This window comes from Sinohyriopsis cumingii, chromosome 7 (assembly GCF_028554795.1).
Source record: "Sinohyriopsis cumingii isolate HCF-2022 chromosome 7, ASM2855479v2, whole genome shotgun sequence".
NCBI classification, from domain to species: Eukaryota; Metazoa; Mollusca; class Bivalvia; order Unionida; family Unionidae; genus Sinohyriopsis; species Sinohyriopsis cumingii.
The window spans coordinates 21,232,859-21,343,010 of NC_142967.1; the positions used below are offsets into that span (position 1 = coordinate 21,232,859).

Consider the following 110,152-nt stretch of genomic DNA (forward strand, 5'->3'; position numbering starts at 1 on the left):
ACAGTTTTTAAAACCCGCTTTCGAGTCTCAACACGAAGTACTGTTCAGGTACAGTTTGCATGGCAAATAAGTATCCATCATGGCCTAAACGTACCAAACATGTGTTCGCTGCTTTTCAAGATGTAGTTTGGACTGACAATAAAACCTCGTAGTACCGTAATATTGGACAAAAGAGGAGTGTATAATGTTTCTCTGCAATTTCACTGCCACCAGGAACAGACTGAAATTTTCCTTAACTTCCCAGGCAGTCAAGTTGCACGTGTATATCACAAGTTGTTGTCCATCATTGACAGAGGTCAGCAGATGTTCCAGAACGACTTTTATACATTGTACCCGATTAATTAATTTACATTGGAATACAGGGAGTTGTTTAAGCAGCCCGTAGTTGGCATGTTTTTTCATACACGTCTTGCAGAACTTGCTGGTCCCCCCCCACCTCCTAAATACAACAGATGCGATGAAAACAATATTTTATCACCCATAGCAAATGGTCGACGTGTTTTCCTTTCTTTTAAAAAAGTGGTTTAGATGAACCTAAACTTCACAGCTTGAAGTTGGCCGAGTCGGGATCATACTTGTTTATCTTAACCGGGATTAATGGCTCTTGTCACCAATGCAAAAAAAAAAAAAAAAAAAAAAAAAAAAAAATTCTAAACGGAACAACAACTGGAAGACGAATTCACGAAAAAAACGGCGCTACCCGCGATATAAAAACACGCGACATTAAAAACATAAAACTATATCAATGTTAAGAGGACAAGTCGGTCTTCCGGTACCGACGATTGTCTAAGTACAACCCCTGTATGCTTCCATTCCGGCAAAAGAAACAAACCCAAGAAATATTTGCAATCAGCTCTTTATATTATATCAGATCTGGCATCGATAGAAAAGCAAATAACTGATAGCATTAAGTCCACAAAAACGTCTGATAACAAGAGAGATCTACAGTCAATAATAAATCATCTCTTCATAATGATGTATGTATTTCAGTGGGCTGGAAAAGTAATAACGTCGTTGCATGAAAACAAATACTGCAAAAGTCATAAAGCATTTTATGGAACAACGGCCATAAAAAGGAGGCAAACGATTGACAGAAGAATTGTATTATGAAGTTAAAGAAGAAACCACAGGACTGATGGAATATGCAACCCTTAAACCGGTTGGTTTAACCGGTCGGTTTACCGATCAATTCGTTTACTACGCAAGCATTAATGCAAATCATGACAATGACATGTATTAGCGCCGCGTCCATGTATGTACCCATCGTCGTCTGCACCATATACTGAGTAGTATGAAAATAGTGGTTTTATTGGTTGTAAATATCATCATATGCACTATTATTGTCGGTTGTAAATAGTACACAAGCAATAAACGTTTACACAAAGGCGGCCACAATCACAAAGTAGATAGACAATAGCTATTTTGTTCGTCTCTTGCCCTGAACGAAGTTTTCTACCCCATAAGACGTTCCTTTTTGTAAGGGTTCGTTATGGTAATTTTAAGCGTTAGCGTGTGCATGTGACATGAGCATAGATCATGGGATAGAAGTCTTTTCGCCTTTTTTCATAAATTCCACCATTCTTCCAGTGTAACTAAAGTTTGGTGGGGAAAAATGGTTGGCTTTAAAAAAAAAACTATTTGACATTAGCCATTCTTTTGAAATAGTCATTGGTAGGTTTAAACAGCATTCATTCATTTTTTTCAAATCGATAATAGAGGGTTTAAACGGGGTTCAAATATTCAGTTTTGAATTAAATTGTGCCACCTCTTAGTTCAGTCACCGAAGTTGCTGGTAATTCCGTTCTTTTCTGGGAGTGCTGAAAAGTAGATACGTCATATAATGGACGAATTCCTCTAGTGATCAATCTGACAGCAACAACATTTGCACATGGCGAACAAATTGATCCGAGAGGGAAGAAAGAGAGGTAGGGTCGCGTATTAAGCTGATCATAAACAATATGCCTGGGCCTTTTCCTTAATTTCTAGTACGATTTATTTATATTTGAAACCAAGTAATTGAGAATGTTATCACACGCGGATCACCGACCGCATCCGATATGGCATGGTGTTGGCTTATTATATTTACAGCGGTGAAGTCATCAAATCCTGTCTTCTGTTTTTCTACTGAAATCGGTTGATCAACGGATGTTGCCAATCAACATCAGAATAATTTGTACACATGTGAAAAATGCCTGCGTTTCTCAGTTCGAGGGAGAAATTACATGGCTCATGATGTGATAAAACGCCGAATTTGTCTAGGTTTAAAGTCACCCAACGATGTTTAAGACCGATATCTTTCCAGATTCGGTATTATTCAGGTGATCTGGCATATACAACCTTTAGTACGTAACGGCGGCATTGGGGCCTTAGGTTAGATCAATATGAAAAATACAAAACCTTTATTATCTATCTACTATTTCAGTTACATGCCTTTTAATATTTGGCAGTGCTGTTGGATTGTTATGCGAAGTGTTTGATTTATTTATCTCTGAAATGCATCTTATTCACTCATACATGTTCCAGTTTTTCAGGTCATTGTGTTAGGAAAAATAAAAAAAGTAATAGTACTGAAAGTAAAGCAGAGAACCATACTGTTTTTTTTTGGCATTCTTTAGTATTAGCAGAAACATAACTTGTCAGCAATAACGTACCCGTCGGGCTGTCGGGGTCAGCTTTGCGGCCTGATTTATACAGAAAAATTCGTCTTATTCACATTTTTAGTAATTTATTTCAACAGCGTTGTCCAAAGTGGTACAAAAATACAGAAATGTTTTCTTAAAACATTGTAATATAAACTATTGTCATCTTGCTCAGATGTGCTGGACAGAGGGATTTCCTTTCCACCATGCAGATACGAATCTTAAGCTATTCCAAGCCGATCCGTTGAGCCTTTTTTTTTGTGTGTGTCTTCCTTGAAGCAGCAAGAGATAAGTTAAAATACACAACTATAACGCTTGTTGGCCGGTATGTACCTCTCATTTTTTAGGCAGTTAATCCCATGTCGATACCTACTCTCCCGATCGTATTGACTGTATGCCATTTCTACACTGTATATTTTTTATGTTCAATTTTCAAGTTGATTCTTGTTACATGACCTTGAGAGCACTTATGGCAGCAAGTATATATGTCTTTATTTATAGCTTTGACAAAGAGGGTGTACCATACGGGGTATGTTTACCAGTCACCTTTCGACCAATCTCATACAAAATTTAAAAAGGAAAAATGATCGAAGAATCCAGCAGAGGTTTGTGATCTAAACAAAAACAGGTATGATGTTGAATCTTATTATTCTAAGGCACAAAATCAGATTTCATTCTCACTTCATGTTTACTTTTATATGTTATTAGAACCATGGTCAAATATATCGTGTGTATGTTCACATAAGCTACCTAAATGTTATATAGAAATCAGATATTCAGCTAGACTATTGATTACTAGTATATATAATTCTATATTTTTCAAAGCATCTCCACCAAATACATTATAAAGGCTAATAGCTACTAGCAACACAAAAGCAAAAGGACAGTCTTGATGCTTGAATAGAATAGTTTCAAGCACTTATTTGTCCTCTTTCAACTTCTGAATTTCAGTTGGGCTACCAGGTACCTGGTAGCCCACTGAATTATCAACTAATTTGAAAACCATCGTATCATTTATTAGTCATTTGTTTCCTTTTACAGTTGTTTGATTGTGTATGTTTTTGCATGTATAAATATTTATATTTGAAGCTTGTATAAATTTTTGTAAATTTCTTCTGCATACATGCTGTATTTGGAGATTAGCCGGCCTTTACTCGGTGATGCTGTAGATATGTATATATAGCGCACTATTATATGATGACATGTAGCAAAGTTATAATGTTCTACAGACTCTATCTCCATGACGTTTGCTTATTTTTAACAAATAATCCATATTCTGTGTGCTACCAGTATATTAACAATCCACGAAAAGGAAATGACGAGACAATGGCCAGTTCTTCAAGATAGAGTCAGTGACCTGGCAAAACGCTTATGACACTATTATTTTCAAAGACAAACACGATCATTTATATATATATATATATAAACTCCCGCTATATATTATTGGATATGTTACACTACACACTTACAGGTTATGTAAACTACATTTCATTTTTTATTTCATCTAAACATTATTCTGTCATTTGATTGCCTTTTTCTGCATATCGTTTTGTAGATTATTTGCAATGAGTTTTATTACAGTGCAGATACTGCTGAAATATCTACAAGTGTCAGGAGTCAAACAAACGTTTCTTATGTAGTCTTATTCTTATTCATTATTTCATTTAATATTTCACTGGACATTAATATTATTGTACTTATGTCATTACTCATAGTCGGTAGAGTTCCTTGTGCGAGGGTCGTAATACCATTAATTTTTAGCTGTTGATATTTTCCGTTGATATCCGATGTTTTTACATTTGGTCAATATTCGAAAACATTCCGTAATTCATATAATCTGATTGAGCTGATTCCATACATTTCCTAGACTTCTATTGCAGGAACGGAACCATGCAGTGGTTGTATTTCCTCATTGGTTTGCAGTGGAAGGTCAGCTTTTTTGTTTGTTTGTTTGTTTTTTCGTTTTTGTTTTGGGGGTATTTTGCTTTTAAATTACTCCACCTATATAGTCTGTAAATATTCTACCACACATTTTCTTGTTATGAGAATGAAAGTAAACAGAATTTTTCTAAGATTAATAAGTGTTTTCCGCTCTTTCATTGATTACTATTCCTTGCATTTTGGATCAGCGATTTGTTCATTCACGTATTGTTTTGGGCTTGAGAATGGTTTGCTTCCCATGAGTGCATGCAATGATTAAACAAAAACAATGACCACTTATTTGGCCGCTCAACCAAGTTTGCATCGGTTTAGTTGAATTAAACAGCGATCGACGACGGGCGCTAGTGTCCCTGGATTACTCATTAATAGCTTCAAGTCTAAATCTTTAAGATGACTGGTATATCACCAAGTATGCGACCCAGTGTGTTCCAGTTTATGTTGATCAACCCAGGTTTTCCTGGTGTGTGGAATCAATGCCTGGGAGCCTATGACTCTGAATGTATCCCACATAAAGACACCTCAGAAATGTATGACATTGTCGTTGCTAAAATATCCAAAAGGTCAATGGATGTGTCAACGACGAAGTCACAACCGAAGACCACTTCCTCCCGTTACATTTTGGTTTCCACGCTTGGAGAATTGAAGGCATTTTCCTTTTGTATGCGTGTGCCACGCCGACAGCCTTTTCGAAGCTATTTCGGGTGTAGTTTCACTAGCATCTAGAGTCGTCGCTGACATCTGTAGAATTGATGAAAAAATTAGAAAATTAATTAATAGTTTTTCTGCAGTGTTGACATTTAGCAATTTGAAACTTCTGCTTTAGTCGATGTCAATATCAGTCGGGTGTTCCCAGATATTTTTTCTCGGATAAGATTGAAATGAACTCCTGTTGGTTTATTTTTTCATCGCGGAGATCATTTTGAGCTGAATTTTCCTTAACGTAACAAATTTTCGCATATGTATTTTATTTAAATCGTTACAGGTTTAGTTACCGGCTCTTCGAGCGCAAACAAAAATTGTAGGAATTTTCCACAGGTGCATTAATAATCATCACTTAGCTACTTTTAAGCCCTGCAAAAACAGAGTGTTGTCAAAGAGAATAATAGCAATGCCTCTGTGCTCAATTTTCCGACTTGCCCTCCACGTGCTTTGAGGTACATGTCCATCACAGACTGTTTAGACCAGGTCTAGATGCTCAAGAGAAAATTAATAAATCACTTGCACTGTAGTAAAATGTTTTTTGAGAAATCCGAAAGTCTGGATCAATGCTTTGGCTTCGATTATGGTATTTTAAGAGGCACTCGATATGATTGTCCTCAGAATCGTGCAAAATATATTCGGCGGTTTCTTGATGGCCGTTTAACCATAGTCAGATATCACTCGTCGCCACTGATGAAAATATTATCGAAATTACCATTTGGGTGTTTATATTTGACATGAATGTGTCATTCGGTATAAAAAAAAATTCTCCGTCAACACTCCGACACTTAATAGATATGATAACATCTGATGTATATGGCTTTGATGTGTACTTCGATTATGTCATTATATACAAAGACACCTAGAAAGATCGTGTGCAAACCCTTCGGAAATTCTTTAATCAGTTGAGTGATGCAAATTTGACAATTAACTTTGGTAAAAACGAGTTTTGCCTTGAAAGTGTCCCCGTGTTAGGACATATTGTGGGTATGGTCAAGTTAAACCTGTAGAAATTAAGGTTCATGCTATCTCTTAATTGTCAGCACTCGTCAGTAACAAGCAACTGATGCGATGTTTGGGTATGACTGAATATTTCGCTCAAATTATTCTTTAATTGCTGATCTGCTGACCAATTTGTTCAATAAGAGAACCAAATTTTATTGGTCTGAAGAATGTGAGGAAGCCTTTCCTAAATTAAAGACCGTACTTAAGAGTGCGGAAGTTTTTCAGCTCCCGATTACAACCAATCATTTAAAATATATGTTGAGTAAAGTCATGTTGTGGTTGGTGACGTAATAATTTAAAAAGAGAAAAGTGTGGACATCCAGTTTCTCTAAACAATTTCGATTAATTTTTTCCACTATCGAGAAGGAGTGTGTGGCTTTCATGATGACGTTACCGCACTTTGAAGTGCATGCTAATTCAGCTCCTTCTCCGGTTATTGTATTCAGTGATCACACACCCTTACCTTCATCAACAAAATGATAAACCAAAAAAGAGAGATTGTTGAGATGAACTTTGATGTTGAAGGGATACATCATTGATATTAGGAAAATCAAGGGAAAAGACATCCAGATGGCAGATCGCTTTCACATTTATAGGTGTTCCATATTGCTTTAGTTTGTATATATTTTTGGATCATTGTATATAGGTGTTATGTATATTATTATTGTGTCTTGAACCTTTGGTGCATGCCTGTGGATTGCATAAAAGCTATACATATGTATTTTTAAGTAACCAGTGTACAAGTTTGGGGTGATTTGCCAATGCATATTTCATTCAGGTGGGTTCTGTTGCAACATGGAGAATTGGCACATAAATCACGTTTGAAATATTGCGGCATCAATCCAGTAGGAAAATATTTAGATGTGGAGCCATAAGAGTGTATATAAGAACGAGTACGTGAACAAATCATGTATTGTCCTATCGTTTTGTTTTAATATCAGTCTGTATATTTGTTTTCTTTCTGTGTTTATATATAATTTGAGAGGAAACCACTTGTGTGGATTATTCTTGGAATTACAGCGTGCTTATTGATTTTTGACCAAACTATTATTGTGGGATTATTGGGAATTTATTCAAATGAATTATCGTCAATACCATTGTGATCCAGCAAGCGGTATGCACATTAACACATTCGAGAACCCATAATTCTTTTCTTTTAGACTTGTGTAGATCGTTTTGGGCTTATTCTGGATTTAATTGATAATAATGTGAACTGCTTTTAAAGTTTCATTTTAAACTTAGAGAATTAATTATATCTTAAGTTTTATAAACCTTGCTGGTTTTGCTTCCTTCTGGTACTTAGTTTAAGACGATACAATCATAAAAACATTGGAGAAATGTCAGCAAGTTACTCTTATAACTTTGATCGGGTTAGACAGATTACGTTGTAGTCCCTGCTACAGGTTACTATTATACCTAGATTGGGCAAACATATTACATTATAGTTCCTACAACAAACTACCGTTACAACTAGATCTGGTAAAACATATTACATTATAGTTCCTACAACAAACTACCGTTACAACTAGATCTGGTAAAACATATTACATTATAGTTCCTACAACAAGCTACCATTACAACTAGACCTCGTAAAACAGATTACATTACAGTCCCTACACCAACCTACCATTACATAAAGATCTGGTAAAACAGATTTACATTATAGTTCCTACAACAAACTACCATTGCATAAAGATCTGGTAAAACATATTACATTATAGTTCCTACAACAAGCTACCATTACAACTAGATCTTGTAAAACAGATTACATTATAGATTACATTAGTCCCTACAACAATTTATTCTTATAGCTAAATCGGGTAAGACAGATAACAGGATAGTCCCAAAGGTAATGTACGGAAATAAAGCACTTGAAGCTTACACGACAATGAGGTCGTAATGAGTCAGCGTAAATAAAACTTTTGTCGGAGTTAGACTTTCTAAAACACATATCTGTGTTACCCGGTATACATAGTTAAGCCGCGAGTGTAACATGTATCTAGGTGGGTTTGAAATTATCAAAATGTATTTGTCTTAATCATATATTATCTGAGTCATGATTATGTTTTATCTTTAGAGCATATCTTTTTATCGGCACCATGTAGCTGGTATTATACTGATGTCTCATTAAAGGATATTATTAAAGAAAAATACAGTACTGGTGGGTGGGGGAATGGTACTCCGAATGTGAAGAAATGGCTTAAAGTTATGGTAATAATGATGTCCCATTTCTTTCAGTTAAGTATTCTGCAATATTTTGCAGTATATGTGAAATAACTTATTGTAACAAATTTCACACCTTTCAGTCCACAGGCTTTTATAAAATGAACAACAATTATGTAGTCTGTATGTAGTGAAACGAAATGTTACTGACACTTATGAATAATCCATTTAGGGGCAATGAGAAGTCGATTCTGTGCAATACTGAACCTGACATGTTTTTCTGACCTTGTGATCTTGGGTGAGATTGTAAATGTCGCTGCCAGGAAAATGCACAGGTTGGGGGATGAAGAAATTAGAGTAAATCTAGAAGCTTGACTTGATATTAGAGATTCGACTAAAAGATCTAGACCAGGTTGCCTGCAACGCAATTTGGTGGCAGCGGCAGAAGTATTCTTTTGTGAAGTGGTTGCAAATCCTGTAAAATCTTATGAATAAGTGAAAATGGCGCAGTCAAAGATAGTATCATCAATGATGGATACACAAGAAAGAATTATTCAAGAAATTGGGAACTGGAGCGAGAAATCAAAATGATTCTCGCAATTGAACATCAAATGACGACAACCGACACTCCGTAAACGAAATCGTGCTACCCAAAGAAAGTTAGAATTTTCAGAAAAAAATTAATTAAAAACGGCACTTGTAACGCCACTGACGTTCGACGGTACCTAAACACTGATGGACTTTCAAGCGCGTTTTTAGTAAGTGTGCTGCGATAAACAAATGAACTTAAGAAACAGAATAGGCTTTATCTGGCAGTTAATATCAAGGGTCAGACACAACAGCTACTGGGATCCGGGACTCTAGATTATAACAGGCTCATGGATTCACTCAAAAGAAGGTTTGTGCCCCCCTCCAAAAAAACACTCTCTCACAGAAATGGGATAAACGATACGTTCTCGTTTCCCATGCGTATCTCAAGGTGCCAGAAGAATTGCTCGAAACACTGTGGAAGGAACAACGTATCGATTCTTTCAATGACAGCGAACTTTGCTTAAGAATATAAAAGGCACGACCTTAAACCGTTGATGAAGCAATTCAGACTGGAATAAAACTCGTTTCCTGGAACAGAGCTAACCTGCAGCGAAAGGATGTTTGAAGATATGTAATGAACACGACGATGACTGATACAGAACCAAGTGAGATCCAGAAACCTAAGAGAGAAATAGCGGGACTCGCAACTCTACTAAAGGATGTGAAGGCAACATCTCGAGGGAAAATCGGAAAGAAGGAAAGATCTTGTTTGAACTGCGGAGAAATAGGGCACTTAAAAAACGACTGCCAAAAGGTAGCCTAAAGATTCACAGTAAGAAAACTAGTGGGGCCCACTCCAAAGGCCAGGGGTGGGACCGTGATTCCGAGCCTAGGGATATAACTACCCGGGCAACGATGAAAGATGCTGTGATGCACCTTCTGGTATCTATACACGGAATTTTGGTGTCAACGTTTTAATATACACAGTTCCACGGTTACAATAATAGGAAATGGTGTCTTTGAGAGGATGGCGCAGAAATATCAACTTCATTTACATTAGATTACTGGAAGTGTTTTGTGCAGATGGAAAACCTTTAGAAGTAGTTAGTAAAATGAGTGTTTGGATTGCATTTCTTAGAAAAAATAGGAAACAAAATTGATTTTGCGAATAACAATTTAACTAATGTGACACCATTTTGCGATATTATGTGATTAAATAAAATTCGACGGAATGCGCGAGTTGCGTTATTATAGACAATATACATCCCAGCAAGGCAGGAAATGAACGTTCCTTGTAAATTAGAAAAAATTAAGAATAACAACTGATTCAGTTCGACAGGGATTGTGGAAGCAGAGAACCGATTTATTGAAAATAAGCAACTTCTGATGCAAAAGGTACTCATTAGGGCTACACCCGATGATGTCATCCCTTTAAGGAACATGAACGTTACCTACGAAACAAAAGTCATTCACGCTGGAACTATTATTGGTTTCTATGGATGACATTGATGCTGCAAATGGTTCTGGAGATTTATTGTCTCAAATGGAATCAATCCAAATTGCATGAATACCTGAAATAGTTTTCTCAAGAGACGAAAACGGTCTATCGTCGACCCATTGCAAGAAAGATGACCAATATCTATGCAGATTTCAGACTATAGAGCAGTCAATCAAGTTACTGTGGAGAACGTTTATCCTTTAACACGTATAGACGACTCATTGGATCAACCTTCCAGTATATCTTGGTTTTCCACCATTGATTTAATGAGTGGATATTGAAATCGATTAGCGTGAAAGCCAAAAAGAGCTTTCGTAACACTAAATGAATTGTATCAGTTTCGTTTAATGCCTTTTAGACTATGTAAATCTGGTCCCACATTTAAGAAACTGATGGGGGCTGTTTTGGCAGGTTTGGAATGGAAAATTTGCCTGATATTTCTGGATGATATAATTATTTTCCCTAAAACTTTTGAGGATGAGCTAAGTCGTATACAGAAAGTTGTTTACTCGATTGTAACGGGCAGGTCTTAAACTTTAAAGCTCTAAGTGAAACTTGTTTGAACATGAAGTGATATTCTTAGCGCATAAATCGTCTAAAGAGGGGATTAAAGCCGACCTTAAAAAATTGACGCAATGAAATCTTGGATTATTATAAGGAATGAAGGAGATTCGAAGCTTCCTGGGGCTTTGATCCAACTGTAGGAGATTCATAAAAGACTGCGTTGATCGCTAGTTGTACATTAAGATGATGGAGTCCAGAAGAGCGTTTAAGTGGACTAAGGAATGCGATGAAGCGTTTGAAATGCAAAAAGTTAAGTTAATAACCAATACCCACATACCCTGATATGTCACACAAACTGATTTTGGGAACTGATGCATATAAAATGGAATAGGTGAAGTAACTTCCCAGGAGCATGAGGGTTGCGAAAAAGTAGTGGCATATAGAAATAGCACACCGTCGAAATCAGACCGATTCTATTGCGTAACACGGAAAGAATTACTTGCTATAGTGTACTTTGTAAACATTTCAAGCCATAATTTCTCATTCTTACTGATAACGGTGCATTGCGTGGATATGTTATCAAGAAAGCCATGCTGATGTCCAGGTTATGGATACATCGGCAGATATGGCATTGTGGCTGCTGGAGTCTCAGTGCTGGGAAAATTACCAATCCATTTTTAACAGTGGGTGACTGATGGCATAAGACATGATGGAAAGAAGCATCAGGCCAAAGCAATCAAGTTTAAAGTTTATGGGCCCAATATAACCAACTTGAGCTCAAACAATGGACGTCTAAGTCGGAGATGTCAAACATCTAACTTTGTCGCTGGGCATCATCAAGCAATTGTCCCCTATAAAACTCAGGAAACGTGTATTGAACTTTTCGCATGATAGTAAAACTGGAGGACACATAGAGATTTTAAGAAGAAAAAAAACTCTTAATAAAATCATGTAAGGATATTATTGGGTAGGATTACTGAATGATGCTAGGGACTGGTGTAATACATGAGAATTATGTGCAAAGAAAAAGTCACCAGGCAAGAAGAGAAGAGATCAGATGGAACTCTGCAATTCAGGAAGTCCAATCGATAGAATGACATTTGATATTATGAGACTCTTGCCAGAAACTTCGCTTGGAAATAAATATATTCTAGTAATTGGAGATTATTTTACCATATGGACAGAGACATTTGCATTGCCTAATCAGTAGGCCATAGCCGTAGCTAGTGTACTTATTGAAGAGATAATATGCAAATTTGTCGTGCCCGGTCAAATTCATTCAGATAAAGGGACACAAGTTAAATCTGAAATTTTCCAAGAAATGTTCAGATTATTTGTGATCGAAAAGAGAAGGACAACTGCTTGTCACCCAAAAAGCGATTTCATGGTTGAAACGTACAACAGAACGCTCGTTGTGATGTTTTTTTGCATATGTAAATGAATACCAGGAGAACTGGGATAAACACTTGCCATATTTAGCGATGGCTTATTGTGCAGCTGTCCAGGAGTCCAAAATGTTTACTCCAGACTTCTTGTTACCGGATAGGGAAGTGACCGTTCCTCTCGAAATTTAATTTGGACGGCCATCCGATACATATTCTTGAAATATGTGGGTTAAAAACCTTTCCAAGACAATACGTTTAGCTCATCAATTTGCAAGGAACCACCTAAACCAAAGTATGTTGCGCCAAAAGAGATTCTACAATAGTCGATTGAAATGGGAACAGTTCAGACCATTAGATTTGGTTTGGGTTTACATTCCACAAAGGTAAACGGACTGTCAAGTACACTGCAATCTTGATGCAAATTGCCATTTCAACTTGCTAAACAACTGAGTAATGTGACATACCGCGTAAAGTGTTGATATAGTGGTAAACCGCAAGTGATTTGTGTCGACAGAATGAAATCCTGTAAAACCAGATATAACAATGATAATGGGGATGTACATCAAAATGACGATGATAACTACGATAATCGCGGTGATCTATCAGAAACTGAGGATCTACCTTGGCTCTACCCTGTGGAAAGTAGCGTGCCGAAACACCCATTACCAATAGTCAAGAGTGTACGCCAGACGAAGCCTGGGCTGGTGGAAATAAAAATATACGTGTTAGAGAGAAACTTTAAAATTCCTACAAGACATATTAAAATTCAATTATGGAAATTAAAGTGCTAATAGTAAAATTACATTAAATTAAGATCGGAGTTATCTGAATTATTTGGCTTGATATACAGTGTGTGACTATGCATTTAGAACTCTTAAAATATAATGATGAATAACACGCTTTAAGAGTTTTAAAAAATCTAAACTCACTGCATTTTTACCGTGAGAACACTTATCCGGAAGTGTGAATAATTTGCAGCAATATATCTTTCTTGACATTGTTGTTAGTTCCCATAGCTAGCCTGTTAAGTGATAGATATGTGTATGTGTGTGATTTGGATTTTTAATGTAGCATAACAAGTTTTCAGTCATATTGCTACGATGTCTGCTGTGTGACAGTACCGAACACAACTATCATGCAGCATCATGTCCCACCCAGTCACATTATACCTACAATAGGCCGACCAGTCCTAACACTAACCTCTTAATGCTGAGAGCCAAGCGAGACAGCTGTTAGTACCAATTTTGTAAGTCTTTGGTATGACTCGGCCGGGTATCGAACCCAAGACCTCCCGCGTCTGAGGTGGACAGTCTAACCACTAGGCCACCGGAGCGGTCAGTGATATAGATCACACGACGTCAATGTTTGTCTAATAGAGCCAAAAACAGGCGAAAATTATCTGATAAGAAAACAATATCGCAGGTGTATATTCATTGAGGAATGAAATTAGTAGGTAACAGATATAAAAGTAATGTTCTTGTGTTCTTGGGTGCTATTGTTAAATGTGAGTCGTTAAAATATATACGGGTGGGGTCGGGGTGGATAGAGAAATCTGAGTAAATAGAAGCTTGAGTTAGTGTCAGACCATCGAAAGATCTAGATCAGGTTACAATTTTTACGTCACACAAAAATACTATAAATAACTGTTGATGACAAATACAGAAAAATGTCACTAATCACAACTAGTATGTATATAACAAACTGTATAGATAAGTGATCAATATATATCTATATCCCATTTACGCATACACATAAGGTTTATTTTATGGTAATAAGCTAATGTAAATTACTTTTGTTATCTTTAGACGGTTAATACGAACGAAGGACTGATAACACCTGAAGATATAAATATCGATGGATTAATAGGCCTTATTTATAGGAAAATATGCGGTGAAAACAGAGGAAAAACGTAAAAATTTCAACAAGCAAACAGTCAGTTTATAGTATGTATTTTAGGAATTTGTCGGAATTGTTTTCGTTAATAACAGTACCGAACACAACTGTACCTTCAATATGGAAAGTTTCATCGTATACAGATCACATGCACGCGTGTAATATGACTGTCAATGGACTTCAGGTTACATGAATGCGTGTAATATGACTGTCAAGGGACTTCAGGTTACTTGCATGCGTGTAGTATGACTATCAAGGGACTTCAGGTTACATGCATGCGTGTAATATGACTATCAAGGGACTTCAGGTTACATGCATGCGTGTAATATGACTGTCAAGGGACTTCAGGTTACTTGCATGCGTGTAATATGACTATCAAGGGACTTCAGGTTACATGCATGCGTGTAATATGACTATCAAGGGACTTCAGGTTACATGTATGCGCGTTAATATGACTGTCAAGGGACCAGGTTGACTGGAAGAAGACCAATATGGCAGCTCCTATTAGATGCCATCGTAATGTTTGTCTCTTATAAATACATTTCCCGCAAAAGAGATTGCACCTGAACATTTAAATGACGGGTGGTTTTTCTTAAATTTTAATATTTATAACTTTTAACTTACTACGTAACCATAATTGATAGTTGGCGTACCACATCCACACACCGTATTAAACATATTCGTATTAAGTGCAAATGCACTACAGTATTTTTTTTCAATATCTGTTTTACAACATTGTCATTATTCACACACACACACAAATATAATATAATATAATATAATATAATATAATATAATATAATATAATATAATATAATTTAATTTAATATGATATGATATGATATGACATGACATGACATGACATGATGACATGACATAATATAATATAATATAATATAATATAATATAATATAATATAATATAATATAATATAATATAATATAATATGAACCAATTATATCCAACATTTGAAGGCTGACTCTTCTAAAGCAGGATAATCTAAGCACATTTTTTTTCTCAAGAAACCTCTCTGATACACATTGAGACTGCAACGAGATTTCATCAACACTGAATTTCCATGGTAACACGTACGTATTTGTCTAAATGCAAGAGCCCATTTACTTAATACAGATTAAAAGATATGCAATAAAGATACTAAGCTATGCAATAAGGATAATAATGTATGCAATAAAGATACTAAGGTATGCAATAAAGATATTAAGGTATGCAAAAAAAGATATTAAGCTATGCAATAATGATAATAATGTATGCAATAAAGATACTAAGGTATGCAATAAAGATATTAAGGTATGCAAAAAAGATGATAAGGTATGCAATAAAGATAATAAGGTATGTAATAAAGATAATAAGGTGTACAATAAAAATATTAAGGTATGCAATAAAGATAATACTGTATGTAACAAAGATACTAAGGTATGCAATAAAGATAATAAGTTTTGCAATAAAAAGATTATAAGGTATGCAATAAAGATATTAATGTATGCAATTAAGATAATAATGTATGCAATAAAGATAATAATGTATGCAATAAAGATACTAAGGTATCAATACAGAAATCTCACACAGATTCTAATCATAGATCCTCGTCGCTTTTTCAGAGGATCGTTTCTCTTCAATGTTTAATCGGTGATTTTTTTTTATTTAAAAAAAAATATACCAACTTGTCTCATTACCGACCTTGATACATACAGACAAGGGATGGGCGACAAACGGCACACGTGCCACAACGTGGCACATCAAGAGGTTTTGTATGACACGCAAAGGGCAGCCAAAAATCTAGATTTTAACAGTGTTACTGGTGGCACGCGATCGTTCATTTTGTAATTTATCCCAAAAAAAAGTGGTCCGCTATGTAAAATAGGTTGCCGACCTATGACATACATACATACATACATACATACGTACATGAACTCATTCATAACATACATACATACATACATACATATACACAGAAAGGAATAACATCAAATAATACATTGGCTTCTTGAATCGGATTGGGTGAGTTTTATAGTGTCAGATGTCATAAGCATAGTGCATAAGAAATCAATAATGTAAAATTGTTACCTGTGCTGACATACCTAGATACTACCAAGCCCTTGGTAAATCCTGCAGTGGATAAATCCTGGAGTATTAATCAATCATGTTCAACAAATACGTTTATCATTAAGGAAAGAAAGGTTACCTTAATAATACGTATGCAATGCATGTTCAACAAATGTTTGTCCATATAAAGTTTACAAACAAATCAAATCCAAAGAAGTCACTGTGCTTTTGATGGGCCAGTTGAAGCATACACGTATGGGGTGTAGCGGGCCAGTAGAAACGTACTTACACGTAAAGGGTGTACCGGGCCATTAGAAATGTACTTACTCTTATGCGATGTAGCGGGTCAGTAGAAATGTACTGACACCTATAGGGTGTAGAGGGCCAGTATAAACGTACTTATTTGTACGTGGTGTAGCGGGCAGTAGAAACGTATTTACATGTATGGGTGTAGTTGGCAGTAGCAACGTACTTACGTGGATTGGGTGTAGCGAGCTAGTAGAAACGTACTTACTCGTGTTGGGTGTAGCGGGACAATAGAAACGTACTTACACATATAGGGTGTAGCGGGCAGCAGAAACGTACTTACGTGGATGGGGTGTAGCGGACTAGTAGAAACGTACTTACACGTAGGGGGTGTTGTGGGCCACTTACACGTTTGGGGTGTAGCGGGCTAGTAGAAACGTACTTACGCATATGGGGTATAGCGGGCCAGTAGAAACGTACTTACACGTATGGGGTGTAGCAGGCAGTAGAAACATACTTACATAGATGGAGTGTAGCGGGAAACTATTGCAATTAATACCGTTACTACCTAGTAGTAGTATGAGGAGGAGGAGGAGAATTGGAAGTAGCAATAGTAGTAGCTGATGATCACCCCACCCCCCGCCGCTCGATTAAATTGGCAGTAATCAGAACTGTCCATCCATCTGCCCAACAATTTGGTTTCCACAAGATTACTTTACATTAGTGAATGCATTATTGAAGATTTCTATTTCTAGCCTTCTATGCCTTTAATTGGAGGAGTTATGGAGCCTGGTTGCCTGTCCTCCTTACCTTTGTTTTCGTGTTTAAGTGTACAGGGGCAAAATAAAATGTTTACATATTTGTATATAGGTTTTCACAGGTAGCATCTGGTAAGAAATATACCATTGAAACATACTGGCTTCGTTTGTGGGAAATATAATACAGCAGTGTTTGTGTACACTCAAACTGAAATGAATAATACTTCGTAGATTGATCTGTCTGAAGCTTAATGGAAATGCTTTGGGTTCGATCAAATAAGATTGCTATTGATATTACAGACAGTAAGTTTACAAAAAGCATTAATTCTCAATATGTTGTGTATGTGTGTGTGTGTGTGTGTGTGTGTGCGTTTTGTTCAGAAGTTTGCAAGACTTTTCATTTATCCGTTTATGAAAACTTGTGTCTTATTTCAACATTTTCAAATGAATAAAGTACGATTTTGATGTGTTCATAATCGAGGGTCTTAAATTTAAAATAATTATGTCAGCCTACGATAAACTCACGATCTAGCAATCCAAAATTGATTATTGTAATTCTGTATTAACTACAACTACTGTAACATTGCATTGTTACAATTATGTCTACCCACCACTTACTGTATCATTGGTTTGTTACAGTTGTGTCTAGCCACCACTAAATATAACATTACATTGTTACAATTCTGTCTAGCAACCACTAACTGTAACATGTGTTACAATTCTGTTTACCCACCACTAACTGTAACATGTGTTACAATTCTGTTTACCCACCACTAACTGTAACATGTGTTACAATTCTGTTTACCCACCACTAACTGTAACATTTCGTTTACTCTATGCACTTCTTGAAAATAGTGAAATTGAACTGGCTACCCAATTTTGCTTTGCTTGATAAAATATTTCATGACGTGTGTGTGTGTCCGTCTTAGAGAGAGATTATTTCTGTATGGGAATGACTGATTCATATTTCGAACAAAATGAAGACAGACATTTACTTGTTTGTATATTTCCGTGAATTAGATATGCAATGAAATTTCAAGAACGCATCATAAAAATATCACATAAAAAAAATCAGCACATGTTCCAAAAGCAATCTGATCTTTACAAAATCGCACATGATTGAATTGCCTCCATACTAAACTCCTTTTATTTTCCAAGCGTAGATCAAATTTGAAAGTCTCTATTCGGTTTGCTTACAAATAATCCAGCGTCAATCATATTTTTCATTTATCCATTTCTTCTAACAAATCAAAACGTTATACCAGTAGCTGTATATTTTCTTTTATAAACTGACTCACTTCGGCTTACTCAAGGCTCGGACAGAAATTTTTCGCGATTCTCTTTGGGGATGGCTGAATTTCGTCCGAGGCAGATTCATTTGTCCAGCTACTATAATTATTGTAACCGATTGGATATCATATACTGACCGATTGTGAATTTTCCCAAATCGTGAGTTGGTCTAGATTTAATACATACAGTACGTAGTAATACATATTAACTCATTTTAAAGCAGAATAATTTGTTACATTTGTTCAACTAACGAATTTGGCCTTTATGCAGTTAATTTGGTCTGTATGCAATTTGGCCTGTATGTAGTTAATTTGGTCTTCATGCAGTTACGGTTTCTCTTGTAAGGATGTGAGTTTGTCTTGTTTTCATGTTTTTCTTAAACGGCAAATCTATTGACAAATCATTTTTTCATGACATATTAGGTAGACTGATTCAAAAGCCAAAGATTGATTGAAGCGTTTATCGGTTCCAGGTTTAAAAATGACATTACTAAAGTAACATAGTCTTCTATTTCACGTAATCGTTTCGACTACAGCAAAATTTATGTAGGGCAAGTCATTATGACTAACATAAATATAGTTAGTGCAGGAGAGAGAGAGAGAGAGAGAGAGAGAGAATTTACAATAATCGTTAAACAGTGATTTCATCAAAACGTACCAATGAACACATTGTTATTCCAATGAATAATTTGTAAATAAGTTATTCATCCCACATTATATTTGAACACAACTAACAATGATTCTAAAGACTCAACTTTAAAGTAGGAATGAATAATTTCGTTAACTTTAGAATCTTGCATAAACTTCTAAGACACAACAAGATGACCAGGGTCTTGGTCATTTCCAATGGACATTTCCATAAAATTCATAAGCATGGTCCGGTATGTTAACTTAAATTTTAGCAAACAATCTGACAAGTCATGTATCTCCTAGAATTTCCTAGGGAAAACCAATGTCCGCAACTCTAGTCCAAGTAAAAATGTTCTTAAAAAAATAATCTGCAAACATTGACTATAGTTAGCTCTGTAAAATATGTGGCACATGGATAAAGTTAAACCCTCTCTCTCTCTCTCTCTCTCTCTCTCTCTCTCTATATATATATATATATATATATATATATATATATATATATATATATATATATATATATATATATATATATATCTTGAACAATTGCTACAATATCTGCAGTGCGGCAGTTTATAGTGATGTCGAACACTGAGGCATTATGTCGCAGACATGTAGCATGATGTACCACCTAGTCACATTATCCTGATACCAGTACGACCAGTCCTAACACTATCCTCTTAATGCTGAGCGCCAAGCGATGCAGCTGCTGGCACTATTTTCTATATTTCTATAAGTCTTTGGTATGACTCGGCCTGGGTTCGAACCTGCGACTTCCTGCATCCGAAGCGAACGCTCTAACCACTTACGCCATTGCAGCGGTCGAGATAAATATTGTTCCTATTGTTTCTTACATGGCATAACATATTCACGAGTTTCTCTAGTGGTGCAACAACTTACCGTTCAAAAAAAAAAAAAAAAAAAAAAAACCAAGCAAAGAAACAAAGAAACAAAATAGTCAGTCACACACGATATCCTCGACATCATCAGTCAACTCTTGTTTCCGAGTGTCGAGTCCAAGATATTTCCAGTCACGTACATCCTTCCAGTAATTAATCTTCTAGTTATAAACACTTCTTGTTACGTATGAAGAGTACATGACGTTTGACGAACGTCGTTCTCACACTGTTGTACAGAAATTGCATTTGTTACGATTCGTAGCACTTTTAACATGAATAGTTTCTTTGTACATATAAAGCTTGGGCTGTTATATCTTTGCATGCACTGTCCAAAGAAATGTTCAAAAAGAAACTGCAGGTAAACTAGAACTCGTCATCCGAATTCAAAGGAAGTGTATTTTTTTGTGAACCAGTTGTTTATACGTACTTGGTCATCCACTAAATAAGTAAATGATCTCATTGACGTCTTTTCTTGGAATTTGATATACCACTGGTGATAGAAGTCGTTGCATGTGGGGTCTTATGACGTGTTCGAAGTTTATGAGGTCTCTCCTTCCATTAAGCCTTGCCTTCGTTCATGATTAGGGCTACCAAACCTCATTTAAGACCAGTTTTTACCAATTTGATGAAAAGAAATGGAAAACCCGACTAAAAATTTATACTTTGTTAACTTCGCTACTGCTCTAGTGCTGCTGCAGCTGCCACAAAAATGACATCTCACAGATGACGATGATGGTTTCATAGATGACGAAGATGGTGTCATAGATGACGAGGATGCTCAGCTGACACATGTACCAGAGGAAAGGCTAAAAAAAACTTTCAATGACAAACTCGTCCACTTCACTATAGACAGCCCGAGGGAGACATTCACGCAGCTGGCGGTTTCTATACGAATTCAGTGTTTTGGAACCGGACACGCTACTATAACCATGCAGGGCTTGACGTTAGCTTTGATGTTAACGACTTGGATATTTGAACTAAACAGGCCCACCTCCGTGACATTCTGCTACATTCTGCTGACTGAAGTGCACTCCCCGATTCAAGTTCTGCCATTTATACGCTCTGCGAACGTAACAATGTTTTTCTAAGGTTTGCGTCACGCTGTAAATCTTGATATACCTGGCTATGATCGTTAACAGAGGTGAGCACAGTTTCTCGAGACTGAAATTCAATAAAACGTTCCTCAGGTCGACCAGAACCGTTGAACCTAGCTTTGCCCAGAAAAATTACTTGAGATGTTACTTGACTCTGTTTAAAGGCCTGTGACAATAATAAATATTTAATGTCAACGGCATTTCTTACGTCAAGGATGCTGAGTAATAAGATATGTGTTACTCTCATTACACTGCTGACCAAGGAAGCGACGAAGGTCATTTCCATCATTTAAAATCAGACCGACTTCCTGTGAACTTCAGTTTGCACTAGCCCTGGCGAACATAATGAACGTCACCGTCTTACCTTGTATGCACTAATCGATAAAACTTAAAGATTTCAACAGCTGGAGACAAGTAATGGTAGACTTCTAGCAGGTGACGGAAAACAAACCGATGGAGCAAGATATTTTCCTACTAGAACAGCAGTCAGACACTACACATGAAGAAGAGATAAATACAGGAGTGATGTCAAGACGACCAGAACAAGAACAACACTTTGTCGTCTGTTTAACTCTTCGTGTAGCTGAACGAAATATAAACCTGACAAGGGAACAGTGTTACGGTTGTCAAATCTATTATCCAGGTCAGAAAAACAGGACAAGTTTTTTGACGTGACGAAAGAAGACACGTAGAAAGAGTATCTCGAACACGTATGGATCTTTATTTAAGAATAGAAGGTTTTGAATGAGTTTTATAAAGACTTGAGTAATCAATCCTTTCCTCCATTGACTTTGTGTGGAAACGAAGTGCATCAGGTCTGTCTTTGTACAGAGTACTGATACATCTGTTTCGTCGACTTGTTAACATTTTTTTCAAGGGAAAAGCGAAGTGTAAACTTATGACTTATCATAACCTTTTGAACGAATGAATAACTAGGACTTTCATTACCTTCTGGCTCACAGTTCGTAAAGAACGTCTTGTATTGTAGTGCTTGAACTAAAGATGAACTTCCCCTTCGATTACCTAAAGATGTTAAATCCTCTGTCATCGACACGTAGACATCGGCGTCCAAAACCCAGTGCAGTATTCCATCCGAAAAACTCAGTCATATTTCCCATACAAATGCAGTAGCCTGTAAACGTAACACATACAACACATATACATAGATTGATACCTTAGGGCAAATGAGAACATATAAGGAAAAACACCCTGGGAACGTATAGGGACAATGGAAATTTAACATGGGTAAAGCGGGACAAGGGAAAGTTTAACATAGGTTGGGACTGTCTAGGGACAATGGGGTAAATTGTATAGGGCTTGATGGTAGAAGATGGTAGAGGGCCAAATACAACAGAGACAGAGACGGAAAATGCTAATAAAAGCCTGAGATTTATATATAAAGCATTTTTACCTATACCTGAAATTATGTTGGCGGTGTTCATAAATTTGCATAATTGTAATGATGCTATAAATAGCTATAATCATGAAAAAGACCGACCCCAAAATGGATGTGACTAAAATTAACTCTAAACTGACGATATTGTCCCAAAATTAAAAGGCGACTAAACATATACCCGAACATTAGCTTACATTGGTTTAGACTAAAATTGATAAGCCCAGTAACTATTTATATTCACAACTTCTGTGACAATCATGGATAAACACCCATGTATCTATTTTTAGCTATAATCTGTTCAAATTCCTATGAAATCCCACTATCTATTTATAGCTACAACTTGTGGGAAATAACGTTGGAAAAACCCACTATCTATGAATAGCCTCAACTTGTGTGACATTCCTGTTTGAAAACCTTAGCATCTATTTATAGCTAAAACCTTTGGAAACACCCAAGTCTATATTTATAGTCTCAAAATTTCCAGCTTCAGTGACGTCACTGTACTGAACACTAGGGGAATAATGGCAACAGTTTTGCAAGTGGCTGTCCTGAATACGCGCTACTGTAGGTAGGTATGTAGGTGAAATGTATTTGATAGGAATAAAGTTTTATAGAGACAAACAAAGACCAATACATACACACACACACACAAACATGCGCATGCACACATGCACACAAACACACACACACACCACCGAGGGAAGAAAGAAAAAAATAAATATACTATCCACACAGAAGGAAAGGGCAAATAAAACCTATATCTACTATAAAATTACCCCAATAGTTACTATAAAAAATATATCTACTATCCACACGAAACGTACGTGCACACATACAAACACACACTCTACTATCCACGCAAACGTACGCGCACGATTACAAACCACAAAATACTATCCGCACAAACGTACGCACATGCATTCGAGCACACAGTTACACACACACACACACACACACACACACACACACACACACAGAGGGAAGAAGAAAAAACAAAGCTAAATCATGCTATCCACGCATAAGGGAAGGGGAAAAACCCAATATCTTCTATCAAAAATACCCCAATATTTACTATCAAAATTTCAATATCTACTATCCACACAAACATACACGTACAAATACACACACTCAACTATCCACACAAACGTACGCGCACGCATAGAAACACACACTCTACTACCCACACAAACGTATGCGAACGCATACAAACACGATATCTACTATCCACATAAACGTACACGAACCCATACAACCACACAAATCTACTATCCACACAAACACATAACTCTACTATCCACTCAAACGTTCGCGATCACATACAAACGCAATATCTACTACAAAAATACCACGACATTTACTATAAAAAAACAATATTTACTATCCACACAAACGTACGCGCTCGCATACACACACACACACACTGCTATCCAAACAGAAATGAAGGATAAAACCCCCAATATCTACCATCAAAAATACCCCAATATTTACTATCATAATCCCCAATATTTACAATCAACACAAACGTACGCCCACGCATGCAAGCACACATTCTATCCACACAAAAGGGAGGAGTAAAAAACCCAATATCCACTATATAAAACACCCCAATATTTACTATCGAAAACCCAATATCTACTAATTATACAAACGTACTCGCACTCGTACAAACATAAGCTCTAATATCCACACAAAGGTACGCGCACGCATAGAAAACAATATCTACTATCCACACAAACGTACGCGCATGCATATAAACGCAATATCTACTATCCACATAAACGTACGCGAATGCATTCAAACCCCAAATATAATATATACACACGGGAAGAAGGAAACACAAACCCAAATATACTATCCTCACAACGTACGCGAACGCACACACACACACACACACACACACACACTCACCACAGATGGAAGAAGAAAAAACAAATCCAAAATATATTATCGAAACAGAGGGAAGAGGAAAATTAAAACCTAAATAAAATATCCACATAAACGTAAGGGAACGCATACAAAGACATTATCTACTATCCATACAAACGTACGCGCACGCATAAAACCCCCAAATATACTATCCATACAAAGAAAGAAGAAAAATCAAACCCCAAATATACTATCCACACAGACAGGAAGAGGAAAAAACACACACTCTAATATCCACACAGAAGTGAATGGTGAAAAATTCAATATCTACTATCAACAATACCCCAATATTTACTATTTTCTATTATCAACACAAACGTACGCGTACGCAAACAAACCCCAAATATAATATCCACACAAACATACCCGACGCACACACACACACACAAGCGCACAAACAAACGTACATGAACTCATGCAAACACAAACATACACACATACATATCAGTAAGGGAGTGAATGCTTATGGTCACACTTCTCTACACTCACATAAATTGGCAACTTTTTAAACTTCAGATGCACCGGGTTAATGGTGACATCTCCCAGGCTGGCACCACCGATACAACGGCGGGTCTAATCCAATCTTGCTCCCAATCCACAGTTGTTCATGGGAGCGCAGATGCAGCCTGACTGGCCTCATCACCCCAGTTTTCACTTTGAGGGATAGTGAAGACTTCCCTCCTTCTCCTATTTCACACCCGTGGATGCTGCCTCATTACCTCCTGGGGACGCTGAGACTCCCGCTCTTGCCTCTGCCTCTTCAATTGTTAGTCTCAGTTCTCTATTTGTGGGACCAAGGATCTTTGTGCTCGTAGTGGCTGTGGTGCTTGTCTCAGTGGACATCTCCTCACTATCGGCTTGATTTCATAGCTCTGTCTTAGCATCAGGTGAGGCAGGATAATTTCTTTCTTTCGCTTCTCCTCTTCTTTCTTTTCTTCTTCTCCTCTTCTTTCTTTTCTTCTCCTCCTCTTCTTCTAGCCTGGCATTTTCCTGGATTGCCTTCATGGCCAGCTCATCCAGTAGGCACCTGGCATAGTCCAGGTGCATCTGAAGCTCCAATAATGTGCTGATTCTACTCATCTTGAATGTTGACGACTGAACGTTGGGTGACCAGACTGACGAGCACTTCCCTTTATATTTGTCATGCACAGACGTGAAGGCAAAACGCTAAGTAGCCAGACTGACGAGGGCTTCCCTTTATATTTGTCATGCACGGACATGACGGAAAAGATCCCCCGATACCAAAATTTGCGAGACCTATATCATTACCAGAATACATCTAAGGTGCGGACCCAAAAGAAACACTAACTCAATCACAAACTGCAAACAAAATCACACTGTCTGTTTGACAAGACAGGGTAAGGAAGTGTTGATAGACGTACAATTCCTTTTTTGGACATAAAACAAAGAAAAGAAGTGTCAAAGACAGATCCAAGTATCTTTTTTCTAGAGTATTGGGGTAGCCTTGAAAAGGGCTGTTTTTGTGGACGGGGATTTATGGCAATCTTGTATCGTCTAACATTACGTCCCCGTCTGGCGGCAGGTGTTCCCACTGAATAGGGTCTACTTCTTCGGAAAGAGAAAGAGAGCTCTTTCGTGTTTGCATGGCTATCGACAAATCCTCTTTCTGGTGCTACTTCTTCGGAAAGAGGAAGAGAGCTCTTTCGTGCTTACATGGCTGTAGACAAATCCTCTGTCTGGTTCCTGCTGCTGCTGTTGCTGATATTCTCTCTGTTTTCTTTGCTTCTGAAGTCTGTACTTCTCCGTCCATTCTTCTTTCTCCTTTCTGATTTCCTTTTTGAAGAGCTCTTCTATCAGGTCTTCGGTCACTTTCAACCTTCTGGCAATCTCTATCACTTTGGATATGGGTATCAGGTTTTGCAAGACACGATGTAAACTCACGTAAGCTTCGTTCAGCATGGATAGTCTTGAACACATCTTCATAGAAGGATGAGTAAACAGTGGATGGCCAGAATCATGATGATGATGAGATTTGATTAGCATGCGCGACGATTTAAATTCCGAATTAATTGTTCGAGGAGACGGAAAAGATTCTCATCCCCCAACGCTTGAATGCACACAAAGTGTACCATTTAGTTGTGTCCGATTTCGGGATAATGTAATCCCACGGGACAAACTACGAGCAGGAATAGGAGCACCCAAGCTCATCGTTTTTAGTATGTATCAGTTGCTTCGCTTATTGGGGAATGACACTCCACTTATAGCGCTACCCCAGTAGCATGATGGCACGTTCATCGGGGTAGTAGGTTTAATACGTGCTAGCATAGTATGACTGAATGTCTGGTTGAGGGTAGGAAGGTAGGGGTATAAATAGTACGGGAACTGTTTCTGACATCCAGAGTTAATTTTGATCCCCATTTCTAGAGTAAATACGGTCTGTCTGAATTTTTAAAGATTGTATATGTGCTGTTGGATATAGTGGAAAAAGAAGGAAAGGAATAATAATAAAAAAAAACATTTTATATATTTCTATTTTATTAATTACTTTTTTTAAATATATATTGTTTTGTTTGTGATTAAGTTCTACTTTATTTTCAAAGGGTTTTTATTTGTATCATTTGATAGTTTAAGTGGAGTGGAGTGAGGGGAAAGTCATAAAGGATTAAATTTTTCATTGTTTGCCAATTTCTTTCAGGGGTGGAACAATGTGGGCAATTCACGTCTCCCATTGTTAATATGGATGTATTTTCCGAAACTGCTGCCCAATAATGTATTTCCAATTTTGATTCTGTTGATAACTTTCTGGTTTTCTTTCTTGGCCAGAGCCGGCGCTTTTATATTCCTGGATACTTCCTTTCGTGCGACCTTTTGTACTATTGTCCCATTCCTGCTGACATTTCGCTAGTATTTTATTCCTGATTATGCTATAGTATTCATTGCAGCTGTACTGGATTATGACATGGTTGCTTTCTTAAGTTTGTTTTTAGATGCTTGGTCAGCTTTTTCGTTTTCTAGGATGTTGATATGGGATGGTACCCACATTAATTCGATTACCCTGTCCTTGTTTTCCATTTGTCTCAGTAACAAGTTGGTCTCTTTGACGAAATTGTCGCGGCAGGTGGAGATGCCGGATTTCATTGACACTTAGCGAGTCACTTATAATTAGTGATTTGCGAATGTTTGTTGATTTCACCCATTTCATGGCTTCAGTTATGGCCCATAATTCTGTTGTGTAAATATAGCAGTTATCTGGGAGTCTAGCTCCAAGTTCTATGTTTTCTTCCGATACCACTATAGCGGCAGCTGTTCTGATAGGATTGTTTGTTTTTGATCCATCGGTGTAAATCTTAATATAATCTTGATACGAGTTTTCTATGTTAGAGAGTATTGTAAATCTTATCTCTATAGGTAATGTCATTATTAGGTCCAATCCTGGTTGCTCTTAAATTGATATGCACTGTGACACATGTCCATGGCACGGGATCAGGGTATGCGGTTTGTTCAGCTTGTATGTTTGGATTTTCAAGATTTTTGGTTAATTAGTGAATCTTTTTCCGCCTGGTGTCTCCGGGACTGAATTACATCTGAAGGGGATGTTACATTTTGCTACACAGATCTTGGCTGGGTGTGAGTCTTCATGGATCGATAATCAGGACGCATATCTTAGTAATAGTTCTTCTCTTCGATGACGACGGGGGGGGGGGGGGGGAGGCGCTTCTCATGTGAAGATTTGTATTTCCTCTCTTGTGGTATTGTTATGCACATCTGTGCATATGCGGAGGGCTTTTGCATGAATGTTGTCTAACTTTTTTCATAGTTACGACTTCGACGAGGCATACACCTGGCACTCATAATCCAACTTAGATCTCATTAATGATTTGTATAGGATTAAGAGGGTATCATGGTCTGCTCCCCAATTTTATGGTCAGAATGGAGACTGCCTCGCTTTATATGGTTCAAACGCGGAGGCGATAGAAATCAGGCCTGGTAGACATCATGGTCATCGACAAAGTAAACGTGATAGAGAGAATGAAACATCGTATTCGAGTAGAGTGGTTTTCTGGAGTACGTACATGTCATAACGGCACAGTACCGTCTCTAGCACTCTTGATGACACCAAGTGTCTGTTTTTTTCTTGCAACTTTTCTCTTTCGTGGTAGATTTGAATCGAAAACATTTATTCAATTACATACACGAGCTCTACGACATGTGCTTTGATCTAAGCATTATCCATTTAATACATAATAATTTGACATATAATAAACATAATAACATGTCATAATCATATTCATCTGTATATAATAAATGCAAAGTACTTTACACGTTTCTCATTACTCAACACGTTTCATTTTATGAACTCCCAAATCCCATTTACACCATGATCTCTCCATGCTTCAGAGTCTTATACAAATCATATGTATCATTCCTATATTCCTCATGTTTATCTGTGTAAAGACTGTACATATTTTCTTTCCATGTACTACTTTTAGCCACACGTAAAGTCATAAACTTTGGCTGTCTTTTATCTTCCGCCTTTCAGTTTAAAATCGTTTAGATTCACTCAACTTTACATCACCATCGGTACTGTTAAATTATTATACTATTACTGAATTAAACTCAAATTCTAACTTCTACCTCCTCATCTTCTTCACAAAACAAATACTCAGCCTCATTTTGCTTCTCTTCATTACGCGCACGTTGCAGTAAATCTTCGAAGAACATGATATATCTACAAATGTCTCCAGTAAATTCAATAGGATACCCGGAGAGAATATCATGATGTTGCTGAGCTGTCAGATCTGTTCTGGCCAAGTACAGGTTCCAAAAGAAAGTTCTAACAAATATGAATCGAATAGTTTTGTTCACTTGATCTACCTTTCTCCTAAGCAACTCTTGGCCAAGATCATCTTTATTCACTAGCTTGGACTTCTCCTCTCCCCTTGACTTGTAATGAAACTTGTAGATATGATCTTGTATTTCCATTGGTACGCTTTTGATATCACTAGTTGCGTTCCTATCACGTAATGGAATTTTCACTCCAATCCAGTACATGTTAATTCCAAGGAAGCTAACTTGGCACTGACCAAAAAGCCTTAGACCTCTCACTCATGTATTCCATATTTGTTTTAAAAACCCAGTTCGTTGTCCTAGAAAAGCATTTGAAAAAATAATCATTCACATCTTAGGAAAAACAATCACTTTATATAAAACGTATACATTTACATAAAAGAATGTCATTTGCTTGCACGCTACATTAAATTACATTGGACGTTTTCTCCTTTATATGCTGGTCAATATTGCATGTCCGTATGGCAACGTGAAGTGGTTGGGAAGCAGTGCTCGCTTCTGGTACACGATCTGATACACATCTTCCAAAGGTGGACTGACGAACTGGCGTGTGGGTAAACATGTAATCTTGCGCGGTTCGTAGATGGTTACTCTAAACTTTTCATCCTGTCCAGACTGGAAGGCTTCTTTTAGTACGCAAAAATTCACTACTCGACTGGCGGTATAATTGAGAGTCAATCCTTTCATTTTAGACTTGGTGTGCACTTCTCCTTGTTTGTCTCGGCATTCGTAGCAGCAATTTTTAGGACCGCCACTAACAAAGAATATTGTCGTCAGGATGCGGGTCCGTCCAGGCTCCTAAACGGTCTCCTTCGATGTCAGAGTGGCGTTGACCCAGGCGATCGATGTAGATGCAATATTCGTGTCTCAAAGTGCAGGACGCAATCCCCTAACAGTTCTAAAGCTTCGTACAATTTTAAGCGAACGTGGGCTGTCACGTAAGCCGCAATGATGACATTTCCAAATTCGTCGGCTTCTACAAAGTCCAGTTCTTCTTCGTAGCTGACTAAAATCAAGTCCTCACGAAGGACACCCTCGTGTTTCATGTAGTTATTTTTGTCGTGAATCATCTGGAAATAGCGGGAAGGTTCTGTCAAATACTCCGTCTTGGGTAAATAAGATCGTTGTGCCATTTTTCCCCCACAAGCAATTTAACATTACTTTGGCAAACGATCGCCTTCCTTCATCTTTCTCCAAGTTGTCTAAAGCGATGCCTTCCTGTTCCCAGTACTTCTCTTTGAATTTCTTTTGGTCTTCGGGAGTGCGGCACGATGAAAAATAGCCACTGACTTCTTGTTTCAGTTTCAGAAAGGCATCCACGTACTCTGCGAAAATGCCTTTCTGAGTCTCGTTGTTCTTGTGGTATTTTTTGCCTTGGGAAAATGGCAAATTTCGGACACTTCTAACAGTTGGTATCCCAGGTCCAGAGTTTTAAACAATATCCCGCTGACCCAGGTTACACCAAGGTGCGTTCTTCTTGGGTATGCTGACAAGGTCGGTCTTGGTTGCACGTTTCAGCACAAGTACGGTACAAGAAAACATCAGTTTTCCTTGGCAATGGTGAGGTAAAACTGGATGTTCAAGTCCGTGGGAGGCAAGATTTTGCATTTAATCAATCCTTCGTATTGTCGAATGTTGTAAAGGTCGATGTGTTTCGTCAGCAATTGTTGGAATTTAGCGGGAAAGTCCTCCGTACAAACTATACCACTGGTTCAGAGGGTGCACCAGCTTGTCACTTTACACGATAAGTTTAAACTCGGGATCTTTTTTCAAACGGTTATCGTACTTGGGTTCCCACATTTCCACCCGCTGGTATCCTTGATGTTCTAACTTAAAGCGTCGATGACAAGTGGCCTCGTACAAGTCTTCATGGTACGTTGTAAAAACTGATTTTTAGTGTCACGTTGATTGCGGAGGGGACATCCGTGATATAAGCACCAGTTAAACTTGTACACGATCTTGGGGGTTTCTGAGTCCCAACCATCCACCGAATACAGTCCAATGTTATTTTCTCCTCCTCAGTTTCGGGCATGTTGAATCCATTTGTCTTCTTTGTCGCACAAGTAATGTAGCCAACGTAGGGATTTGACCGTGTATCGACGTTTGACAAAGTTGGATGTTGGAGGGTTGATGACGGCCAATGTGTTTTCGGGGATGAATCGTTGGCGGTATACTAAGGAATACGCTTTGGCCATGGTGCAGGATTTTTTCGAAGGATCGATCCCTTCGTGTTCCATGAATAATTCTGGAATTTTCCACAGCAACGCCATAAAATTTCCACGTCGGAACGACAATACTTTAACATTTCTTCCTAAAAGTCGATGGGGTCCTGTGCGTGAGTCTGGTACCAAGCGTAGAAAGCTTCTCTTTATTCGGTGCGCATGTTGTCGGGTCGTAGTAGTGAGCTTCAGGCAAGTGGGGTAGAACGGCGTGTTGAGTGGCTTCGGTATTGAAAAAGTGCAGAAAATAGCCTTTGGCCATTTCTGTCATTCCAAACGTTTTAGGCATTCGACTCAACAGCATGGCCGTGTAACTCATCGAATCTATAAACTGCTCTTGTCTTACTTGCATGGAAATGATTTTGGATCCGTTCAAGATCACTTTCGGACGTTCAGTGATTTTTTCCGTATAGTATCGAAGAATAAACTGTCTGTCGTCTCTCGAGAAATTGTGAACCATTACCGTGGCATGGCTATGGCAGTCTCCGTAACGTTCGATGTTCTCTTGGCTCCAAGTCTCGTCGATGGGGTCTAAGATCAACTGGGCAAAATCGGCTAGCGTGTAAGGTCCCCGAAAGATTTTTTCACGTCCTCCAATAATCTTGCTACAGTGAGGGCAATGACTAAAGATAGGTTCTTGGTTGCACTTTTTACACGCTTGGTGAGCACGCAGAAATTAGGAACGTGAATGCCAGTCTCTTGCACGTATTCGAAATAAAAGAGATGAATTTACCTTTCTTCTTTTGGTCATCGTCTGCCTCTTGATCTTTGGAATTGTATTTTTGAATGAAGCTTTCGTGCTCCAGGTTCACGATTTGGCGAACAGTGTGACATCGTTTCTTTTCTCGACAAACGGGTGCCTTGGCACTATTTTTACGTATGCCATGTCCAAAATTAGGGCACGATCTCAGGAGTTGACAAGCACTTTTCTGCTATGAACCTTGCGTCTTCGGGTGTTGTTGGTAACATGTAGGGCTGACAATAGTTCGCTGACAAGTTGGGGAATGCACTCGTTCTTGTCCTTCGTCATGACATTGAACGGCCAAACATCCTGAGCATTTCGATACGCAATGCTTGTGCTGCTCTCGATTGTTATAGCCATAGTCACATTTCTCACAACAATAACCATATCCCAGGAATGTAGTGATACTGGCAATGGTATCAAAATGTTCACCATGATGCTAGACGTGAATGTATTTTTCGTCTTTGAAATATTTGCCTCGAAACAACAGAGGTCCGCACACTTCTTGTGGGTGCACTTTCAAGGTGTAGCGTGACGCCAAGACGTCTAGCAATTCTTGCATTTCAGAAATGCCACAGGGTGCGTCTTTGGATATCCCCGCTTGCTGTAACAGAGGTTCTACTTCTCTTTGTTGCTTGGCTTGGTTTGATCATTGAATAGGTTTCCAGACTCTTTTCTATTCTGCCGTGTCGTTCTTGTCCACATAAGTTCGTCCCACCACGATGACCCTGGCTAAAACATCTGGTCTTGATGGTTGTTAATTTGGACGAGGCTATGTTTGATGCCACGAAGATCATCCACCAATAACACTTTTCTGCGTTGTCCGGTCCATTGAGGAAGAGACACGTGGGTCATGAGCAGTGTGGCTTTTCCATCGGTGATGTCAAACTTGTCGTTGGATTGTTGCACGTGTTGAATCTTGTCGATGAATTTGGAATGTGTCAGTTCTGCTGGGCTGCTAAACTCGACCCAAACGGGGGACTTCAAACTATCGTGATGAATGGAAAGTCTCAAGCGATAGTCTTCTTTGGCTTCACATTGTCGTTTCAGTGTGGTTAACAAAGAATCCCACACCTCAGTGATGAACCCCTCTGCTTTCTCCAATGGTGCTTAGGACCTGAAATCTTTAAACATCACCGTGTACGTGTAAGCCGTAGTTCTAAATTTTGTAGAGGAACGCTTTTCTGTCTCTCGATTATGGTAGCACTTTTCTGGTCATATTGGTGAACTTTGGTTGGGTGTAGACTCTCTGGGTCTGGATTCGGACTCACTCATATCATCTTCAAAATCGCTGGCACGAATTGGATCCAAGACTTAAGCTACTGTGCGTGGCGATAAATCACATTTCGTCCTCTTACTTTTTTCTCTTTTCTCCAGAAATGATGCGATCGTTTAATCTTGACGGCATAAAGTCAAATGACTACATTTGAAACGCTGTGGGTCCCTATATCCACGTCAGACAAGTGTCTTCCCTATATAAAGGGTCAGTGTCGTCCATCCCAGTATTCATTTCACTCTCAAACCGACCAGAACTATGGAAGAGCCGACACAGATCGAACATATGATCTTTGCTTTGCGAGGTTTCATACTAAAGTTTTCTTCAGACAAGCCGACGGACTAACCCTCTCTTTTTGAGATAAAAGTCAAGGTACTTGATAAATCTGTTAGAAGAATGGACATTGGTCTTCAGTCTGCCCTAATAAACAACAGGAGCAAAAGGAAGGTAGGGGTTCCGAACATGAAAACAAAGCAGAGGTACCCTCCCTAAAGGAAGAATCCAGACAAGTTCAGACAGAGAAAAAAAGAGAAGAAAAGAATACGAGGAGAAAGTGAGGAATAAGGAGAAGAAAAACCCGTGAAAGTCAAGAAATTCAAAAAGCAGAGAGAGAGAGACAGAGAGAGAGAGAGAGAGAGAGAGAGAGAGAGAAACAAAAAGACAAAGAAATCTATGAACTTTTTAAAGTGTTGTGTTATGAATTGGATTGTAAAATTTGTAATAGAATAGACCAGACAGAAAACGTAAGTGTCTCTTGGTGTTGACTTTTATAATCATAAAAAGAACATACACTCAAGCACTCACACACACACGTACATAAAAAAGGGATTTTAAGTTTTAATTGATTTTGGCAAAATGAATACTATCTCATTTGGAGAGAAGTGGGTGGTTCTGAAAAGGACAGCTGGGTGTTGTTATTTTCATTAAAAAAAATCGCAGGAACGGGAAGTAATCATCGTTAACTGCCTTAAGCCTTTGCCACGGCCAAGGCCTACTTCGGGACTTGCTCCTGTCGATGATTATTTGGTCGAAATCACTAGGGCTGGTATCTAAGGTATAGTAATATTGTGCTGTTGTTTGGCCCAGGAAGGCCTTTTTATCTTGGGTCGTATTAAAGAATCTGATACATTTGTTTATGACTCCTTAACTTTGCCAAAATGTTTAAGAGTACCCTCACTGTTTGACTTTCACTGTCCTCCTTCCCACCTAGACTTTGTTTCTTCTCTGCTGCTATTGATTCTTCTTCCTGTCGTTTCCTTCTTCTTGTCTCTTCTTCTCGATGTTGCAGTTGCTGTTGAAGAAGAAAAGCTTGTTCTGCTTCTTTTTGCTGTTGTAAAAATGTCTCCAATTCTTCTTTCTGTCTCTGTTTAAAACTCTCGACGTGTAAAAAAGAAGGAGAAGGCGGCAATGGTGCTGATACCAGAACAAATTCTTGCGATAAAGAGAGAAAATCCACTAAATACCAATTAAAATTGGTCTCTTCTGAAAGTAGGACTTCGTCGACTTTGTAGTCGCTGCTATACCATGGCTTTTCCTCTCCACCGCTGGTTCACCCAATTCATCGTCTTCTTAGTTTCCGTCATGTCTGAAAACTTTGTCGCATTGAATCACTGTGCAGAGACGCTAGCGCATCTATATAGGAAATGTGACGTTACAGGCAGCTCTTTTCGGATTGGAAGACAGACTCCACACTGTGATTGAATTTTGTAACGCGTGTAAGGATTGGTAAAAAAACCTCAATCCGTTTCGATCCGCTCTTCCTCTATAAATAACCTCGTTCACTTCATTCCCTTCACCTGTTCTCGTCACAAGATGTGGACTGACGTTGAATCATCTAACCTCATATCGTCGATTCTGTTCAGTACGGACTTAACCCATGTATGTCAGATTATCATGGACAATCATCCGGATCATCGATACGAGCGGTTGGAAGAGAAGAACATGTGGAGAGACAATGCTGTCTGAAGAGAGTCCTCATCTACGGTCCAGAAGTCAGAAGAAGTTTGAGAAAGAGAAGACCTATGCGATGCCCTCAATGCTAACGGAATTATGTTAGCCAAAAAAAGGGCCCTTTTAAAGGCCACTCATATGCCTCAAAAGGATTTGTTTTCTTGTGTGGATAGTGTGGATAGTATATTTTGGGTTTGTTGTTTCTTTTCCCCTCTGTGTAGTGTGTGTGTGTGTGTGTTTTGTTTGTGTGTATGTGTGAGCGCGTATGTTTGTTTATTTGTATGTATTGGTCTTTGTTTGTCTCTATAAAACTCCCTTTATCCCTATCAAATACGTTTGACCTACCTACCTACCTACAGTAGCGCATATTCAGGTCAGCCACTTGCAACACTGTTGCCATTATTTACCCAGTGTCCAATACTGTGACGTCATTGAAGCTGGAAATTTTGAGACTTTAAATATAGACTTGGGTTTTTCAACAGGTTGTATCAATAAATAGATGCTACGGTTTTAAAACATGAACGTCACACAAGTTGTGGCTACTACTAGTTAGTGGGTTTTACCAAAGGAACTCCCCACAAGTTGTAGCTATAAATAGACAGTGGAATTTCATAGGAAGTTCAACAGACTATACCTATAAATAGATACTAGGTTAGTCCATAGGACATTCCTGCAAGTTGAGATTATAAACAGGATTTCATAGGAATTTCAACAGGTTCTTGCGAAAAAATAGAAAATAGGTTAGTTCATGGGACTTTCCTACAAGATGAGAGTATAAATAGTTACTAGTTTTATCCATTTTAGTCTAATTCAATGTAATCTAATGGTCGAGGATATGTTTAGTTTCCTTTAAATTATGTTACAATTTCGTCATTTTAGCATTACTTTTAGTCACATCCATTTTGGCGTTGGTCTTTTCCTTGATGATAGCTTTTTATAGCATCATTAGAATTATGCAAATTTATGATCACCACCAACATAATTCCAGGTCTAGGTAATGCTTTATATGTAAATCTCGGACTTCTACACGTATATGTCTGTCTTTGTCCCTGTTGTGTTTGGCTTTCTACCATCCTTGTACCTAGACAGTCTCTATACGATTTCCCCGTTGTACTTAGACTGGCCCATCCATGTTCAAGGTCATCTTGTCCCTAGACAGCCTCATATTCAATTCCCTATGTCCCTAGACAGTCCCAATCCATTGTCCCTATACATTTCCTATACTCAGTTCCCCTTGTTTCTGTACAGTCCTGACCTATGTTAAACTTTCCTTTGTCCCGCTATAGCCCCACCCATGTTAAATTTTCCATGTTAAAATTCTCCTTGTCTCTACACGTTCCCAGTGTGTTTTTCAATATATGTTCTCATTTGCCCTACGGTATCAATCTATGTATATGTGTTATATATGTCTTGGTCTAAATCTCTCCTGTATTTCTCTCTTTCCTGTATTTGTATTCAGGTGAGCCCCTTGCTACACTGTTACCAATATCCAGTACCGTGACGTCACCTCACCTGTTCCATTTCTATTATCCCTATACAACTATCCCCACTTTTCCATGTCGCTATACAGTTCCAATATTTCCCATGTTCAATTCCCGTTGTCACTATATCGTCCCGGGGGGTGGGGGTGGTCTGTAATGTATTTTCCATTGTCGCTATATCGTCCCAGCTACGGCATGAAATTAAACTCCCGTATTTGACGATAATTCTACAATTTTCAACATTAAATTTCCATTAGATGACATTAGATAATCGTAAAGCTTAGAGTGTACATTAGTGACAACATTTCTTGAATTTAGTTTAGATAAAGGCTCTTTGTGGCAACTATTTCTATTTCCACAAAAAGCATTTTCTCTGGATTGTTTTGTGAAATTCACTGTACTTTTTAGTCAGAAAATATACCCAAAAGTAAGTATTTCTTTCTTTCTATTTGCTTTCATTTTATTGTTGTTCTTGTTGTTGTTGTGGGGTTTAACGCCATTTTTCAGCACACGATAGGCCATGCATGGCGGCCAGTATTAATGGTGGAGGAAGAACCCTGGAAAACCCCGAGAAGAACCACCGACCCACGAGAAGTTACTGGCAAGCTTTCTCACATACCCACATTGGCTGAATATGAGACTCGAACCCACGCAGACAGAGGCGAGATGGCAGTGATCCGTAACGGAGAGCGCTTTAGACCACTCGGCTACTCGGGGCCCCGCTTTCATTTTATAAGTATAAATAACACACACACACACACACACACACACACACACACTTTACTCTCATTCAATCTTTGTGTTACAATGCTCTCTGAAATATTACCACTGACAAGCGTATTAAAAGCTCCGTTCAAGTCCTCAAATGTAAAAAGTTGCGATACAGGAAACGAGAAAATACATATCGTCTGCTTTTGCTTTCGTGAATTCTTTTTACAGGTTTATGAATTGTAAAATGGGATATTCCAATTATTTCAGCATTTGTAACCACTAAACCTTTTTTTTTTTCGAGTAACCGAATAATCGTTTACGTCAGACCATATGTCATCCACTTACAGTTTGGCAAAACGTTTTGCTTACATCACCAGAGAAGTCTAATGTTTTTTATTACTATTTAAATATTTAAAATTGTTCAGACTTCAGTCATACGTTCATTGGCACACACACATGCTAACGGATAAGGATTATTCCTAGCACAGGCATTTTAAATCATAATTCTCTCTCTCTCTCAGAAAATATTATAACACGTTGAGTACGGTTCGTTCACAGCAAATGCACTGAAAATAAAGGGCAGTCATGGAGTTGGTATAGCTGATTATTCGGAGCTATATCGGCTGTTTCAGCGAGATAAATGAAACGTGGTGGCGAATACTGAAGTGGCTCTTACATAATTGATTGTGGATTCGCACCATTTAAAAAAAAACAACAAAGAAACCCACTGGTAAATTTACTTAAAAAGTATATATATATATATATATATATATATATATATATATATATATATATATATATATATATAACATTAGATAACATTTTTGTGTTTCTAGTTTCAAACCGATACATCTCTATTAGCAAACATTATCTTGAAATTGCCTGACTGGATCAAATTGCTAAAGTACAGTGTAAGCATGAGCACCGTAAACAAAACTTGAGGCCGATAGCCTGTACCGAACCAATCTGAATTTTTCCATCCCACGAATAGAGTTTGAAACACGCAGTTCCTGAGTGTTCAATACTTTAGTGTTACCGATTGTTGAAGAGGGCATCCTAATTCCATTATACCTATGAAAGAAATGTTGTATGATATATAGTATTGTACTGATTTGTTACCCGTGTGGGTGACACGTGATTTAAACGACAGGTGCTTGATAATTGATTATTGTTATTTTGACACGGATGAATTATTGACTGCTGACCACTTTTGGGACCGGTCACTGACCGGGTCAGAAAAAGGCGTTTTCACTTTGGCGTCTCTAAGGACATTTGAAATATATGGCATCCCTATTGAACGGTGACGGTGGAGTAATTGGTGACGATGAATTTTACGATCATCTAAGCCCCCGCGGGAGCCCCAAACCACGTAAGTTTTTGTTCAGCAGCCTCGATTTACCATAGAGAGGGGCCATAGTACAAAAAAATACAAGTTATTATCAATTGGGTTAGGCAGGAACGCATGTCTATCATTGTGTGTGGGTGGGTGGGTGGGGGCATAAACAAGTTTGCAATGGGTCTGTCGTTGGATGGAACCTTAGACCGGGGTGGCGTGGGGAGGGCCAAACGCAGCAGCATAAAGCATTTCCAGGGCACAATCTCTAAATTTACAGAAAATGTTTGGAAACATTCATTTTGTTTCTAGCACAATTGCATCAGCCGCCAGTACGCCACACATTTATTTTAGCATTTTACAGTCAGATATTTAATGTTTTTGGATCCCCTTCCCAAAACAAAATGAAAATAGGTATTTCAGCATTATGTACATGTAGAAAATTTGGAGTGAAAAGAATGATGTATTAATTGGATGTGACATTGGTACATATTCTCAATTGCACTAATATTTACATTTATTATTATTGCACCAAATTACTGAGTGTATTTTATAAAGATATTACATTATTTTGCATTGAATACATAATCTAGATATTTAAGTTACGTTTAAGTGCCACAAGTCCATTAAAATTGTATTTCTTTTTCCTTTAATGCATGAATTACCTGCTGATATAAATGTGGTAAAAAAAAAATTGGGAAATATTTAGGAATAACTAACTCAAAAATACCTGACTTGTAAAAAGAAACAAAACTATAATAATAAGGCAAATAAAATATTAAAATTTAGCAAGGGAAACATTCAAACAAATAATACATATGTGCAATAAACACATCTGAAGTACCAGTTGATTTTTCTAGAGTATATCTCTGCTGTTTGGGATCGTTGGCAAAAGAAATATAACTACAATGCAGCTTAAGACTGTCAGTATAACTACTACAACCACACAAGCTTTATTACTATACAGACTTAAGACTGACTATATAAAGGCTACTAACACACAAGCTGTATTACTCAACAAACCTAAGACTCAGTATAATAACTACAACCACACAAGCTGTATTACCATACAAACTTAAGACTGACTGTATAACAACTACAACCACACAAGCTGTATTACTATACAACCTTAAGACTGTCAATATAACAACTACAACCACACAAGCTGTATTATTTAACAAACTTAAAACTGACAGTATAAAGGCTACTAACACACAAGCTGTATTACTCAACAAACTTAAGACTCAGTATAACAACTCCAACCATACAAGCTGTATTACTATACAGACTTGAGACTGACTGTATAACAACTACAACCACACAAGCTGTATTACTCGACAAACTTAAGACTGTCAGTGTAAAGGCTACTAATACACAAGCTGTATTACTCAACAGACTTAAGACTCAGTATAACAACCACAACCACACAAGCTGTATTACTATACAAACTTAAGACTGTCAGTAAAACAATTAGAACCACACAAGCTACAAACTTAAGACTGTCAGTATAACAACTACAACCACACAAGCTGTATTACTCAACAAACTTAAGACTGTCAGTATAACAACTACAACCACACAAGCTGTATTACTCAACAAACTTAAGACTGTCAGTATAACAACTACAACCACACAAGTGGTATTACTCAACAAACTTAAGACTGTCTGTATGAAGGCTACTAACACACAAGCTGTATTACATGACAGACTGTCAGTATAACAACTGCAAACATAGAAGATGTATCACTGGAGAAACTTAAGACTATCAGTATAACAACAAACACAGGCTGTATTACTAAACAGAGACTGTCAGTATAACCACTATAACCATGCAAGCTGTATTACTAGGCCAAGTTAAGACAGTCAGTGTAACAACTACAACCACACCAGTTGTATTACTAGACAAAGTTAAGACTGTCAGTACAACAACTACAACCACACCAGCTGTATTACTGGACAAACTTATGACTCAGTATAAGAACTACAACCACACCTGCTGTATTACTAGACAAGCTTAAGACTGTCAGTAAAACAACTACAACCACACCAGCTGTATTACTAAACAAATTTATGACTCTCACTATAACAGCTATAACCACACCAGCTGTATTACCAGACAAACTTAGTACTATCAGTATAACAATAACCACACCAGCTGTATTACTAGACAAACATAGACTAAGTAAAACAGCTGTATTACTATACCGACTCATTAAAACAATGACAACCACACCAGCTGTATTACTAGACAAACTTAAGACTGTCATTAAAACAACTACAACCACTCCAGTTGTATTACTAGTCAAATAGAGGCTGTCAATATAACAACTACAACCACACCAGCACTATTTCTGTTAAAACTTAAGACTCCGTATAACAACTACAACCACACCAGTATTACTATACAAACATAAGACTGTCAGTATAAAAACTACAACAACAGCTGTATTAATAGACAAACTTAAGACTATCAGTAAAACTACAATCACACCAGCTGTATTGCTAGACAAACTTAAGCTATCAAGACTTGAGTGCAGAAGCAAAATGTCTTCTCTTCATTAAATTAGAAACAAACTAGTCCAAAAATATATTTCCTTCTTACATACAACACACAGAGATATAGTATTTCCCACTCAGACTTTTCAGCAGATTAGTTTTCCCTACCTTTTCTTCAGACTGCTTATCTTTTCCCTACCTTTTCTTCAGACTGCCTATCATTTCCCTACCTTTTCTTCAGACTATCATTTCCCTGCTTTTTCTTCAAACTACATCTTTTCCCTACCTTTTCTTAAAACAGCCTATCTTTTCCCTACCTTTTCTTCAAACAGCCTATAATTTCCCTGCTTTTTCTTCAAATTGCCTATCTTTTCCCTACCTTTACTTCAGACAGCCTATCTTTTCTCTACTTTTTCTTCAAACAGCCTATCTTTTTTCTACATTTTCTTCAGTCTATCTTTTCCCTACTTTTTCTTCAAACAGCCTATCATTTGCCTACTTTTTCTTCAAACAGCCTATAATTTTCCAACTTTTTCTTCAAATTGCCTATCTTTTCCCTACCTTTTCTTCAAACAGCCTATAATTTCCCTACTTTTTCTTCAAATTGCCTATCTTTTCCCTACCTTTTCTTCAGACAGCCTATCTTTTCCCTGCTTTTTCTTCAGCCTATCTTTTTTCTGCATTTTCTTCAAACAGTCTATCTTTTCTCTACTTTTTCTTCAAACAGCATATCTTTTCCCCACTTTTTCTTCAGATTGCCTATCACGTCCCTGCTTTTTCTTCAAACTGCCTATCTTTTCCCTACCTTTTCTTCAAACAGCCTATAATTTCCGTACTTTTTCTTCAAACTGCCTATCTTTTCCCTACCTTCTCTTCAGACAACCTGTTTCCCCTACTTTGTCTTCAAACAGCCTATCTTTTCCCTATCTTTTTTCAGACTGCTTATCTTTTCCCTACTTTTTCTTCAAACAGCCTATCTTTTCCCTACTTTTTCTTCAAACAGCCTATCTTTTCCCTACTTTTTTTCCAAACAACCTATCTTTTCACTATCTTTTCATCAGAAAGCCAATCTTTTGCCTACTTTTTCTTCAAAATGCGTATCTTTTTCCCTACTTTTTCTCAAAACTCCCTATATTTCCCCTACTTTTTCTTCAACAGCATATCATTTCCCTACCTTTTTTTTAGATTGCCTATCTTTTCCCTATGTTTTCTTCAAACAGCCTATCTTTTCCCTACTTTTTCTTCAAACAGCCTATCTTTTCCCTAATTTTTAATCAAACAGCCTATCTTTTCCCTACTATTTCTTCAGACTGCCTATCTTTTCCCTACCTTTTCTAGAATGTTCTTACTATCCATACTGTGTTCAATTTTAAGATGAAACATAATAAGAAAAGCATTCGCTTGCAAGCCATTTGTAGAGAAGCTTCAGTTTTGCTGCTCAGTTAATTTTGATAAATGGAAAGATGTGTGTATAAGAAGATAGAGGAAACTTTGACTGAAGAGACAGCTAGAATGCAAGTAAGAACATGCTTTTGTTCAGTGTATGAAGGCAGGTTAAAAAATGATTTTATTTTATAAGTAATTTACACAAATCATTTACTATTTTTATTATAAAATATCTCAATGTTTTCCTGTTGTTTGAAAAGGAGCCCTGTCTTATAGTAGCCTATTCCTCATGGGATGCTGGAATGACTATCTCCAAAACAGACCTTCACAGACACTTTTTTCCTCTAAAACTTCATGAATCGGGGAAAACTTAACTCCTGAATTGGCATTAGATTTTGATCATGAAATCATTCAGCTGATTTTGATCATGAAATCATCCAATCAGTTTTGATCATACAGTCATCGAATTGATTTTGATCATGAAATCATCCAAGTGATTTTGATCATGAAATTATCCAATCGATTTTGATCATGCAACTCAGTTTTTATTCAGTTATTTTTCCATACTAACAAGCACCCATTATAAGTCTTGTGATTCAAACTCCAGCTTTGACAAATTAACATTTCTATCCAGCCATCCTAATGGACATCATTGTAAGTTTAGAATTCTTTATTTAAGACTGCATAGTCCTTCTAAATCTACAACAATGGACTATGTCCAGCATTGTTAAGAATGAAATTAAGTAAGACATTTAAAGAGTAATTTGTAACAGCTATCTATAATCTGAGAATTTATATGAATGACAGATCCCCAGAGATTTTAAGATACAATTTTTACAATCTGATGTTCTTGTCATCATAAAAAAAACATATTTCTCATTATGTCCTCCAAACTGAATATATTATACATTTCAAACATGGTAGATGCACAGTTCCATCTTGGAATTAATAGAAAACAAAGACAGTTATTATAACCAGTAACTAGTTTTCTTTTCATCCATTCACTAAAGTTTGTCCACAGAGTAGTGCAGTACTTTGTTTGTCCACAGAGGAGTGCAGTACTTTGTTTGTCCACAGAGTAGTGCAGTACTTTGTTTGTCCACAGAGTAGTGCAGTACTTTGTTTGTCCACAGAGTAGTGCAATACTTTGTTTGTCCACAGAGGAGTGCAATACTTAGTTTGACCACAGAGTAGTGCAATAATTTGTCCACAGAGGAGTGCAATAATTTGTCCACAGAGTAGTGCAATACTTTGTTTGTCCACAGAGTAATGCAATACTTTGTCCACATAGTAGTGCAATACTTTGTTTGTCCACAGAGGTGTGCAGTACTTTGTTTGTCCACAGAGTAGTGCAATACTTTGTTCGTCCACAGAGTAGTGCAATAATTTGTCCACAGAGTAGTGCAATACTTTGTCCACAGAGGAGTGCAATAATTTGTCCACGGAGTAGTGCAATACTTTGTTTGTCCACATAGTAGTGCAATACTTTGTTTGTCCACAGAGTAGTGCAATACTTTGTTTGTCCACAGAGTAATGCAATACTTTGTCCACATAGTAGTGCAATACTTTGTTTGTCCACAGAGGTGTGCAGTACTTTGTTTGTCCACAGAGTAGTGCAATACTTTGTTCGTCCACAGAGTAGTGCAATAATTTGTCCACAGAGGAGTGCAATACTTTGTCCACAGAGGAGTGCAATAATTTGTCCACGGAGTAGTGCAATACTTTGTTTGTCCACATAGTAGTGCAATACTTTGTTTGTCCACAGAGGAGTGCAATACTTAGTTTGTCCACAGAGTAGTGCAGTACTTTGTCCACAGAGTAGTGCAATAATTTGTTTGTCCACAGAGTAATGCAATACTTTGTCCACAGAGGAGTGCAATAATTTGTCCACAGAGTAGTGCAATACTTTGTTTGTCCACAGAGGAGTGCAATACTTTGTTTGTCCACAGAGTAATGCAATACTTTGTTTGTCCACAGAGTAGTGCAATAATTTGTCCACAGAGGAGTGCAATACTTTGTCCACAGAGGAGTGCAATAATTTGTCCACGGAGTAGTGCAATACTTTGTTTGTCCACATAGTAGTGCAATACTTTGTTTGTCCACAGAGTAGTGCAATACTTTGTTTGTCCACAGAGGAGTGCAATACTTAGTTTGACCACAGAGTAATGCAATACTTTGTCCACAGAGTAGTGCAATAATTTGTTTGTCCACAGAGTAATGCAATACTTTGTCCACAGAGGAGTGCAATAATTTGTCCACAGAGTAGTGCAATACTTTGTTTGTCCACAGAGGAGTGCAATACTTTGTTTGTCCACAGAGTAATGCAATACTTTGTCCACAGAGGAGTGCAATAATTTGTCCACAGAGTAGTGCAATACTTTGTTTGTCCACAGAGGAGTGCAATAATTTGTCCACAGAGGAGTGCAATACTTTGTCCACAGACAAGTGCAATACTTTGTTTGTCCACAGAGTAGTACAGTACTTTACATAGTAACAAGATTTCAGTAATATCATTTTGATGTTCAAAGAACACTTTCTTAATTTATGTGGAAGCATGTTTGTTTTAATACACCAAAATCTGTTGTTGTTGTGGGGTTTAACGCCATTTTTCAGCACACGATGGGCTATACATGGCAGCCAGTATTAATGGTGGAGGAATAACCCAGGAAAAAACCACCTACACATGAGGAGGTACTGGCAAGCTTTCTCACATACCAACATTGTCCGAATCCAAGACTCAGACCTATGCAGACAGAGGTGAGATGCCAGTGATCCGTAACAGAGAGCGCTTTAGACCACTCGGCCACTCGGGGCCCCCAAAAATCTGTAATGTCTCATCATATCTACATGACTCTGACCAACTGGATTTTAAAATACAACCCAGATTTATATTTTTAACTTTTGATATATAATGGTCACCTGTGTATATAGAGCCAGTTATTTTAATCCCCCACTGCTCTCCCCCTGTCAGATTTCCTGTTTAACAGTCAAATATTCACCTGCTTTCTGCTGTCAGCTGTCATTGCAGCATATCAGTGGTGGCCACTTTGCATGGAAATGAAAGTTTTCTTTGACCACAAAAGACTTGTTTAATAAAAGTATAGCATGTGAATTGATGTGTAAACATTTCTTCTCCTGCTTGTACTAGCTACAGCAGGCTTCAAAAACAACTCAAACCCAAGGTTAGTAACTTTGTTGTTGATGGACAACTTAAACTCTAGCTGACACTAATTCGTTCAAGCAGTGAAAATTACCTCTTGTAACTTTCATAACTGTTTACAAGTGGTCTTGTGTCAGTAGTATCAAATAAAACTAGAGTTGGCATTCGCTTTAATGATTGATTGAACTATTTTATGTTAATTGAGTACGTAACAACATCCTGCACCTGACAAGGTAAAATTAATGCTTAAATAGAAAAGTGTTCAACAATTCATCAAGAAAGTTTATATAAATCCAGTCAAAAACAGTCTTGGTGCATATGAAACTTGCCTGGTATACTGGCCCAAGCACTGATTTTAGTGCATGTACTTATTATATGGTACCAAGCTAATTGATTAACTAATTAGAAAAGTATGCATTCACTGATTCTATAAATATTCCAGAAAAATTATACTATTTTTATTTTAATTTTAATATTTATATCGTTGTTGATAAACAGTCCTTGTATTGTTGGGTGACAATTGTAATTGTAAAAGCATCTGCAAGGGATGCAGCCAACACCGAAACAGCAGAACTTAGATGATGACAGTAGAGAGCAAGTGATTGGAAATTTTATTAAAAGAAATGCAGGGCACGTGAATAACAAAGGCTAGAGTAACACCTGGGGAAAGCTGTGATGTTCTGCCCTTTTTCCTTTTATTATTTCCCTGATCACATTGACATTAGGAATATAAGCCCTGCTATCTCCCAGATTTAGCTGTCCCAAAGATGAAAAATCATCTTTTATGTCTATAATATATGTGTGAGTGTGTGTATATATATATCTATATAGAGAGAGAGAGAGAAAGGGCAAGAACTCTTGCTCATTAGTTCCCTTGCCGCCTACATCTGGCTCTAGTTGTAAGCTTTCTCTTTGAACTGACAACATTGTCCACATTGCCTCCCAAAGCCAAGTGGAAATTTGTGCCAGTCTTGTTCTGTCCATTGAGGATTGTTATTTTCAGATATATTAAGCCTTTCTCTACAGGTGGTATCCATTAGTTTTGCAATTTTGACCATATTTACGTGAATTTTCTTCTAACTGTATGGGCTTGGTCTCTGCGTTCTCTGACTGAATGGTCCACAGCTAAACTGTAATAGGAAAACATGTTTGTAGTTCATGTTCACTAATGTTATTTACTTAACACCCCTTGCATAACGGGTGTCTCTTACATTGTTATTATAGTGAACTATTTATTCTTTTTCTCTCTTTTATTCCTTAATTTATTTTGTCTAACAATGATGACAAAATGTACTTATTGCAAGAAATTCAAAGCCAGTGATAATTCACATGATTCAGTTCTCACTTGCACAAAATGTACATGATTTGCTATATGCGGTATGTGCGCCAGTTGGTCAGAAGCTACATGGTCAATAGTTCTAAGGAAAATAAAAAATAACTTCAAAGAACATGGAACATTGTGTAAATTCATAGACTAAGTCTACTGATGTCTTGAGCATTCCCCCTAAAATGGAATCTGGCCAGCCTGGTAAGGGGTTCCATTGGTACCCCTTCCCCAACTAAAATATGATGAATGTTAAATACTGCTATTGATACTTCTTGGGAATTGGAGGAAGCTACGACTTCTCCTCCACTGTCTATGCCATTTCTGGAGTCATTGTTTGTTACAGCAGGCTGTGGCAAAGTTGAAAAATTCTGGCCAAATTTTCCCTATCCTTTGTTCGTCTTATGTCATAGCTGAAAATTTTGACACATTGAGGTATTTTCCACCCAGTTCTAGGCTGAGTGTCATTCCCCTTGCATGTCCAAGCATGGCTTTAGAGCCTGGCCCATAAATGTGGGTGTGTTTGGGGTTTATGAAAAAGATTTGAATGAGCCACACCTCATTTGGTTCCATCTTGGCTGCTGACAGTAATTTCAACCTATGGTCCTTACTGTTCAGTGACTGTATGGCTTTCATTGTATACTGTCCAGATACCTCATTATATAGAGCCATGGAATGTTAGCTTTGCCAGAGATCTTATTGATAGATCCATCTGTTCTTTTATCATTACCACTTTGCTGGCAATGCCACAGTCTATCCTTCCATCCAAATGGACAACTTCCCCCACCAATTAATATTGATCTTAACCAACCATATGTACCGATCCAGCAACTGCATCCTATGGATACAGCTAGCTATCCATTCACAGCTTACCTTCTTGGACAGTGACAGCCTTAGAGATGATGGTTGCACTGCATCTATACTGCCGGGTATGCATTATCCGCATCTGATAAACCTGATGATTGTTCACACTTATATCCCACCTTGTAGAAGACCAATTATAGTTTTAAAATGGCTTTAGAGAAAAGTTATTGGGTGTTGTCAAACTCAGAATGTCTGCCACCTCCCTCTTCTACACCAGCATACAGGGCCAAGGCCTCCATTGATATTGATGATGAGGAAGTTAGCCCTTCCATTCATCTTGTGATGCAGTTGGGAAAAATTAAGGAAATCACAGAGAGACTTTCTGCCCAGGCTGGTGACCCTTTTTCTGGGATTCAGCTACTAGCATCCTTTGCATCTTGCTGGTATAAGACTAGTTCCAACACCTTCTCTGGAGACATTTTGGCATTGGAAGAGAACTACACTGTTATCACTATGACTTCACCTGCTTACTGTTAGATGGACAAAGCCATTCTGAACGCCACTTTGAAGCTTGTCTGCAACATTATGGGCACATCTTTTTTGTTGGACTTTGCATCACCTCCATATTTCTGGCTGGCAGACTAGAACATACCTGGAAGTCAGTGGATAGAATATTAAATATTTGTTATGTGTTTAGACTCTAACAAAACATAACAAGAAAAAAGTGAAGACAACAAGCTTTGTAAAATTTAACAATTTATTTCCCTAGAAAAACAAGGTAAAAATGAGAAAAAGAACTTATGGTTTTACGAATCAAATAGAAGTTTTAGAAACAATAAGCCCTAATGAAACTGAGTTTGAATCCCGATGAAATCCAAAATGGAAGGCAATGACATATGCTGTGGTCAGTGTTGTATTGATGTGTCAACAATTCTTTGTTGAATCACAGAAAATAATGTTCTAGTTTTTGAATTATGTGTAAATTTTGATAAATGTCTTTGTCCAAGAATTAATTTATAGCACTAGTATTTCCAGGGAAAGCAAACTTGAAATCCAAATAAATTGAGGGAAACAAAATAATGAGCCCCAAATTAGTCACAAGCTAAAACACTTTGACTTCTCAAGTGTTATGGCAAGAATAACTATTATTTCTCAAAACTTCAATAATAAATCTAGCTACAATGCAAAACAAATGCCTAGATGTGGGTCATTCCTCTGGAAAAAACAGAATTTGTAACCATTGCTACAGGTTATTTGTCAGGTACTCTAAGTATGGCCTTGATTTCACTTATAAATCTTACTCTGAGAAAGAATTAAAAAAAGTAATTAAAAAAGTTTACTACATCTCTCACAGATTTATGAATCAAGGTCAGGAACTAGGTCAGCATTAGATAGAATGTCTCTATAAAGTTGTTTAGATAAAAAATAAATAAAAAAAAGAAAAACTAACAAACAGACAATTAAATTAAATCAAATATAAATTAAATCAAATATACATAGCAATTTAGGGGCCCCGAGTGGCTGAGTCATCTAAAGTGCTCTCCGTTACAGATCACTGCCATCTCACCTCTGTCTGTGTGGGTTCGAGTCTTGGATTCGGCCAATGTGGATATGTGAGAAAGCTTGCCAGTAGCTTCTCGAGGGTCGGTGGTTCTTTTTAGGGATTTCCTGGGTTCTTCCTCCACCATTAATACTGGCCGCCATTTATAGCCTATAGGCATTAAACTCTATAACAACAACAACATAACAATTTAAAGTGATTAACTGGGCAGCCTACCATTTATTGGTTGTTCAGTGGCAAGATAGAGGAAATATGGAGACAGGCAGCCCTGGAACTCCCCTGCCATCTCTCTATGCAGAAAACATTGCCTCATAAATCATTTCCAATTGACCCTTAAAGGTGTGGGGATGCAGGGTCATTTGCTTCCCAACCAAAGGCCAGCTGTGATTCCAGCCAAACACATGGAGACCAGATGTGATTCCAACCAAACACATGGATGCAAGCTGATCAGCCTCAGATACAATTGTCTCGTTTGGGTTGGAAATAAAGTTTCCTGAAGCCTCCACTCTCTTGCTGTTGACTCATGTACCTGCCTGCCACAGACAGGTGTCAAACAACATTCGATCAGTCTTTTTCAAGCAAGCAAGTGGGACATCCAGTTGTCATAGAGGGGGCATCAGATCTCATTTTGTGAACCACCTCTCCTTTTACCCTATCCATTCCTGACAGAAGTACCACTGAAATTGGTAAAGGATGCACTTTTACTACAAGAGATCAGAGCGCTCATCAAGAAGTGGGTGGTGGCGATTATTTGGAATCCTCAGTCTGGGATTTTGCTTCAAGCTTTTTCTTTTCAGGGAGGTTAATGTCAAGCTCAGACCAGTCACCAACCTCAGTCATCTAAATCAGTTCATACCCCCACCAAAATTCAAGATGGAGATGGCCAGAATTTGTAATCAATCAGTCTCGATATGACAGATGTCGTCCATCCTTCCTCACAGAAATTGCTGCAGATTGTATGGAGAAATTTGTTATCTACCTTTTGGCTACAATACTAGTCCAAGGGCCTTTATGAAACTACTTATTTCCATCTTACTCCTGTTCCATATGAAGCATCTGCTTCCACAGTGGTGTATTTGGATGACATTGTTCAGAAATTTTTGGTCAAAGAAAAGAACTGTCTTCATTTTACATCATTTAGGTTTTCTGATCAATACAGAGCAAGTCCAGTCTTTGTTCATCCCAACAGTTAATCCATCGGGTTTGGAATGTGTTACCCAGCTCAGCCTTGTTCACCTTCCCCACCCTTGCGTAGTCTGAATTGTCATTGTAGCAGAGTCCATTTTTTGGATAACAGCATGGAGTTTTTGCAACTCCTCCGATTATTCAGTGCAACAGCACATCTTATCACGCTGTAGATTTTGATGTGCTTTTTGCAGGTGGCCTTGCTTTCTCCATGGTGCCCCTTTTCAGTGCCCTCAATTACACTATCACCGTAATGAGCAAGATTGTATCATTCCTGGACAAGTGGCACAACCAGGGTTGGGCCATGACAGAAATACCTCTTGAACAGCCACCACTGGATGTGACAATGTGTACAGATGCAAATACATGTGGTTGGGAGCCCATCTATTACCTGACTTAAACATTGTCAGCGATCAGTGGAGTCCAGAGGACACAAGTCTCCACATCAGTCTCTTGGAGGTAAAAGCTTTCATCAAAGCCTTCCATTTTTGGAGTGACCATCTTCAGAACAAGGTCATGCTCATCATGTCAGACAACTTGGCAGTAGTGACATACCTTCTCAAACAGTGCGGTATCAAATCAACACAAATCCTCATTCTGGACTGGAATTTCACCTTTGGTCTGCACAACACATTGACATCCAGATCACACATTGACAGTAGACTTACTGTCTTGGCTGATTCTTTGTCAAAGAGAGGACAGATTCTTCACTCATAATGGTCACTCCATCTGTCATTCTTGAATCAGATTTGACATCTGTGAGGGCATCCAGTGTCTGATCTTTTTGCAACCACGTGGGAATGCATCTGTCCATTTTCATTTCCCCAATACTGAATTCCGAAGCTTGGTTTGTTGGTGCTCTTTCTCAGTAGGTGAGGGTCTGTGGGCTTTTGCCTACCCCCCCCCCCATTTTAGTTCCAAAGATAAAACATAAATTGACTGACCAAAAGTGCAAAATGATTCTGATTGCCCCACTGCTGGATTAACAATGTTAAGGAAGATCCCAACCAGGCAGAGTATCTTTAAAGAGAATATGAGCCATGTTTTCTATCCTTGCCTATACTATCTTTTCCTTCACACTTGGTTCTTGTCCAGAGAACCATGCAGCAGAAACAATTCAAGCCTTCAAATGTAAAGAATTACAGGAGCTAGAAGGCCATCAACTTCAAAGGCTTATGAAGGAAAGTGGTTTTTAGGGACTGATTATAATGTCAAAAAAATTGTTCCTTTGAGTGTCTCTGTCCCATAAGTGACTGACTTTTTTTCTTTGGCTGGTCAAGGAGAAAAAGTTGGGTCAGATTATTATTGAAGCTATGGTTTCAGACATGTTCCTCTGTCATTACGGGAATGATCCTGGTCATAACAAAGACCTCTTTGACCCGTTGTCCAACACTGATTTGCACAGGATATGACTTCTTGTCCAACACTGATTTGAACAGGACAAACACTTTGTTTCCAAAGTGGAATATGACTTGTTGTGCAACACCAATTTGCACAGGATTAACACTTTGTTTCCAAAGTGGAATATGACTTGTTGTCCAACACTGATTTGCACAGGACTAACACTTTGTTTCCAAAGTGGAATATGACTTGTTGTCCAACACTGATTTGCACAGGACTAAATCACTCACTTTGTTTCCTAAATGGAATTTTTCCTGGGTTCTGACTAGAGGATGCCTCTTTCTCCCAGTTAAACATTTACTGGAAGGCTTAATCCCTCAAGCATTTCATAATAGTTGAAGTGGGTAATACACACAGCATGAACATGGCCAGAACCAAGTCAACTCATGAAGATTGCCGAATTCAATCAAGTTCACTAGTGAATTACATGCCATATCTGTTGACCTTCATTTTCGATCATATGGCCCAGTGGTAGTTATAAAGCAACCTGGTTTCATCTACAAGAATGGGTTGCTGTCAGAGGGGCAATCAAAAATTCCTCATACAACCTCTCTCCTGTATTGACCCATCCCAGGAGGCTTTCCAGCAGGAATCAGTATGTGTGCTCAGACTTCTTAAGCAGACTGTACGAGTTTGTGGAGCTTGAGTACACCTCTTTCTCCCAGTTAAACATTTATTGGAAGGCTTAACCCCTCAAGCATTTCATAATGGTTGAAGTGGGTAATACACACAGCATGAACATGGCCAGAACCGAGTCAACTCATGAAGATTGCTTACAAAATAAGAACCAGCTCTGTAAGCCATGCCTTTGACCATACTGTGAAAAGTAGAATTACATCCAAGCTGTATTTTAGAACCTAACCCCAGTATACGATTCCATAGATCCAAGTTCTGATTTGTTGAATTATAGTATATTTGCTTTAATGAGGTATGTCCAGTTACTAACTGTGTACTTTCAAAAATTGACGAAAATATCATGACATTCTCAGAGCCCAACGAGCAGAACTCGATTGAAGGTCATGAGAACACCAAGAAAATTGTATTATTGACAATTTTGATTCGTTATAAAGTTTCTTAATATATTAACTGATGGGTCTTTTTTCCATTTTCTTTTTAATTTCTTTTGAATGAACATCTTAGTTGACTGGCATCAAATTTTTACTGGTCGGTTATAATTTATATCATCTGTTTCTTATTTTGTGTGGCTAGAAGGGTCTTTTGCAGGGGTACTTTTTCTTTGTTAGCTGATCACATGTTTAGTTTTTTTGTTGATCACTGCTGAGAAAATTTCGTTGTAGGTTTTAGTTGACCCAGCCTGCTGAATTATCTTGTTAGTTTTTTTTATTGAATGTCATAAGTTACTTTTCTGGAAGAGGAATATAATATTTAACATGTTTGATCTCCTTTGTCTTTCAGCAATGCCTTGGTTTGGAATGGACATCGGGGGCACATTGACAAAGCTGGTTTACTTTGAGCCAAGAGACAATGTGCAAGACGAAGCTGAAGAAGCAGAGAGTTTAAAAAAAATAAGAAAATACTTGACAGGCAACACAGCTTATGGGAAAACTGGAATCCGAGATGTGCACTTGGAAATGTCAAACCAACAGATCAGGGATAGGACTGGGAGTTTGCATTTTATACGATTTCCCACATGCTCAATGATGGGTTTTATTGACATGGCAAAATCTAAGAACTTCTCTAGTCTGGCAAAAGCAATCTGTGCCACTGGAGGTGGTGCATATAAATTCGAACAAGATTTCAGAGAGGTAGTTTATTTAATAAAATATTTCTTATTGTTCCACCATTTTTTAAGGAAATAACTAGACATAGGTATGAATTTGTAACAAGATTTCAGAGTGGTAGCTTTTTTAATAAAATATTTTTTGTTGTTCTACCATTTTTTAAAGCAAATTACTAGACATAGATATGAATTTGTGACGAGATTTCAGAGAGGTAGTTTTTTTTAATAAAATATTTCTTATTGTTCGACCATTTTTTAAGCAAATAACTAGACATGGGTATTAATTTGTAACAAGATTTCAGAGAGGTAGTTATTTTTATAAAATTCTTGTTGTTGTTCAACCATTTTTTAAGCAGATAACTAGACATAGGTATGAATTTATTGGTGCCATCACTGTTAATATTGGATGTGTATTAGGTGGTACAATGAATGTCATGGACAAAAGATTGCCATATTGGCTGAATTCGGGATATATATTTTTAGCTCTACTGGTAATATACCAGATGATCTTTTGAGATGGTCTGTAGACTGTTGTTTGTCATCATTCTGTCTGTTGACTGTTGTCTATCAGTTCATAGTCAGTTGTCTGTCACCATTCTGTCTGTTAACACAAGTTTCTTATTTGTTACTTCGCAGAACTACTTGGAGCATTGCCACACACATGCACACACACTCGTGGTCTAGCTAATCCTAAATGTAAATGGTGCTTCTCAATCTCACACATCCATTATGGCTGCAATAAGTGCCATCTTATAAATCTTGTCATTGCCACTCCTCCTGAATGAATGGTCATATCAACATGGGGTTTTCACTGAATGACTGACTATGATGTTGAGTTGGTCCTTGATGAGATATCCCTCCAGTAGTTTAGAGGACACTTCGAGTTTTTTTTTGTTATAAGATCTTGCATTTGTTTTAACCGTAGTTACACCAAGGAGACTTCAGTCTGTAATAGTATGTATTCACTCTATGTAATCCATTGTTAAGAACATGAGCAAAATGTTGGTGAAACACCTTGAGGCAGCTAGTGATTAGAAGGAAACTATGTTATCAGGTACCCTTGGGAGAGCTAGTGATTAGAAGGAAACTAAGTTATCAGGTACCCTTGGGATGGCTAGTGATTAGAAGGAAACTAAGTTACCAGGTACCCTTGGGACATTACTGCTAAAGAGCTTAGTATTATTAATTAATAACACTGGGAGAGGGTACTGGTAATCACTTTTTAAATCTCCAGGAAACTGGCTCTGTTTATAGAACCTGTCAAAACCATATATATTCTCCTTTTCAAGAGATGACGCTTGGGCATGCAGATGTGCAAGTCATGCAAAATGTATCTGGATTCATACGCTTGTGATTCATACATACTTATGCAAGTTAGTTTAAAGTCTTTCATATCAAAATGTATTCTACTGGGTGTAAAAGTTTTAAAACTGTTATCCCGTAAACTTAAACTTCTTGTCATATCACAAGTCATGTCGCATGTCATTCTGTCAAAGTGGAATATTAAAGAGATGGATCTTGAAGTGTTAAGTATACATTTCCTCCTCCCTTTCTATTTTTTTCTACTTTCCCTTGTTTTGTTAAGAAGGGTAGTCCTCCCCATTATATAAAATCCTAGTAGCATTTATGCTTTACCTTAGAGAGCTAGATGTTGCTGTTGTTGGTGTGAGATAGTAATGAACAGAAAACCTTTCAGGGCAAGTAGATCTTTTTTATGCATAGGGTAATTCATTGATGAGAATAGTATTTATGGAGTGTTGGGCACTGTCCAACAGTGCATGTACATGGTGACAACTATTGATATCAAAAGATGCAATAAATAAAAACACAAACAAGGCTTCCTGCTGATCATAAATTAGCTCCGGGTGCACACAATATTTAAGAGTGCTTTGGTTTTTGGGGTTACTTTTAAATATGCTTGAATTCGTGTTCATCTCCTGAAAGTACTGGAAAAGTGCATGAAAACACTTAGTAGTTCTTGAAAATTTTTAACTTTGAAAACAAATGCCATTGAAAAAATATTAATTTACTGATATGGATATCAAGAAAGAAAAGTCGTTATATTCCAAGTTTGGCTACTTATGTTTTTGATATGACTTCCAGTTGTGTTGCTTATATATCCTGTAAGACTTAGGTTGGGATGCTTATGTATTCAGTAGGACTTCCAGTTCTGTTGCTTATATATTCTGTAATACTTAGTTGAAATGCTTATATATTCAGTAGGACTTCCAGTTGTGTTGCTTATATATTGTGTAATACTTAAGTTGAAAAGCTTATGTATTCAGTAGGACTTCAGTTGTGTTGCTTATATATTCTGTAAGACTTAAGTTGGAATGTGTATGTATTCAGTCAGACTTCCAGTTGTGTTGCTTATATATTCTGTAAGACTTAAGTTGGAATGTGTGTGTATTCAGTCAGACTTCCAGTTGTGTTGCTTATATATTCTGTAAGACTTAAGTTGGAATGTGTGTGTATTCAGTCAGACTTCCAGTTGTGTTGCTTATATATTCTGTAAGACTTAAGTTGAAATGCTTATGTATTCAGTAGGACTTCAGTTGTGTTGCTTATATATTCTGTAAGACTTAAGTTGGAATGCTTATGTATTCAGTAGGACTTCAGTTGTGTTGCTTATATATTCTGTAAGACTTAAGTTGGAATGCTTATGTATTCAGTAGGACTTCCAGTTGCATTGCTTATATATTCTGTAAGGCTTAAGTTGGAATGCTTATATATTCAGTAGGACTTCAGTTGTGTTGCTTATATATTCTGTAAGACTTAAGTTGGAATGCTTATGTATTCAGTAGGACTTCAGTTGTGTTGCTTATATATTCTGTAAGACTTAAGTTGGAATGCTTATGTATTCAGTAGAACTTCCAATTGTGTTGCTTATATATTCTGTAAGACTTAAGTTGGAATGCTTATGTATTCAGTAGGACTTCCAGCTGAGTTGTTTATGTATTCATTAAAACTTCATTTGGGTACTTATTTGCTTCTTTGTACTTAGTCCTGTTTTGGGAACACTGTGAAAAAATAATTAATTGAACCAAACCAGAGCTTTGGCAACTCTGGATATGGATCCTTTTGCTTGCTTTGATTGCAATGACTCACACTGTTTATATAAATAGATGAATGTACATAATGATAAATAATGGTTTGTACACTATGTACATAATGATAAATAATGGTTTGTACACTATGTACATAATGATAAATAATGGTTTGTACACTATGTACATAATGATAAATAATGGTTTGTACACTATGTACATAATGATAAATAATGGTTTGTATGCTATGTACATAATGATAAATAATGGTTTGTACACTATGTACATAATGATAAATAATGGTTTGTACACTATGTACATAATGATAAATAATGGTTTGTACACTATGTACATAATGATAAATAATGGTTTGTACACTATGTACATAATGATAAATAATGGTTTGTATGCTATGTACATAATGATAAATAATGGTTTGTACACTATGTACATAATGATAAATAATGGTTTGTACACTATGTCCATAATGACCAATAATGGTTTTTACATAATGACAGAAAATGGTTTCTACACAATGTGCATAATGACCAATAGTGGTTTGTGCATGATGTACATGACGACCAGTAATGGTTTGTACACAATGTACATATTGACAGATAATGGTTTCTGCATAATATACACAGTGACAAAGGATGGTTTCTCCATAATTTACATAATGACATAATGATTTCTGCATGATATACACAGTGACAAAGAATGGTTCCTACACAATGTACACTGACAAAAAATGATTTCTGCACAATGTACACAGTGACAAAGAATGGCGAAGAATGGTTTCTACATAATGTACAGAGTAACAAATAATGATTTCTACACAATGTACACAATGTCAATGATTTCTAAAGTGTACACAATGACAATGATTTCTGCACAATGTACACAATGTCAATGATTTCTAAAATGTACACAATGACAGAATTGTCTCTATACAATGTACACAATGTCAGTGATTTCTAAAGTGTACACAATGACATAATTGTTTCTACACAATGTACACAATGTCAATGATTTCTAAAGTGTACACAATGACAGAATTGTTTCTACACAATGTACACAATGATAAATAATGATTTGTACACAATGGTAAATAATGGTTTCTACACAATGTAGATACAGACAAATAATGATTTCTACATAATGTATGCAATGACAAATAATGATTTAAAGTCATTTGCCCAGTGAATAATCTTGAGTTTCCAGTCTGTCCTCTTAACCTTTATGTATCATTAACCATAATTAGCCTTTGCAAAGTACCTGGGCTACCCGACTTCAGTATATGTTAGCATAGACCTACCAGTCGGGTTGATCCTGGGCTCTGGGCACAGGATTTGTTGTTATCAGTATTAAGGACACACCCACAACCTACAATATTTTTTCATTTAGTACGGTTTTAGTGTTATATGTTATCCCGTAAACTGAAATTTTAAAGACATGAACGTTTATTAAGCATCCACCTGCCCTTGGAGGCTTCTTTAATTCCCCCAAAATGTATGCTTACAATGGGGTTGACTGTATTTTGACAATAAATGATCATATATCAGTTTAATAATTTTGGAGTATGGTAATATTTTGTTCACAATAATTGATTTTTGTTGTTTTTATTTCAGCATGTAGACTTAATACTACACAAGTATGATGAACTAGACTGTTTGATAAAAGGAATTCACTACATATACCGTAATAACCATGCTAGTGAGTGTTACTATTGGAAGAATTGTGCTAGTCCAGAACGATGTGAGAAGGTCCGTTATGACTTTAGGGACCCATACCCATATCTTGTGGTGAATATTGGATCAGGGGTCAGCATCCTATCAGTTAGGGGACCAAATGATTATAAACGTGTCAGTGGAACAAGGTAAGAATGACAGTCAGTTAAACATTACCCATACCCATATCTTGTGGTGAATATTGGATCAGGGGTCAGCATCCTATCTGTTAGGGGACCAGATGATTATAAATGTGTCAGTGAACAAGGCAAGAATGACAGTCAGTTAAACATTTTAATTGTATGGCTGGAAAAATTTGTTGTGCAGCTGCCTGTGATAAGGAAAGTAAACTTTTACATGATTTTTGCCATAATTTTAATTAAAAGAAACATGTAGGTGATTATTTTATTCAAATAAATATGTAAGAAATCAATAGGAATCATGAACAGGTATTGGAAAATCCCTGTTATGAGCAATAAGGACATTCCTGGACCTGGCCAGTCCTGTAGAGTAATTTTATTACACAGCTTTATCCAGACCTGCTAACTCTGATGCGACCATCTCTGTAGGCCTTTATTTCCCCCTGTAAGTTTTACCAGTTTTCACTAAGGTGTAACAAAATATCATAAACTGCTCATGGAAAATCTCTTTAAAAGTTCAGTATTCAAAACGTGCAGCGAAGGTTAATATTATATATTCAACTGAAAAGTTTGCAATGTACACATAGACCTTGTTTACCACAAATACAGTTGCACAAACTTAAATTCCATACCTATGCAGCTTGATGGCTTGTTGCTATTTCTCAACTTGACATAAGTCTTGAATTTTTGTTCCATTTCACATGACAATCATATCTCCTGCCGTGAGATATACTCAAATTGACATGTGATGCCCAATAAACATAGTTGTGTTCCTTCCAGGTTTTGTTCACAAGAATCTGAGTATTTCTTTGTTATTCTTCTGTGCTGATTGTTAACACTTTTTAAGAGGCTTAATTTCCATATCATCTTCAACATACCCTGCACACTGCACACCATTCTAAGATCAACAGTTTAATCATGCAGATGCTTTGAATTAAAAAAATGTGCGGTTTAAAGCATCTGAGGTACTCCTGTACAGTTAGTCTGCTTCCCTGACTAACTCTACTAATTCTAACATGAAAACCACAGCTAAATCAAACAGGTGAACCAGTATCCGGATGTTTCAGCAAAAATCATTTTCCCAGGTTTTGCTTTTATTCTCTAAGTTTGTATTTTAATGGTAATTTTTTAAAGACTTGCAGCAAAATCATAAAGGTTGGCAGGTCTTTGAATCTATGAATTACATTGAAAACAAACTAAATTAATTTGCCTGAAAATGATTAATGGCATTTTGTTGGGTGATGCGATTAAAAGAAAATAGGTGAATGTGATACAAGAAATAGTTTGGAAGATAAAAATGCAATCATTTAATTACTTGAATGAGTCAGCAACAGTTGTAAGAAAGATGCACCTAACAGCTTCTTTAAAGACAGAATGCTGCAGTTTTATAGGAATTTATCAACAAGATTTTGGTATGATTTCTTTCACATTTATCTTCCTGGATCCAGTTTGCCTTTTTTTATTTTTTCATCAAGGCAGTGATATTACATTACCATACTTGCCCCACAGTTTACCCAGCATTCATTGCTGAAGACAAAGAAAATTGTAAGTACAACTTGAAATCTGGACAAAAGTATAGTTTTGAAATAAGAGAGAGAAAGAGCAGTTATATACGTATTATAAAGAATGAGCCACTTTGCTTGGGCCAAAATAGCTGAGGTTAGGTGCCCATAAAAATAGGGATACAAGTCAGAACATTTTGGATGACATTTTGTGGCTGTAGAAGCACAACTGTATTAAAGAAGAGTATGACATTTACTTGAAGAAATTTGGATACTGGACACCAGTATATGTGACTTCTGTCAGTATAATCCATTGTGTATCATGAATCAGTACATCACTCTTGCCTTCACAAGTTGAATTATTATCGGCAATGGAATTTCATATGTGACCAAGCCTATTATTTCAAATTACTTGCCATATTTTCATTTTCTTTATATATTGATTAATATTGTTTAGGATATCTAGAGATTCATCTTACATTCAAATGGCCATCACAGTGGTCAGCTCCTGAATGAATGACTTTTAGGATCTCTAGTTTGGTCTAAAATGAAAACAATGTATGTTAATTGCAGTATGTGCATCTCAAACCCATGAATATCAATGTAACAACAAAATGAATAAAAATATACAACAACAAAAACACATTTCAAAAGATGAAAATAGACTCATGGATACATAAAACAAAACAATTAGTAAATATCACCATACTACAAACATGTTATTATAAAAATGAGTATGGTTCATATAACCATATGGTTTAATAATATTCCAACTCTTTGGTCATTTAGCTAAGTAACAGAAACAAGCAAAAGCAATACATTTTTATAAAACCTGAATAATTTAATTATCAAAGTCATAAAATGAAAGTTTAAAAGGAACTAAGAGTATAATGAATTGAATCCAAAATCCTTAAAAAGTTCTATTTAAGTCCAAAAGAATTGAATGTTCCCAAAGAGTTTCAACTTCTCAAATATACTAGGGTTTGCACTGTCTTTAAAAGCTTGGGAAAAATGGGGTGGCATTTTGAAGGCCTTGAAAGTTTTGGAAAAATGGGGTGGCATTTTGGAGGCCACGAAAGTTTGGGAAAGTACAGATTACTCTGAGGTTATTTAAAGTCTTTGAAAATTTTAATAAACCCAAAAATTTTCTTTTCTTTCTGAAATCGCAAATAAAATTGCCCAAGGTCATTAGATTTGGATGTAGTCTAGTCTTCCTGGTTTTTTTCTTGATGAACTGCTCAGTTGCCACTGCAGTATAACAAATGGGCATTTGTTTGGGCCTCCAGAGTTGGCCATTCATGGTCACTTCAATAAAACATGCACTCTTTATCAAAGCAAGCCTGCTAGTCTTCAGTAAAAATAACACACCCTTCATCAGAGGAAGTCAGAACCAAACTTGAATGAAAGCAATGGATCTTGATCAATTGTTGCATTTTCCAGCATGTTTAATGCAGCATGAAAGTTTCCATTTTACAAGAAAGAAAATGTAATTTTTACGCTTATGATGGCTACCAACAAAAAACACAGATTAACAATCCTTTGATGCTAGATACCTGCATGTAAGTGAATTGAAGGTGGGACACATTTTTTTCACGTTTTAATTGCCTAAGAATGGCCTCATCCACTTGGTAGCTTCAGCTGCATGATTGTTTTCTCACACATTCCAAAGTCTAAGCCACGTTAAGCACATGTACATGTTCCATGTATACAGCTACATCCACATCCTGGATTCAGCCAATGTGGTTATGTGAGAAAGCTTGCCAGTAGCTTCTCGTGGGTTGGTGGTTCTTTCTGGGGTTTTCCTGGTTCTTCCTCCACCATTAATACTGGCCGTCATGTATAGCCTATAGTGTGCTGAAAAATGGCGTTAAACTCCACAACAACAACAATAACAACATCCACATCCTATTGGCAGTAATTAATATTGTAGTGACACAGGCTTTTGACATTGCAATGTAGATGAACAAGGACTATCATTTTTTTTATATATACTTTATTTGTGTTTTCTAATGGGATGTGACTGACGCTTGAATTTTCTAACCTATAGCCTATCCTCAAATTCATGGACGTTTAATGCACAGTACCCAATACATTATGGGTTGTACTTAACAATGTATATTAAACTAGTTTTACAGTTTTGTCTTGTTTTACTTATTGGCAGCACATAATCATGTGTCAAGAGTAACCTTGTTATGAATGAGGGAGGGGTTCCCCTGTTTGTTTTGGACTCCAAATTGAAGAATTTAATATGTTTTCAGACAACCAAAATTAATTATTGTTTGACATCTTTCACATTCTGAAAATGTGGCAATGATTATTTTGCATTCATCATTTTCTCATAAAACAATCCTTATAACAAAATGTTAGCCAAAATAGGGCCTAGAAATTGATAATTGTGGTCTTTGAAAGTTTGGGATAACTTTATCATTAAAATTCTGTTTGAACTCTGTGTACTGGTCTTCCAACACTCCTGATGTATGGCGTTGTCATGAACCCACTTTAATAATTTATAGTAGTCCCAGAATAATATTTTAGTCCTATGATTACTTTGTAATTCCAATGAATAGTCCTAACAAAAGTTTCCTCTCGAATATTATGTCAAATCAACATTAAATACATTTTGTTTCTACCAGCCTAACCTAATGCATCCACTTGGAAATGACTTAATTTTTCTAAGAACCCACCTGACCCCACCAGCCACTGAGAAATTACATGAATCTTGTCAGCAGGTTTTATCATTATTATTTTTATTAATGATTGTAAACACCTATGTTACACCTGTTTATAGCTCCCACACAATCTACATCTTAAGATCTTAAAATAATATAATTTACAAAAGTTAGCTATCAAATATCCTGTTTATAGATGATTGTTACAATTTACAGTTTCGAACAAAAATTATATATAATGTGGCTGCAGTCAGTGTTTATGGACTCTGATGTGCAAGAGTTATTGAATTCTTGGAAATTCACTTTGCTCAGTAGAGCATTAATCCCTTCAAGGGACTCTTGTTGCTCATTGATATAAACCAAAAATATAATGTCTCTCAGAGTATATTTCTTTTATCAACTTTGAGCAATATGTCAAATTTTACAACATTCAGTAAATGAAAAGTGTCAGTAGTGTTTACATCATTAAATGAATAGTGTCAGTAGTGTTTACATCAGAAAATGAATAGTGTCAGTAGTGCTTACATCAGCAAATGAATAGTGTCAGTAGTGTTTACATCAGAAAATGAATAGAGTCATAGTGTTTCTGTCATTAAATGAAAAGTGTCAGTAGTGTTTCTGTCATTAAATGAATAGTATCAATAGTGTTTACATCAACAAATGAATAGTGTCAGTAGTGTTTACATCAACAAATGAATAGTGTCAGTATTGTTTACATCAGAAATGAATAGTATCAGTATTGTTTACATAGAAATGAATAGTATCAGTATTGTTTACATCAGCAAATGAATAGTGTTGGTAGTATTTACACAAGTAAATAGTGCTGGTAGTGTTTACATCAGCAAATGAATTGTGTCAATATTGCTTACATCAACAAATGAATAGAGTTGGTTGTTGTTGTTGTAGGGTTTAATGCCATATTTTAGCACACGATAGGCTATACATGGCGGCCAGTATTAATGGTGGAGGAAGAACCCAGGAAAAACCCCGGAAAGAACCACCGACTCACGAGAAGCTACTGGCAAGCTTTCTCACATACCCACATTAGCCGAATCCGAGACTCGAACCCATGCAGTCAGAGGTAAGATGGCAGTGATCCGTAACGGAGAGCGCTTTAAACCACTCGGCCACTTGGGGCCCCTGAATAGAGTTGGTAGTGTCTATATCAGCAAATGAATAGTGTCATTAGTGTTTACATCATTGAATGAATAGTATCAATAGTGTTTACATCATTCAATGAATAGTGTCAGTAGTGTTTACATCATTGAATGAATAGTGTCAGTAGTGTTTACATCATTGAATGAATAGTGGCAGTAGTGTTTACATCATTGAATGAATAGTGGCAGTAGTGTTTACATCATTGAATGAATAGTGGCAGTAGTGCTTACATCATTGAATGAATAGTGGCAGTAGTGCTTACATCAGCAAATGAATTGTGGCAGTAGTGCTTACATCAGCAAATTAAAAGTGTTTACATCAACAAATGAATAGTGTCAGTATTGTTTACAGCAGCAAATGAATAGTGTTGGTAGTATTTACACGTGTACATGAATAGTGTTGATAGTGTTTACATCAACAAATGAATAGAGTTGGTAGTGTTTACATCAGAAATGAATAGTGTTGGTAGTATTTGCACAAATAAATGAATATAGGAATAAATAGTTTCAAAACGTTATCATGTCATCACATAAATGGAAAATTAATACTTTAAAAGAAAGTATTTATTAGTTAATTGACTTGACGACAGTGGGGAGAGTTCAAAAGTCCTTGCTGAAAAATGTTATGCTGGAAAGACTCAAACATACAACATAGTAACAGATAAGGAAAATATTCTGTGGCTGAGGAAAAATAAAGTAAATGGAAAGAGATTTATTTTAAATGCCAAACAATGTATGTACCAAGATTTATATGACACTTTGTGAATGGTTTTGCCATGTTCATGTCAGCAATATCCTACTCGCATTTCACACTTAGCAAGAGCTATTAATGTATATCAACTTGAAATAAATCAGTTCTTAAGACAAGAATAACATTTTAATAATTAGTACTACTTTTAAATGAAGATATTAGATGTTCTGAAGCTATTTATAGCTTTCTTACTACATATACACATACTTGTCACAGAATATAGTCCCCCATAGAAGGGCTACCCATCTTATATGGCCACTTTCCCGTTGCAGAAGGGGTGGCAGTATGAGAGTGGGACCACTTTATTAATAAAATCAACAGGATAGAAAGATGTGTCAGTGTATGGTAATAAAATCACCATGATAGAAATAAGATGTGTCAGTATATGGTAATAAAATCAACATGATAGAAATAAGATGTGTCAGTATATGGTGATAAAATCAACATGATAGAAATAAGATGTGTCAGTATATGGTAATAAAATCAACATGATAGAAATAAGATGCGTCAGTATATGGTAATAAAATCAACATGATAGAAATAAGATTTATCAGTATATGGTGATAAAATCAGTATATGATGATAGAAAGTACAGGAGGTACTTTATACAGCATGTGTTCTTTGAGAAATAGTCAGCTGTTAAAACCTGCAAGCCAGGTGAGCCTCATCAGCTCCACTTGGGACACTTGTTAGAAATGCATTTGGGTGACTTGAATATTACACCTTGCTTTATCATGTTTATGGTATTATTTGTGCCATAGTGAGATGTTACTTCACATCTTTAATGTTGAATAAATATGATATTTAATATGTGATGCAACGTAATGCAGTATTAAGTGATACAAATGATATTTCAGCCTTGGGGGAGGAACATTTCTGGGTTTGTGCTGTCTGTTAACTGGCTGTGAGACCTTTGAAGAAGCGATAGAACTTGCTGCTGATGGGGACAGCACTAAGGTGGACAAACTGGTGAAGGACATATATGGTGGAGACTATGAGAAATTCAGACTCCGCGGGGATACTGTTGCAAGCAGGTAAACTCTGGTGATTGACTATTACAGCAGTCTGTTACTTTAACACTCCTAAGGAGAGCCATAAATGGGTAGTGCATTGTAAGTGAGGCTTTTGTATATCGAGATAGTTTTTTTTGAAACTACATCCTATGTTATGTTAGGAGCTACACTGTAGTGAAGCACTTTTTCAAAACTACAGTCTATGTTTTATGAGGGATTACACCACATAGTGAGGCACTTTATCAAAACTACAGCCCATGTTATATGAGGCAATGCACTAGAGTAAGAGACCTTTATAGGTGTAGTCCCTGTTATAATGTCTTTTTTTAAATTTGTTTTGCCTTCTATTTTAGAATTTATTAGGTCTTTCTTTTCTTGTAACATCAGCATTTACATCAATATTATTCACATTTGGGTTATGTTATCATTATTCATCCTTTCTAATTGTGTCTAGAAAATGTAATACCTGAATTAAAAGGAATTACCTGAATTAAAACAAATGGATTCTGTATATGTGTATATATATATATATATATATATATATATATATATATATATATATATATATATATATATATATATAGTGCAACCCCGCTATAACGCGAGTTCGGATATAATGCAGTTGTGGCATGGCTCCCGAAATTTCGTATATTCATTTGCACATGAAAAAATATTTTTTGTTCAAAGTACATGAAATAGTGTATAAAAAATGTATTATCATTATGGGGAAGAGATCGCGTATGAATTCGAATTTAATATGATCATGGCGTGGTTACTGAACTTTGAAATACATGTACGTGTATATTTCTCGTACCGGTAAAAATAATTTTTTTTTAGTGCGAGAAATAGTGTGTAAAACGTTTATTATCATTTTTGTGTAAGAGTTCGCGTGTGAATTTTAATATAATACAATCATGGCGTAGCTTCTGAAATTTAACAATATCACCAGGTTCTTGAAGTGTTATGCCAAAATAAACATTATAGGAAATGTTACTTATTACTGGTCCATGAGTAAAGCCAGTAAGTCGTCTTTGTGATTGTCTTCAATTAATTCTGTATATAATTGTTGCTCAAACAACAGCCAACATGCATTTCTTCTTTAACTGCATACATAACCAAGTAGCAGAAAATGTGACGGTTGATAAAAAATTCTCAAAATTTAATAAACATCAAAAAACAAAAGCCATCAAATTGTTTGCTGGGCTTGGCGGTGTTATTAGATGCAGTCAGTTGACCAGTAAATAATGTCCGCTTTATTAGCTGGAAATTGAAAGGATATGAAATTGTACATGCATTCAGCTTTAAATTTTTTTTTATAAAAGTGAATTGTGACCATTGCAGGCCTACTGCACTTAATTCTCGAGTTTTACATGGGTATGGTGTTTGTTTATGAACTCATTATTAATTTCCTATTTTTTTATAAAAATATTTTACCATTATGGAAAAGCAAGTTCACAAACGCAAGTCGTTCTCTGCACTTTGCGCAATGCTTAGTGTAGTAGTTTTCACACGTTTCTTTCAGTATTCACAAAATCTGAAGTAAAAGTTATATGCATGCTGAAAGCATGTGTTGATTGGTAATTACATATTTTATGGATTAATTTCAAGCCCTGATGGTACAATATCAGCCGGCAAGTAAACGGTGTTGATACTCTGTTCATGCTGTATATTAGACATTGAATTCAGACACAGTGATTTGGGGGAAAAATATTGAATATTGTAAATCTGTGCAATTTTTCAATGGAATTACATGCATTCTAGATGAACTGAATGCCATGATGGCACAATAGTGAACGGTGTTGATACCCTATTCATCATATACATTACACATGAATACATGTATATATGCAAATGAGTTGTTCTCTGAAAAAAGTAAAATACTGTAAAACCCCGCATTAACGTGACCCCAAGATTAACGCAATCCATTTTTTGGACCCATATTATCACGTTATAGCAGGTTTCCACTGTATGTGTCTGTATATATATATATATATATATATATATATATATATATATATATATATATGCACATGAAAATTTCTATTACTGATGTGATCATTTAGTAGACAAAAATTCAGTGTACAAGATATAATTGTTACATCAACAAGTTGACTGATTATGAGATGTATTTTGTTGGTTCCCATGTCTATTTTTTTTTTGGTAGAATGGTCAGTATAGTAAAACATTGAACCAGTCACCATAGAATAAGAGAGTTGAAATAACAATTGTTACACCTCATACATTTCAGACTTTCATCTGCTCAGTAATCAGATTAGTAAATAACTTTTCTAAGCAAATTTATTTTATATTTTCATTTGTTTAAGGTACAGACCTTGAACTGAATACTTTTACAAGTGAAAAGCAAATGGAATGCAAAATAAATTCACTGATCTGGTGGCCTAGTGGTAGAGCATCCGCCCCGGATGTGGGAGGTCATGAGTTCAAACCCTGACCGAGTCACACCAAAGACTTGTAAAAATGGTACACTGGAACCCCGCTATAATGCAATAATTGGGGTACCGAAAATTGGATCGCGTTAATGAGGGTTTTTACAGTATTTTACTTTTTTCACAGAACATCTCATTGGCACTTATACGTGTATTCATGTCTAATATATATGATGAATATGGTATCAACAACGTTTACTATTATGCCATCATGGCATGCAGTTCATCTATAATGCATGTAATTCCATTGAAAAATCGCACACAGATTTACAATATTCAGTAATTATTTTCCAGATCATTGTGTCTGAATTCAGCGTCTAATATACAGCATGAACAGAGTATCAACACCGTTTACTTGCCATCTGATATCGTACCATCGGGGCTTGCAGTTAATCCGTAATATATGTAATTCCATTGCAAAAATTGCAAACATATTTAAACTATTCAATAATTTTGTCACAGATCATTATGTGTCTGAATTCAATGGGAAAAATTAACAGCAAAATTAGGTTAAGAAAGACGAAGCGTGTGTACCGTTCATTACGTTCCAGGGTCTATGAACGGTGTCTGTACAAATTTCATACAGCTAAAATTTTCTCATTGCGTTTCCGTGTAAATTTATCCATTGCAAATTCCTGTAATTAAAGCTTGTACGCCTGTTCGTTTGAATGATTACAACAAGAATAATTAACAATCAACACATGCTTTCAGCATGCATATAACTTTTACTTCAGATTTTGTGAATATTGAAAGAAACGTGTGAAAACTACTATACTAATCATTGCACAAAGTGCAGAGAACGACTTGCGTTTGTGAACTTGCTTTTCGATAACAGTAAAATATTTTTATAAAAAAATAGGAAATTAATAACGAGTTCTTAAGCAAATCCCACACACATGTAAAACCCTGGAACTAAGAGTAGTAGGCCTGCAATGGTCACCATTCACTTTTACAAAAAAAAATTAAAGCTGAACGCATGTACAGTGTCATACCATTTCAATTTCCAGCTAATAAGCGGACATTATTTACTGGTCAACTAATTGCGTCTAATTACACTGCCAAGCCCAGCAAAGATGTTGGCAGCTTTTGTTTTTTGATGTTTATTAAACTGTGAGAATCTTTTATCAACCACCGCATTGTCTGCTGCTTGGTTGTGTATGCAGTTAAAGAAGAAACACATGTTGGCTATTGTTTGAGCAACGATTGTTTACAGAATTAATTGAAGACAATCGCAAAGACGACATACTGGCTTTACTCGTGGACCAGCAATAAGTAACATATCCGATAATGTTTATTTTGGCATAACACTTAAAGAACCTGGGGATACTGTTAAATTTCAGAAGCTATGCCACGCTCATATTACAGTAAAATTCATACACGAACTCTTCCCCAAAATGATAATAAACATCTTACACACTGTTTCTCGTACTTAAATTTTTTGTAAATAAATTCCGGGTACGAGAAAAATACACATGTATTTACAATTTCAGGAACCACGCCACAATCATATTAAATTTGAATTCATATGCGAACTCTTCCCGATAATAATAAAATATTTTTGATACACTATTTCATGTACTTTGAACAAAAATATTTTTTCATGTGCAAATGAAGATATGAAATTTCAGGAGCCACACCACAAACGTGTTATATCCGAATTGGCATTATAGCAGGGTTGCACTGTACTAACAATGGTCTCACTAGGCACTCAGCATTAAGAGGCTAGTGTTAGGACGGGTTGGCCTGGTGTCAGGATAATGTGACTGGGTGGGACACCATGCTACATGTCTGCAGCATGATGCCCCAGTGCTAGATATCACATAAAAAACTGCCACAGTGCAGACATCAAAGCCATATGACTGGAAAATCGTTACAGCTACGTTAAAAATCCAAATCACACACACACATGCAGAATGAATTCAAATGGAAGGCACAATGAATGCAAACAATATTAAGAATGAATAAATATGAACAAAATGAAAAGCAGAGTAAATGCAAATGAAATTAATACATTTTGAAGAAAACAGCACAAATTAAAAATGCAGAATGATGAATGATAAACAAAAATGGAATGATTGGTGGATGCATTTCATGAATAGATTTGAAATGGGTTATTTTTCAGTGCTGTTCCACAGTAAGAGATTGATAAACAAAAAACTGCCTTGGTTTTGATCACATTGTCACAGGTGGCTATACTATTTAGAACTTAAATTGATTTAAGCAAAACAAACAATAAAATTCACTGACATATTCTCCAAGACTATATATTTACACTTAGTACATTTGCAGTTGTATTTTAAAATTTATGCTGTATTTAGCATTTTATTTAGATTTGTATCCATTTGCTGAATCATTAAAGCACATTATTAATAAGATAAGCAGAAATGTTCCCATGGCAACATGATTTGTGCAAAATTTGTATGAATTCATGCACCTGGAAAGCGATGATGTGCAAGAACTCCCGACTGCAGATTAATTTCAAGTTGTACATATGAAAATGTACACTATGCAATATACATTTGAAAATGTACACTATGCAATATACATTTGAAAATGTACACTATGCAATATTCAGTTTTATTTGACCATCAACACTTAAAGTGCTTGTCACAACATAAATTAATCTGGTAGAAATATTGTTGCACTTATAAAATGTCTTTCTTCGTAACTGTTTACACACCTGGTTTCTTCAGCTTGACATGAATGGTTGTTAAACTAAATTTGATTGGCACATTGGGTACCGTAACAAGCATGCTGTTTTAGCATGAACCTTTCATCAAGGAATTTTTATATTTTACAAATGTGCATTTATAATGCAGGATATCTTGAAGACACAAAATGGCTGATTCCCATTCTGGTTCATCTTTAGGAGATTATTTCATTTGGCAAATACTGTCTGATCATAGAGGTGAAAGTAATTTAATTTTGATGTTAGTAGTATGTCATATTATTGGAGCTGTGATACTAGTGATTTTTAACCTGAAAATGGTGTTAAATACAAGTCCATGGTACATACTTAATGGACAAAAACAGATGGCATGCTGGTCAACCCATCATTTTTGCAGTACAGTGGAGCCTCGTTAATCCGGACTCAGTTTATCCGGAAACCTCGCTATCTGGACATAATTCAATGGGAACGGAATTCCTAAATGTTAATTTGCTCCGTTAATCAAGAAATCCACATTCCGGATCTGGAAATCAAAATCGGGGACCAAAGTGTAAAATTACATTAAAACTTGTCTCGATAATCCGGATATAATCTGTCCAAAAATAAGAAAATTCGAAAAATCGTATGTGAAAATACAATCAGAAGAATAATACATAAAACACAGTAGTGAAGCCCTTGAGAATCTATGGCCACTATCAATAACTAAGTACCGTGACCATATTGTAACCAGCAATTGTATAAACAATGTCTGTTTTAGCTAGTCGCCAACGGGGGTGTTAATAATTAAATAAACACACTGGGATCAAATCGTCCATGCTTTTTGACATATGGTAAATAAATTAAAAGTGTCATTAAGCCTCTTTGTTGTTTACCAATTGTATGTAACAATCACAGTTTATTGTTTGCTGTGCAAATACAGTTGACATTTTTAAGCTGTGGACAGTATAGGGCTTCAAAGAATCCAGGCAAACAAAGGTTACAGACTTCTTCAGAAAATTGACATAATAAATGTATGTACAGTACATACATGTACATGAACATAGTGTGATGTGTTCGATGTGTTAATTGTCTAAACTTCTATTTACTGTATATGTACGTACAAGCACATGTTATAATAATGTGAAATAAACACAGATTAATAGATGTATTCATTAATTTATTTCAACCATTATTGAATATACAGTGCATTACATTTAAATACATGTACATATATATGGTGTGATGATATCGTAAAATAAAAAATGTGCATGATTCAATTATCCGGAAAACTCGTTAATCCGGACATATTCGCTAGGAACGAATGTGTCTGGATTAACGAGGTTCCACTGTATTTGGAAATTGAATGTAGGAAAGGCAAACAGTCAAGCCAAAATAAAATTTAAAAAAATTTAAAAGTCATTTGCAATTTTCATTTTAGATCACAATTTTTCCCTGCAGGATCATGTGCTACAAAACCATAGAGCCCTATCATACAGGTTATGATCATTCTGACGAATAAGAACTAAAAATAAAATAAAGAAATAAAGAAGTGAGGATATTTATTTAATCAAAATACATCAGTTTGAACAAGTACCTACAGCATTATGGAAAAATAAATCCAGCATAGTAGTCATTAGAGTGCTTATTCAAGAAAGTTAAACTTTGGCAGAGCTTATGTTAGCGAAAAATCTTAGGAGCAAAAGTGTATGAAACACAATTCTTGTGAGCTGTGGAAACCTGTACATAGCAACCATTAACCCTTTACCTCATGCAAGCGCCTTTTGGCATCTCTACTCCATTCGCATGGAAGCACCTTTTGACGTCTGCTGTAAACATCAGCCATTTTAAGCCGGGTTTTTTTTGCGCCACGTTCGGGGAAAACAGCCTATTAAATACTACAGTAGTCCCCCTCTTATAAGGCCACCCCAATGCAGCAGGGAAGTGGCCTTATAATGCAGGTGGCCTTTCTAGAGGGGGATGACAAATGCGAATAGTAAATACATATGATGAAAGTCACAAGTACATTTAATTTTAAATATTTATTATTTTAATTAAAACATCACATGCATGATGTGAAATAAATGTAAAACAAAGTGTCATCATTTTCAAAAGAATGCTATGAATAACCATTGATATAGTTTTAAAACTGTCTTTATAATTATGTTACAGTTCACATCATCTGTCACTTTGTTGGTAACAGTCTAAAAAACAAACCAGTCTCGTCACATTAAAAATATCCTTACTGTCGTATCCCCTGCATATATCGTTTAGTCTTTTATTCCAATCTTCGACAACTTCATTATTAACATCAGCTGATTCTCCACTAAGGACAGAACACTTGATATTGTGTTGCACTTGAAATCTGTGCAACCATCCGTTACTTGCGGTAAAATCATCATATCCCAATTCAACTGACAGAATTGTTGCTTTTTCTTGTCATTCAAATCAGGATACAAATGTTTCTTGGCTCAAACAATCTTCCTTTCTCCGTCCATTTCACCTTCCCACTTCTGCAGAATTGTTTCATTATCTTTCACGATATTGTTTATCTGAGTCTTCCTGACATTAGTTTTCTGCAAGGATCCTCGATGACATGTTGATCTTTTTGCAGTAAGTTATTCATGTTGACAACTACACTACTGATAAAACAATTTTGTATGCATCTAAACAAATTGCCATGTGTTTTTAAAGGAAGTGTTCTTGTCACATGATTTGTTAGTCGCAGTCTGGTACCCTATTGTTTTTATACATTTCTTTACACTAAGTAAGAGAAGCCAAAATGGCTTCGATATGTACCATTAACATCACGCAGATTTGACCTTGCGACCGTTAGGGTTCGTAATTTTGACAATTATTGTCAGTAGTAATAGCCACTGATTATCAAAGTGAACAAGCTCAATATCTTACTTAGGGAATCCGTAAAGGCTACCAAACCATTTTCCTGCTGACTTGGGTATTGTAGATCGATACTGCCACTTCTCTGCTGTTACTACTGTTCAATAATTGTCATTTTAACAATTATCAGTGACTAAACCGGACATGATAACACAGCAGTAAGGGTAATTAGATTACATGTACGTACCCTTTTGTATGAATTAAAAGTTGAGTCTTTCTCGGTCTTTGTGGAATAAATTTGGCTTCTCATGAGGCGTAAATGATATAATATTAACCTTAGTGGTAAATGTACTTAACACTTCTTTCAGCAACGAAAACCTGACATCGGGGAAACAGAAATCGGATTACTTAACGCACGTTATGAATAAAATACTGGTTCTGGATACATATTCAAATAAAATGCGACCGCTTGTGAGGGGTAAATTTTATATTATTGTACTAATATGCTGGTCGCATTAGCCGGGTGGCCTTTCGCGAGGGGAACAGATTCTGGCCATAAGGAGCGGGTGGCCGCTGGTTGGGGGGGGGGGGGCGTTCAAGAGGGGGACTACTGTACATTCATTTCTGTTTATGCTCTGGTCAATATCTGCTATTTAAAGTAACTGGTTTATAATCTCCACTCTCCAAAATGGAGGTTGCAGATTTCATTCAGTACTTAACGAAATTTTCATGATTAAAATCACAACTATGAAGATTCAATAGCTTAGGTAAAGGCTCTGATTTTGATGTAGGCAGCAATTAGTTTTTGTAAATTATCAAATTCAGATGACTTAGTGATGTAGACGCGGACAAAAAACTTGTAAATTTCGAGTATGAGAAATGGCAGCTATGGTTGGTCACGCGGTCTCACTGATTTGACGGTGAACAAGTTCTCTCAAGATTTTAAAGCATATAAAAAATTCTTCCTTGAAAAATAATTACACAGCTGTAACAATCGGACTTTACTCTTAAATTTTTCCACACATAATAGATGTGTACCAAAATGTAAAATGGTTATAATTGCAATTAAACGCAACATACACTACATTGCTTAACAGTTAACAGGCAGGCCTATGCATATGGAGTCGAATAGGTAACAGGTGTTCTATTTATAGCACACTGCACTGGGTAACTATGCTTATTTCAGCCAGCTGGCTGTGAAAGGGGGTTTTAACTACAGAACTATATTCATACACTGATAAGGAACAGATTAAGCTCAGAAACAGTTAAAAAGATTAATGCTTATGCAACTACAGGCAACATCTTAAAGGTTTTGATTTCAGTAGGAGTCTTAGAGAGTGGATCTGGAAGAAAGTGAGATGGATATTGAAGTGTTAGGTAAATATTAAACTATGGCAGTTTCCTCCTCCCACTACTTTTTGTTATCCTCCCCCTACTTTTGTTTCAAGAAAATCCACCCTTATAATAAAGCCCAGTTTCATCCTCCCCCTTCTGTTTGTTCTACTCCCCTCTTATTTGGATGACAATGACCCCACTTTATGACCTAGATGATGTTTAATTTCATTGAAGTGCATTCTGTTTTAAATCTGTATACTGGTAGTAGGCTATATGACCACACCTGTGTTTTATTAGTGTTTTATCAGGGTTTGTGTTATCCGAAGGGATGACTGTGACATAAAGGACTGTTATCCTATGGGACAACTGTGTGAGACAATAAGGGACCTTGTTATCCAAAATAATTAATGTATGTGACATCAGGGACTGCTATAACAATGGACCACTTATGTGACATCAGTGTCTGTTCTTCTGTTTTATTTAGTTTGTATCATTATTTTTTTAAATCATTATGTGTCATGTGTAATTGTAACTTATAATTGACAGTGTCCAATCAAGTTCATTGTTTACCTGACTAGGGTCATTCGTTTGTTAAAAAGCATAATACATTAGCTAAAATTTTCTCTATGAGTATGGACTAAATATTCAGATCATTATTAATGTCAACATGTTTATCTTAGTCGGAGTCTGTGACATTGGAATTCCGCCATGGAAATACCTGGCCTATTTAATATTTACCGTGTTTTTTGCTTTGGTTTTAGGAACAGATTTTATCTTGTCGACAACTTCAGAGATTTGTAGAAATGGGCTTTTGACCATCATATTGGTTCTGTTTTTATGTCTTTTAATATAATGTTGTTTACGTGACAAATTACTCTTTACTTGTGATAATATCCAAAACAAACATTTGTATTATGGTGTTCAGTTCTTGATTATGATTTATTGAAATTATTATTCACTAGAATTAAAAAGTGCTAAAAAAATATTTTTGGACAAAAATGTTAACTTGGAATAATAGTGAATTCAGACAAGGACGTCTTAGATTATATTATTGTGGTTCATCAAAAGACTGTTGGCACATCTCTATATCACAGGCTACTACAGGCACATCAACACATTTAGAAATGAAGCTTTTTTGGAACACCATTGGAATTTAATTAGAACTTTATTCATTAGGGCTGATGATAGAACTGTTTGGACTATTTGGGATTTAATTCACAATACTGGTGGTTCGTTTTAAATTTTCAATTTTTATTGTAGGAAAATTAATTACTTGTTGAATTTTACAAAAAGTTTTAGTTGTTGCTCTTTTCTGTTATTTTGTTTAAGACCATAGAGTCGTAACACTGTGTTATTCCAAGGGATGACAGTTTCTGACAAGGGATCATGTTATTATTACAAGGGATGATTGTGCGAGACGTCATTGACCATGTTATCCCAACGAACTGCTGCATGTAACATGAGACTTTGCTATCCCAAGGAAATATTTGTATGTGACATCAGGAACTGTGTTATCCAAATGGATGACTGTGTGACATCAGAGACCATGTTATCACAAGGGATGACTGTGTGACATCAGAAACCATGTTATCACAAGGGATGACTGTGTGACATCATTGACCATGTTATTCCATGGAACTACTGTATGTGACACAGAAAGTACAGTGCTCCTTATTTCTAACACTCATCTTGTTGCCATAAAAATTACCCACACTATAAAATCACTTTGTTTTAAAGATCTTGCAGCAAGTCTTTATCATAACATTGGGATTTGAATGATGTCAAACCACATATAAATTGTGTCCTCTTTCAGGAACTAAAAGTTAAATTAAGTAGCTTGACTATAGACAAATGAACCAGTTTGTAGGGAATCCATGACCCAGAGCATGTGATAAAAATGAATCAGTTTGTAGGGAATCCATGACTATGACAGTGTGATAAAAAAAAATATCTTTTTCCACTTTTTAACATGTGTACAAAGGGAAGAAACTCGTCCAAATTACCTCCTCTTACCACTGACCAATGTGATTTGCAGCTATATGATGAGGATGAACTGTCTTGTTTGGCAGTCAGCAAAAAATAAATAGAATCTCCAGCCATCTTTTGGGCATAATTCACAATATAGGCAATTTTTTGGCTTTCTTCAAAGAAAATCTATTACTAGTATCCATTTTATCATTTTTGATTGTTGTTGTTGTTGTGGGGTTTAACGCCGTTTTTCATCACATGATAGGCTATACATGGCGGCCAGTATTAATAGTGGAGGAAGAACCTGGGAAAACCCCAGAAAGAACCACCGACCCACGAAAAGCTACTGGCAAGCTTTCTCACATACCCACTATCATTTTTGGTACCACATATACTTGAAAGCCTGATACTTGTATCCATTTTATCTTGTTGGTGCCACACACGTGAAAGCCTGATACTTGTATCCATTTTATCTTGTTGGTGCCACACACGTGAAAGCCTGATACTTGTATCCATTTTATCTTGTTGGTACCACACACATGTGAAAGCCTGATATTTGTATCGATTTATCTTGTTAGTACCACACACTTGAAAGCCTGATACTTGTATCCATTTTTCTTGTTGGACCACACACACTTGAAAGCCTGATACTTGTATCCATTTTATCTTGTTGGTACCACACACTTGAAAGCCTGATACTTGTATCCATTTTATCTAGTTGGTACCACACACACTTGAAAGCCTATACTTACATCCATTTTATTTTGTTAATACCACACACTTGAAAGCCTGATATTTGTATTGATTTATCTTGATGGTACCACACACTTGAAAGCCTGATACTTGTATCCATTTTATCTTGTTGGTACCATACTCTTGAAAGCCTGATAACTTGTATCCGTATCCATTTTATCTTGTTGGTACCACACAATTGAAAGCCTGATACTTGTATCCATTTTATCTTGTTGGTGCCACACACACGTGAAAGCCTGATACTTGTATCCATTTTCTCTTGTTGGTACCACACATGAAAGCCTGATACTTGTATCCATTTTATCTTGTTGGTACCACACACACATTAATGCATATCACTATTATTCATTTTATCATTTTGGGGCCCAGAGAGGCAGAGAGCTCTAAAGCGCTCACTATTCTGTATCACTGCCATCTCACCTCTGTGTGCGTTTGAGTCTCAGGCTCGGCTAGCATCAGTACATAGAAAGCTTACCAGTAGCTTCTCGTTGGTTGGTGGTTCTTCCCGAGGATTTTAGGTTTCTTTCTCTACTAGTTATACTGACCGCCATGTATAGCCTATCTTGTGCTGAAAAATGGCATTAAACCCAACAACAACAACAACATGTTGGTACCCCACATATTTTATCATGTTGGTACCACACACTTGAAAGCCTGTTACTTGTATATTATTTTATCATGTTGGTATCACACACACTTGAAAGCCTGTTGTAAATTTTTTATCATATTGGTATCACACACACTTTAAACCATATTATATGAATCAATTCTATCATGTTGGTACCACCTACACTTGAAAGCCTGATACTTGTATTCTTTTCATTCTGTTGGTACCACTGATACCAGTAATAATCAAGAGACAGTACAGGCTTGTAATTTTTATAGATGTTTATATTTTGCCTTTGTAGTGTGTCACTGATATTTTGTATGCACTGTTTTTGTATTGTGTCTCTAATGTTTTGTATGCGCCATTTTTATAATGTAACTGCTAACATTGTAAGGACACAGCCTAGATAAAGCACAGGTAGAGTAGCACAGCTGTATATACACCAGTACTATTCCCCTACTGCAATATTACAGCTGTATATACACCAGTTCAATTCCCCTACTGCGATAGTACAGCTGTATATACACCAGTGCTATTCCCCTACTGTGATAGTACAGCTGTATATACAAGTGTTATTCCCCTACTGCAATAGTACAGCTGTATATACAAAAGTGTTATTCCCCTACTGCAATAGTACAGCTGTATATACACCAGTGCAATTCCCCTACTGCGATAGTACAGTTGTATATACACCTGTACTATTCCCCTACTGCATTAGTACAGCTGTATATACAAGTGTTATTCCTCTACAGCAATAGTACATCTGTATATACAAAAGTGTTATTCCCCTACAGCAATAGTATGTCTGTATATACACTAAATTGAATAATATTATTTTGCTACAACAGTACAACTGTATAAGCACTAATTTTATTCTCCTACAGCAGTAATACAGCTGTATGTATGTGTTATTCCACTACAGCAATAATACAGCTGTATGTGTTATTCCCATACAGTAATAGTACAGCTGTAAATGCATCATTGTTATTCCCTACAGCAATAGTACAGCTGTATATGCACTAGTGTTATTCTTCTACAGCAATAATCGTTTTGCTTCTGTCCATCCTTGCATCCATCCCAAATCCATTTTAGCACAGTAGCACAATAAATACTAATACTAGAGCCATGAAAATCTATGTAATTTAGTATGGTTATAAGTAGAAGTTCAGATTAGATTTTAGGACCATTGAAATAATTCACTGTTTATATGCATACTTAGATTTTTTGGACTTTGAATATTTTGACAAAAGTCTGTTAGCATGATTAAGCAAAACCTGTTTGAAGCAGGCAGATGAAATTTGGTGGACATATTTATGCAAATGACCTTACTAGATTTTCAGATCATTATAAATTTGGTGGACATATATATGCAAATGACCATACTAGATTTTCAGATCATTATAAATTTGATGGACATGTCTGTGCAAATGATCATACTAGATTTTCAGATCATTATAAATTTGGTGGACATGTCTGTACAAATGACTGTACTAGATTTTCAGATAATTTTAAATTTGGTGGACATGTCTGTGCAAATGACCATACTAGATTTTCAGATCATTGTAAATTTGGTGGACATATCTATGCAAATGACCATACTAGACTTTTAGATCATTATAAATTTGGTGGACATGTCTATGCAAATGACCATACTAGATTTTCAGATCATTATAAATATGGTGGACATATCTATGCAAATGACCATACTAGATTTTCAGATCATTATAAATTTGGTGGACATGTCTGTGCAAATGACTGTACTAGATTTTCAGATCATTTTAGTAAGTTTTTGTTCTTCAAACATTTTGATGTTGTTGTGGGGTTTAACGCCATTTTTCAGCACGATAGGCTATACATGGCGGCCAGTATTAATGGTGGAGGAAGAACCCGGAAAACCCCGGAAAGAACCACCGACCCACGAGAAGCTACTGGCAGGCTTTCTCACATGCCCACATTGGCTGAATCTTAGACTCGAACCGCCGCAGACAGAGGTGAGATGGCAGTGATCCGTAACGAAGAGCGCTTTAGACCACTCGGCCACTCGGGGCCCCCAAACATTTTGAACTGTGGCTGTAAAAAAAAGTTTTAAGCACTATTAAACAATGGCCAGTTGTGGCATAGATGGATGAAATTTGGTATGTATGCTTGTTTGTGTATGTAGATAACCTGACTAGAATTTCATGTCATTATAGAATCTTTTAAAAACAATTAAAATATATCTTGAATCAATTGGGCTTGCACTCTATTGGTTACCTTCTTCCCAAATACTTTATTGTAATTTCTTGATGCCTGGGCCGTACTGAAGTAAATTTGAATTTATTAGTTAGTCATGGGGTGTTCTATTATCAGTATTATTATTTTCTTGTTGTTTTCATTTCAGTTTTGGTCACATGAATAATGATGAGAGAAGGAAAAGTGCCAGCAAGCATGATCTAGCTCGAGCCACCCTGGTCACGATTACTAACAATATTAGTTCTATTGCAAGGATGTGTGCTGTTACTGAGGTATGCCATCCTTACGATCACTGTTATGATTACTAACAATATTAGTTCAACTGCTCTGGTGGCCTTGTGGTTAGAGTGTCCACCCCGGGTGCAGTAGGTCGTGTGTTCGAACCCCGGCCATGTCATACCAAAGACTTCTAAAAATGGTACTAACAGCTACCTCACTAGGCACTCAGCATTAAGAGGTTAGTGTTAGGACTGGTCGTCCTGGTGTCAGGATAATGTGACTGGGTGGGACATCATGCTACATGTCTGCGGCATGATGCCCCAGTGCTAGACATCACTTCAAGCTGCCACACTGCAGACATCGTAGCAAAATCTAAATCACAAACACACAATATTGGTTCTATTGCAAGGATGTGTGCTGTTACTGAAGTATGCCGTCCTTCCAATCACTATGGTTATGATTACTAACAATATTGGTTCTGTTGAAAAAATGAGTTCTGTTACTGGGGTATGCCGTCCTTCCAATCACTATGGTTATGATTACTAACAATATTGGTTCTGTTGAAAAAATGAGTGCTGTTACTGGGGTATGCCATCCTACAAATCACCCTTCAAGTTGTTACAGTTACTAACAGTATTGGTTCTGTTACAAGGATGTTTGCTGTTACTTAGGTATGCTATCATACCAATCAGCCTTCAAGTTGTTACAATTACTATCTATACAGGTCCTGTTGCAAGGATGTGTGCTATTACTGAGGTATGCATTCCTCAGACCTGCCAACACTTACAGATTTGCTGCAAGTCTTACAAAAATGATCTTTAAAATATGGACTAACAGAATAAAAGCAAAAACTATGGAAAAATGATCGTTGCTGAAAAAATCAGGATAGTTGGTTCATCCGTGTTTGATTTGGATCCGAGTTTCATATTAAAATTAGTGGAGTTAGTCAGGGAGCCAGACTAACTTTACTGCAGTGCCTCAGACGCTTTAAACTGCATATTGTTTTGTTCAAACAATCAGCATGATCAAATGGTTGATTATATAATTTTTTTAATTTGGTGTCTAGCAAGCGATGCATGTTGAAGATGAAAGGGAAGATAAACCTCTTAAAAAGTATTAATAATCTGGACCGAAGAAAAAAAGAAATATTCAGATTCTTGGGAAGAAAACTGGAAAATACTCATTTATGTTTATTGAGCATCATGTGCCAGTTTGAGTATGTCTCATGGCAGGAGATATGATTGCCATCATCATGTGAAATGGAAACAAATTCCAAGAATTATGTAAAGTTGAGAGACAGCAACAAGCCATTGAGCTGCATATGGTTTGGAACTGAAGTTTGTGCAACTAGAGGTAAAAAAGTTCTGTACTTTACAAACTTTTCAGTTGAACATAATGTTTACTGTTGCTGCATGTTTCAAATACAGAACTTTAAAATATGTTTTCCCACTTTGCAATAGCAGTTTATGATATTTTGTTACACTTTTCTTAGAACTTGTCAAGCGTATGGAAAATAATCAACTGCCTTACTGAGACAGTGTCATCAGGGTTGGCAGGTCTGTATCAAACCAATCATCCTTCAAGTTATTACAGTTACTAACATGACTGGTTCTCTAGCAAGGATGTATTCTGTCATCACAAGGTCTGGTTGGTCCAAAAATGAAAATTGCAATGCTCAAGACATCCAATATGGCTGACATATCTTGAAAGTTTTGTTATCACTAATCTCCAGAGGGAATGATAATAACAACATGGGGTTTTCACTAATCCACAGATTGGATGATAATAACATGGGGTTTTCACTAATCCACAGATTGTTTGATAATAACATGGGGTTTTCACTAATCCACAGATTGGATGATAATAACATGGGGTTTTCACTAATCCACAGATTGTTTGATAATAACATGGGGTTTTCACTAATCCACAGATTGGATGATAATAACATGGGATTTTCACTAATCCACAGATTGTTTGATAATAACATGGGGTTTTCACTAATCCACAGATTGGATGATAATAACATGGGGTTTTCACTAATCCACAGATTGGATGATAATAACATGGGGTTTTCACTAATCCACAGATTGGATGATAATAACATGGGATTTTCACTAAAATAATTTACATGATGTGTAGTTGGTCATACATATAAATGTGCAAATCTTGTTTCCAAATATGGCTGTCATAAAAGCAATTTAGAAAATCTTTATTGCTAATTATCTTGAATGAAAAGTTAATTGCTAATTACCTTGAATGGAAAGCTAATTGTGAATTATCTTGAATGGAAAGCTAATTGCGAGTTATCTTGAATGAAAAGCTAATTGCTAATTATTTTCAATGGAAAGCTAATTGCGAATTATCTTGAATTGAAAGCTAATTGAGAGTTATCTTGAATGAAAAGCTAATTGCTAATTATTTTGAATGGAAAGCTAATTGCGAATTATCTTGAATTGAAAACAAATTGTGAGTTATCTTGAATGAAAAGCTAATTGCTAATTATTTTGAATGGAAAGCTAATTGTTAATTATCTTGAATGGAAAGCTAATTGCAAATTATTTTGAATGAAAAGATAACTGATAATTATTTTGAATGGAAAGCTAATTGTGAGTTATCTTGAATGGAAAGCTATTTGCTAAATATCTTGAATGGAAAGCTAATCGAAAATTATCTTGACTGGAAAGCTGATTGCTAATTATCTTGAATGATAAGCTAATTGCTAATTATCTTGAATGGAAAGCTAATTGCAAATTTTCTTGATTGGAAAGCTAATTGCGAGTTATCTTGAATAGAAAGCTATTTGCTAATTATCTTGAAAGCTAATCGAAAATTATCTTGAACAGAAAGCTATACAGGGTTGTGGCTTTCACCAGAATTCTTATTATTTCTAGTTGGTCTGAACTGAAAATTGTTCCACTCGAACATCCATTATCCCCACAACAGAATTCTTTAAAGTCTTGTTATTGATATTTGTTCTGAACAGAAAGTAAGATCAGCATGGGGTTTTAACTGAAGACTTCTTAATCATGTATATTTCATCTTAATAGAAAATGTGCCAATCTGATATGACAGTCCTAATGGTCATCTTAAAAATCTTGTTGCTACTCATTCCAGATGGAAAGTCATATTGACTTTGTCTTTTCACCATACTTCTTATAATGTCTGGTTGGTACTAAACGTATTATGGTGTAACTCTAGCATCCATTCATATAATGTCTAGTTGGTACTAAATATATTATGGTGTAACTCTGGCATTCATTATGGCTACCATAGCAGCCATCTTAAAAATCTTGTTACTGTCTATATTCTTAAATAGAAAGTGATATTGACATAAGGTTTCAGCCAGAATCGTTATTATATCTGGTTGGTCCAGAATAAAAATATTGACATTCTAACCTCAGATATTGCTGCTTAGGCTTTTCATCACTGCTCCTAATAAGTGGAAGGTCATATCAAAGTCATATCAAGATGGGTTTTCTCCATAAGATGTCTACTTGGTTTTGAATAAATGAAATGAATCTTATCCAACATCCAGTATGGTCACAATGGTGGTTATCTTGAAAATCTTGTTATTACTACTGCTACAGTGTTGATGACATAGGGTTTTCACCAGTAGAATTCTTGTGAAATCTAGTTGGTATTTAATGACATTCAGACATCCAGTATGGTCACCATAGCAGCCATCTTGAAAATATTGTTATTGCTGCTTATCCTAAATGGAAAGTCGTTTTGACATGTGCTTTCCACCTGAAGACTAATTGTGATATACAGTTGGTTCTGAATGAAAGTGATGCCAGTCTGACCGCAGATATTGCCATCATGGCAGCCATCTTGAAATCTTTTCATCACTATGTCCCCTAAGTGGAAAGTCATAAATATGTAGTTTTTATCAAAAGACTTCAGATGGTATCTACATGTTCTGAATGTTAATGATGCTAATCTATGGCCACTATGATTGGCATCTTAACAAAATCTTGTTATCATTATTCCTCCAGAATAATTGTCATATAAACATATTGTTTTCACCAAAGACTTCTTATGATATCTGGTTGGTCCTAAATGAAAATGGTGCACTGCAGACATCCAATATGGCTGCCACACTAACATATTGAAAATCGTGTCACTAATTCACCTGAATGGATGGTCATATTTGGCATGGGGTTTTAAAGTCTTTCAGTGGCATCCTGTTTGTCTTGAAAGAAAATGGTGCAAATCTTGCATCCAGTATGGCTGCAACAGAGGCTGATTTTGAAAATCAAATTGCTCAAGAATATCAGAGATGGTTTCAGCAGTGGAAAAAGAAGAAATAGTCTTATTTTGAATTCCTAGGAATTCATTTCAGATGTTGGAGCATCAGTCCCTTCAAGGGGCCCCAGCTAATGATGTCACTATTGCTGCAAAACACAGAATTTATATATTCAATGGTAAAATAAGGTACCACACCATGCAACCATCTTAGTAAGGTGTCACACCATCCAGCCCTCTGTATAAGGTGCCACACCATGTGACCCTCTGAGTAGTGTGCCACACAATATAGCCCTCTTAGTAAGGTGTCGCACCTTACAACCTTCTACGTATGGTCTCACATCTCACAACCTTCTGAGTAAGGTGTCATACCATGCATCTCTCTTAGTAAGGAGCTACACCATGCAGCCCTCATAGTAAGGTGTCACACTATACAACCTTCTTAGTAAGGTGTCACACCATACAACCCTCTTTGTAAAGTGCAACACCATGCAGCCCTCATAGTAAGGTGCCACACCATGCAACAATTTTAGTAAGGTGTTGCACCATGTAACCCTCTTAGTAAAGTATCACACCATGCAGAAATCTTGATATGGTTTCACACCACACAACCCTCTTAGGTGTCACACCATATAACCCTCTTAGTAAGATGTCACATCATGCAACCTTCTGAGTAAGGTGTCACACCATGCAACTCTCTTAATAAGGAGCTACACCATGCAGCCCTCATAGTAAGGTGTCACACCATGCAACCTTTTTAGTAAGGTGTCACACCATTTGACCCTCTTACTAAGGTGTGACACCATGCAGAACTCTTAGTATGATGTCACACCACACAACCATCTTTGTAAGATATCACACAATGCAATCCATTTAGTAGCGTGTCACCTAACCCTCTTAGGTGTCAAACCTTATTGATAAGGACTCACCATGCAACCCTCTTGGTAAGATGTCACACCATGTAACCCACTTAGCAATGTGCCACACCATGCAACCTTATAAATAAGAATGCAACATGTAACTGTCCTAACAGAGTCACACCATGCAACACTCTTATTAGGGCAAACCAATCTAATATTTATTCTTGTATATCTCATTTTCAAGTATGCTTTAACTGGCTTCTTTCTTTTATGTTTCTTCTAGAAAATAGAGCGAGTAGTGTTTGTTGGGAACTTCCTTCGTGTGAATACAATATCAATGAAACTGCTGTCAAATGCCATGGAATATTGGTCCAATGGAACTATGAAAGCCTTGTTCTTGGAGCATGAGGTATAATCAGATTCTTACTTCATTCCAACTTAATAGTTTTCTGACCTGTATTATCTTGAGATAAGCCTTGTTTTGGAGTATAAGGTAAAATTAAATTCTTACCTCATTCCCACTTAATAGTTTTTGGACCTGCATTATCTTGAGATGAGCCAGGTTCTGGAGTATGAGGTAAGGTTAAATTCTTACCTGATTTTAACTAAAGTTAATAGATTTTGACCTGCATCATTTTAAGATTAGCCCTGTTCCAGAGTATGAGGTAAAATTAAATTCTTACCTCATTCCAACTTAATAGCTTTTGGACCTGCATCATCTTAAGATGAGCCATGTTCCAGAGTTTGAGGTAAAATTAAATTTTTACCTCATTCCAACTTAATAGTTTTTGGACCTGCATCATCTTAAGATGAGCCATGTTCCAGAGTTTGAGGTCAAATTAAATTCTTACCACATTCTAACCTGATAGTTTTCAGACCTGCATTATCTTGAGATAAACCTTGTTCCCGAGTAACAAGTATGATTAAATTCTTTTTTTGTGTTACATTCTTTATGTTAATGTTTTGTATTTGTTTTGGTTTTTCTCCCTGACTTTTTCATAAAGAAAAGGATTGGCTTGAAATTTGTCTCTCAGTGCATCATTTTTTACCATGCACAAATTCATTTGTTTTTTTTTTTTGAATATGCACAGAAACCATAAAGGCTGTTCTCGATACATAGATGTTTCTCAAATTTACCATGAACAGCCATAAATGTTAATATAAACAATAAGATCACAGTCCTGCCTTACATAACAAAACATCCAGCAGCCAGGTGAAGGGAGATTACTTTTCTAGGCTTAATACAGCATCCACAAAGAAGTGACTTTTATGGAAGCCTACATTAGTAGAATTTCCACTGGTGGCATTACTGATGGCATCATCATGAACAAATTTCTTTAGGTTTTGGCAAAACTTGTTAGTCTCGGTGTTTGCTTGTTAAGTGGACCCAGACTTTCATTTCAGTGATGATTTGATAGGCAGGTTTTCCTTTAGATCTCAGTGTGGACTTGATAAGCAGACCCTGGCTTTGATCTTTGATGACTTAATAAGCAGGCTTTCACTTTGATCTCAGCATTGAATTGATAAGCAGGCTTTTACTTTGATCTCAGTGTTGACTTGATAAGCAGGCTTTTACTTTGATCTCAGTGTTGACTTGATAAGCAGGCTTTCACTTTGATCTCAGTGTTGACTTGATAAGCAGACTTTTACTTTGATCTCAGTGTTGACTTGATAAGCAGGCTTTCACTTTGATCTCAGTGTTGACTTGATAAGCAGACTTTTACTTTGATCTCAGTGTTGACTTGATAAGCAGGCTTTTACTTTGATCTCAGTGTTGACTTGATAAGCAGGCTTTTACTTTGATCTCAGTGTTGACTTGATAAGCAGACTTTTACTTTGATCTCAGTGTTGACTTGATAAGCAGGCTTTCACTTTGATCTCAGTGTTGACTTGATAAGCAGGCTTTTACTTTGATCTCAGTGTTGACTTGATTAGCAGGCTTTTACTTTGATTTCAGTGTTGACTTGATAAGCAGGCTTTCACTTTAATCTCAGTGTTGACTGGATAAGTAGGCTTTCACTTTGATTTCAGTGTTGACCTGATAAGCAGATCCTGGCTTTGATCTATGATGACTTAATAAGCAGGCTTTCACTTTGATCTCAGTGTTGAATTGATTAGCAGGCTTTCACTTTGATCTCAGTGTTGACTTGATATGCAGGCTTTCACTTTGATCTCAGTGTTGACTGGATAAGCAGACTTTTACTTTGATCTCAGTGTTGACTTAATAAGCAGGCTTTCACTTTGATCTCAGTGTTGACTTGATATGCAGGCTTTCACTTTGATCTCAGTGTTGACTGGATAAGCAGACTTTTACTTTGATCTCAGTGTTGACTTAATAAGTAGGCTTTCACTTTGATCTCAGTGTTGACTTGATATGCAGGCTTTTAGTTTGATCTCATTATTGGCTTGATAACCAGACTCTGGTTTTCATCTCAGTACTGGTTTGATAAGCAGGACCAGACTTCCTTCTTTTCTTGAATAAGAAGAATATAGTGATCTCAAAGTTTGTTTTCATTTTAACAGGTTTTAGGTCCATGATAACTTAATATGGCTAGAATTTATATCTTCAAACTGTTATTTATCAACACGTAATGAAACTTTTTAAGATGTATTTTATTTATTTTTAACTCTGCTGTTTTGGTTAGCTAACCTTTTCTCATTATGATTAAGATTGTATTTTAGACTTCTGAGGCAAGAAATTTTCCTTAAACTCGATGTTTTGTTTGGACAGCGGAAATATACACATCATGAACAAACTTGAATCCGGTGATGCATGATTCAGTTCTGCCATATCCCCCTTTTTTTTGTTCAATTCTCAGTTTCAGTTTCTTAGTATTTTTTTTAATATAAGAACATAAAATCATGGAAATAAATTCCTTAACAGAGATACCTTCCAAAATTGATTATTTTTCTTTGTTGGAAGTTGAAGTTGGATAAATGAAGAATAATTAATTATCTCTTCAAATGACTGGTTTTTGACGTATGATTGATTATTGCCATAGATAATGTTATTGCCAAGAACTCAACAAGCTTTCAATGTGTATCTTAACTGTTGTTCTTTTTTTTAAAGGGTTATTTTGGAGCCATGGGTTGCTTGATGGAATACATGACAACCAGGTTTATACACGACATTCCAGCCTAGTGGAATACATAACAACCAGGTTTATCCATGACATTCCATCATGATTCAGGGGAGAGAACTGTGACACATTCCAGTCAGAACCAGGTCAAGAGTTCTTCAGTTCAGCATTGACTTTTTATTTATCTCTCAATTTTGGAAGGGGGGAACATTGAGGTGTTATTTCAGGCACAGAAAATTTCATGACCAATCCAGTATTCAATTGTTCAGGTGTATTTTATCTAAAATACATTACCAACCACTCCTTCCATTTTCAGTATATAACAGTTTGCATGGTTTCAAAAGTGGTATAATAGTTTTACATCCACTGAGATTTAAATGGTCATAAGTGCTTTTTCTCTTTTCTCTTTTTTCTTATTTTGCATATTGTATGTAAAGAAAGATTGGTGTAAATCATAATTTAAGTTAATCTGCTTTTGAAAATAAAAATTGGATACTGATTGTTTGCTTGGAGACATGTAATTGGCGCTGATTAATTTATTGTCCAAGAGACATATAATTGGCGCTGAATAATTTATTGTCCAAAAGACGTTATTTGTGCTGATTATTCCCCAAAAGACATTATTTGAGCTGATTAATTTATTGCCCAAAAGACGTTATTTGTGCTGATTAATTTATTGCCCAAATAAGTAATCATATAAAAGTCACTTGTCACTTTAATTAGGAATTTAAGAATCATTTGATTTGTTTGGTTAAATGTGTCATTTATCATGTTTTTGTATATGTATCTTTTTTTCACTCTTTCATCCACCAGGAACATCGATATGTGCCATCCCTCCATCTGTCTCTCCATCCATCATGCATACTTTTAAGCACAAAATAGAGACAAAAGCAAACTGAGCCAAAGCCCTAAACCAGAAATAAAAACTATTGAGTCAAAGCAGTTGAAATTGGATATTGAGCTACCTGTAGTTGGTTTCAAAACCTAATAGGTTCTGTTGACTGTAACCATATTTTTAAGGTTTAGTTGGGCAGTATGTTAAGTAAATGGACGTTAAATGTCGTTGTAAGGAATAGGGCTGAGAGATTTGACTTTAAGAACATGAATCCCTTCTTTTTCTGTAATTATGCTCATTGCAGTAAATGCCAGTGATGTATACATAGGTTAACTAAACTTTTCAGTCAGCCAGACCTATAGAACATATGATTGGTGATTTCATTTGATTGATGGTACATGTAAAATGAAAGTGTACAAAAAGTTAAAGCAAATATTGTATTATTATTATTTTCAATGATTATACAGACAAAATCTGTCTATCGGGATTGGGGCTGTATAATTGATGTCTGACAATTTAGACTGGATTTCTTATCTAATTTGATTATTTAATTTGCATTGAAACTCAATATAGCTTTAATTATTGCAAATTGCCCCAAAGAAACAAGTTTCGTTGAAAATAATTCAAAATTAACAAATTGCTTCTACAAAATTGTAGCTGATATTTAAATTTACTATCTTCTGATTTTATGTATGTGTTAGTTTCACAGCCTAACTGTCAAATTGAAGAATTTTGTCAATATTATGTAAATATTTGTTGTCTGGAAAAATTATGTATGCGTTGCACATGAGAAACATAATTTAAGGATTAGTAGTCGTGTGAAATGGTTTGTATGTCCAAATGAAAATGATTAAATTAGTAACTGACATTTCAGTCATTTTTTTAATATTACTTTGTAAAAATAAATATCGAACAAAGCATTAATCAGAGGGACAGAGGTCACTTTCAGATGCTAAACAGTGTGGTGTAGTGGTAAATTTTGTTGCCCACTGGTCTGGGAAAGCTAAACATTAGATTCAGGTAATGAAGGGAAGTGACTGAAGTCAGACCCCACCAGAACAAAAAGTTCATTATGTTTGCCATGATGTGAAATCTAAATGGACTGTATATGTAAAATTATGAAAATTGGATTGATGGCCATCATTTTCATATGATTCACAACAAATTCAATTCTAAAATTTAAACTATTGCATTTATTGAAATTGACAGATTTGTTAATCCAACAGCTGGATGTCTTTGCTTGGAACCCAGATTTTTCAGTCTTGTCCAGTAGACATCATGCATATAAAAAAATTCTACACTTTAAATTACACAATGCAGAGGAACTTGTATGTACATATGCATCATGAAAATATTGCAATCTGAATATATATGCATGGGAACTTTGTATCTCAATTTGGAATTGCCAGTTCAAAGCTCATCCGAATATATATGAGAAATTTAGATTATATTGTGGAATTGCCTCTCTTAAGATTATCTGAAGCTATTAGTATGAGAAATTTCCACGTCATTGTGGAATTTCCCAGTCTAAAGATTATTTGAATATACATGTATAAGAAATTTCCACCTCCTTGTGGTATTTCCCAGTCTAAAGATTCTTCCAATAATTACGAAAAATTTGCACCTCAGTGTGGAATTGGCTGCCTTGCATTGCAGACAATTGATAGCTTTGCACAGGCATCATGTTTGAAAGAAAGTTAATTGTCTGTTCTATAAATTTTACCTCACAAAGCTGTCATTACATTATTTTTATACTTTATTTATTTATTTATTTATTTATTTATTATTTCCCCAGATTGTGCTGCTGTTATGGCTTCAAAATGGAAATTGTGGCTCTTGTAGGTTAGATTACAGAATCATAATTATTCTGTTCTTTCAAAACGTACATCAGCTTATATGTCTTCGTAGCTAACATTAGATTCTTGTTTGATAGTGCTAGCACATAACGTTTTATGTTTTTGTACCATAAGAACTATGCACATATTTATTTTGCACCTGAGAAAAGAAATGAATCAAGATTTTATGCTTTCTTTCTCTCTTGAGTTTATTTTCAGTTAAGCCAGCTGGTCTCTTTTTGAAGAACTTTACTGCTTGCAATGAGGTCATTTTTGTTTAGCTCAACTGGCCATAAGAGCAGTGTGCCAATGATATGGTCCAGCATTCTTCATTCATTGTCTGTCATTCAGCAATTTTTTCTTGTTCCGTTGGACCAGTTTAGATCATAATTTGGCACAGAACATATCGTCATAAAGGACTCTCAGATTGTTGTAAGTTATGCCAATCTGCCATTATAAATGACTGCTATTAATTAGAAAGAGATTGGCATAACGTACTGCTGTTAATTAGAAAGAAATTGGCGTAACTTACTGCTGTTAATTAGAAAGAAACTGGCATAACTTACTGCTGTTAATTAGAAAGAGATTGGCATAACTTACTGCTGTTAATTAGAAAGAGATAAACCTTTACACAATACATCATGGCATGAAACCTTTTACAATTTTTACAAGTTATTTCAATCCACTGTCATGTATGGCCACCATTACTAAAATTTGACAAATCTGTCCATCATTAATCAACAATTACTATTTTGAACTTTTCAAAACCAGTCAGACCAATTTCAGCCAAACTTGGCATAGCATCCTGGCATAAAGGCATTTGTACAGATCATTTTGCATAAAACATCTGGCCTTAAGGCATTCATACAGATCATTTGGCACAGAACATCTGGCCTAAAGGCATCCATACAGATCATTTGGCACAGAATGTCTGGCCTAAAGACATTCATTCAGATCATTTGGCACAGAGCATCCTGGCATAACGGTACTCATGATCATTTGGCACAGAATGTCTGGCATAAAGGCATTTGTACAGATAATGTTGGTTCTTCATCAGTTACTGATAACAGAATATTGTTTAAATTACTTCTTTTTGCCAAAATAGAATTTGACCAAAGTTTAGAGAAATCATTTATTTTCTTTTTAACTCACACAGCCAGAAACACAAGATTGGCAGAGCTTGTTATCATTATAAAGGCGGTATTTTGATCCAGTTTTGATCGAGCTTGGTGTGGAAACATATCATCATAATCTTATTTGAATTTCATAAAGAGCATCATCAACAAGTATTGGTGTATTTTGGCATCTGAACTTCCAAACTAGAGGCAATATTCTCGATCATATTTTTAATAAAATTAGGTATAGAAAATTTAAGATGGCTTCAGATTATGCATATGAATAAGGCATTCATAGGTAAGTCAGGTGAGTGATATCAAGCCTGTGTGCATCTCTTGTGATATGCTGGGTTTTGAATTTTAAAGAAGAGTTTTAAGATATTGGCAACTTCCGACATTAAACATTTTACAAGACCATGTTATCCTCTGTTTCTGAATCTCACATGCAAATGTTTTAAGTCTGATAATGCAGAATGATTTACACTTTCATTTTTAAAAAAAATTGACAGACATGTTCAGATGAATATTTCTCATTATTAGATGAAGACATAATGGGGCAACAGTATTTAATATCCTATAAATAGAACCTAACAGGAATGTTCATGTCCAATTAATTTTATAAATTGCAAGTGTTTAGCAATTTCCTTTAAATTATTAGTTTTATAAATCTGATTTTTTGTGTGATTACAAATGAAGTATTTTCTCCAGGCTGTGCTCTTATATCTATTTCACAGTAAAATTAGGAAGGATGCACAGAGACATTGGCATTGTATCATTAAAAAAAATGCAGGGGTCTTGGGTGGCAGAGTAGTTAGAGGTGCTTGTCTGTACAGATAACTGACATTTCACCTCTGTATGTGTACATTTGAGTCTCGGCTTGGCCAATTTGGCCACGGCAAAAAGCATGCAAGTAGCTTCCTAGGATCAGTGGTTCTTCCCAGAATGCAATACTGGCTGCCATTTATAGCTATCTTATGTTAAAAATGGCGTAAAACCAAACCAAACATTAAAGAAAATCCCCAAAATATAGCTGTATATAGATTGTGTTCTGTGTCCTGACTATTAGGCAAGTTCATTGAGTTGGCAAGATGGCCAAATTCAGGATTCGGGAGCAAACTTTTTATTGATAAAGATTATCTCGTGCTGTAATAGAACTCGGTTCAGGTGCATTGTAAAGAATTAAAAATTATGTTTCTTTCATGCTGAATACTAAAGTCATTGAAAGTGAAAATGACTGGCCACCAGATATCAAGTTGTAAGTGTTTAGAGAATGTAGTAGACGAAAGTAATGACTAGGGGATGATATATTTGCCGATCACAGGGTTATTGCCTTGGCATCTAATACCAGTACTGTGGATGATAGTTTTTCTCATCATAGGGATGTTGCCTTGGCATCTAATGCTAGTACTGAGGGTGATGGTTTTACCAATCATTGATATGTTGCCTTGGCTTCTAATACCAGTAGTGGGGGTGATAGTTTTGCTGATCATAGAGATGTTGCCTTGGCATTTAATACCAGTAGTGGGGGTGATAGTTTTACTGATCTTAGGGATGTTGCCTTGGCATCTAATAACAGTAAATCAAGGAAAAGAGAAAAGAAATACATCTCAGATTAAAATTTTTACTTCAGATTGGCATAAATGAAAACTAAAGGTTTATTATGTTAACAGCTGTGCAGAAATTTGAAAGAGACATCTGTAATAAATCTAGAAGTAGGTACTTGTGTTTCATTTCCATTGCTATCTGTAGAAATTAATGTATTGAATAAGAACATGTAGAAGTAATTGGACAGTAATTTGGTAACAAAGAGAACTACTAGTATTGGACAGTAATTTGGTATCAAAGAGAACTACTGATATTGGACAGTAATTTAGTATGAAAGAGAACTACTAATGGACAGTTAATTTAGTATCAAAGAGAACTACTAATATTGGACAGTTAATTTAGTATAAAAGAGAACTACTGATGGACAGCAATTTAGTATCAAAGAGAACTACTAATGGACAGTAATTTAGTATCAAAGAGAACTACTAATGGACAGTAATTTAGTATCAAAGAGAACTACTAATGGACAGTAATTTGGTATCAAAAGAACTACTAATAACAGCTAATATTGGGCAGTAATTTAGTATCAAAGAGAACAACAAATGGACAGTAATTTAGTATCAAAGAGAACTACTAATGGACAGTAATTTGGTATCAAAAGAACTACTAATAACAGCTAATATTGGGCAGTAATTTAGTATCAAAGAGGACTACTAATATTGGACAGTTAATTTAGTATCAAAGAGAACTACTAATATTGGGCAGTAATTTGGTATCAAAGAGAACTAATAATATTGGACAGTAATTTAGTATCAAAGAGGACTACTAGTATTGGACAGTAATTTGGTATTAAAGAGAACTAATAATATTGGACAGTTAATTTAGTATCAAAGAGAACTACTAATATTGGACAGTAATTTAGTATCAAAGAGAACTGATAATGAACAGTAATTTTGGTATCAAAGAGAACTACTAATATTGGACAGTAATTTGGTATTAAAGAGAACTACTGATATTGGACAGTTAATTTAGTATCAAAGAGAACTACTAATATTAGGCAGTAATTTGGTATTAAAGAGAACTAATAATATTGGACAGTTAATTTAGTATCAGATAGAACTACTAATATTGGGCAGTAATTTTGGTATCAAAGAGAACTACTAATATTGGACATTAATTTGGTATCAAAGAGAACTACAAATGAATTAAATTCAATGCTAAGTCATGTCCTTTTTAGTGAGAGATATGAACAGAAAATGTGTACTATATTGTGAAGTATACTGTGAAATATATTGGTACATTGTTACTAATTTAAGGCAAGATTCTTGATTTGGTTCAAACATGTTATTAGTAGAGCTAACATTCCTGAAAGCACAAACAAGCATTTTTGTGTGAAATGTTTTCTTAATCTAATTTGATAATTATTTATCTGAACAAAATAGATGTAATGAGGTATAGATTATCGTAGTTTCACTGTGCATGTGTATAGAATTGTAACAAAATATGTCATGATTGTATTCAGAATTTCTAGCTGAATATTTGTCAGAAATATGAAAAGAAGACTACATCTCATTTACCATAATGATCTTTTCTCCCTCATTGTTTTATATAAAATACTTGACTTTTGAACATTATAATCAGAGTTAGTTTTCAGTCTTTGGGTTTTTATTTTGATATACTTTGCAATCTTGTATTCAGTGTCATTAACAATAAACAGTGGGGCCCCGAGTGGTCTAAAGCGCTCTCCATTGCAGATCACTACCATCTCACCTCTGTCTGTGTGGGTTCGAGTCTCGCATTCAGCCAATGTGGGTATGTGAGAAAGCTTGGCAGTAGCTTCTCGTGGATTGTTGGTTCCTTCCGGGGTTTTCCTGGGTTTTTCCTCCACCGTTAATACTGGCCACCATGTATAGCCTATCATGTGCTGAAAAATGGCGTTAAACCCTACAACAACAACAACAATAAACAGAAATTGATGGTAAGCTTAGAGCAGAATTTTTTTCACATAGTAGAATTCATTTTGTATGCCCTATATTTTCTTGCTATCTAGAGTCTAAGTGATAACTTCTTTATAAGGGCATGTATCCGTTTGAGAATCGGTCTTAGATTTTTGGAAAGACCCAGATTTTAATATACTTGCACTGGACCATTGCAGTTTTTGTCATGTCTGTTGTCATGTGTTTATAATATCAGTTCACTGACAGATTTGAGATTCAGACTATAGCTAAACCTGTTAAAAGCTTGAAAAAGTTCTGGAGAAATCTCAATTCCATCTGATCACAGATTAAGTAATATGAATTTACCATCTTTTATTTTGAAAAAAAAATTGCAAAATTTTTGCAAGGCGTTGGACTGTTCACACTTAACTGATTTGTATATCTGTAAATATTTGCTCTAAAACATTTTGTTTACTTTTGATTCAGAGTCAGTGTGATATTGACTGGAACGGACAGCTGTCTTTACCAACATTTTTGTATAGCGTATTTAACAGAATAGAATTCTAAAACCTGGAACTTACAACAACTTGTGGCAAGCGATGTTCTTGTGTTTGAATCATCTTAAATGTGTATATGCATATTAGCTGTTATTACTGAATTACCACTACATTTTATCAGGTAGTTTGCATTGATGTGACTGAATTAAATGGAAATATTATACAAAGTGCCATGGTGGTTAAGTAAATGACTAAATTCTCTACTGTTGTTTATCCTTCTGCAAATGAGGTTGGTGGGGTATGCTGGAGTTGGATTTTCCAGCCAGCCAGCCATTTGTCCATCACACTGGAGTCAAATTGTCTAGTAAGCCGTCTGTCCAACATATTGGAGTGAGATTGTCATGAGTTATCTGTCTTTCGCTGGAGTCAGATTGTACAGTCAACCATCTGTCCATCACACTGGAGTCTTGATTGTCCAACTGTCATCTGTCCATCACATTGGAGTCTTGATTGTCCAACTGCCATCTGTCCATCACACTGGAGTCTTGATTGTCCAACTGCCATCTGTCCATCACATGAGTCTTGATTGTCCAACTGCCATCTGTCTATCACACTGGAGTCTTGATTGTCCAACTGCCATCTGTCCATCACACATGAGTCTTGATTGTCCAACTGTCATCTGTCCATCACACTGGAGTCTTGATTGTCCAACTGCCATCTGTCCATCACACTGGAGTCTTGATTGTCCAACTGCCATCTGTCCATCACACTGGAGTCTTGATTGTCCAGCTGCCATCTGTCCATCACACAAGTCTTGATTGTCCAACTGCCATCTGTCCATCACACTGCAGTCTTGTCTGTCTATCACACTGGAGTCTTGATTGTCCAACTGCCATCTGTCCATCATACATGAGTCTTGATTGTCCAACTGCCATCTGTCCATCACACTGGAGTCTTGATTTTCCAACTGCCATCTGTCCATCACACTGGAGTCTTGATTGTCCAGCTGCCATCTGTCCATCACACAAGTCTTTATTGTCCAACTGCCATCTGTCCATCACACTGCAGTCTTGTCTGTCTATCACACTGGAGTCTTGATTGTCCAACTGCCATCTGTCCATCACACATTTGTTTGCTTAATATCCCTCCAATCCCTTTGAGATAGCTTCATGAAACTTAGTTTGCTTTTATACCAATACAAGACACATGTCCAGTAATGAATATAGTCCATCTATTAGGCATGTTGACAGTAATTCCCAATTGTATTACAGACTGCATCCATCCATCTGTCTGTCCCACTTTTATGACAGACTGCATCAATCTGTCTCTCCCATGACAGATTGTGCCCATCCATGTCTCTGTCCCAGTCTTATTAGACATGTCCATCTATGTCACAGTTTTATGACAGATTGTGTCCATCCATCTGTCTCTGTCACAATTTTATGACATTGTGTCCATCTTTATGACATTGTGTCTATCCATCTGTCTCTGTCCCAATTTTATGACACATTGTGTCCATCCATCTGACTCTGCAGACCATTAACTCTATAGATGCCATCTGAAGATTTAATATAGTATCTACTTGTAGAGTTATGTTACCAAGTCTAAACATTGTATTAAGATTTAACATCTCTTTAACTATATAAGATAACTTCATGAAATTCAGTAGTCTTCTGTCAGTTTGTTTCAGTCTTGTGTCAATTTATTATTCTTGTGTCAATTCAGTATGGCTTTGTGTCAGTTTGATACATTCTTGTGTCATTATGTTTCCGACTTCTGTCAATTCAGTACGGTCGTGTGTCCGTTGGTGAAAGTCTTGAGTCAATTCAGTATGGTCTTGTGTCACTTTGTTAGTCTTGTGTCAGTTTGATACAGTCTTGTGTCAATTCAATATGGTCTTTTGTCAGTTTGTTACAATTTTTTGTTGTAATTTGTGTCAAGACTAAATATGTTCACTAAATAACATTCTGTCTCGTAATTTTAGGACTTTTCCTTATTTAAAACAAAACAGAAAAATTGTGTCCCACTTTTGACTTCATATCTTCTGAATAACTTGAGATATCTTCATGAAATATTGGTATTCTTTTGTATGAAGACAAGAGTTTATAGGTATAAAAATAAAGTTCATCACATTATTTTAGAAAGGGGGTATTCCATAAGTATTCACTTATTGACAGTTCCTGTATTACTAGTCTTATAAACAGACTATATTGTTACGAACATAATACATTTGAAACATTGAAAAGGGGTGTAAGCATTGATGTGGCAGGTGAAACTAGGCAAGCAGAAATACTAAGGGTTATTTTGCATTCATGTGGCAGGTGTTGATTGGCAGGCCAAAATACTAGTCTGTTTGAATTAATAGTACGTTAATTAGCTTCAGGGGTTTGATAGAAGATTACTGCATCATGCTGTTAGAGTAGGTTACCATTGATAATTTTCAGTTTAATAAATGTTTATTTACATGTTAAACTGCATTTGTCAGTCACTCTTACATAAACCATGTTTTCATTTAGAGATATTGTAAGTATTTTAGTTCAAATATTCAAGAAATAAGTTCTCATCTTAAGCCAACAATGTGATAATGCTAAGTATATCCCATACATCATAAGCCAACAATGTGATAATGCTAAGCATATCCCGTTCATCATAAGCCAACAATGTGATAATGCTAAGCGTATCCCATTCATCATAAAGCAACAATGTGATAATGCTAATCATATCCCATACATCATAAGCCAACAGTGTGATAATGCTAAGCATATCCCATTCATCATAAGCCAACAATGTGATAATGCTAAGCATATCCCTATCATCATAAGCCAACAATGTGATGATGCTAAGCATATCCCATTCATCATAAGGCAACAATGTGATAATGCTAAGCATATCCCATACATCATAAGCCAACAATGTGATGATGCTAAGCATATCCCAGTCATCATAAGCCAACAATGTTATGATGCTATGCATATCCCTATCATCATAAGCCAACAATGTGACACTTAAGCATATCCCATACAGAAAGTAATAGTACTTTAAAATCTTGGACCAAACAGGCACTGGATACTTTGTGGCATTGCAAATATCTAGTAATAACATTTTACCCGTTATGTTATACAAGATCAATACTGACTTTTTAAATATAATTATTAGTATATCTTATTGTGGTAGCAAAACGGGATATATTGTGTTGTTGCTGTTATTCCATATATCTGTACACCACTACATCCATCCCATATCCATTTTAGCATCAGTGCACAAAATTTATTGGCCTTAGATGATTGAAATTTTATACACTTTTTCGTGGTCACGGATAGATGATCTTTCTTTATTTTCAGCCCATTACAGCCACTTTTCAATTATATTTTTTTTTAAACTCTTGGATCAAAACTATTTTCGATACAATAAAATCATTTTTTCACATAGATCTATCATTTAGATGTTTTTTGAACTTGTAGTGTATTTGTGTAATTTAAGTACAATTTAGCAATTTCACATAAATCTATCATTTAAATATTTTGTTAACTTTTTGAACTTGTACATTAGTGGACATAAAGCATGTTAACACAGCTAAGCAAACAATATTTGATGAATAGCAAATGAAAATTGTCAAGTATATCAGTATTTACATATCAAAGACCTGCTTGGATTCTTTAGTTCATTATTGCAATATTTCGGGAAACATTTTGAAAGTTTGGAATTGTTTGGACAAAAGTACAATCAAACAAAGGCTACATGAGGTAAAAATTTGAATTTATATTCATATGTCAACCAGATTTAATGTTTATGCCATTTTTCCAGTTGTATACATTTTTTTCTACACATTCCTGAACATTTGGAATATTTTTTTACAAAACCTTGTTAACACAAATCAATCAAAGACCACTTAAGGTAGAGAAATTAAACTTGATAATCATATTTGTATTTACATTTAAATGATTTGATTAGATGTGTATGCCATTAGGGCAAATTTTAACTTTGATTACACATCTCTGAACTTTTTGGACTTTTTGAAATATTTTAGTGCAATTTTGCAAAGAACACCTGTGTCAAGACAAATGAAAATATTTTCATATTTATAACATAGATGATTTGATTTAATTTTAAGACGCAGCAATTTTGTATTTTATTTTTTACAATTTGTTTTTGTTTATTTTTAAACCTAGTACGTGCAATTTAGCAAATGCTATGTGAGGTACACTAAACAAAATGTTTGTTAACCTTTATCGCTATAACTCCAGTTTTTCTACTGTTTACTGCACATCGTTTGATCTGTAGTGTTGACAGCAGGGGCATATTTTTGCAACACGAATTTAGTCATGTATTGTTTAAAAGGCACTTTAACTATTTGTGTTGAGAATGCATGATATAATAACATAATATTCTCATTGTATTCTCTTTGACGAGCATTACATACTAAAAGTATGTTAGTGTTTCATTTGACTGGCATTAGTGTCATTGGGGGCATTGTGTCCAATGGACATGTTTGATAGTTTTTCATGTTAAATACATGTACTTGATTCAACTTAATTATGGCTGTAAGATTTAATTATGCAGTTTTCATAAAATAAGATGCTTATATACATTACTGGTTGTTGCATTGTTTTCTTTTTAATTACTACTTGTTAATTCATTTAAACAGAAACTGGGATCATCATTTTAATTAATGTTACTTATATACAGGTAGTACTCGGCTTATGCCATAGGTGCATTCCTGAGGATATTTCATAAATCTGATGACACTTTTATCCAATACACATGACACTAATTATTATACGTATTGTCTGATAGTTTGTCCAATACCTATGTCACACTATTTCAGTCCTGTATTGTCTGATTGTCCAGTACCTGACACACTACTTAGTCTTTTATTGTCTGATAGTTTGTGAAGGAACCTGTGTCACACTACTTCAGTCTCATATTGTCTGATAGTTTGTGCAGTATCTATGACACACTACTTCAGTCACAAATTGTCTGACAGTTTGTCTAGTACCTGTGTCACACTACTTCAGTCTCATATTGTCTTATAGTTTGTCCAGTACCTGTGTCACACTACTTTAGTCTTGTATTGTCTGATAGTTTGCCCAGTACCTGTGTCACACTACTTCAGTCTTGCATTGTCTGATGGTTTGTCCAGTACCTGTGTCACACTATTTCAGTCTTGTATTGCCTGATAGTTTGTCCAGTATCTATGACACACTACTTCAGTCACAAATTGTCTGACAGTTTGTCTAGTACCTGTGTCACACTCTTTCAGTCTCATATTGTCAGATAGTTTGTCCAATACATATGTCACACTACTTAAGTCACAAATTTGTCCAGTACCTGTGTCACACTACTTTAGTCTCATATTGTCTGATAGTTTGTCCAATACCTATGTCACACTTCTTCAGTCACAAATTGTCTGATAGTTTGTCCAGTACCTGTGTCACACTACTTCAGTCACAAATTGTCTGATAGTTTGTCCAGTACCTATGTCACCCTACCTCAGTCTTATATGGTCTGATAGCTTGTCCAGTACTTGTGTCACACTACTTCAGTCTCATATTGTCTGATAGTTTGTCCAGTACCTGTGTCACACCACTTCAGTCTTATATTGTCTAATACTTTGTCCAGTACCCGTGTCATACCACTTCAATCTCATATTGTCTGATACTTTCCTGTACCTTTGTCACACCACTTCAGGGGGCCCCGAGTGGCCGAGTGGTCTAAAGCGCTCTCCATTACCGATCACTGCCATCTCACCTCTGTCTGTGTGGGTTCGAGTCTCGGATTCGGCTAATGTGGGTATATGAGAAAGCTTGCCAGTAGCTTCTCGTGGGTCGGTGGTTCTTTCCGGGGTTTTCCTGGGTTCTTCCTCCACCATTAATACTGGCCGCCATGTACAGTATCATGTGCTGAAAAATGGCGTTAAATCCTACAACAACAACGACAACACCACTTCAGTCTCATATTATCTGATAGTTTGTCCACTACCTTTGTCACACTACTTCAGTCTCGTATTGTCTTATAGTTTGTCCAGTACCTGTGTCACACTACTTCAGTCTCATATTGTCTGATAGTTTGTACAGTAACTATTACACACTACCTCAGTCTCGTATTGTCTGATTGTACAGTACCTATGTCACACTACTTCCAGGGGCCCCGAGTGGTCTAAAGCGCTCACCGTTACAGATCACTGCCATCTCACCTCTGTCTGCGTGGCTTCGAGTCTTGGATTCGGCTTATGTGGGTCGGTGGTTCTTTCCGTGGTTTTCGCGGGTTCTTCCTCCATCATTTATACTAGCTGCTATGTATAGCCTATCTTGTGCTGAAAAATGACGTTAAACTCTACAACAACTACAACAACAACACTACTTCAGTCTCATATTGTCTGATAGTTTGTACAGTACCTATTACACACTACCTCAGTCTCATATTGTCTGATTGTACAGTACCTATGTTGGGTTTTTACAAGCTTTAGGTTATTTCTCATTGGATGGGTTTGGTAAGATGGATTCTTCTGCAATTTGGGATATTTGCAAAACGTCACATAGCTAGCTATTAGTAGCAAAATGCATTTCCATCCCTTGTACGTGGAGCTGAACAATTTATTCAGTATTGTTTCTTATGTTCACGTTGAAAAACAAGTTTGTTAAAGTATTTATTGTTGTGTTTAGATATTATTTGAGGGGAAATGTTTGTTTAGATTATTCATTGGAACTTCAAAGTGCTCATTGGACTAAAATAGTATTCTGGGACTATTGTGAATTGTTCAGAGGAATTCTGGACAATGCTATCTTGATATACCAGGACTTAACAGACCGGTACATTCAAGGATTTGAAACTCGTTCAGAACATTTGATTCTTTTGGACTTAAATATAACTTTTTAGGACTATATTGGATTCAGTTCATATACTTTAAGTTCCTCATAAACTTTCGATTTATAACTTTGATAATTATTTGTTAAATTTTACAAAACTCGTTGGATTTAATTCTTTCTGTTACTTAGATTATGACCATATAATCATAACATTATTCTTACCTTGATATCTGTGGGATACGTCATTTTCAGGTTTGATTTAAAGACGACGACCGAGCACATAGCGACTGAATAAGCAGGAGTGCATGATTTTAACAATCAAAAGGTGTACAGACCAATATTGTTTCTGAATCCTTTTCTTGCAGTAGTGGAGTCCTCGCATGTCCTGTATAAAGTTTATAATGCATGTGAAATTCAGGCTGTATTTTCTGAGTATATTCTTCAATTTTTTTACGGTTTTTGATTGCGCAAGATGTTGTAATAATATTCTGTAAAAGAGCGAAAATAGCTATCAGGTACTGATATAACTTTTGATGCAGACGGGTCTGGATCTGCTACAAGTAAAAGTCTTCAGGTACCAGTCGATTTCCAAACAATTCTTGACATTGCCCAAATATGTATTGCGCAGGTGACCAAATAGTTTTTGTGGATTCCTAAGAATATAATAAGATGACCGTTTACATTTTGGAGGGTGTTTATAAAATATTTCTGGCCCTCAAATAACTTGCTTGCAAACAGTTTATTCATGCCCGGATTTATTGAAGAAAAGGAACCTGTTATACCTATTATATCCATTATATTAGCTGAAGAAATGTGTAGTGTTATATATATATATATATATATATATATATATATATATATATATATATATATATATATATATATATATATATCTCAGAAGGAAATCCCAAGAGCCGTTACCCGAAATTAAATAGCCATTTCCTTAACTTAAATGTCGTTTATCTCATGACATGTAAGATCTGTAGCCTTCAGTATGTCGAAGAAACGGAAAAGCTACACTAAAGGATCAACCTTCATAGATCTGATTGGATGACAAAGAAGCTGTAGAGAAGCCCGGTGGCAGAACACTTATCCTCCCCTGGCCACACTTTCAGTGATATAACACTTATTGCAATTGCTCACAACCCCAACTGGAGTTCCCAAACCAGGAAAGAAAATGAATCTTGCTGGATACGCTGCCTTAGAACATTGAAACCAGGCGGTTTAAACCCAGAAGACTAGAAAAAGACAGCCATGCACAAATAAAATTATCATTTTCCGACACATTTTCTTTAAATAATTCTCTAAATTTGCTTAATAGCTTATAATGACTTCTATAACAATGAAATATCCGGGATATAATTTGCGCTTACATAAATTTACATAAAATAACAGATGTCGTTATGGCTCATCGATTTCTAGGTCAAAACAAATACTTTCCAGTATCAGCAACAAGTTGAAATAAACTAGTTGAAACATAATAAAATTGTAGGTTTAATTCCTGTTTAAACAGCCATGTAAAGTTTTGCAAACATAACCGTTTTTCTGTTGTATTTGTCGTGTCTATGTTTTGTATTTGCCCTTGAAAAAGACTCCTTAAAGAGTCGAAAGCGCTCATGCTAGTTAGATACTAGTTTCGCACTGTTCACTGATATATATATATATATATATATATATATATATATATATATATATATATATATATATATCGGACAGTTTGGCACAGTGCTTCTGCGTGTTTTTTTATTTTATTTATGATCGATGAACAAAACAGCGGACACATGTCATGAAAATTGTTATATAATTTCTTCTGCTCAGTAGTTTTGTTTTTAAAAAATTGCAGTGATTTAAATCTAAATTGGTGATGAGATGAACCTAGATACACTTTGGATTTTCAAGTAAATGGGTTCCGGGAAAGTAAAATGAAAATTCTAGCACAATCACTGTTTTGTGCAACGTAATGATTCGTTGAAAGATTTTATTATCTGGAAAGTGTCAGTAAATATTTCAGTAATGTTAATATTAATGGATCAATTCATATTTTACAAATCATCGTATCGTTGTGCCCAAAGATCAGTCATGGTGTTTTATCCATTATACGAAACAAGTCTAGCATTGTAGATGTGACTGAGACGTTCAAATATCAATGTAATGGCACAATAAAAGAGAGAGAGAGCTTGCGCTAGACTTCGTATATCGTTATATTTATAGGGCGTGGCGGTTCGAGCTACTGGGAGTGTGCACCGGGGAAATTCTCTTGATTAGCTTCTGTTTTCTGCAAGCTCTGTCGTCTACAAACTTGAAGTTAGCTACGTTTACTAGATGAATTAATTTGTTTAAATCATTCATTTGAATTGCTAAATTACTCGTTGGCTTTGAATTAATTCATTACTTTGGAATTTTGTGAATTCATTCGAATGCTTTCTGGACATTCAACACTATTGGAATTAATTTGGAATAATCTATACCTTGGACTTATGGTAGGGCATTCATTATAATTTGGGATTTAATTCACAATAGATTAAGTGTTTCTTAAATTTTCACCTTTTAACTAGAAATAAATTGTTGATTTTACTAATCATGTTGGGATTTTTCTGAATCATAATTAAAACCCTAGTAAAGATGTTAATTTCACACATTTGAGAAATCTTTTGTAAATCCTGCATGCCTTCACAATGCTATCTAGTTTTGAGAACTTTGGTTCAAATCGTGACCGAGAAGGGGTTTGAGTGTATTCAAAAGGACGAGTCGCTTGAGGTTGCCAGCCATTACTATCTTTCTGAAGCAAAGTCATTTTCAACAAGGCAAGAGATACAGAATACTTTGATTCATTATTTTGTGGGAAATAAAATTTGGGATGATACCACTATGGCTTTGATTAGTACGTCTGTCTCTCGTTTTGATATGAAGGCATTACAGTTAAAATACCAGATGGAAATCTTCATCTTCAGATGGAAATGATGAATGCTAATTCAAAAAGAGGAAAAGGACAGCAAATGCAAATGGAGGAGAGAGAGAAAGAGAGAGAGAAAAAATACAAATGCAGAAAGAGGAAAACGAGATCTAAATACAAATGCAGAGACAGAGAGGATTGGGACAGGCAGCGAGAAAAAGAAGTAAAGGAAATACAGTATCGATTAAAACAATTCGAATTAGCACTCAGAGCACACTTCTTCATTTACATACAAGTTCAGGTTTTGCTGTTACCAGAAATATGAGATTAGTTATCCCTTGTCAGGGAAAAGAAGTAGATAAACACTATATTCTCTGAGGAAATTTGAACGCCAACAAACAAAAAATTGAAACGGCCTAGACAGCATGCGACTTGATAATTACGAAGTGTACTTATTGGAAAAGCTGTTGAAGTCTGCATTTAACTGTATATACAACAGAGTGATGCTAAATTGATTAAGGGAATGTATCGGAAGGGTTACGAGCTGGTATGTGTGTCGGCGAAGGTTAAGAATTGTACAAACAAAATAGACAAGCCCGTCTCGAATATTCCAGGGTAGCGATGTAGCGGTACAGTGAAAATGTACCTTAACGTTTCCTCAATATGTTTTTATTCATTGTTTTAGTAATAGCTGATGAAAATTGTTTTTGCATATGTTCTGTCTGATTGATTGATTGATTTATTGATAGAATGATTCATATATTGATGGATTGCTTATGATATTCTATTTCAGAACTGAGCTAATTGCCTTTTCGGAGCTTAGATCCATTTTTTGGTTTAGAAGAGTGTATAAAGCACATCATTTCAAATCACATTCGTTGATTGTGCACGAACTGAGCTACCGACCAGTAATATAATGTATATTTTTCGTTATTTCTTTTTTCTTTGATGATGATAATGATAACGACAATAACAACTATTATTATTATTAGTATTATTGTGCTAATGAAAATCCAAGAGAGAGAAGGATAAAGACACTAAGTATCATCCAAATTCAGGAGACTTTATAAAGAGAAAGCACACAGAAGACAGTTTCTTTATCAAATTCTAGCTTTTTTCTGAAAACTCGGACTTTACGCTGAAAACGAAACAAATACGATCGCTTGTAGTTTTTATTTGCCCACAGTGAATAGGCTACATGCAGTGGTATGTAAATACCAATGAGGGAATGACAATGAGACTTTTCCGAAACAAATACAAGTTCATGAGCACGGTGCCCCAGCTGGACACCAAATTTGGAAAACCTTTACATTATGCTGCACAAAGAGTGAGGCAAACTAAAAACGTTTCTTAGAATAACGGTATCGATGCCTTGAAGATTTTCTCGGAATACCTATACTGGTATCTCGTGGTCAAATCTATTCACACCCAGGCAAAAAGTCATGGCTATACCTCTGATAATTCATTTGATTTTTCTTTAGTTATACCATATTTTCTGGTTGAGTATGTTTTTAGTAGATAAATGAGTGGATTTTAAAAAGTCATTTTCGAAACCGTTACAACCAATAAATAGGAACGAGATACACGGTGGAAATGTATTGCTCAGTGACATCATGAGTAAACATGATACTGTTTTATACTGTGTGTTTTAATTTTCAGTATGAAAAGTTAGTTTCATATGTCATCACGGTAGCATATTGAATACAGTTAGTATCTAATTTATTACTGTATATGATGATGCTGCTGTTTAGATATGCAATATGTATAATGCAATGTATTATTTATTAGTCATCAATATCAAACTGTCATTTAGAGTACTTAAGGAATTTATACAACTACTACTACAATATGACTTTGGTTTTTATTCCAAAGGAAAATAGAGTAACTTAGCCTTGATTTTTTTTTTCTTCTATTTTTTATTTACCAATAACAAACAGAAAGAAAATGTAATTAGATCAAAATGATCGTATATTTTTGAAATGACTGCATCCATAAATCCATCCAACATGCGTAAATATACAAATATATCCATCCATACATACCGTTTGCATACTTACATGTATGCGTGTATATTTCTCTACCTATGTATTTGAATAATACTAATCTTCTTCTTCTTCTTTCAAGAATTCGTCTCTGGGTACAACTAATCTTTACTATTCAAAATTTAGACTATTATAAAAAACGGAGTATCATCATGCCAATTTGTTTCCATCTCACTTGAAGTAATAATAACAAATACATCTCTAAATAGGTAATTCTTTAAACACACACACACACACACACACACACATACATACATGCATGCAGTGATGTCTAATGATCATGCCTTTACCGATCACTACCATTTCACCAATGTCCGCGTGCGTTCGTGTCTCGGGCTAGGCTAATATATGTATGTGAGACAATTGTTATTATCTTCCCATGGGTTGGTGGTTCTTACTGGGTTTTTTCCGGGTTCTTTTTCTGTCAGTTTTACTGAGAAATGGAGTTATATCCAAAACAAAAACACCATTCTTTACATTGTACGGTTAGCTCAAAATATCATAAGTAGTCAGTCCTAAATGTTTTGTTTTTAAACATGGCTGTCCGACCTGCTAATGGGATTTTGTGGAAGGGGGAATTGCTTGTGAAAGTCCCTTTTTGCATATGTACTGTCGTCCGCATGCTTGTAAATACTTATGTTTCTTTAGAAAACAAGTAGTATTTGGTTTTTACGAAAACAAAAAACGACTTCTCGCTCATTCGAAAATCGTATTATTTATCATAAATAGGAAGTTTATATCTAAATTAGGCCAAATCGGCTTCCATGAATACATTGAAAAATATGTTTTAAATACTTATGAGTAAACGTTCTTTGGATTGTATAAAACACGGACAGTTATATTCATGTCATCTCTATCAGGATAACGAATCTGTATCATTTACAGAAACGCACGCCCTTAGTGGGAAATTGTAGTTTTTTACAATCAGTCTTGTGACTAATATGACCTCTTGTCCTGTGACTGTTTGAATTGTAACTTGTGTGTAAAATTATATATATATATATATATATATATATATATATATATATATATATATATATATATATATATATATATATATATAAACTTAAATGTTAAATTATACGTCTTCTTATGAGGAAACTCGCGATTGTAATATTTAGATCACAAATTGATTGTAATGTTTGTGATTTAGATCACAAATTAATTGTAATGTTTGTGTTTGTTAAATGTTACAATGTTGATTCCGCGCATGCGTGAATTCTTAAAAATTAGTCTTCTCATCCAAAGACATAAAAAAAGTATGGGGTGGGTGGGTA

At 36.0% G+C, this 110,152-nt stretch overlaps 1 protein-coding gene across 3 annotated transcripts; it reads left to right on the forward strand.

The window, feature by feature from the left end:
• Nucleotides 1-3,172: 3,172 nt before the first annotated feature.
• On the forward strand, nucleotides 3,173-97,395 carry LOC149794848 (pantothenate kinase 3-like). Of its 3 annotated transcripts, none has more exons than XM_089964506.1 (7): nucleotides 3,173-3,267; nucleotides 53,812-54,161; nucleotides 58,812-59,059; nucleotides 65,987-66,163; nucleotides 81,115-81,238; nucleotides 86,574-86,699; nucleotides 89,361-97,395. In XM_089964506.1, the coding sequence occupies exons 2-7, from the start codon at nucleotides 53,814-53,816 to the stop codon at nucleotides 89,430-89,432; spliced, it is 1,095 nt and encodes a 364-aa protein (XP_089820632.1). In that variant the 5' UTR covers nucleotides 3,173-3,267; nucleotides 53,812-53,813; the 3' UTR covers nucleotides 89,433-97,395. The 3 variants fall into 3 exon arrangements, with proteins under 3 accessions (XP_089820632.1, XP_089820633.1, XP_089820631.1); XM_089964507.1 differs by lacking the exon at nucleotides 3,173-3,267 and adding an exon at nucleotides 38,346-38,475; XM_089964505.1 differs by lacking the exon at nucleotides 3,173-3,267 and adding an exon at nucleotides 38,672-39,114.
• Nucleotides 97,396-110,152: the final 12,757 nt, after the last annotated feature.

Bases quoted from the DNA above. Each gene is read 5' to 3' on its own strand.
- LOC149794848 (XM_089964505.1), top strand. From the start codon at position 39,027: ATGGCATCCCTATTGAACGGTGACGGTGGAGTAATTGGTGACGATGAA. The intron at 39,115-53,811 runs GTAAGTTTTTGT...TTTGTCTTTCAG, and splicing joins CCGCGGGAGCCCCAAACCAC to CAATGCCTTGGTTTGGAATG. The intron at 81,239-86,573 runs GTATGCCATCCT...TGTTTCTTCTAG, and splicing joins GGATGTGTGCTGTTACTGAG to AAAATAGAGCGAGTAGTGTT.